General features: G+C 43.8%; 4 protein-coding genes and 2 long non-coding RNA genes across 8 annotated transcripts in view; 4 read left to right on the top strand and 2 right to left on the bottom strand.

Annotated features, from left to right (window-relative positions):
• The window catches only part of LOC147190265 (uncharacterized), a 4471-nt gene extending 2880 nt beyond the window's left edge, over positions 1 to 1591 (top strand). The window contains 3 exon segments of the mRNA XM_086099278.1: positions 67 to 742; positions 1007 to 1375; positions 1453 to 1591. Of these exon segments, the coding sequence (XP_085955404.1) occupies positions 67 to 742; positions 1007 to 1153 (823 nt within the window). The 3' untranslated portion in view covers positions 1154 to 1375; positions 1453 to 1591.
• LOC147190264 (uncharacterized) lies at positions 1354 to 2129 on the top strand. Its single transcript, XM_086099258.1, has 2 exons — positions 1354 to 1370; positions 1415 to 2129. The coding sequence occupies exons 1-2, from the start codon at positions 1354 to 1356 to the stop codon at positions 2127 to 2129; spliced, it is 732 nt and encodes a 243-aa protein (XP_085955384.1).
• A 25841-nt stretch (positions 2130 to 27970) lies between these two features.
• On the bottom strand, positions 27971 to 29144 carry LOC147190263 (uncharacterized). Its single transcript, XR_015104031.1, has 2 exons — positions 28614 to 29144; positions 27971 to 28225 (listed from the first exon to the last, which is right to left on the bottom strand). It is a non-coding gene; the product is annotated as an uncharacterized LOC147190263 (long non-coding RNA).
• A 254-nt stretch (positions 29145 to 29398) lies between these two features.
• LOC147190262 (uncharacterized) lies at positions 29399 to 30868 on the bottom strand. Its single transcript, XR_015104033.1, has 3 exons — positions 30694 to 30868; positions 30487 to 30564; positions 29399 to 29701 (listed from the first exon to the last, which is right to left on the bottom strand). It is a non-coding gene; the product is annotated as an uncharacterized LOC147190262 (long non-coding RNA).
• A 286-nt stretch (positions 30869 to 31154) lies between these two features.
• LOC147190261 (nucleoside diphosphate kinase A-like) lies at positions 31155 to 38762 on the top strand. 2 transcript variants are annotated; one of them, XM_086138426.1, is made up of 6 exons: positions 31206 to 31300; positions 34094 to 34231; positions 35011 to 35143; positions 38125 to 38226; positions 38301 to 38413; positions 38494 to 38762. In XM_086138426.1, the coding sequence occupies exons 3-6, from the start codon at positions 35015 to 35017 to the stop codon at positions 38606 to 38608; spliced, it is 459 nt and encodes a 152-aa protein (XP_085994552.1). In that variant the 5' UTR covers positions 31206 to 31300; positions 34094 to 34231; positions 35011 to 35014; the 3' UTR covers positions 38609 to 38762. The 2 variants fall into 2 exon arrangements, with proteins under 2 accessions (XP_085994551.1, XP_085994552.1); XM_086138425.1 differs by lacking the exon at positions 34094 to 34231 and having other exon boundaries at positions 31155 to 31300.
• Positions 38763 to 43214: 4452 nt separating this feature from the next.
• Positions 43215 to 121389, top strand: mbtd1 (mbt domain containing 1). 2 transcript variants are annotated; one of them, XM_086138413.1, is made up of 17 exons: positions 43215 to 43359; positions 52497 to 52701; positions 69306 to 69439; positions 69532 to 69646; positions 76150 to 76232; positions 76299 to 76416; positions 78616 to 78750; positions 78859 to 78947; positions 80277 to 80511; positions 91215 to 91270; positions 91998 to 92102; positions 92162 to 92309; positions 93992 to 94074; positions 98218 to 98452; positions 112257 to 112328; positions 117256 to 117408; positions 120545 to 121389. In XM_086138413.1, exons 1-17 carry the CDS (start codon positions 43339 to 43341, stop codon positions 120661 to 120663), a joined length of 2106 nt encoding a protein of 701 aa, XP_085994539.1. In that variant the 5' UTR covers positions 43215 to 43338; the 3' UTR covers positions 120664 to 121389. The 2 variants fall into 2 exon arrangements, with proteins under 2 accessions (XP_085994539.1, XP_085994540.1); XM_086138414.1 differs by lacking the exons at positions 43215 to 43359; positions 52497 to 52701 and adding exons at positions 65567 to 67919; positions 68359 to 68415.
• Positions 121390 to 144179: the final 22790 nt, after the last annotated feature.

Genomic DNA, 144179 nt, shown 5'->3' with positions numbered 1-144179 from the left:
GCCGCGCCGAGGACGACGAGCCTTTTTCAACAACCAACCAACCAACCTCGTTTGTTCTCTTTGCAGGCACAACCACAGAAGCAAGCACAACAGCGTGCAAGCAATGTGCGTGGCGATCCCGGCCCCCAGCAGCAAAGCGACGGCTGCGGATGCGCTAGCTGAGGCCAGGCCCCTGATGAATCGGCAGCCCCGGGGGGAGGCGGCTTTCGAGCACCCGGCGGAGATATCCGGTACGGCGGTGACTCACAGGGGTCCCGTCCTGCCGGATCTTTTCCGGGCGCTGCCCACGCCCCAAGACGAGCGCTCCACCGCTTCGCCGGCCGCCTCTGCCAGTCCCGGAGCCTCCACTTCGGCGCCGGCCGCCTCTGCCAGTCCCGGAGCCTCCACTTCGGAGCCGGCCGCCTCTGCCAGTCCCGGAGCCTCCACTTCGGCGCCGGCCGCCTCTGCCAGTCCCAGAGCCTCCACTTCGGCGCCGGCCCCGACTCCGCCGGACCCCCTCGTGCCTGCCGCCTCCTCCGGCTCCGCTCCGCCGTCCGGCAAGGGGGGCCTAGTCGCGTGGAATGTCGCGCACCGGGTGAGGCTGCCGAAGGTCGCTCATTTCCGCTGCAAGCGCTGCGGCAACCCCAAAACCAAGGAGTTTGGCCATAGCCGCTACAGGAACGAGCACTTTTGCTCACAGGCGGAGGGTCGTTCGGTGGAGGAGTGGCTGGAAGAGAAGAGGAGCCAGGACACGTCCAGAAAGGTGATCTCACTTTATGTTCTGCCGTCTCCCCGTCTCTTTTCGGCAGGCCTTGGCCTTGGCTTTGGGAGATGTCGGCGTCGGGCGGGTGTCAAGCTCTCCACTTGCTCCTTCTTCTTGAGAGCTGCTCTTGACAGCTACCTGGCAGCCCATGCCACCTTCACACTTGTTGCTTCGTTGTTGTCACTGTTCACTCTTGCTTTGTTTTCGCACCCAAACGACCGAACAATCGTACTTAACGTGACGATTCGATGTGACCTCTCGCAGAGCGGACCCGCACCACTGCGCTTACCGCCGCGCGCTCAGCCCCGGCCTGCCCCTCCCCGACTGCATCGTTTGCTTCCGGCACCCCTCGACGACGGCCCCGCTGCTCCGACGACCGAGGGAGATGGTCCCCTGCCCCACCCAACCTAACGGCCAAGGGCAGCTGCCCCGACGGCCGAGGGAGACGGTCCCCCCCCACCCCACTAACAGCCAAGGGAGACGGTCCCCCGCCTTCCCTCCAACAGGGGATTCGCACTTGACCTTCCCCCCTCCCCATGCACTTTACATAAATAGCTCCCACTTTTTGCACTCGGCTTCATTTCTCTCAGCAGCCAGCCAACCAACCAGACATGGCATCCATGGAGCAGCAATGTAAGTGCTAAGCAATGCTCAATTTCGCTTTGGTGGAAGACCTACGGCCCACCCAACTTTGCTTGATGTTTTTGCAGAGATCAACAGTTCATCGTCTGCCGCAACCGCGAGCGCCCCCGACATTTGCGTGGAGTGCCGAGGAAGATGCGATACGTGCGGTGGTCTGGTCACGCGCAGGAGGAGGAGGTGCCATGCCAGCGGCGAGCCCGGCGGCAGCGGTGATACGCCCGCCAGGTGTACCGTTCGCAGGAGGAAAGCCAGAGCCCTGCGGGACCAGCAGCTACTCGATGCCAACGAACGATTCACGTGGGGCAACAAACCTGGGGAGGACTGCCTGTGGTGTGGCCAGCCTCGGACTTTGGCGGGGGGGCATGCCTTTTACAAAGGCAGCTATTTCTGCCAATTAAACAACGAGGGTTGCGGGGAGGACGGCGCGGTGAGCGTTTCGGCATGGCTGCAAAAGCAGTCGTCTGCGCTGCCGCAACGACCTCCCCGTACCACCGCGTGGCGGCAATGTAAATGCCGGACCACGGAGCAACAGTTGGAAGCCCGGAAAACCAGAACGTGCGGAAAGTGTGGCCTCCCACAACAGGCGGTTTACGGTCACACTATTTTCATGACCAAAGTGCCCAAGAGGACTCTACAAACGTTCTGCACACTCTATGAGGGAAAACCGATGGCCCTGTGGCTGGCGGAGCAGCGGGCGAGTGAAACGGACCTCGCGCGTCTTGCTGCTGCTACGCAAGACGCCTAATCTCCTGTATCATAACGTCTCTCTTGTGTGTGTTTCTGCGTGCCGTGATCAATATTTAAGAAATAGATGTGGTGTGTGAAGTTAGTCAGTTGAATCAATAAATAGATGTGTGAAGCAGCAGCGAGTGGCTTTGTGTTGTGTAATTGATTTTCATTCAGATGAATTGGTTCACTGTTTGTTTTAAGAGGGGGCGGGCGGGCAAATGATTTTATTTTTCATTTCAGACGAATTGGTTCACTGTTTGTTGGATCACTGTTTGTTTTAAGAGGGGGCGGGCGGGCGGGCAAATGATTTTATTTTTCATTTCAGACGACAACACAAGGTGCGTACATTTCAAATCCCGCACGCGGCTTTTGCGCACATGGTTAATTTGCATACGCGCAGGGGCGTTCCTCGGCCTCGCCTGACAGATCGATGCAAGATGCGCGGTCAGAGGCGGCTGTCGGCCTGCCGCGCGCGGCGACCCGAAGGGTGCGCCTCGGACGATAACCATCGTCGAACCTGAACGTCTCGGGGGGGAAAATAAGACGGGTCGACCACCCGAACAACGCGCAGGATCTTGCTAATAGGGACCATGCTAATCTTCTCTGTATTATTGGAACGATACAGAGAAGATGACCGATAAAAAGTCCGCATCACCGCAGACGCTGCACCGATCCGCCTGTCGATCTCTTGCTCCCTCCTGCCCTCACTCGTGAACAAGACACCAAAATACTTAAACTCCTCCGCTTGGGGCAAGATCTCCTCCCTGATCTGGAAAGGGCACTCCACCTTTTCCGACTGAGGACCATTGTTTCAGATTTGGAGGTGCTGATTTTCATCCCAAACGCTTCACACTCGGCTGTGAAACGCTCAAGTGAGAGTTGGAGAGCCCTGCTTCAAGGAGCCAACACCACATCATCTGCAAAAGCAGAGATGCAATACTGAGGCCACCAAAACGGACCCCCTCAACACTTCGGCTGCGCCTAGAAATTCTGTCCATAAAGGTTATGAACAGAATCTGCGACAAAGGGCATACTTGGCGGAGTCCTACCCTCACTGAAAACGATTGCAACTTACTGCCGGCAATGCGAACCAAACTCTGACATCGGTGGAAAAGTGACCGAACAGCCCGTATCAGGGGGTTCGGTACCCCATACCCACGAAGCACGCCCCACAGAACTCCCCGAGGGCTACGGTCAAACGCCTTCTCCAAGTCCACAAAACACATGTAGACTGGTTGGGCGAATTCCCACATACCCTCGAGGGCCCTGCTAAGGGTGTAAAACTTGTCCACCGTTCGACGGCCGGGACGAAAACTACACTGCTCCTCCTCAATCTGAGGCTCGACTTCCTGACAGATCGTCCTCTCCAGCGCCCCTGAATAGACCTTAACAGGGAGGCTGAGGAGTGTGATCCCTCTGTAGTTGGAATACACCCTCCAGTCCCCCTTTTTAAAAAGAGGGACCACCGCCCCGGTCTGCCAATCCAGAGGCGCTTTCCCCGCTGACCACATGATGTTGTAGAGGCGTGTCAATCAGGACAGCCCCACAACATCCAGAGCCTTGAGGAACTCCTGGCGAATCTCATCCACCCCTGGGCCCTTGCCACCGAGGAGCTTTTGAACCATTTCGGTGACTTCGAGCACAGAGATAGGAGAGCCCACCTCAGAGTCCCCAGACTCTGCTTCCTCCAAGGAATGCGTGCTGGTGGAGTTGAGGAGGTCTTCGAAGTCCTCCGCCCACCACCTCACAACGTCCCGAGTCGAGATCCTCACTGTACAGTGTTAGTGGTGCACTGTTTCCTGGCCCTGAGACGTCGGATGGTGGACCAGAATTTCCTCGAAGCCGTCCGGAAGTCGGCTTCCCTGGCCTCACCGAACACTTCCCACGCCTCTCGGGATCCCATGGAGACGGAAGCCATGGCTGACGAGGAGGTCGGAGGTTTTCAAGGCGGACGGCAACTTGGACAGCGGAATGAAATGAGCAGATTTAGAAAAACGGTCCACAATGGTGAGAATGACAGTCTTTCCACGGGAAGGAGGGAGGCCTGTGACAAAGTCAATGGAGATGTGGGACCAGAGTCGAGGGGGAATGGGTAGGGGTTGAAGCAACCCAGCCGGAGGCCGATGCGAGACCTTACCACAGGCGCAGGCGGAGTAGGCCTTGATGAACTCCACAATATCCCTTCGAAGCTCCGGCCACCAAAACCGCTGAGAGACGAGATGCAAAGTCCGGTTAACCCCCGGATGGCAAGCCAACTTAGACATGTGCCCCCACTGCAATACCTCCGAACACAGAGGTGGAGGCACAAACAGCTTCCATGCGGGACATCTAGCCGGGACTTGGATCCCGTCTTGAGCCTCCTGGATCCTCCGCTCGATCTCCCACCTCAGCGCCCCTAGGATGCAGCAGTCCGAGAGAATGGTCCCCGGTTCGCCGTCCTTCTCAACGGGGTCGTGGATCCGGGAGAGGGCATCTGGTTTAGTGTTCTTGGAACCCGGACTGATATATGTAAGAATATGTAAGCCTGAAGTTGTAACGAGTCAACAGAAGTGCCCACCGGGCCTGACGTGAGTTCAGTCTTTTTGCCGAGCGAATCTCGGCGAGATTCTTGTGGTCGGTGTACACGGTGAATGGCTCCCCTCGAGCCAGTGTCTCCATTCCTGTCCCCATTCCTGTAGAGCCTCTACAACCAACAGTTCCTGGTTACCCACGTCGTAGTTCGACTCGGCGGGAATGAGGCGACGAGAGAAAAAGGCGCATGGGTGCAGTCTCTGGTCTACTGAGACAACACTGCCCCCACTCCTGAATCCGAGGCGTCCACCTCTCCGACAAAAGAACAGTCAGGGTTAGGATGTTGCAGTACAGGTGGGTTCGTAAAAGCTTTCTTTAATTCCGTAAACGCCGAGACGCCGGGTTAACGGAAGAGCCTTCTGGCTGTAATTTCGAATGAAACGTCTGTAAAAGTTAGCAAAACCCAAAAAACGTTGCAGCTGTTTACGGTTGGTGGGTGTCGGCCATTCCACCACCACCTTAATCTTGACAGGGTCGGCTCTCATTTGACCCCTCTCTATTATAAATCCAAGAAACGATATTGACTCAACATGAAATTCACATTTCTCGGCCTTGACAAAAAGCCTATTCTCTAACAGCCGTTGCAATACGAGCCTGACATGCTGTTTGTGTTCCTGAAGTGTCCGTGAGAAAATCAAAATGTCATCGAGATAAACAAAACAAAACACATTCAATAGGTCCCTCAACACGTCGTTGATGAGACTCTGAAACACCGTGGGGGCATTAGTCAATCCGAAGGGCATGACCAAATATTCAAAGTGGCCTACGGGAGTCTTAAAAGCTGTCTTCCATTCGTCCCCTTCCCAAACGCGAACCAGATGATAAGCACTGGGTATATCTAATTTTGAGAAGATGGTGGCCGATTGAAGGGGAGCAAATGCGGAATCTAACAGTGGAAGCGGATACTTATTTTTAATGGTGATTTCATTGAGTCCACAATAGTCCACACACGGCCACACCGACTTGTCCTTCTTCTCAATAAAGAAAAATCCAGCACCCAACGGTGATCGTGATGGTCTGATAAGACATGCAGCGAACGAGCTATTGGTGTACTCCCGCAACGCCTCTTGTTCAAGATGAGAAACCTGATATAGCTGGGAGCTCGGCAGCGGGGCATCCGCCTGCAGGTCGATGGCACAGTCGTAAGGATGGTGCGGTGGCAAGGACTGGGCGCGGTCTTTGCTAAAAACCTGTTGCAAATCATGATAACAACTAGGTACTCCGTCTAGGCAATTGGCTTCAGGGGGCTCATTATGAGAACGCCCGCGCCCCCCCACGGCCGACCGCAAACAATCCTCATAGCAAAACGGACTTCAATTCTCAATCGCAGGGCGATCCCACGAAATTACAGGATTATGAGTCTTAAGACAAGGTAAACCGAGAATCAATAGGACAGCTCAGGACTGCATCAAATAAAATTTACTCTGCTCGACATGATTGCCTGATAACTTGAACTTAACAGGTCCCGTAATTATTTTCACCACCACCAGTAGACACCCATCGAGATCGTGAACCCGTTTTACTTCGTCCAACTCCTCTATGGGACAACCTATTTCAGAGGCTATGCCAGTATCGATAAAGCAATCATCGGCCCCCGTATCTACCAGAGCCCTGATCGGCAGAACCTGAGACGGCCCATAAATCTCTCCCTCCAGTTCCAGTCTCTTGAAGAGGCCTGAACGAGACTCGACTCTCCTCGGCTCCCGATGTTTGATGCGGAGTTGTAACTCACAGTCACTGAGGGGGGTAGGTGGTTGAGATGTCATCGGGCAATAGGTGACCCGATGCCCTTGTTGGCCACAGTAGAAACAGGCGTTGTGGATCCGGCCCCGTCTCTCCTCCGGTCCCAAGTGTCCGCTTCCCAGCTGCATCGGCTCGTCCCTGGTGGTCGTATTCCGTGCCCTGGAGTGGTCTTCGAATCTAGCTGTCCGAGTCGTCTTGTGGGAAGCCCCTTCGGCCTCTCTTCCCGAACTGGGTGGTGGAACACCCGACGAAACATGGCAAGCAAGTCGGGGAAGGAAGACCGGAGGCCCAGTTGTACTTCACTCACTGCCAGTGCCCATGAAGCCGCCTGACCAGTCAACAAGCTCATGATAAACGCCACCTTAGAGTCGTCACTGACATAAGCGGATGGTTGCTGATCAAACACGAGCGAGCACTGATGGAGGAATTGTCCACACCGCCCATGTTCACCACCATAACGTGGAGAGGGTGTGGCAGTATTGGTTCCTGACTAACCGTCGGGGAACGGACGGGTACCCCCGTGGTAGCTCTTTGGATTTCCGGAGTTGGCATTCTCCGGTTATCTAAACGCTCCACCCGCGACCCTAAATCCTCGAACCGGTGAGCCAGCATGGAGACCGCGTCACGGAGTTCTAACAGCGCCTGGCTCTGCTGACTCACCAGTTGTTCTTGGCTGGCCAGGGCGGACAAAATCTTATTGCCGTCCACGGGATCCATGGTGGCCGGAGAATTCTGTCACGTTACGACGCGAAGCAAGAAGGACACGCTTCGTTCGCGACAAATGAGATTTTTTGGATCCCCAAAATAGCAGACCCCAACAAGAACTCCGTACAAAAAAAGAATGTTTATTACAAAAATCGCACTGTAAGAGATAGAAAACAGAAATCGCTTGTCAAAAGTGAGGACCAGGAAAACACACAAAAAACCCGATAACAAAAAGCGCTTGCACAAAAGGCAAGGATAAAAATAAACTCGATACAATCAAAACGAAAACTGTACAACACAAAAGAGAACCAACGTCTAGAACAACAGCAATAATCACGAAAACGAGAGCGAGAATAAATGACACACAGGCAAAAGCAGTGGCACGGCATACAATTCTCCGGCAAAGCAGAGCCAAAAAGACGGTCCTCATATACCAGGTTGGCAGCAGGTGTGCAGCAGCAAGAATGCTCAGCCCGCCACCTGCTGCCGAAACCAGAAAATGACAAACACCCAGGTACTTGTAAGAGGTTACCCTCTCTCTGTCTGTACCTTGGATGTTCATCAGTGCAGGTGAGGACTGTTTCCTGCAGAAATCCACTACCAAATCCTGAGTTTTCTCAGGGTTGATCTGGAGGTGATTCTGCTGGCACCAGTCCACAAAGTCCTTTGTCAGTCCCTTGTACTCCCGATTGCCTCCCTCTGTAATGAGGCCTATAATCGCAGAGTCGTCAGAGAACTTCTGAAGGTGGGAGTTTGGAGTGATATATCTGAAGTCCGAGGTGTAGAGGGTGAACAGAAATGGAGCACTGGGACCAGGCACGAAGTTTTCCACAACTCTGCCCAGCTTCAAGCTCAGGTTGAACATGTGCTGGACAAGGTCCTGAGGAGCCGGGAACTGATCCTATCCGTATGGCGTTTGATTGCCGCTTTCGCTGCCGTGTACTGCCAGGTTGTTCCTTCTTGGCTTCTCTCAGACCCTTTTTTAGCCTTTTCATCAGCCATCTCATTGCCCATCACCCCACAGTGGCTTGTACACCATGAAAAGGTTAGGGAACTCTTTCTTTGATGATAGAGCAACAATATCTCTTTCATCACCGGCTTGAAGTAGGGTGGAGGGATTCAAACTCTGGATCCGTTGTAGCGCTGCCTTACTGTCCCCAACAATCGTTATCTTCCTTCCCTCACACTCATCCCGGAGGAGATTAGGGCCCGCGTGATCGCTTTCAGTTCCGCCTGGTATGAGGAGCACCAGGGCCTGCTGGTATATTATGTGTTCCCACGACATTTGGGTTAGTTGGGTGTCCCTCTGTTATAACAATCCCTGCTCCTCCGTTGATGTTTGCTGCTGATGTGGATCCGTCCGTGTATACCACTGTGTCATATTTAGTCCAGTTCTTGGCCAATCTGTCAACAGCAATTTTCCTCATCTTCACTCCCTCTAATTCGAAAACCAGGTTACCTATCGTCATCCATGGTGGTAGGAGACCTGGCAGATGTCGTGGTTTATTCTACAATACAATACAATACATGCTGATTTATAAAGCGCTTTCACAACAGCGGCAGCTGTAACAAGCTGTAACAGTTAACATAAAGTAAAATAATAAACACAACACATAACATCAAACACGGACAGTCGTGCAGTCCTAACCACTTTTCCGTCACACGCTTTGTTGTTTGAAGCAGTTTGAGATGAAAGAGGAGAGAATGAAAGTGTCCTTTAACTAGTGGATCAGAGACGTCATGCTCAAAATGTGCACACGTCGGCTACAAGCTAAGTTTCAAAGTCAACAAGAAGTTGTAGCATCCATTGACGAAAAAAGAGATTGGTTCACTTCTCCTGTCCCATGGAAATCCATTTCAATTCCAAGCGGCCACTCTCGGTTCCAAATATGCATCGGCGCTCTGCGCCAACGCTCCTCTCTTCTCATCCTCAACATCAGCAGCCTTCCATCCAGCCGCACCAACGCCGACTGTCCAACAGCGCCGACATCTCCACTGAACAAAACGGGGTTGTGAAAAATGCTGCCCATTACAGGCGCAAAAAACACAAACGCCCCAGGTCTGTCCAGCACCGACAGTCAATGGCGCCGACATCCCTCCCAATCAAAATCTGTGCTGGTACAGGCGTGCTGCTGAGAAGGCGCAACCACCAAGCACAGATACTTCTCCTTTGACGAATGTCGTGGCCAAAAAACGCTGAAAACTGTTATGTCTCAGATAAACCGAGTTTAGGGGATCCAAAAAGCGTAGGCAAAAACAAGGTCTCCGTAGGGAAAAAAAACAGTTTAATGTCTCAATCGCACCGAAATAAGGCGAGAACATAAAGCGCTGGTCCCCAATAAGGACCAGGAGGCAAATCCAAACGAGTAACAAAAAGCGCTTGCACAAAAGAGCAAGGAAGAAAAAATAAAGACCGCAAAATACGAACGAAAAACAATGTATCACCAATACACGCACAAAAGTCAAATCACCAAAACAAAACAGTACTTACTCAAAAATGGGTACCGAGAACTATAACGCGAAATCACGACGAGGTCAAAAGCCAATAAGTCAAAGAACAGCGAAAACAGCAATGCCATAGACAATACTCCCACAACAGGTGAATGGCGGAGGAGTCCTTAAATGCTGAGTCTAATGATTACAGATTGGCAGCAGGTGTGCCAGAAAGTCCGCTCATGCCACCTGCTGGCCAGACCGCAAAACCGAAACGTGACAAAAACAGTCCATATCAGGTCCACACGACGAAACAACAAACAACATGTGACAAAACAAAAGACAAAAACAACAAAAAAGAACAAAAAAGCAAGGTTCTTGAAGAGCACTTGCCGAAGGCTGCCTACTCGGGCACCATCAAAAAAAAAATCTCTTTCCAAAAATTGCTGACCTCCTTGCTTTCGCTTTAATTTTCCACCCTTGTTTCTTCGTTCGCTGTATGGTATCTCTTTCTGCTAGCATCTGGCGAGGATTAGATTCACTCAGCCTGTATGACTTCTCCAAAGCAATCGTATTTAGTTGTTTGGCCCTGGTAGCAATGGTAGGTAGGTCTGCTTAGGCTAGGATAGCCTCTTTGGGGGTTGTGCGTACCTGTACAGTCATCGCCCTTCCAGCATATGGCTCGCTTCCAGTCTCTCCATCGCAATCGTGTTTAGTTGCTTGGCCCTGGTAGCAATGGTAGGTAGGTCTGCTTAGGCTAGGATAGCCTCTTTGGGGGTTGTGCGTACCTGTACAGTAATCGCCCTTCCAGCATATGGCTCACTTCCAGTCTCTCCATCCCTGATGTAGAAATCCATGGGGTCAATCATTGATCTTACAGCTGTGATGAAGGTAGATTGTAAGGTCTCCTTATCGTAACCCCAGTCTGTGTTGGACAATCGGCGCAAAGCTGCTGCCTGCTGCTGCCTGCTGCTTAACCTTTTGACTGATCTTGCTCACATGGGTGCTGAAGGTTAATTGCCGCTCGTTTGTAACCCCAAGGAATTTCGGGTTGGGGTTGTACTTCAGAGGACTACTTGATATTGTTAGAGATGGTCTTCAATTGGCCTCTTGTGTGTTAGTCGAGGAAAAGGAGCATTCAGACTTGGGTGCCAAAATTTGCATCTTCCACTTAGCACTCCACTCTGTCAGTCTTAAAAGTTCTGTTTGTAGTTCCTTTTCTGCTATTTGCAAACGTGAGTGCTGTGTCCATAGTGCTACATCATCAGCAAATAGAGAGATCTCGGCATTTTTGATATCCTTGGCCAAGTCATCAATATAAAACAGGAAGAGTAGCGGAGAGAGCACTGAACCTTGTGGTACACTTTGTTTGAAGACAAGCCATTGACTTTTCTCTCCCTCATAGGTAACCCAGTTCAATCTGTTCGACAACCATGATTGTATCCATCTAATGATGTGTGTCGGCACTCCTTTCTCCATCATCTTATACACCAAGGCATCTCGCCAGACACCATCGTATGCCCTTGTAAAGTCGATAAGCGCCACGACTGTTCTCTTCATCAGTTTTTGTTGAAAGCCATCATTAATAGACTGGGATAATCTTAGAAGCTGGTCATCTGTACTTCTTCTAGGCCTGAACCCTGCTTGGTTTTCGGTCAAGAGAAGTCTTTCTTCAGTAATATACCGCAGTCTATTGCACACCAGCCTTTTCATCACTTTACCAATCACAGAAGTTAGTGATATGGGCCTGTGGCTGGCTAATTGATTAGGGTTTTTTTCCCTAGTTTTAGTATTGGACGGATGTCAGCAATACGCCATTGTTGCGGGACTTGGAGTGTGGACCATGATTTGTTGAAGATGCCAGTTAAGGCCTTCAGCGCATTTTCGCCGATGTGGTGAAGAAGGCGTGGATGGATGTGGTCAGGTCCAGCCACTTTTGATGGGTTGAGTTTTTGTATTACTGCTTTCACCTCTTCTGTTGTAAATTCCACCTTTATGGACATTTCATTATCTTGTTTTCGCAATTTGCCGTTGGTAAGCCCTTTCATTCCTGGGTCATGTTTGGTTAATTTTAGGGAACTTACTAAGTGGTAATACTTAACGAACCCATTGGCTTTGTCTACATTACTAATGAATTGTTTTTCACCATCCATAATGATTCTTGCCTGATCTTTCCTTGTTGAGTTTGTTAAGCTTCGAAGCACTCTCCACATTTGTGTCTTACCCTTCACTGAGATCATCTTTCTTTGCCAAATTTCCAGCTTTCTTTCCTTAACCAGGTTTTTCACTTTCTCATCTTGTTCACTTAAGAGTCCTGGTGTTTTGCAGTTCTGCTCCATGCCCCCTCCATCTTCCAGAACTTCCAAATTTCACTCAAGGTATTCTTTGTCTCCATTGAATTGCTAATTGTGCATGCTCAGCCCTGGGCGTGTTTGATTCTCAACAGCTCTCCACAATCATCCTGTGTTGTCTTTTGATTCAAGAAAAGAGAGGAAGCAAAAGCGAGGCTGCCGGTCGGGCTGAGATGCTAGGCTACGGAAACAACCTCACAGGCCAGCATTACCGAGTCTCTTCCTTTCCAACGCCAGATCCATCACTCACAAAATTGACGAACTGGGATTACAGTTAGCCACAAACAGCTTTGTACGGAACTGCAGCGTTATTTTCATTACAGAGACGTGGCTTCACCCGCTAATCCCCGACGCTGCAGTCGAGCTTGCAGGCCGCACGCTTCACCGGCAGGACAAAAACAGCGACTCGGGCAAGAGCAGAGGTGGGGGACTTTGTGTTTACGTGCACAACGAGTGGTGTAGTAACAGCAGGATCATCGATACACACTGCTCTCCTGATTTAGAGGTTCTGGCAGTCTTGTGCAGACCTTTTTATTTTTCACGGTTGTTTTTGTGATCGCTGTCTATATCCCACCCAATGCTAATGTTAGCACGGGCCTTAGCTTCTTGCTCGCCTGTATAAACAAACTGCAGCTTGCTCACCTGGATGGTGTCTGTATTATCGCAGGCAATTTCAACCAAGCGTGCTTAAAGACTGTGCTTCCTAAATTCGTCCAATACGTGAAGTTTGCCACTCGAGGTGACAATAGTTTGTACCATGTTTATTCCAACATTAAACAGGCTTAAAGAGCAACTCCCCTCCCCCATCTTGCTGGATCTGCCCATCTCTGCCTATCCCTCACCCCCACTTACACTCCCCTGCTGAGGAAGACGAAACCACAAACAAAAACAATAAAAACTTGGCCTGAGGGAGCCCTCTCTCAGCTACAGGACTGCTTCTCAAAGACTGAATGGGGTTTATTCTCCAACCTCAACCTGCAGGAGTACACTGACACCGTACTCTCTTACATCAAAAACTGTGTTGACACTGTCACCGTCAACAAAAAGGTCAGGGTTTTTCCAAACCAGAAACCCTGGATGAACAGAGAAGTCCAGTCTCGACTAAAAAACTGCAAAACTTCTTGCTTGGCTCTCAACGAAGGCGGACGCTTTTGCTTTCTGCTCCTGTCCCCCATCCCCACCCCCACCCTTCCCTGCTCGCCACTCAGTCCATGTGCTGTCTTTGTCTGACTTTTCCTCGCCTCCTGTCGTATTTTCATCCTAAAAACAAACATGGAATTGGTTGGCTGGTCTCTCGATGCCATCGACAAAATTTTCTCGATGAGAAGAGCAGGCAGTGGGGAGCCTACTTGCCCCTCTGGGACTTTTGCTGCTGGGTACACCCTAGATCCTTGGAGGAAGTGGAGAATGGTGTGCCTGTCAACACTGTCCATTGAGGATGTGGATGACATCTACATTTTCGGCCTTCCGATAACAGGTATGCTGCTGTTTGGTGTTAGCAGTTTCCTGATCTATCACAAAATTCAACCGACCGGAGCGGCTCTATTGGAAGTGAAGAGGCTGCCGGTCTAAGGATGGCGTAACGCGGATGTCCAACACTCAGACTCAGACTGTGCTCAACCACAAACTGTTGCGGTTTTGGAGCGTCTCTGCAAGATGGTCAAGAACTTGGAGAAACTGGAATCCGTGCTCAAATATTGACTGAAATCATGGATTTGGCTGATCGACGCCACTAAAGAGACATAAGCCACGGACTCAAGGCTGTCTTAAATTCTTGGGCAGCCTGCTACCAAAACAACATCTGCTATCTCGACCTTCCCCTGATGAAAGTATGCACTGAAGCTAGTCCCCCACCATCACCCCCTCCTTCATACATTCCCTTGTTTCACCGTCTTCATTGTTTATGTCTTGTGACCTGTTGTAACTGTCATGTGCAGTAGTTTTTTGCCTAACTCAAATTATCCTCAAAATGAGGGTAGTTTGAGCGTGGATTTTTTTCTCCCCCTCTCCCTCCCTTGTGGTTTCTTTCTGCCTTCCGGGTTGAGTGAACGCTGGCGCGTTTTGGCTGCCGCTGCTCAACCCGTATTGTTTTGTGTTTTTTGTTATTGTAAAGTGTCCTTGGGTGTCTTGAAAGGCGCTTATAAATAAAATTTATTGCTACCAGCAATATGGCACTAAATTCCCTCGGCAGGTAGAATGGTTGGCATTTGATAATCATAAACTCCATCATTGGTGAGCAGTGCTTGCAAACCACAACAGCGTCACAGCACCAGGCATCGTTGATGTAAACACAGAGTTCCCCGCCACGAGTCTTCTCCACCTCGACCAGCTCTCTGTCTGCTCGGTAGCACGTTAGCCCGGCTAGCCGAATAGCCCGGTCCGTGACAGTGTCGTTGTTCAGTATCGATGTTCCTACTACCATCACTTCCATTGACACAACAAGATAGTGAGCATGTACTGTACTTTCTTTCGTGGTGTTTTATGCTGAGGGTGTTTCGATCGTCATGTAATGCGGTTGGATGGCTCTATTTCTATATTCCTTAGAATTGTGACCCCTTTTCGGGCATGCAAAACATAGCTTATAGATGTATTTTCTCTTTTCCTCTGAAGACATTTCCATTAGCCTCTTACATTTATGTAGAGTGTGTTCTTCTCCACAGCATATACATATGCCTGGATTTTCCGCATTTCGTAAATTGGTTTCTGCCACAGCATCAAAATCAACTTCATCTTCTGTTATAAGTCTGCTGTTGCTGGTACACATGCATCAACTTTTCTCTGAAATTCTTGACTTGGTGTTGTCTGGCTTCGGACACTGTCATATATTTCTTTAATCTCACCCTCAAGCTTCTCAACTTCATCCATCATGTCGTACATGTCTTGCTCAGGGCACCATTGTTTTAACCTTCTTTGGGTTTCTCCAACATGGCCTTTCCATTTCTCATATGTTGCATTCAACTTGTTTTCATTTTGAATGAACTCTTTCTCTTTTAGTTCCTGCATTTTAGGTGTTAAATGTCTTTCACAAGAGGCTTTTCTTATTTTTGCCTCAGCCGCCCTTTCCACATTTTCATGCTCTTGGACCTTATTGTTGTTGAATTGAATTGTTGAATTGTTTGTTTGTTTATTGAACATAAAACATATATACAGTAATAATTTGACAGAAAATAAGGTAGATAAAAAAAGTAAAAAGAAAGAAATCAATCTTCATTCAACACAGTTATTATGTTCAAGGGAGTAGGAAGAAGTAAAAAACTTATCTAGTCCTACCCCGTTATGTGATTGTATCTAATAAATCATTTTTATATCAATCAGAAAAGAAAAAAGTAAGAAGAAAGAAGTCTCCATTAAGGCTCATACTTTACCCTTAACCGTGATATTTTTACAACTTTTGGTTTGTATCGGGATTATATACTTCCACACCCTGACACTCTTGTGTCAATTTTCTCTTGTATTCATAATGGATATTTATATACCTTTCTCTATTTATCAACTTAGTTCTGATTTATCATTATATTTAATGTTTTGAATTTATCATTTTAACTCTGATTGATGTAGGTTGTTTGTACTATTTTTTTGAATTTGTTTTTGAACTCAGCAAGCGATTTACTCATTTTCAGGTCCGTTTCGAGATTATTCCACAGATTAACACCTTTGATAGATACACTTCTTTGCTTGATGTTTGTTCTTGTTTTGAGTTTTTTGAATAAGTTGGTACCTCTTAAATCATAGCTGCTTTCTCGAATTTCGAAAAACTTCTGAATGTTTTGGCAGAGCAGGTTATTGTGTGCTTTGTACATTAATTGGGCGATTTTAAAGTCAACCAGGTCATAAAATTTCATCGTATTTAATTTGATAAATAGTGGATTTGTGGGTTCCGTATATTTTGATCTATTAATAATTCGAATTGCTTTTTTTTGTAGGTTGAGAATAGGGAGTGTGTTTGTTTTGCAGGCATTTCCCCATATTTCCACACAGTAGGTCATATATGGTAATAATAATGAAGTGTATAATGTGTACAAAGATCTCTTATTTAGCACTTCCTTGGTTTTGTAGAGGATCCCTACGGTTTTGGCTATTTTTCTTTTTACGTTATCGATATGTGGCTTCCAACATAGTTTTGAGTCTATTACTAATCCGAGAAACTTGGTTTCATACGCTCTTTCTATCTCAATTGAGTTTACCATAATTTTAGCTTGGTGTTTGATTGGTCTTGTGCCAAAAACAATTAACTTCGATTTTTTCAGGTTAAGTGACAATTTATTTCTGTCGAACCAGTTTTTTAATTTGTTTAATTCGTTTTCTACGGTTGTCAGGAGCTGTTTCAGATTTATTCCAGAACAGTAGAAAGTTGTATCATCAGCAAATAGGACACATTTAAATTGTTTTGAGACCTTGCAGATATCATTTATATATAAGATGAATAGTTTTGGACCAAGCACTGACCCCTGAGGAACTCCGTGAGTGATTTTTAGTTGATTCGTTTTTTTATTGTTGAGTTGCACGTACTGATATCTGTTTTCTAAATAACTTTTTATCCATTTATAAGCTACACTGTAATGCCATATATTTCTAGTTTATTCAATAATATACTGTGATCTATTGTGTCAAAAGCTTTTTTTAGATCTAGGAAAACCCCAACAGTAAATTCTTTGTTGTCTATATTAGTGGCTATTGCTTCCACAAACTCCATAACTGCCATTGAGGTGGTCTGTTTTTCCCTGAAGCCGTATTGATTCTCACTTAACAGCGCATGCTTTTGTATAAAGCTATCAAGTCTGCGAGAAAATAGTTTTTCTAATATTTTTGAAAATTGTGGTAGTAGTGATATTGGTCTATAATTTGTAAACCGATGTCTTTCTCCACTTTTATAGATTGGAATAACTTTAGCAATTTTCATTTTTGATGGAAAGATAGCAGCTTTGAATGACAGGTTGCATATGTGCGTGAAAGGTCGCACTACATATTCTATAATCTGCTTTATTATTGCCATGTCAATATTAAAGCAATCAGTTGACTTTTTATTTTTAAAAGTTTTTATAATATTTGATACTTCTTGTTTTACAGCAGTAAGGAACATCGTGGAGGAGTTTTTTTCTACATATCTATCTATTTCAAACAAGTTTGTTGGATCAGGAATTTGTTTTGCTAGGTTACTGCCGATGTTGACAAAATACTCATTAAATTCAGTTGCTATTTCTGCAGTTTTTTCCAAAATAGTATTTTTGCCTTTGATAAAATACTCTGGATAATCCATTTTTTTAGGACTATTTCTAATTACCTGGTTAAGTATCTTCCATATTTCTTGTGTGTTACTTTTATTCTGCTCTAATAGTGCATGATAATGATCTCTTTTACTGGTTCTTATAATATTTACTAGTTTATTTTTATAGGTCTTCTATTTTTTTTCTGCTTCTTCAGTTTTCAATTTTAAAAACAATTTATATAAATTGTTTTTCTTTTTACATGCGTTTTCTATGCCTTTCGTTATCCATGGCTTACTTGGGTCTTAATACTTTTTGGAGACCTTATCAAACTGACTGTCACTATTTTGAGCCTTCAAGACTTCAGAACCTGAGTTTTATGGATTTATAGAAACCCAATAATTTGAGATGCAGCCCCTAATACTATACAATCAATGCCGTTCAATACTGTTGAATTTGCAATCAGAACAATAATAAAAATGATGGCACTTATCAAACATTCAATGCATATTTTCACACATTTCAAGAACTCACATTCATGATTTCTTTCATGATGGTTAATCCTTGTCTATGTTCTATCCATCTACTTCATGAGCTGCTGGAAGCTGTACAGGTCTTTGCCTACTCTGGTTAATGTCCACCGAAACCTTTAGCAGCTACAGAATGAGAAGCCACGTCACGCCTTGAAACCTTTGCCTTGACTGACGGATGAGTAGCGATGATCCATGCGAAGGGCTGTAGCTTGCTGTGGTTTGAGTGCGACGACATTCGAAGTATCTCGTGGCTAGCTACATGATGTGCGCCGAAGCCGATAGCTTGCCATGGGATGGGAAGCACCTGTGCGCCAAAGTCTCCAGAAGGATGGATGAGGACACGTTTTCACTGAATCTACCCCGGTCAAGGACGACGCCTCGAAATGATGTCCAAAAACGTTTTCTTTGTGGAACACGGTGAAAACTAAAACACATTTCAAACAACGATCAACATTACTATAATCTCTTTGACAGTGTCATGCCCCCCCTAGGAAGAAGAAAACACATATTCAAAAGGGAGCTTTAACTCATTTTCCCACTCTGCTAAAAGCCAGCGGGCAAGTCACCAGCACCGCCCTGAATAACAAAAGAGCCACATATGAAACAATGGTTGAAAACCTGCATGAAAGCTTTGTGACCCGGTTCCGTGATCTACAACTGAAAAGGCAACAGATTATGTTTCTTGTCGACTCATTTAATGTTTGAAAGCCCCGCTAGTCACAGATGAGGCTGCGGCTGAGTTGGAAATGATCCATCTTTGTGAGGAGGACCGACTGAAAGCTGCTTTAAGGGAAGGGACCATTGAGTTATGGAAAAGTGTGCCAATGGAAAAACACCGCATTGTCAAATAGGCTGCGCTTAAGATACTGTCAATGTTTGGGTCAACATCCATTTGCGAGTCCGTGTTTGACAATGAAACGTGAAATCAAAGCATCGATCTCTTCTGACTGACACCCACATGAAAGATTTATTTCGAGTGGCAATAACAGAATACAAGACAGATTTGAAGAGGATTATCAACAAGAAGGAATGCCAGAAGTCCCACTAAGGCACAAAGCAACATGCACAGTAAGAGAAAAACTTGATTATATTTTTGTTTGTGGACTTGGTTGAACTGGTAGTTTGTTTGTGTTGGACAGTGCACACAATATTAATTGTTGAAAATGACAGGCCTGGGGTCTGATGTGTGCCGAAAGAGATTTTCGTCTGTTTATAAACACACTTGCTAAACCCCAGTGGAACGAAAAAAGATGGCGTGGACAAGACAGTTATTGTACAGTGAAACTCCTCTACAACAAAATCATGTTTGCAGCAAGACATTTTTCACAACAGGGGGCTTTTCACTGTAACAAATTTTATCTCAGATATAAACACACACACACACACGCACACACATACACACGCACGCGCACACACACACACACACAAACGTATGTGTGTACTCTTTCTTTTTATTCCAATACGTAAGGCATAACTATGAGCATATACTTATTTGACACTTCATATAAGAAAACCTTTATTAGTCTCGCAATGGAGAAATTCCCAATTCACAGCAGCAAAGTAAGAAGTAGAACAACAAAATATAGGAGCTGCTGGAAAGGCAGCCACTCTCGCGGCGCCATTTTGAAGTCAAAATAACAAAAATAACACAACACAACACAGGACTCAGACAGTCGTGCAATCTTCACCACTTTTCTACATACACTTTGTTGTCTGAAGCAGTTATAGATGAAAGAGGAGAGGATCAAAGTGTCCTTTCACCAGTGGGTCAGACGTCATGCTGAAAATGTGCACACGTCTGCTACAAGCTACGTTTTGAAAGCAAACACAAACTGTAGCGTCCATTGATGAAAAGAGATTCGTTCACTTCTCCTGTCCCACGTAATCCGCTTCAAACTCCAAGCCGCGACTCCCAGTTCCAAATCCGCATCGGCGCTCCGCGCTAACACTCCTTTCTTCTCATCATCGGCTCCTCAAGCCTTACATCCATCCAGCCGCAGACCGTTCAACAGCACCGATCTCTCCGTTGACAAAGCGGGGCTGTGAAAAATGCTGCCCATTACAGGCGCAAGACACAAGCGCCCCGGGACTGTCCAGCAACGACAGTCAAATGGTGTCGACATTCCTCCCAGTCAAAAACAGTGCTGGTATACCCATGCTGCCGAAAAGGCGCAACCACCAAGCACAGAGTCTCCTCCTTGATGAATGTCGTGGCCAAAAAATGCTGAAAAAAGTCCACATCAAGCCCACACGACGTAACAACAAACACAAAGTGACAAAACAAACACAAAAACAACAAAAAAAGCAAGGCTTATGAGAGCACTTGCCGACGGCTACCTGGGCGCCATCTTGACTTCAAAGCCAGTGTAGAAAGAAAAAAAACAGGAAAGAAATTGCAAAATTTACGATCAGCATTCACTTTCACTTACATCAATTTCTTGCAAAATGTCTTTTACTTTGCTTCCTCCATCTTTCATTTTTATTACTTTTATCCTGTCTTCAAGCGTGAATGTTTTTCTTTCTGCAAAAGTCTGTTTTGTAGCCATTTTAGCAATGTAGCGTCCGTGCTGCGTCTGAAACAAAAAATAACAAATACTCCCTGGACTACTGTGCATGTGTAAACCAGTGTGGTGGTTGCTGTTGCCATTTCCGAACGAAGCAGCAGAGGTCGCTGTGGCATGCTCAGGTTGGATTAGACTTTTGCGGAAGGATTGTTTTCGTTGGAGTGAATCTCGTTGCGAGGCAAGAGCAAAGAAAAATATTTCGTACAACGGAACAGGGGGACTTTTCGTCGTAGGGGGAGCAGAAAAGTGGGAATGGCTTTCATGCATGAAATCTTTTTGACACTAGGGGGTATTTTCGCCCATGTAGGTTTCGTTGTGGAGGAGTTTCATCCATCCATCCATCCAACCATCTTCTACCGCTTATCCGAGGTCAGGTCGCGGGGGCAGCAGCTTTAGTAGGGAAGCCCAGACTTCCCTCTCCCTAGGCACTTCCTCTAGCTCTTCCCGGTAACCCGAAGCGTTCCCAGGCCAGCTGGGTGACATAGTCTCTCCAGCGTGTCCTGGGTCGGGGTCTCCTCCCGGTGGGACATGCCCGGAACACCTCACCAGGGAGGCGTTCAGGAGGCATCCGAATCAGATGCCCAAGCCACCTCATCTGGCTCCTCTCGATGTGGAGGAGAAGCGGCTCGACTCTGAGCCCCTTTCGGATGACCGAGCTTCTCACCTTATCTCTAAGGGAGAGCCCGGACACCCTGCGGAGAAAGCTCATTTCGGCCGCTTGTATCCAGGATCTCGTTCTTTCGGTCACGACCCATAGCTCGTGACCATAGATGAGGGTTGGAACGTAGATCGACCGATAAATTGAGAGCTTCGCCCTTTGGCTCAGCTCCTTCTTTACCACGACAGACCGACACAAAGTCCGCATCACAGCAGACGCTGCACCAATCCGCCTGTCGATCTCTCGCTCCCTTCTGCCCTCACTCGTGAACAATACCCCAAGATACTTAAACTCCTCCACTTGGGGCAAGATCTCCTCCCCGACCCGCAGGGGGCACTCCACCCTTTTCCATTGTTTCAGATTGGGAGGTGCTGATTTTCATCCTTTCCGCTTCACACTCGGCTGCGAAACGCTCCAGTGAGAGTTTAGGAGCCCTGCTTGAAGGAGCCAACAGTACCACATCATCTGCAAAAAGCAGAGATGCAATACTGAGGCCACCAAAACTGACCCCCTCAACGCTTCGGCTGCGCCTAGAAATTCTGTCCATAAAGGTTATGAACAGAATCGGCGACTTGGCGGAGTCCTACCTTCACTGGAAACGATTCCGACTTACTGCCGGCAATGCGAACCAAACTCTGACATCGGTGGTATAGTGACCGGACCCGGACCCATACCCACGAAGCACCCCCGACTAAATTCCCCAAGGGACACGGTCAAACGCCTTCTCCAAGTCCACAAAACACATGTAGACTGGTTGGGCGAATTTTCCACTGTTCCACGGCCGGGACGAAAACCACACTGCTCCTCCTCAATCTGAGGCTCGACTTTCTGACGGACCCTCCTCTCCAGCACCCCTGAATAGACCTTACCAGGTAGGCTGAGGAGTGTGATCCCTCTGTAGTTGGAACACACCCTCCGGTCCCCCTTTTTAAAAAGAGGGACTACCACCCCGGTCTGCCAATCCAGAGGCACTCTCCCCGTTGACCACGCGATGTTGCAGAGGCGTGTCAACCAGGACAGCCCCGCAACATCCAGAGCCTTGAGGAACTCCGGGCGGATCTCATCCACCCCTGGGGCCTTGCCACCGAGGAGCTTTTTAACCACATCGGTGACTTCAACCACAGAGATAGGAGAGCCCACTTCAGGGTCCTCAGACTCTGCTTCCTCCAAGGAAGGCGTGTTGGTGGAGTTGAGGAGGTCTTCGAAGTACTCTGCCCACCGGTTCACAACGTCCCGAGTCGAAGTCAGCAGTGCCCCATCCCCACTGTACACAGTGTTAGTGGTGCACTGTTTCCCCCTCCTGAGACGTCAGATGGTGGACCAGAATTTCCTCGAAGCCGTCCGTAAGTCGGCTTCCATGGCCTCACCGAACTCTTCCCACGCCCGAGTTTTTGCCTCGGCGACCACCGAAGCTGCATTCCGCTTGGCCAGTCGATGCCCGTCAGCTGCCTCTGGGGTCCCACAGGCCATAAAGGCCCGATAGGACTCCTTCTTCAGCTTGACGGCATCCCTTACTGCTGGTATCCACCAGCAAGTACGGGGATTGCCGCCCCGACAGGCACCAACCACCTTACGGCCACAACTCAGATTGGCCACCTAAACAATAGAGGCACGGAACATGGTCCATTCGGACGCTCCCAAATAAACCTTAAAATACGTTTGGGTCTGCCAGGACGGACCGGCATCTTCCCCCACCATCGGAGCCTACTCACCACCAGGTGGTGATCAGTTGACAGCTCCGGCCCTCTCTTCACCCGAGTGTCCAAAACAGGCGGCCGCAAATCCGATGATACAACCATAAAGTCGATCATCGAACTGCGGCCTAGGGTGTTCTGTTGCCAAGTGCACATATGGACACCCTTATGTTTGAACAAGGTGTTCGTTATGGACAATCCGTGACGAGCACAGAAGTCCAATAACAAAGCACCACTCGAGTTCTGATCGGGGGGGCCGTTCCTCCCAATCACGCCCTTCCAGGTCTCACTGTCATTGCCCACGTGAGCATTGAAGTCCTCCAGCAGAACAAGGGAGTCCTCAGCAGGAGTACTCTCCAGCACACCCTCCAAGGACTCCAAAAAGGGTGGGTACGCTGAGCTGCTGTTTGGTGCATATGCACAAACAACAGTCAGGACCCGTCCCCCCAACCCTGTCGTCTACCGGTGTGAACCCCAATGTACAGGCACTGAGCCGGGGGGCAATGAGTATGCCCACACCTGCTCTGCGCCTCTCACCGTGAGCAACTCCACAGTGGAAGAGAGTCCAAACCCCTCTCGAGAGAACTGGTACCAGAACCCAGGCTGTGTGTGGAGGCAAGTCTGACTATATCCACATATCTCTGCCTCACACACCAGCTCGGGCTCCTTCCCTGCCAGACAGGTGACATTCCATGTCCCAAGAGCTAGCTTCTGCAGCCGAAGATCGGACCGCCAGGGTCCCTGCCTTTGACTGCCACCCAGCTCACATTGCACCCGACCCCTTTGGCCCCTCCCATGGGTGGTGAGACCATGAGAAGGGGGACCCACGTTGCCTCTTCGGGCTGAGCCCTGCCAGGCCCCATGGGTGTAGGCCCGGCCACGAGGCGCTCGCCAACGAGCCCCACCTCCAGGCCTGGCTCCAGAGGGGGGGCCCCGGTGACCCGCGTCCGGGCAAGGGAAACTCAAATCCATTTATCTTATCCATCATAAGGGGTCTGTTGAGCAGGACTTTGTCTGGTCCCTCACCTAGGACCTGTTTGACATGGTTGACCCTGCCAGGGGCATAAAGCCCCAGACAACTTAGCTCCTCGGATCATTGGGACACACAAACCCCTCCACCACGGTAAGGTGACGGCTGACGGAGGGGGAGGAGTTTCACTGTAGTAAAAAATATATACATTTGGGCAAAAAAGGAAAACACACAGATAACCAGAAAAACTTGTCTGTCTGGATTCGAGCGTCGTGTCAGCTAGCTAACTTAGCTGTTGTCGTTGTTCAAAGCTTCTTTGATCTGTGATGTGGGTTGCGTCGGCGCTGATTGTTTGAACCATGTGCGTACGTGCTCGCATTCACGCGCGCACAGCAGAGAGCAGCAGACTATCGACTGCTGAGGCGCGCTTAATTCGAGTGGCATTGCTACAGGGCACCCCCCCCCCCACCCCCTCCTGGATCCAAAGTCGGCGTAAGCAATGAAGGAAGGAAGTCGGTGGAATGACGGAACGGTCAGAATCGCAGACAGGATGCAAAGCGATTGGGGAAGCAGACTCGGCAGCCGCTGTGCGTGGTTTGGCTTGAAGAAGACGCCAGACTCGATTTCAGTGGCAGAGTGCTGAGCGAACGGGACACCAAAGATCGAACAGCTGTGGAAGATGTCGTGGTCGAAATGGGAACGGGAAGGACAGCAGTTGAGGTTGATAGAACCGGGAATGGAATAGCTGCTGTTGAATTGCAGGTGAGGATGGACTTGTGTTGTTGGCGAAAGTCGCTGTTCGTGAGCAAAGAGACTGCTGCTCTACAAGCTGTCGATCGATGGAGACGGTGTCCTCACGGCCGTTTATGCGGAGTTGGAAGGTTTTGTCCACGCGGGCAATGACGGGGAAGGGACCGTCGTAAGGCGGTTCGAGGGACTTCCGCACTCGATCACAGCGGAGGAAAACGTGAGTGCAGGTCCGAAGGTCGGGATCAACCTGAGCCAACAGGTTGGATTTTCGTGGCGGCTTGGGCTGCTGGCTTTGCACGATCTGACGTTGTCACGATGCATGGTGGTGGTGGACCCCAAAAAGCAGGCAGGAGGGAGGAGCAGGGTGTATTTGAAGAATTGTATTTAAAACAAAGAAAACTAAATCCAAAACAAACAAAGTCCAAAGTATCAAACAAAACCCATGACTAAAACCAAAAATAACAATTAACTAAACATGACAGAAGCCAAGAGCAAACAGCAACACACATGACAGAAGCAAAAGCAACAATGACCCGACACCGAGTGTTCGGGCTGGGAGTCCTTTTAAAGCCCTAATTACATATGACCAACAGGTGTGCAGCTGCCGGGGGAGCCCTACAGTGCCACCTGTTGGTCCCTAAACCGAATCATGACAGACGTAAGCGAAGAAGCAGGTCATTGATGGCACCTGTCGTTGGCTCGGTCGCGTTGAAAAACTCACCAGGCAGTCTCAATCTCTATGCAAGCTCCGCCGGACATGATTTGATGTCTGGCGTGGAGCGAATACCAAGCAGGACGAGTGGCAGGTTGTCAACCCAGTGCTCTGCGTTGTCGGAGGACATCAGGGAGGCCTTCAGTTGGCGATGAAGGCACTCGACCATTTCGTTGGCAGCAGGGTGGTAGGCAGTAGTGCGACGCCGTTCGCACCCGAAGAAGGTGCAGAGCTGGCGGAAGAGGCTCGACTCGAACTGGGCTCCACGGTCGGTGGTGATGGTTCCCGGTGAACCAAAGCGAGCGACGCAGTGTTGGAGGAAGGCCAGCACGACGGACTCGGTACTGCTGTCAGGAAGGGGGATCACCTCGCACCATCAGGTGAAGCGATCAATGCAAGTCAGGAGGTAGCGGCAACCACAGGACGATGGGAGGGGTCTGACCAGGTCGATGTGGACATGGCTAAAGCGAGAATCAGGCATGTCGAAGATACCGACGGGCGACTTCGTGTGCTGGTGCACCTTGGAACGTTGGCACCAGAGGCAGCTGCGGACCCAGTGTCGGACAGCTTTCTGCAGACCCTTCCAGGAGAAATGTATCGCGATCAGCTTTATCGTGCCGCGAATTCCTGGGTGAGAGAGTCCATGCAGGGAATTGAAGACCTTGCGTCGAAGGGAGTCGGGGGCCAACGGTCGGGCGACACCATCGGTCTGGATACAAAATTTTTTCGTGAAAGCAAAATTTGGACAAAAAGGGAAACACACAGATTAGCAGAAAAATGCGTCTGTCTGACATCGAGCGTTGTGTCGTCTCCGCTCTCCGCTAGCTTTGGTATTGTCGTAGATCAAAGCTTCTTTGATCTGTGTCGTCGGTTGCGTCGGCGCTGATTGGTCGAAATCAAAAGACGTACGCGTGCGTACACATTCGCACTGACGCACGCACAGTAGAGAGCAGCGGACTATCGAGTGCTGAGTCGCGCTTCGCTCGAGTGGTGTCGCTACAAGCAAAACAACGAACTGAAATGTGTGTTCGTTCAATGTTGTCAACTAATATCCAGATTAATTTTTGGCAATTTTTCCTCAATGTTCCAGAGGGACATTCATGAAAATTTGAAAATCTGGAATTCCCGGAAATCCAGAGGACTTTCATCACTGGACTTTGACACTTTTTATTTTTTCATGAAATGGGTGTCATGATCCATCATAAGAGGGTCTGGGCAGTGACACCCAAATGTGGCTGATACGTCATAGTAAAAAATGGTCTCAGAAACAGAAATGTTATGTCCTCACATGAGTATCAGGGGTCTCAGCAGCTAAATAATTACATCTCTGACGTTTACCCGACTAACCAAGCTGTTTGGTCGGCTGAGGATTTGGTAGATGGTGTGTATTAACCATTATAGCAGTGGTTCTTAACCTTATTAGAAGTAACAAATCCAACCAGTTCATATGCACGTTCAGCGAACCCTTCATCAGTGAAAAAAAAAAATATATATATATTTTAAAAAAATCCTCGTCTCACCCCGCGGGTGGTGTCCGTCCCTCATTCAGCTTGGGTTCTCTACCAGAGGCCAGGAAGCTTGAGGGTTCTGCGCAGTATCCTTGCTGTTCCCAGCACTGCACATTTCTGGACTGAGATGTCCGATGTTGTTCCCGGGATCTGTTGCAACCACTCATCTAGTTTGGGGGTCACTGCCCCGAGTGCTCTGACCACCACAGGCACGACTGTCACCTTTACCTTCCAGGCTAGAGAGCTCCTCTCTGAGCCCTTGGTATTTCTCGAGTTTCTCGTGTTCCTTTTATTTATATATATATATATATTTATTTTTTAGCGGCTGGATAGCTCAGTTGGTAAGGCATCGGTTTGGCATACGGGAGATGGTGGTTCGAATCCCGCTTGGGGCAAAAAAAATGAGCACATAACACCATCCAGTGTGGGTCCTTGGGCAAGATCCTTCACGCTAATGCCTACCTCATACAATGATGAGAGACAATAAAATGAATGACATGCCGGCTCAGACGTCGCCCGGCCAAACAAGGTCTGCGTCAGGTGCTGGGGAACCAGAGCACCTTAATGAAAAATGGGCTACTGGAACAAAGCGGAGATGGGCGAGATGCGATAACATGGCTCTGTTGGAATGCTACTACTCAAGCAACCCTAGTTAGAGGGGCTACATGCAGAGAATGTGGGCTAAATGGTTAGTTCGAAACCCACAGTCACGGTTGACCACGAAACAACTAGTAGCTCAGTGTTCCAACATCCACAAACGGCAACTGCTGTCACAACTTGAGATTGATGAGGTACAACGCAGGTTCCATGGTGAAGGGCCCCAGGCTGCCAGATCAGAGGAGGAGGTCATACCAGAGATTGGGAGGCAAGCCCCAATGAATGCAGATGATGAGATTGGGAGGCCAGCCCCAATGAATGAAATGCTGAGTGAGGCAGCAACTGACCTGAAAGCTAAGATCATGGCGAGAATGAAAGCTGGGCAACCTAGAAACCGATTACAACGGCTATGTGAAGTACCACCTGAAAGTCTCATGGAAAGTGTGAATGCAGCACTGAGGGCGATCCCTACCGTAACGATCACGGAAACCAATGAGCTGATATACGCTTCAGCATCAGTGATCCTTGAGATGCTTGGCTATAAGAGCAACCATGGAAGCCATGAGATACGTTTTTAATTGTGCACAAAATGAACCACGCGGGGAAGTCATAACTAATTGACATGGTGAGTCGGATTTGTCTTAACCTCTATGGCAAAAGCTCCGTCGAACCCCTGAGACCGAACCCGGGTTAAGAACCACTGCACTATAGTTATACTTGTATGTATGCTGTTTGGATGCACAATCTTGCCGTACCTTGACTCAGTGGCGGTTCTGGATCAATTTCACTGAGGGGGCCGGGCTGGGGCCAGGGGTTTTGATGGAGGGGCACATTCAACACAGGGCTAAAAAGACAGATTCGAAATCTTATTTGACTTTTTATTTCATCAAACTTTGAAATTGTAGTCATAACATTACAGTGATGAGAAAATAAAAACAGTATTAGGAGGGCTAAAATATCTGTAACAATACGCCGTGTCCATCTGTTGAGAATATTCAAGCCAGGGGATGATATGGTACCAGCCTGCCTTGAAGCTCCTTCTCCTGTCCCACATAAGGGTCCTGGGAAACTGTTTTAGGTCTGGCTGCATTGGCGGGTCCTCTTTACATCAACTGATGTCTGTGGACAAAGACAAACCAAATATATGTAAACACAAGTTCTGCATACAGCATATTCACTAACCCGCTACAATTACATTGCTGAGGCAGTCAGACATACACAATTGTCTAAAATGAATTGATTGATGCTATTTATTAATTGTATTCATTATTTTTTAAATTGAATTAAATAAATAAAAATGTATACATTCTCAAGCCTGACCGGGGACAAAAATTGCAAATACACTGAAGCTAGATGTTTTACATGCATATAATTATCCAAACTTTAAAAGGCAATGTCTTATATATTGATCCTGTTAAATAAAAATTAAAATAAAAAGGAGACTAAAAGTTACACGCACGCACACACACACACAGAACAGGATCGTGTTCTTTTCAGCATCACATACCTGATGGTCCAGTGCTTGTTGAAGCTCAAATATCCTCTGTCTGTGTCTCACACTCCACTTCGATTGCAGTCTCGTCTTCCTCATTCTCAGGATCTTCATTTGTATCCCTTTCCTGCTCCGTGTCCTCGCTCTGAAAATAAATGAATCCCGTGTCCTCTGACTCTCCCTCTCTGGTGCTTTCAACTTGCTCCTCTTCAGAACTCTCACCACCATCATCATCTGACTCTCTCTGTGTCTGGATCAATTTGTTTCTTTTTCATATAGAAATATGATGTAATGTCCGTTTTTCTTTTCATTTTTAACGTTAAATGTTTAAGTGAAGAGGAATTAGAATTAATAATGCTACTGTTGGGGGCTTGTTTCGTTTTGTGATTTTACATCGAAAATATAAATGGTGTGTCGAAAATAGCACTCGTGTCGTGGTAATTTCCTTCTCTGCGGACTGCTTCTCATTTTCTCGCTCATTTTTAAGTAGTGCAGCGCACTAAAGGGTCCGACTAGAATATTAAGCCACGTACTTTTGTTCCACCTTTCGCGTCGGAGACTCGGCGTGACTGCGTCATCTACGCTCGGAGGGGGGGGGGGGGCACAGGGGGGGCCAGAACCAGTGCTACAGGGGCACTGGCCCCCGTTGCCCACCGCCACTGCATCGACTGCGCATGTGTGAGAATGTTCTAGAATGTTCAGTCTCTTTCCCCACGTTGCTGATGCATGAAACTTTTGTTCTTCTTATAAATGATGAGCCATCATTTTATGAACAAATGAGCCTGAGCTCAACTTTATTTTCCAGCACGTATGGTGATCTCACGTGAACCCCCCCTCGTTACCGGAAGCCTTGTCATATGCTATCCACTCAAATCCTACAGCGCCCTCTGTTGGCTATATGTTTCACAAACACATATCAAGACAAAACTCACGGTCAATAATATACTATAGAAAACGCGTGTGTCTGCCTCGTGATCGAAGACACCACAGTAGCGTTGAACGATGTCGTTATTTTAAAGTCCGTGTTCCGTTGACTTAAACGTTATGGGTGACGATCACCACTCATCGCTCGATTCCAGCAGTCCCGTCCCAAGATGGCCGACCTGTGACGACATCAAACGTTCTTTATATTTTTTAATAATTTGTATAAATCAATTAACGTGTGGTTTTCAAAGCATATAATTCCTTTGACAAATGTAGATAACGACGTATCTTCACCCAGTCAGTACAAATCACTTGTTACGTTATTTCCAATAATTAAATTAATAATAAATAAAGCTTAATATTTATGTATACTATTGTAAATTATGTTTTGCAATTCACTGTCTTTTCAATTCAATCTGTCTTTTCCCCCTTTGTTTTAATCTTTTTTCATGGCAAAAACTAAGTACAAGACAGTGTACTATGTTCATCAAATACATAACATTAAGTAGGAGTATACAAGTGTACAACATCAAGAACAACAAAAATGCCAGGGGTTTCATACATATTCCAATAAATTAAAACTTTTACAAGTATGTATAGTTTTTGAACCTTTTATTAGTCGTCTAAAAGTTTAAAATAGGAAATAGTATCGATAAAGTGTGTAATGGTAGGTTTCTGATTGGCATGCTTGCATTATGAATAGAAATTAGAGCTAAGTATTCACAAATTAATTATGAAAAAGCATCTTTCACATACAGTACTTCCTTTTTTTTTAAGACAAGTCTTTGTAAAGACATGTATCGACAAATTTACTGAAATCTTTCCAAAATGCCCATGAGGAGAACCAGAGGAGGTGTTGAATTGTGGCTGAGGGTGTACAGTAGTGGCATAACTTGTGAGTGGGCAACACGGAATCAGTTCCCCCTTTGTGACGGTGTGGATGTGGGTGTGTTCGTCTCTTTACGTTTGTTCCCTGCAACTGATTGGCGACCAGTTTGCGGTGAAGTTCGCCTTCCGCCCGAAGTCAGCAGCCGCCGCGACTCTGTTCAGGATAAGTTGTGTTGAAAAAGTTGGTTTCCACAAAAACCGCAATTTACATCAATGGCCCTTTTTCACGTCTCCATGGAATCATCGTTGTCAAGTGACCTCACGTGAAAGTCGGTGAACTCACTGGCGTTTTTTCCGACCGAGGAACTCGGATCTCCTAGTTCATACCGGCGTGGAAGTGTACCTTTTCCCCAGAGGAAAGTGGCATTCAGATTTCCCACCTTCCTCGAATGCAACACTAATCTGGCGGCGTGAGAACAACTTCCAGGTCACGTTCAATTTTTTTTTTCGTTCGTTTTTATGGGGAAAAAAAACTGGCTCTGACCATGATGGCGGCGCCATCGACGTGTTATCAACGTTGACTTGCATTCGCTCCATGAACACAAAAATGAAACCCTGGTGTTGTTTTTTGTTTTTTAAACTTTTTATAAAGTTGACTTCAGTCACGTGCGTGTTCGTTTCATTTGACACTCGAAACACTTCCTAGTACATTGCGATTAAGACACATGTCTTGACAATCATCGGGTTAGGAAATTCGCTGACACCTGTACATAAACCCGTGCTTAACAGCACTTCGGTTAGCAATAGCATAACGCATGTGACCCAGATACCGGAAATGAGTCATCACGAGTCTCCGCCCTTGCTCATAAAGAGCGGCTGAGCGAGACGGGGCGGTCTTTTAGCTCTGTCGGACCAGATTTTGCACGGAGTCGTCCAGGATTATCATTAAGGTAACGCGACCTCGTTTCTTATCTAGATATTGTGTTATAAACATAGCAGATGTTCCATATTCATTGTTTTCATTATTAAATGTTCGCCAATTAACTTATAAAGTATATAAAACCTTCCGTATGCAAACTCAGAATCGAGGCGTTGTAAGAACTAGGCCGTGAGGTTACTTACCATCGATGAACCGCTCCTGTTATTCACAATCGCAAAGATCCCGAGGGGGAAAAAAACAGAAACTGCTGTCATAAATGGGACGTTAGGAAAAATCCTCCAGGTCCACATCCCAATAAAATTTATGCTCGTGCATAAAATGAAATGACAATTTCCGCGACTCTCGTCCGTTTCAATAGAAGTGATTTAGCTTCATGAAGGTTTTGACGCGTGGCACGGCGAACGACTGGTTCGCATGTCCGCCTCACAGTGCGGAGATGGTGGGTCCGAATCCCGCTGCGCCCTTGCTGTGTGCAGTTTGCATTTTCTCACTGTTCTTGCGTGGGTTTTCTCCATGTACTTAGGTTTCCTCCCTCATTACAAAAGTATGCACAGTAAGTTGAGTGAACGCTCTAAATCGTCCCCAAGTGTAACTGAAAGCGGCAATAGTTTTTTTTGTCAACGTGTGCCCCGCGATTGGCTGGCAACCAGTCGGGGTGTACTCCGAAGACAGCTGGGTAGCCTCCACCCCGCCAGTGACCGTGAGGATAAACCGATTAGAAAATGGATGGATGGAAGTTCTAAACACAAATAGTGTGGCCATCTTTGCAGTGAATATATATGAAAAAATATATCAATGGTTCTTAACCTGGGTTCGATCGAACCCTAGGGGTTCGGTGAATCGGTCTCAAGGGTTCGACTGTGCCTCTGCCATGGAGGTTAAGGCACAGTCGACTCAACTTCTCAATTTGTTATGACCCTCCCACTTGGCCACCACTGGCTGTGGATGATCACATTGCATTGCTTGTCCAATCAGTGCTAGGGGAAATTTAGTTGCTCGGTGGTCAGCGTGTGACTGTCGTGATCGTATGTGGTGTGATTATTAATATTTTATTTTTTATGTTTTAACACATGCTATGTTGAGTAAAAAAAGAAAGTGCCCGGACGAATATGTACAATTCACATGCATCACGGACCGTGATGGAACTCGTCGTCCTATCTGCATGATTTGATAAGATAAGAAAACCTTTATTAGTCTCGCAATGGAGAAATTCCCAATTCACAGCAGCAAAGTGATGAAAGGAAGAAGTAGAACAACAACATATAGGAGCTGCTGGAAAGGCAGCCACTCCCGCGGCGCCATTTTGAAGTCAAAATAACTAAAATAACACAACCCGCGATTGGCTGGCAACCAGTCGGGGTGTACTCCGAAGACAGCTGGGTAGCCTCCACCCCGCCAGTGACCGTGAGGATAAACCGATTAGAAAATGGATGGATGGAAGTTCTCAGGAACAATGGTTCCGGGTGAATTAGACCTGGATCGTCTCGTACCTCTCGTCTCGTACCTGAGACACTTATTGAATCATATTTTTATTTTTCACTAAGGGTTCGGTGGATCTGTATATGAACTGGTTGGGTTCGGTACCTTGAACAAGGTTCAGAACCAGTGTGTGTGTGTGTGTATACAGTGATCCCTCGCTCTTACGCGGTTCACTTTCCGCGGCTTCGCTGTTTCACGGATTTTTTTTTTAGTGCCGTTTTTTAATGCTTTAACCCCGTCTTCCTCAACTGGCAGACCGCGATCCACGACCGGACCACCGACCTCCTCTGTCCGGACCTCCTCTGTCCGGACCTCCTCTGTCCGGACCCTCGGCAAATTGTATAAAATAATAAATTATAAAGTGATTTTTACGTTATACATTTTATATTTGTGGACTATAATCTGCCCATTACCGCGATCGCTTGTTAAAATTATCCGTTGTATTGACAAAGATGGACATTTATTATGTTTTCTTGAAACCGATCGGGATCGCGCAAGAGGGTGAGTACAGTAAGCAAGCTACCGGACAGCGAAACTAATGAGCGACAGGACATGCGATCAGCCCGGGGGGACGGGGGGCGGGGGGGAACATTTTATTTTGACTGTTTTAATCGAGAAACTTTTTCACATCTCAATATTAATGTGGCATGTCACGTTGGTGATTAGTTTGCGGAGCGTTAACGCTCCGGGAGATCATGTCACTCGCGTCATGTGAGCAGAACAACACATTTATTTAGCCCATTTGAGATTTGAGGGCAGTGTTGGTAGTAAATGCATTACAAAACTAGCGATGTACAAGAAGCACAAAGTTTATCAGCAACAATGGAATGCAACATATCACATGGAACTATGATTGGTGCGTTATTATTAATTAGATAACGGTATTTGCCGTCAGCATTAAAATCCCCATGTACTGTGGGCAAAGCAAATGACCACAAAAGTCCTACCCTGTGGCATCCTGTTGCACGCACATCCCCTGCGCTCACCGCATGTCATCTGTCCATCCGTGAACCTCTTATCTTCAAAGTGCTGCGGGGGTTAAAAGCTTAATCTTCACTGTCGTGTCCCAGCAGAGGTCGGTCATTTTATGCAGTATCAAACGGCACAGTCTCTAATAAATTAAATTTTAAAAACCCCATCAACTTCAGAGTGGTTGACACAGTCCAAATCCTCGCTTTCTACATTTACCACCACTAGTTTTAAGTCCACATTTGGTAGCCGAGAAAATTCCCTTACCCATGATGCACTGCGTGAGCCGGATATTTTAAGTGTTCTGTTTTGCAGGTGATTAATACAATATTGTCTTTATTGTTGTGCAAAACAGCCAAATCACCTCACAGTGCGGAGGTGCAGGGTTCGATGCCGGCTGCGGCCCTCGTGTGGAGTTTGCATGTTCTCTCAGTGCCTGCGTGGGTTTTCTGCGGGTACTCTGGTTTCCTCCCACATTCCAAAAACATACATAGTAAGACAACTGATCACTCTTACATTGCCCGTAGGTATGATTCTGAGTGTGAATTTTTTTTTGTCTCTGCGTGTGTGCGCTGCGATTGGCTGGCCACCAGTTCAGGCCGAAGATGGTTACGGGCCCGAAGATGGCCCGTAACCTTGGTGAGGATTAAGTGGTTTTAAAAAATGGATGGATTTAAAGGAAGGTTTTAACCGTCTGGCAGGCGGACACAGAACTGGAGTGCCTTCGGCGTATGTACCGACAGGAGCATGAAAACACGCACTCGTGGCGTGCGACCGTATGAAATTTTAACCAGCTCACTTTGGGGGGGAAAATGGGCGCATTTGCGAGCATATTAGGCGCACTGTCGAGCCCCTGCTGTTACTTGAACCCAAAAGATATGGTTGTTTCTCAGGAACAATGGTTCCGGGTGAATTAGACCTGGGAAACTCACATCTGATATTTTTGGCTATGTGCGACCTGTATCTATTTTGATATTATTTTTTTGACAGTCTGAATGGCTGAATTATAATTTCTTGCTCGTCTTTTTTTTTATGCACATGAAGGTCACTTTGTGGACATATTTTCGTTCATACTGTAGACTGACTGAGGTCACATTTAATATGTAAAGTGAACACACAAAAAAAAAATCTGAATTGACCATTAAGATCTGCATTGTGAAGCTTAGAGCTCAAAGAGCAGCTAAAGATGTTTAGGGCTGGTATTTCAAAGTATATAATATTCACATACTTGAATTTTTTGGTGATTTTTCTTCTTCCTCCGCCTCCCCCCAGAGTCATGGCAGAGCAGAAGGAGCGCACCTTTATTGCCATCAAGCCTGACGGCGTGCAGAGAGGCATCATTGGGGAGGTCATTACAAGATTTGAGAGGAAAGGTTTCAAACTTGTGGGGATGAAAATGCTTCAAGTAAGTCAATGCTTGACCTGTCATGCATGTTCTCTTCACACGTTTCATATTCTCATGACGGACTTCTAACACTTTGAACTGATTCTACAACAGTCAACGAGATTTTTAGCCAAGTATGTTGTTGGTGCTGAGTGACTGAGTGAGCCGATTAGCAACCGAGTCTATTTTTGATCCTCGGATCTGAGATAATCTGAGTCAAAGCCCTCCCTTTTTGTATCAGTGGGTTTAAGTGTTTATCAATGTTAGAGTCAGTCTAGACCAAGTAAACAGCACGACTTTTTGTTTGTGAAATGAATGTTAATGTTGTTGTTGCCCGGTGTTGACACTTGTGCCATTAATGTGGAATTTAGGGCAGTAGATGAGACTGAAGTCAGTCTTGTTCGACTGTATAAGGCCGGGTGGCCAACCCGCGGCTCGCGAGCAACATGTGGCTCTTTGGCTGGTTCAGTGCGGCTCCCGGGCTTTCACACAATTGTCGAAAACGCCTCGGCGATGGCGCTGCCATTAAAACAACGGTGCTTAATACATAGAATGTACTACGTCAGCCTATCACCAATCCCGTTACTTGATTGCCATAGCGGGCAACCAATCAGATGACTGCATCACCGCTCATGAGCAAACAACGACGCTAAACACCAAACCAGTCAGTGAATTACCTCTGATTTTAAAGCAGGGGTGCTCAATACGTCGATCGCAATCGACCGGGAGCCAGCGAACTGGTCCCAAGTCGACCGCAAGGGATGGGAGGAGGAAATTCGGTGGGGAAAAAAAAAGATTTGTTTGTTTGTGCGTGCATGTGTGCGCGAGTGCACGGGTGGGCACCCGCGTGCGTGTGTGTGCTCTTTGCAGTAACACAGTAAAAAAATTGGCTCTGAGTGTCTGACTGGTTGGCCACCCCTGGTATAAGGATTCTTCATGTAAATGATCTGCAACATGAAAAATTGCAGTCCATCCTGATAATTTTCTTATACACACACACACCCACACACCATATTTTCCAGATTATAAATTGCCCTGGAATATAAACCGCACCAGACATAAAATGCAAAAAGGAGAAAAAACAAATGCAAGTCGTACTGGAGTATAAATCTCATTTTGGGGGGAGATTTATTTGATAAAAATCCAACACCAAGAACGTGTCTGTCATCATGAAGGGCAATTTAAAATTAAAATAAATTAGAGAACACCAGGCTGAATAAGTGTACGATATGATAATGTTACATGATGCATAAACAACGCACGGAGAACGTGCCTGGTATGTTCACATAGCATATTAGGTTATTCAGATAACTATAGCATAAAGAACATGCTAACAAGTTTACCAAACCATCTCTGTCACGCCAAATCACTGCATTCGGATGATGACACACTCTGTGGCACTCTAAGATCAGTGACCACTTCTATCTGAGAACGTCCAGTTTGAAGCATCATAATGGCAAGGAAATGTTGATCCGTTGTTCTGTGTAGTCTTGGTCTCATGATGTCAAAATGAGAACAGCATGATAAGGACGACTGTTTAAACACCAGCTCGAATTGAACCAGGACATTTATTGGTCGATTCAAGGATCAAACACCTGTCGTGAATTTTGCCGTTAAGTTCCTCATGAGAGAACGGCAACTTGTGCAAAGTACTGAAACATCGAACAATGAGAAATGTGCATTCAAAAGCTTGGAGAAGGTCACATTTAATTCACCTGTAAAGGTTTGAATGCATTGTAGGCTTGTCCAAAATTTCACCCAAAAGCCAAATATCCCTGTGTGTATATGCGTGTTCATATAGATAGCACTTCCACAAGAGCTGCAGCTGTCACAAAGCACTTTGCAGAACATTGAACATAAAATAGCAAAAACATCATACAACAGAACAAATAACTAACAGCCGTGCAAGGACTTTCATCAAAAGACTGTACTATATTTATCTTTCAAGTCGCAGTGTGTGCGTGTGTAATTTTTTTTATTTATTTTTTAAACAAACACTTATGAAAAGGCATCACGGTTGGCGACTGGTTAGCACGACCGCCTCACAATGCCAGTTCAAATCGGGCCCCCGTGTCTGCTTGGGTTTTCTTCAGGTACTCCCGTTTCCTCCCACATTAAAAAAAAAGAAAAAAAGACTGGTATGTGAATTAATCACTCTAAATTGTCCCTACGCGTGATTGTTCTTGTGAGTAGTTGTTTATGTGTGCCCTGCGATTGGCTGGCAAACAGTTCTGCCTACTGCCCACAGACAGCTGGGATGAGCTCCAGCATGCTGGCAAACCCTAGAGCAGGGGTGGGCAAACTTTTTGGCTCGGGGGCCGCATTGACTTTTAAAATTTGACAGAAGGGCCAGGTCAGCACGAGCTATGGTACATTAAAAAAAAAACCTGCATTTGTTGACAGTCCATATCAAACATCAACAGAACAAAAGCATGAAAGTACGGTATTAATATACTTTTTTTAAATGACAAAAGTGTTGTTGATGACCTATTTTAGCCTGTGCATCGCTGCAGATGGGTTGTGATCAGACCAGTAGAAGTAGAGCGATACAGAGGTAGTACTAGGTGGTCAAAAAGATTGCCCCCCTCCCCCGTGTTCTGCATCTTCAAGTCAATGCGCCACCTGGCGGTGAAATGCCTGTCATTACAAGTCCAATTGAAATGAATGCAATCATTCACATCGAACCTTAATTGTGGACCAACCTTCGGCGGGCCGGATTCGGCCCGCGGGCCGTAGTTTGCCCACCACTGCCCTAGAGGATAAGCGGTTCAGATAATGGATAGATGGATGGACTTTTTAAAGATTAAACGCAAATGCATTTAACCTCAAACTTATTTACAACTTAACTGCACTTAGCCAGTGATTCTTCAGTGTACCACCAGAGGGACCCCATGTACCAGTACCCATCCCACACTTTGAGAATCAACGGTGTGGTTCACGAGAAAATTTAAATGGTCAGAATACTTCCTCACCGCACTGGCTGTACCCATTCATGCTTTCAGGCTTCGGAGGACCTGCTGATGGAGCACTACAGTGACCTGAAAGAACGTCCATTCTTCCCGCACCTCGTCAATTTCATGAGCAGTGGTCCGGTGGTTGCCATGGTGAGACCCGTAATAAAGAGCCACAAAATCTTTACTTTGATGGTCAAAATTGTTTATTTATTTTTGAACATTAGGTGTGGGAAGGTAAAGGGGCTGTTAAGACCGGCAGGGTGATGCTTGGTGAAACCAACCCAGCAGACTCCAAACCTGGAACAATTAGAGGAGACTTCTGCATTGATGTCAGCAAGTAAGTGTTATTTACCCGCATCGTGAGTATAATCTCTCGATCTCGTGGTCTTATTTACATTATTTGTTTGTGGTTAACAGAAACATCATCCATGGAAGTGACTCAGTTGAGAGTGCTACAAAGGAAATTGCCCTGTGGTTCAAGCAAGAAGAGCTGACTTCCTACACAAGCTGTGCCTCCAGCTGGATCTACTGAGCACTGACCTCAAATACCCCTTATCCATTCTACCTTCAGTAGAAATAGTTGTTTCAGACTGTACCTTCAGGGTGCATTTGTCTTGGTAACATTCCATTTGATGTGCTGATGACATGGTCCAATTTATACTGCAAAATAAATGGTGCAGACTAAATGGTGTCATTTATTGCTGGGTTGAGTAGATAACACAGGGCTCCAGACAGTTTTTTTTAAACTAGGAGCACAGTCCCCCTTTTAACCAGGAAATTTGAGGGGCACCAGTCGAAAATTTTGAGGCGCACACTCAATGTAATGCAGTATGTAATGTTTGCATGCACTTAAATATGAGCCAGGGTTTCACGACTGCTCTACGGTATGTTAGCACCCTCTGCTGGTCAAGGTCTGAGACTACAGCAGGGACGTTTAATTTCTTAAATTGATCATTTTTGTGAATCTTGTAAATCCGTTGAGAAAATTTTAGGGGGGGGGGGGGCTCAGGTACCTTATCGTCGAGTTTTCACGAGCTCTCCCGATCAGTCTTCCCATCTTCTGATTGTAAACAGCCCTGCGATTGGACGTGTATGATGTCTTACTTGTTGTGATTGGTCGCCCCGTCCAGGCCACGCCCCTTTCCGCCTTTTTCATCACTAGCCATTGCCAGCCCTGCTACAGGCATTTGACAACAGACCAGTTAAGTTGTTGTCTGTCTGATATTATTGCAAGCAATAAATATCACTGGTACCAGCATGTTTAAAACATGAAAAACAGTATTTATGCTTTACGTAATTGAGACAAAGATCACAACAGTACACGTATTTACTCAAAATTCCCTCATTCAGTGAGGCAAAGAGGTTTGTGTTGGTGGTGTAGAAGGCGGCTCTCGCTTGACTTGTAGGCTTTTGCTTCACTCGAGATTTTTCTGCTGGAGGCACTGGTGGTTTAGCTGAGGTTTTTTAAATTGGAGGAAAACGTGATGGGTAGTGCTATGATGTTCATCTTGTCTTATTAGTTCAAATAAGTTAAATGTTTTTTTGTTCAGGGTGGACCCTGCCGATTGCCCAAAGACAGCTAGTTAGCTCCCACATGAACATCAGCGGTTCAGCTAATAGATTGATGATTCTCCAATGTTTAAAAAATGGTTCAACAATGCCCCCTTGATTTTTTTGAGGGGGGGGGGGGGTGAAGCAGCACGGGTTGGACATGTCACCAAGATCAACAAAATTCTGGAGGTATATGTAACAAGTTACAAACCAAGACGTCCAAAAATGTCTCCTGGAGCCACATGCGAAAGCTAATGGGGAGTCTGCAATTTAGATTTTTCTTTGAACATTTGGACCCATATTTGCCCTTCCAGAGTGGTTATATTTAAAAAAAAAAAAAAACTCACCCTATAGACTTTATCTGATGTCCTGAAACTGTGTGGGTAGTTCATTCTAAGATGTTCAAGACGACCCAAAAAAGCAAAGCTTTTTATTTTGCTAAAGATGTTGCTGTGGCGATCAGGTGTTTGCTAAAAGTAAACGAGGCTTATTTTGATGGTTTGAATATTCGTGAAAACAGATTAACCTTGTCACACTAGGTCTAATAACCATTATTTTATGAGTTATTTGTTTCACCGTCTTCATTGTTTATGTCTTGTGACCTGTTGTAACTGTCATATGCTTGTGCAGGAGTTTTTTGCCTCACTCAAATTATCCTCAAATGAGGGTAGTTCGAGCGTGGTTTTTTTTTTCTCCCCCTCTCCCTCCCTTGTTTCTTTCTGACTTTCGGGTTGAGTGAACGCTGGCGCGTTTTGGCTGCCGCTGCTCAACCCGTATTGTTTTGTGTTTTTTGTTATTGTAAAGTGTCCTTGGGTGTCTTGAAAGGCGCTTATAAATAAAATCTATTATTATTATTATTATTATTATTTTGAACCCCCCCCCAAAAAACAAACAAACAAACAAATGGTTGCACCCTCAACAAATGTTTAACCACACAGCTTCCGTGGAACATTTCGCCCAGTGCTACCACAGTTGGAGGCACATGTAACAACCCAACACTGAAAAAAGGTCTCCTGGAGCCATATGCTAAAGCTGACAGGAGGTCTACGACTGTATTTTGAATTTTCTTTCACATTTGGACCTATTTTTGGCCTTTTGAAAAGGTCACATTTTAAAAACTCCAAGAGACTTTATCCCTTTGTCTTGAAATTGTCAACGTTGTCGTGGAGATGTACTGTTTGACAAGAAAAATAATGCTGATTTGAGCAGTTGTGAAAATATAAGAAATCTCGTCTATGCATATGTCAAAGCTATCAGGAAGTCTGCCATTTTTGATATTTATTTCAAATTTGGCTCCATTTTTGACCTTTCACAGCTAGAGATCACATTTTAAAGAACCCCTTCAGATTTTGTCCGATTGTCTTATACCGTATTGAGATGTTCCAGATGATAAGGAAAATGCTAATCTTATATTTTCCTTGAACGCTGCTGCAATAAGGCTATTTGCCAAGAAAATCACGCTGATAATAATGGTCTGTGAAACATATGAAACACAAAGTTTGGGATTTTTAATGAAAAGCTGTTGCTGTCGTCGCACACTGTTCGCCAAGAAAACAGCACTTATTTTGAGAATCGAAGCATGCAGAAAAACTGAAAATTTGCACAAACATCAAGCCTTTAAAAATCAATATTTTATTAGTTTATTGTGCAACTTTAAAAAATGGTTCATAAGTGCCCCAAACTATTTATTATTTTGAACAAAGCAGCCCCAGTTTTATGTTTCACCAAGATAGATGAAAATTTGGTGGTACAATATATGTAGTCACATTCACCTGATTTATGTAGGCTTGCGTGGGATTGGTTTCCATGGTGTGAATGGCCGGGTGTCTCTATATGTGCTCTACGGCTGACTTGCGACGGGTTCGGGGTGTCGTCTGCCTTCCGCCCGAAGTCAGCTGGGCGAGGCTACAGCAACCCCCGCGACCCTGTTCAGGATAAGCAGCGTTGAAAATGGAAGGATGGATGAATGTAATAAGCCAACATCGACGAAAATGTCTGTTGGAGCCATGTGCTAAACTCTAGAATAATTCCGCTATTTTGAATTAAAAGCAGCATCCTGTTGACTATAGAAGCTTTTGTAACTTGACCCACGTGATCATAGTTTGTTAAAATTTCACATATTTGATGAGTCTAGCCCTGAAGACCTCGGCAAACATTATTTTTCATCATAGTCGTAGCGTTACCTACAGGATAAAGGAAATATATGTTTTAATTTTTAAAAATGTTTTTCTCCCAGCAGGTTAACCAGATTAACCTCATATTTGCTGGTAAAACTGTTTTGGCCTTCATGATGTGAAAACAAATCAATGATTTAGAATTTTTTTGGCCCCACTTTTTGGCTTTTTAAAGTCAGATTTTAAATAACTTCTCGAAATTTGAGCAGTTTGTCTTGAAACTATAGGTCCTTCATCTAAAGATGTTCATGATATAAAATCAAAGTAAAGGTTTTTATTTCATCCAACACTGCTGCCTTGTTGTTTGATGAGAAAAATGATGCAGATATTGATGGTCTTAAAATAAAAACCTTAGTTGCATCCTTGACAAATTTTTAACAAAACAGCCCTGCTTGAATGTTTCACCAAGATCTCTCAAAAGTCGAAGGGATTTGTAACAGCCAAAGACCAGCAAAAAGTTTCTGTAGCCCTACTCCAAAATTAAAAGGAAGTTGGCCATTTTAAATTTCCTTTAAAAATGTTGCCTCATTTTTGGCCTTATCAAAGTAGCCTTTAATCTGGTGTAAAAAATAAAAAATAAATAATATACGTGAAAAACCAGTAACAATTGTAATAGCACAGCCACCTTACCAGTGGCATATGCTTATATCTATATCTATATCTATATTTATATTGCACTTATATTGAACTGTGTACAGCTCTCTTCTGAAAACATTTATTTTTGTGCATGCAAACACTTTGTTTTTTCTTCTTTCTACCCCCCAATTTTGCTGCTGTAGACTGTAAATTTCCCCAGTGTGGGACAAATAAAGGATATCTCAATTCATTTTCAAAAAATCCAATTAAAATGTGCCAGTATTCCAACATGCCACTACCCCAAAGTTGCCACGGCTGCAAGGGCCCTTCATAAATGCTTTATTTTCTTTTCTTTTTTTCTTCTCTGCAATGAATCATATTTTTGTTAATCCTACATGGAAAGTAACATTCATCAGAGAAGAGAACGCGCGTGTGTGTGTGTGTCTATGTATGTATGTATGTATGTATCTATCTATCTATCTATCTATCTATCTATCTATCTATCTATCTATCTATCTATCTATCTATCTATCTATCTATCTATGTGTGTGTATAGTACTGATGCATGTGTAACTTTAAAACGGAATAAATGCATAGATTGTGCCCCTTTTAAGTGACTCGGGTAGGTGCAATTGAGGCGTACTTATAATTTCTGAACAACATCTATATGTAATATTATTTCGGTACTGTATTAAATTATCTTTGTTGTTTTTTTTTTGAATAAAATAGTTCGTTGAACTGACACATTTATCAGTGTTTGCCAGCATTTTCACTTGACCAATCACACGAAAGTAGGTTACAGTTACGCATGCGCAGAAGCCTGCGTAATTTGTTGATATCCTGTTTGGTTTGTAGTATTCGCAGAGGCTTTGCTCTTTCGAATCCAAAATTTGTAAACACCGTTGGTTTCGTTTGAGAGTGGATGCGCTAGTCAAGAGAAGGCCATCTGTATGAGGGACTAATGGAAGACACACGGGATTTGGTAAGTGCAATGAGCATTTCGGGCCGCGAGCCTACTAACATATACGTTGGGTTACTTTCAAGGATCCTTTGTTGTTGTCATATTTACTAGACCTAGCGAGTATCTTTGGCTCTTCTATATATCATCTCAAAGTTGTCGAACATTTCTAGAGATGGAAAAAAATAACTGCACAACCCTGAAACTTTGGTGACGACGTTTTTGTTTCTTGAAAATGAGGGTAACAATTATTTCAAAAGGTTTCCGCTAGCAAGCTATGCTAATGCTACTTAGCGTTGAGCTGATTTTGTTTTGCCGTTTATTTTGCAATTGTTCATTTATTTTTGTTCTTGTGAACGTTGTGATAACAGTTGCTGATCAGACATGGTATAGTATTTTTTTCCAAACTTAACAAAATAGTTGAATAATTTAATCACTGGGGTCACCTGTGTTGCAAAAAGCAGGAAGCGACGATGTTTAAAGTAAACACTGTTCAGGTACGCCGAGGACAGGGTTATTTAATATTGAGTTTTAGTAAAACAGGAATCGGTACTTACGAAATGGTTATTTTGACGTGACTGGTAACTCACCACGAAGGGTTATTTTGCCGCTAATCGGGAGAGTAGGACAAGTAGAAATTTTACGGCACTGGAAGGGTGCCAACTCTTGGTGTAGTAGTTCAGCGGTTGCCCCGAAGGTGATGGTTTATTCCATCGCGTCACGGGTTCAAATATCACTCTGTAACTTTTTATTAGGTTCCGAGCAGCGACTACTGCGTGGTCCATATAAAATTTGTAGAAATTATTATTATGACCTGAGGAGCTGTGGGTAATTTTTCTCACGTTTACATGCATCATACTAAGATAAGATAAGAAAACCTTTATTAGTCTCGCAATGGAGAAATTCCTAATTCGCAGCAGCAAAGTTATGAAAGGAAGAAGTAGAACAACAAAATATAGGAGCTGCTGGAAAGGCAGCCACTCTCGCGGCACCATTTTGAAGTCAAAATAACAAAAATAACACAACACAACACATAGGACACAGACAGTCGTGCAATCTTCACCACTTTTCTGCATACACTTTGTTGTCTGAAGCAGTTATAGATGAAAGAGGAGATGATCAAAGTGTCCTTTCACCAGTGGATCAGAGACGTCATGCTGAAAATGTGCACACGTCTGCTACAAGCTAAGTTTTGAAAGCAAACACGAAGCTGTAGCGTCCATTGACGAAAAGAGATTAGTTCACTTCTCCTGTCCCACGTAATCCGCTTCGAACTCCAAGCCGCGACTCCCAGTTCCAGATCCGCATCGGCGCTCCGCGCTAACGCTCCTTTCTTCTCATCGTCGGCTCCTCAAGCCTTAAATCCATCCAGCCGCAGGCTGTTCAACAGCACCGATCTCTCTGCCGAACAAAGCGGGGCTGTGAAAAATGCTGCCCATTACAGGCGCAAGACACAAGCGCCCCGGGACTGTCCAGCAACGACAGTCAAATGGCGCCGACATTCCTCCCAGTCAAAAACAGTGCTGGTATACCCATGCTGCCGAGAAGGCGCAACCACCAAGCACAGAGTCTCCTTCTTGATGAATGTCGTGGCCAAAAAATGCTGAAAAAAGTCCACATCAGGTCCACACGACATAACAACAAACACAAAGTGACAAAACAAACACAAAAACAACAAAAAAAGCAAGGCTCATGAGAGCACTTGCCGACTGCTGCCTACTCGGGCGCCATCTTGACTTCAAAGATATTTTGGCACCCTTAAATTTAATCTTGATTACTCACGCATTTTTTATCGCTTCTGAATTTACTTTTATATATTTTTTGTGCTATTTTTTCCCCCATTTTGATGCTCTCATCAACATGGAATCATGAATCAGTTTTCACTGTGCAAAATGCAAATATTTACTGAAATAACAATTTCGATTTTCAATTTTACATGAACAATTTTCACTTGGAGCAGTTATTCACACAATATTACTCCATCAACAACAGTGAAAAAAAATATTTTGTCACACAACAGCTGCTTTGACAGCTCTTTTTATGGAATCAAAACAGCAATATAAAATTATAAAGTGCACATCTAAGGTAAACTAGGCTGATTACTGATAGTGGATTTAAGCCATGTTTGCATACTTCGTTTTTCTCAAGTTTGCTTTGAACACAGCAGTCAGGCTATGTTGATTCTGTTGGTCCTTCTTGCGCAGAAGTCTCTCTATGGTTTTGTGAGGACATCATTTCGGATGACTACACTTGGTTCGATGACAACACTGGAGACGTTTGATTTTCAGTGTGGTCGCTCGGTCGCTACCACTGCACCGCTGAACTCTCAACGTGCCTCAGCGCACCGTTGCTGTCAGACGAACAGAGAGAAGCTCCACCCCCATTATTTATATGGACACGGAACACGGTCACCTTCCACACAAAATAGTTCCAAACAAGTAACAATCGTGTCAGTGGCATACATCGAACTCAACAGAATGCCTGCTCTTTATTCACCTGAGGCTCATCAACCTATTCTCTTATTTCTCAGTGTCTTCTCCCGCTTGGTGTACCTTAGCCTTCTCCGCTACGTACAATTTCTGTTCAAAGCTTGTAATGGAGGCTCTCGCTGGCAATCCGTAGTGGAGTCGTTCGATGCAGTGCGAACGATTTCACCTTGAGTCTGGCTGTGGACAATGTTGACAGGCTTGCATGCAGGAGCCATACATTTAGCTCTGGCTTCAGCAAATTTGTTCTTCGTCGTGTTATCCATTTTTTTCGCTTTGAAATGATCCATAGCTGTCTGTCTTAGACGAGGGGGCGGAGTACTCGCATCAGCTGTGTGCTTGGCCATTCAGTGGTATTTCAGACTCGACGTGCTATGATGATAGCGCAGTTTACTACTGCAAAACATCCAGGTAACTTTGGTCTTGTCAGTGGAACTATCTGGCAACTTTTTAAAAGTAAACTTTCCATTCATAAACTCTTTAAGTATTCGTTTTCGGTGTCTCGCGCTGCCATGGCTCGCAAAACAGACATGTGCGTGGACCTGTGCAGCGCGCTTGTTGTTTTGTTTCTGGTTTATTTACAGAGCAACGTAACATCCGCTGTGACGTCTGCCACGTTAATCTCATGAGAAAAAATTTAATCCCGTTAAAATTCATTTAAATTAATGCCGATAATAACGCGCTAAACTGACAGCTCTCATATATATATATATATATATATATATATATATATATATATATATATATATATATGTGTGTGTGTGTGTATATACAGTTTACCACGAGCGAGTCCCAGGGACTCGCTGATCAGAAAAGTACAAGTCCCATGATGCATTTCGAGAGTCCTAAATTTCGAATTCTGAAATGGCCTACTTATTCAATTCATATCATATGATAATAACACAAACAACAACATATACATACAATTATAAATAAATGCTGCAAAAATTTAAATAATTCAGTAGCAGGCCTGAGGATTTTGGAAATTCACGGAAATTGTTTTTCGGTTCTGTCGGATTACCCAATGGGAAACCACGGTAACTCATTGTGGGTTCCGTAAACGTTCATCATGGGAACCCATTTTTCTATTTTGACTGATATTGATAATCAAGAATTCTGAAACTCAAAAGTATAATGTTTCAAGGGTAAATGTTTGAAAACTATGCATTAACAATGAACATTCCATCAGTAGCTGTGTACTCCAGTTTTCTTCAATAAAATAAATGGATCAAAATATGTTGTACTCATATGGCATCATGAATACAACATACCACAAAACTACAGTATTTTTTTCCAATCGCACACTGCAAAGACGAATTTACTGGTAATCATTAAGACAGGTAAGTATTGATGTGGCTTGACATCCTCTTCCCAAAATGATGCATGTGTAATCTACTATCATTAGTTCTACCAACAGTTAACGTTAGCATTACTACACGTTGTGACAAATGTTTTATGCCTAAAGTTACCATGCTACAACCAGTAAATTATAGAATAACCAATACTGTTTCATAATATTTTTCATAGCAATTAGGCTATCCAGTGATCCCTCGCTATTTCGCGGTTCGTTTATCGCGGCTTCAGTGCATCACGGATTTTTTCAAACATATTCATTTTTTTTTTAAGTCTGCAAAAAGTCCGCAAACGGTCCGCGAGGAGCAGCGAAAGTCAGCAAAACAACAGTGAGTCACATAGAGCAACATATACAGTACATGTTGGGTGGGTGGGGGTGGGGGCTGAGAAGATGCAAAGCCATGTTGATTGGCTGTGCATCTTCTTTGTCTTATCACGTGGGTTCCTCTCTGATCTTTAATCAGTGTCTAAGTGTTGTTTACATGCGTGCTAGTGTGTGTGTGTGTGCACCGCTCGCTTGTGCATGCGAGAGAGAGAGAGAGAGAGAGAGAGAGAGAGATTATAAGAACAAAAGCAGGTCTCTTCCATCCTTAATTGTCTAATCATCCTTAATTGATGAATCATAAACACTCCTGCTGCACGGCTGCGGGATCGCTGGTGTGTGTGTGTTTCGTATGTATCGTACCAGAGATTGGGAGGCAAGCCCCAATGAATGCAGGTGAGGCGTAGAAAAAAAAGTAGTGTGTTTCCGGTAACATGAAATTTCACCATAGGGTCAGTAGGTCGGACAAGTTTTTTTTTTTTGAAATTTTTTTTTTCCCTCATCAAAAATGTAAACAAAATAACCATAAAACATAAAACAAGGAGACATTGAAACCCCCGCTCGCCGCCAAAGGCGGCGAGAGAGTTGGGTACCCGGCGGCTGGGTGTTACAGCCATCTTGTTACCTCTGTGTCCCGCGTCCCAGACTCTTAATTTTCCCACGGGACGCACAGTTCCAAATAATGTGCGTTTTTGGGACGCAAGGAAATTTCTCAGTCAAAACAAACAAAAAAAAAACTACGGCAAGCCTGAGGATTTCACGGTAACAATAGTTACTGGTAGCGTATCGTTTCCGTGGTGTGATTTTAATGGGACCAAAAAATAGTCTAATCATTAAAGTCACCGCACACGACTTGACTGTGTGATCAACGCGATTTCACTGTGCCGCTATGTGTGTTTGTGGTGTGGTGTGTGAGTGTGTTTCTTCTAATTTACTTTCGTTTTGTTTTGTTTTCAGTGTTGGGGGGGATGCAACAGATAACGTTATGTGCGCATGCGGGTTGGTAGTTTAGTCCGCAAACTGAGGAATCGCGCGGATGAAAGTTTGAGATGGCGGCGAAAAAAACTCACAAAAGTCTACTAATTACGACATTTAAGAAATGGGAATGCCAGTCAGATTTTTCGTATGAATCGTCCTCAGGGCGCATCACTAAACTCACCTGTGATGTATGCACAGAACACGAGAGCGAGATACGATGCGAGGCACGATTACGAGGCAAATTGGTCATTAGATTTGTAGGCTAATCGCTGTGAAAAATATTATGAAACAGTATTGCTTATTCTATAATTTACTGGTTGTAGCATGGTAACTTTATGAATAAAACCTTCGTCACAAGGTGAAGTAATGCTAATGTTTACTGTTGGTAGAACAAATGATGACGTCTGTTAAATTCTTTCGTCAAATTGATAGTAGATTACACATGCATCGTCTTGGGAAGAGGATGCCAAGCCACATCAATACTTACCTGTATTAATGATTACCAGTAAATTAATCTTTGCAGTGTGAGATTGGAAAAAATACTCTGATGATGCCACATGACTGCACCATTTATTTTTTGGAATAAACCTTTAGTACACAGTGCTGATGTAATGTTCATTGTTAATGCATAGTTTTCAAACATTTACCCTTGAAACATTATACTTTTGAGTTTCAGAATTCTTGATTATGAATATCAGTCAAAATAGAGAAATGGGTTCCCATGATGAACGTTTACGGAACCCAACATTAGTTACCGTGGTTTTCCATTGGGTAATCCGACGGAACCGAAAAACGGTTCCCATGAATTTCCGAAATCCTCAGGCCTGCTACTGAATTATTTAAATTTTTGTAGCATTTGTTTATAATTGTATGTATATGATGTTGTTTGTGTTATTATCATATGCAATTGAATAAGTAGACCATTTCCGAATTTTGGGACTCTCTCAATGCATAATGGAACTCATACTTTTCTGATCAGCGAGTCCCTGGGACTCGCTGCCGGTAAACTGTAAAATTATCACTGAGTGTTAGGTTCCGACGTCTGCCGGGTCGCGATGGCACTGGCGCGGAGAGGTCCCCGACGCCGGCCGCGGCCTGGCCTGGACTAGAGTTGCGTAGACTAGGCAGACGGTGCATCACGAGCGTGCGGACGCGGGGGTCGGCGGTTGGGGAACGCCGACGGGCGGGACTGGTAGCGGCCGGCCGCGCGACGCGCACCAACCAACCCCGCGCCCGACACCGCCCCCTACCCCCGCAACGCCCCCGCAGCCGTCCCGCCACCACCTATTTAGTTTTCTCCCCGCTCCGGAGTCGGGGGGCCGGGGTGCGCCGCCGCCTCTGCCTTCCTCCTCCACCCTCGGTTTTTACTCGACACGTGGTGTTCATCAAATAGTTCGCTGAATCTTTTCGATTCATCAATGGATGCTATGTTCTTAATATTATGGTGCGAGCATGCGACTGCAACACACAAAACGCGGTTTAAACTGTTGTCGGAGATCGTGGCCGCCGCCATGATTCAATGTTGATGACAGACGACAGGGCAAACGACGCGCACGCTCAATGTGAATATCGCGAGAGTTTGCACCGATGTAAACCCTCGACACAAAAATGTAGAATGTTGTTTGAAAAAAAATGCCGAGCGTAAAGTTTTTTTTCGAGGTAGAAATTCTCGGTCGGAAACACACCACTTTTTTTCTACGCCTCATGAGATTGGGAGGCCAGCCCCAATGAATGAAATGCTGAGCGAGGCAGCAACTCACCTGAAAGCTAAGATCATGGCGAGAATGAAAGCTGGGCAACCTAGAAACTGATTACAACGGCTATGTGAAGTACCACCTGAAAGTCTCATGGAAAGTGTGAATGCAGCACTGAGGGCGATGACTAACCGTAACGATCACGGAAACCAATGAGCTGATATACGCTTCAGCATCAGTGATCCTAGAGATGCTTGGCTATAAGAGCAACCATGGGAGCCATGAGATACGTTACCCACCATGGAAAAGACGGTTGGAGGCTAAGATCAAGGCGGCTCGGAAAGATGTGAGTCAATTGACGGAGGCCCAGAGAGGTGTGATGAAAAGGCCGATACCCGAGAGGTACATCCAGAAGACCATACCTGAAGCACTCGAAACTGCCAAACAAAGGCTCCAAGCCTTGTCCAGCCGCCTAAAGCGGTACACGAAAGAGAATGAGGCCAGACGAATAAACAGGCTGTTCGCAACACAACCTGCGAAAGTGTACGCTCAATGGCAGGGTCCTAACAACATAGCTGACCCACCAAGACTGGAAACTGAAAGGTACTGGAAAGGCATATGGGAGAAGGAGGTTGCACATAACAGCAGTGCACAATGGCTGGTGACCCTGAGAGAGGAGCACAGCAACCTCCCTGAACAGAACCCAGTTACCATAACAGTGGCAGACATACAGGAAAGAGTCTCAGATATGAAAAACTGGACAGCACCAGGCCCGGACATGGTCCACACCGACTGGCTAAAGAAACTCACAGCACTCCATGAGTGCCTAGCAGCACAAATGAACCAGCTGCTGAGGGATGGGACTCACCCAGGATGGCTAACGGAAGGGCGAACGATCCTGATCATGAAGGATCCCTTGAAGGATGCAGTCCCATCCAACTATCGGCCAATAGCCTGTCTCTCCACAACATGGAAGCTCAGGTCAGGCATCATTGCGGCTTAGATAAGTGGACACATGGATCAATACATGAGCGAAGCACAGAAGGGCATTGGTAGAGATACCAGAGGAGCCAAACATCAGCTCCTGGTTGACAGAACAGTCGCACAAGACTGCAGGTCCCGACGTACCAACCTGTGCACAGCCTGGATTGATTACAAGAAAGCCTATGACTCGATGCCAAATACATGGATCACTGAATGCTTGGAGTTGTATAAGGTGAACGGGACCCTAAGAGCCTTCATTGCGAACTCGATGAGGATATGGAAAACCACACTTGAAGCCAATGGCAAGCCACTTACCCAAGTGTCCATCAAGGACATAATCAAGTGTCCATCTTGATTATGAATATCAGTCAAAATAGAAAAATGGGTTCCCATGATGAACGTTTACGGAACCCAAAATGAGTTACCGTGGTTTCCCATTGGGTAATCCGACTGAACCGAAAAACAATTTCTGTGAATTTCTGAAATCCTCAGGCCTGCTACTGAATTATTTAAATTTTTGCAGCATTTATTTATAATTGTATGTATATGTTGTTGTTTGTGTGGATCATGTGGATCATATGATATGAATTGAATAAGTAGACCATTTCAGAATTCGAAATTTGGGACTCTCGAAATGCAAAATGGGACTCGTACTTTTCTGATCAGCGAGTCCCTGTGACTCGCTGGTGGTAAACTGTAAAATTATCACTGTTGTAGTGTAATTATTTCATTCACAGATTTTCTTTCCTTTAATTTCAAACTGTTTTTCTACTGTACAACATGTCTAGAATAAAATAACACCGTGAACTATTAAAAAATGGGCCAATCAGGAACAATAAATATGCCTTATAGTGTAAACATAATAATATTGAAGTTATGATCCTACATACATCCTACATCATTGCTACTTGCAAATGTGACTGATCCAACAATGACACGTTTGACTGCTGCTTTCATCTGGTGGCTGCCGGCTGGTTATTAGCGACTAAACTGCTAATGTTTACGTGCGCAGGCTGTGCAAACTGCTCGCATTTTCATGCTTGCAACTTGATCGCTTGGATGCTACTTGTTCAAATGAGTCAACAGGCTTCTCGTATTGCCTTGTTTTTGATGACATACCATGCACAACGGCTTCCTACGCCACGTCACTCCGGAGGTATCACTTGGGGAGGAACTTCTCTTGTCAAAATAGCTTCATCTTCGGAAGTCATGGCTGCCCATCAGCTGTGCGTTTCGCTGTACTTTTGGTCAATTTGTTGTTATTAGTTTCTGTTTACTGCTGCTTTTTCTTCCTTGATTTTGATAACTGATGTTTGTTTGTCTTGGTTTGTTTTTTGATTGAAGGCTGAGCGCACCCCGCGTTCAGAGCGGAAGCGGAGAGATTCGTTTGGGATGTTTGATGGCTATGACAGTTGTAGTGAGGAGTCAACCAGCAGCTCCAGCTCAGAGGACAGCGAGGATGAGGTGGTCTCCTCTCTACCTGCCAGTCTTCCCATCATCAAGAACAATGGCCAGGTCTATACTTATCCTGATGGAAAGGCTGGAATGGGTTTGTACATAATGTCTAATTTATTTTATGTTTTTTAAAATATTTTTTAGGGATGCAAAATAACTATTGAGTCAATTTTGGGCAGATTGGGAATTAAGGTGTCATGTCAGGCAGTAAGACCGATGACCCAAAAAAACCAAATCAGATTAAAAAGTAAAAGAATGAATAGGAAAAACCAATGAAGGAGTAGTACTTGGTCTCTGAGATTGTTTAGCATCGCTCACAACAAACATAGCATGTGTCGTGTAGGACTTCTCAGGCAGCAAATCGAGCACTTGACTTTCTTCTGAACACGGCCTGGCGTAAAAGTGCATTGAGCTTACATTAAACCAGTGCTTCTCAGATATTTTCTGTTATGCCCACCCCCAAACAGATAATATTTTAAATGCATCAATTTGCCTGAAATACCCCCCCCCCCCCCCCCCCCCCATAAAATCCTTGTTTATACCTTGTTTGAACATTTTTTTACCAACTTTTTGACCAACTCATTGCACCATTCTGAAAACTAAAATTAAATACATCAATAAATAATCATAAATTCAGTTCAGGAACATTAACTCAGGAGCAGGAAAAATAAAGCACTTTAGTCTTCAAAACAAAAAAGAATAAAACAATTAGTGCTAATTTTCCCCCCCTCTTTCTCTCTCTTTTTTTTTTTTAAATCAAAATGAGGAAGTCAGGATTAATGGCTACGAGGGGCACGTTTTGCAGTGCACAACTTTTCCAGCGAGCTATAATGTCTTTCAGTGGCGCCTTGATTTATTTGGCTTCATGCTGTCCGCTGAGAGCATTTCTAGACACAGTTAACACATCGGGTTTCCTTGTCGCCCACTGTAGTAGAAGCCAAGCACTAAATACGCTTCATCATATTTCCTTGTCTTAGCTTTCGGGTGACTTTCTTCTCTCTTATTATCTTTGTCTCGTTACGCCTTTCTTTTCATTTTGTCAGGGTTTGTTTACTGCACTTCATATTGCCTGCTTGGTGCAAAAAATCCCGCCAAAAAACGACACCATAGAGCAGGGGTGCCCAACCACTCGACCGTGAACTGACCCCAAGGCGACCAAGGTGTGTTGGGGGAAAAAAAGTCTTTTTTTTTTTTTTTTAATGACATGACAGGAAGTCAGTGTCGCCAAACTTAGCGACTTTGAAACTATATTTAGTGAGTATTCAGATCCTCTTGTGCGACTTTATTTTTTCAAAAAAGTGACTAGTAATAATCTAGCGACTTTTTCTGCTGTTATTGGAGACTTGGAGTCTGTGTGGTGGAAGCACGTTCGGTTCTGAATGAGCAGCGCCGGGAGCTGTTGTGGCCCCACCCCCAAATGAAGCCGCTGCTGGCTGATCGCGCCAGGTTTACAACCTGGGCGGGACGTAAATGTAAAACTTTTCTTTGTCTGGAAAAAAACAAAAACAAATAAAAATTACAAAAGAAAAAAAGAGAAGGAAAAAAAACATCCCCCAAGTAAATCACACGCACTGATGACATAATTGAGCGACGTTAAGGACAGCCAATCGCTACTTTCGTTGCCGATGAGTTGGAAATGCTGCTGGAAGTTGATCGCTGTTCACAGTAGCGAGCAGCTAGCGATTACAGCGGTGCTTTAGCTGGTTCAACGCGGCTCCCGGGGTTTCACACGACAAGCGTTGAAAATGCCTCGGTGGCGGCAATGCCATTCAAACAACGGCGCTAAATACACAGAAGTACTACGTCAGCCTATCATCAATCTCGCTACTTGATTGACACAGAGGGCAACCAATCAGATGACTGAATCACCACTCATGCGCAAACGACAGCGCTAAACGCTAAGCTAGTCAACGAATTACCTCTGATGTCAAGGCAGGGGTGCCCAATACGTTGATCGCACTCGACAGGGAGCCAGCAGACTGGTCCCATGTCGACCGCAAGGGGTGGGAGGAGGAAATTGGGGGGGGGGGGATTTGTGTGTAAGTGGGACAAAACTGTGGCTTTTAGATTTATCTTTTCTCACTGATCTCACTGGCCAGCTCAATGGACTGAATTTGTTGAAGTCAACATGATGAGTTCAGTGAGCACATTTAAAAGCAAGCTAAAGCTGATGTCCACCCGGCTGCGGCTTGGTTACCTGTGCAACTTCCCTCACAAGCAAGCAGAACTACAACGTCAAGGGAAAGGTGTGACACAGCTTGACAGTGCACGTTATGAGGAGCATGTTCAGAGCATCTCGTCAGAGTTTGAGAGGCGTTTTACTGACTTTGCATCCATCGAGCCTATCATCAGCTATATGTGTTTTCCATTTGGTGCAAATACTGAGGTTGGTGACTTTGCCGCCAAAGTCAAATCACTTTTTTCGACTTTGAAAGCCCCACTCTTGAGGATGAGATTCTGAGATTGCAAAATGACATTGGGATCAAAGCCAGCCCACTGAGGTAGGAAGTGATTTCCTTTTTTCAAACGGAGATCTACCTGTTTCATAGCTGTTTTTTTCTCTTAGGTTCATATTTGGTTATATGTATTTGACAATAAAGTTGTATCCAATCCAATCCAATGTAGGAAAGCCAAATGGCTTGGCCCTAGGACTTTTAGTGTTCTTGTGTGTGTGTGTGTTGGGCGGGGGGTCAGATGGTGACACTAGACTGGTAGATATGGCAGGGGTGCCCAAAAAAAGTTGGGCTCTACACTCACTACACTCTCTGACAATGAGGGCGCTCCTGCCAACTGCTGTCGTGGATGTGCAATTACACTTGATTCTCTTCTCTTCGGCAAAAAAGCATGTTCCCCAGAGTCAACATGTGCCTCCACTGGCATCGCATCGCGCCCCCTTATTTGAGAAGGACTGCATTAAACAAACATGGAATTGTTTGTTTGGTATTTGTTCACAGGTTTGGAGGGAGACATTTAGTGTTCTGTTTGCACCAAATCTTATGGAAACATTCCACATTAGGGGTTTGGTAACAAGAACATGCTTAGAATATATATATTTATTACATATGAGAATTTAAAGTTTTGGTAGACATTTTAAAAAGGATCATGGAAGTTGACATGTTTGAACTGCTTTTGCAGGCCCATAAAATTATGTGGCGGGCCAGATCTGGCCTTGTTTGACACCTGTGCAGTAGAATGACAGTGAGTATTTATTTCAGTTAAGTAAAAGAACATCAGGGCTGTCAAACTCATTAGAGCAAACTATGGCCCGCGGGCCGAATCTGGCCCGCCTCCACATTTGGTCCGGCCCCCCTGAACAATACCAGAGTCTTTTGATTTATTTTTCATCTATGTATATTTGTATTTTATCATGAAATTCGGCTTTTGCAATAAAATATTCCTTAGTTATGAACTATTTTCATGATTAACTATTAGCTCGTAACAATTTCATAAACACATATAACGTGACATTTGTTCCATCCTTCTGCGGTCTGTGCCGTTATCTGGCAACCCCAGAAAAAAATTCCTAAATCCGTCCCTCTCAAAGAGAACGTAATCATGGCGAAAAGGTGAGGTAAGAAAAAAAAAATATTCAGAATACAGGGAATTTAACCCAAAATGGAAAAACTATTATTTTTTTCAATGCAAAGAAAAGATTGTCTGTCTCATCTGTCGGTGGCGGTATTCAAAGGATACAATCTGCGGCGACACTACGAATCCCGTCACGACAAGTACGATTTTTTGCATGGGCAAATGAGAGCAGACAAACTGTCAATGCTAAAAAGAGGAACGTTAGCTCAGCAAAATACATTTGTACGCCAAGCTCAGCTGAACCAGCCATCTGTTCGGGCTAGCTTTCGGTTTGCTCAACTGATAGCAAGCAGCGGTAAGGAGAGTTTGTCAAGAAATGCATGAATGCTGTCGCGGAGGTGGTGTGTCCCGAGAAGAAAGACGTCTTTAATACCGCGAATGTATCAAAAAAAGTTATTTGATTTTGTGTGGGTTTCTGGGAAACAATACATTTTTACGTCTAGGTACTCTTGCAGTCACACTTTTGCTGTTACAAACTGACCCCGGCCCCTCCATCAGAGAAGCGAAAAGTTATGTGGCCCTCACAGGAAAAAGTTTGGGGACCACTGCATTAGAGGGTGCTCAAACTGCCAAATTAGATGTCAAGCAGACCGAACCAGTAAAATCATAGTATAATTCTTTGTTTTCACTCAAAGAAGTCCAAGTGCATTAGGAACAAAATTTCTTTTTAATACAATATCCTTTCACAAAATATAATGAACAGCCACTGATTTCTGAGTACAAATTTGTGCAACGTGCTCATGATTATTATTTACATCTGGTCACAGAGTTGTAGAAATTGCATTTGGTGCATTGGAAAATGTAATAAAAATAGAAATAATCAAATACAGTCAAACCTCGGTTTTCGTCCATAATCCGTTCCAGAAGGCTGTTTGAAAACCGAATTGTTCGAAAACTGAAACCATGTTTCCCATTGGAATCAATATACCGTATTTTCACGACCATTCGACGCACCGTATGGTTGGGCGCAGTCTCATTAATGGGTGCTATTTCTGTATTTTACACATAGACAAAACGCACTGTATTATTGGGCGCGATTTTAAAATGGTAAAACATACAGCAGCTTAAACATACGGCATGCATGCGCGCACGCTAAAAACACGTTAGCTTGTAGCATACGGTAGCATGCCAAGACATACAGATACAAGCTAAAAACACGTTTTTAAAAAGGCAACGAAGCAAAACGGAGTTCCGTTGTATTTTATTTAGCCATCGTACAATGTACTCACGTTTTTCGATCAATCATCACCCAGAAATCCATCAAAGTCCTCATCCTCTGTATCAGAATTCAACAATTGTGCAAGTACCGGTAATCCATCAAAAACGCCGTGTTTCCTCTCGTTGTCAGTCACTCTCATTGCCATGTGGCTCCACAGAAATGATGCCGGCTTTGCCAAAAACTCGAACAACAGTGCAAGCAGACACGTTCGTCCAAGCAGCCACAATCCATTCGCAAATTGTGGCGTAACTCGCCCGGCGCTGCCTCTCACTCTTTGTAAAGTTGTGTTTGCCATCGATCATTCATTGTTCCCATGCCGCTCGCAACTTTACTTTGAACGCCCGGTTGATGCCGATGTCCAGCGGTTGGAGTTCTTTAGTCAAGCCTCCGGTAATAACGGCAAGCTCAGAGTTCATTTGCTTGACTTGGTTTTTCACCGCTGCTGTGAGATGGGCACGCATGCCAAAAATCATAACCGATGGCTTGAAGTTTGAACTGAGCTTCGTAGGCGTGTCTCTTTGTAGAATTTATTTTCGGGGGTTCTTAGAAACCAAAACCGAAGTTGTTTTGCAACAATGCACATAGCCACACTCTATACAGGTGTTGGTACCTGCTTGTAGCGTCGCTTTAGCGTCCACTTACACGCCCACCCTTCACTCATTGGCGGCCTGCTTCCCCGCATGCCTGTCACTCACGTCTGCCTTTTCTCTCTCTTTCTCTCCATATATGTATATATACACGCCCACCCTTCACTGATTGGCCGACTTCTTTGCCGCATGCCTGTCCACAGTCACTTCCGCCTTTTCTCTATATAAACAGCGTGTCGGCTGTCAGTCAGGTTTTGGAACTCAGCGCATAGACAAGATGCTCCGCATCATAAGGCGTCCTGTCCATTTTGGAGAAAATTTTAGACTTTTAATGGCGCCTTATAGTCGTGAAAATACGGTACATTTTTTAATCCGTTCCAAGTCAAGAAAACAACTTTTTTTAAACAGTTTTTTTTCCTTTACAATTTTACACCATAAACTGCACACATGTAATTAGAGAGCAGGTAATATGTAAAATACTGTACAAACAAATAGTAATTTTTTTATTTTCACCAATTTTAACAGAGATGAAAGTCCTCCAGATTTTCCCGGAATTCCGGATTTTCAAATTTTCATGAAAGTTCCTCCGGAAAATGTAGGAAAATTTGCCTGAAATTAATCCGGATATTAGTTGACAACATTGAACAAACACGCGTTTGAGTTCGTTGTTTTGATGTCACGAGCGTAGCCATGTTGAGGCACTAACACTAGTAACAGTAAAGAGATTTTCGTCTCCTTATAAACACACTTGCTAAACCCCAGTGGAACGAATAAAAGACAGTTGTTGTAGTAAAAAAAAACATATATATATATATATATATATATATATATATATATATACACAGTGTATATATATATATGTTTGAACAAAAAGGGAAACACACGGATTCGCAGAAAAACGTGTCTGTCCGACTTCGAGCGTCGTGTCGTCTCGACCAACTTGCTGCGCAGTTTAGCTGTTGTTGAAGTTAAAAGCTTTTTTGGTTGAGAGGTAGACAGGTAAGCTGACATACAGGCAAGCTCCGAAAAAGGAGAGCTGTGGTGTTGGTTTTTAAAACGGATACTTTACTTATGCTTTTCAGTCTCAACCAATACAGACACGTCTGTTTCCGTGCCTTCTGTTCTGTGGTTTTACTCAAGATGTTCAAGGACTGCCTCCGGAAAACGTAAATTAACGATAACTTTAAGGACATGAAGAAAATCGAAAATAATTGACGAGAACAGAAAATCAAGCTAGGAAATCACAAAATAAATTAAGGTGGGGAGGGGGTTGAACACACAACGAAGGAATAAATAAACAATTTTGAGACAATCCAGTCTCCTACACATATGTGCAATAGATGCGAGTGTTAGGAACACGTTCAAGTGGTCATGGCTTGAGGAAAATGACTGGAACTGAGATTTTTTTTTGTCAGACTATATATATATATATATAGTCTGCGGTCCCACGAGAATTTATATATATATATATATATATATATATATATATAAATTCTCGTCTCACCCCTCGGGTGGTGTCCGTCCCCCATTCAGCTGGGGTCCTCTACCAGATGTTGTTCCCGGGATCTGTTGCAACCACTCATCTAGTTTGGGGGTCACTGCCCCGAGTGCTCCGACCACCACAGGCACGACTGTCACCTTTACCTTCCAGGCTCTCTCCAGCTCCTCTCTGAGCCCTTGGTATTTCTCCAGTTTCTCGTGTTCCTTCTTTCTGATGTTTCCATCACTTGGGACCGCTACATCTACTACAACGGCTTTCCTCTGCCCTTTATCTATGATCACGATATCCGGTTGGTTCGCCATTACCATCTTGTCAGTCTGGATCTGGAAGTCCCACAGGATCTTTGCTCTGTCATTCTCCACCACCTGCGAAGGTGTTTCCCATTTTGACCTTGGGGTTTCCAGTCCATACTCCGTAAAGATGTTTCGGTAAACTATGCCAGCCATCTGGTTATGGCGTTCCATGTAGGCTTTCCCTGCCAGCATCTTACACCCTGCAGTTATGTGTTGGATCGTCTCAGGTGCCTCTTTGCACAACCTACACCTTGGGTCTTGTCTGGTGTGGTATATCTGGACCTCAATGGCTCTGGTGCTCAGGGCCTGCTCCTGAGCAGCCAGGATGAGTGCCTCTGTGCTGTCCTTCAGGCCAGCCCTCTCTATCCACTGATAGGACTTCTTGAGATCAGCCACTTCAGTTATGGTCCGGTGGTACATCCCGTGTAGGGGCTTGTCCTCCCATGATGGTCCCTCTTCCAGCACCTCATCCTCTGTTCCCCATTGTCTTCTCATTCTCTGAGTACGTCATCCGTTGGAGCCTTCTCGTTGATGTATTCATGGAGCTTGGATGTTTCATCCTGGACAGTGGCTCTCACACTCACGAGTCCCCGGCCTCCTTCCTTTCGGCTTGCGTACAGTCTCAGGGTGCTGGATTTGGGATGGAGCCCTCCATGCATGGTTCGGAGCTTTCGTGTCTTAACATCTGTGGTCTGAATCTCTTCCTTTGGCCACCTGATTATTCCTGCAGGGTATCTGATCACTGGCAGGGCATAGCTGTTTATTGCCAGTCTTATTCTTGCCATTCTTCATAGGACTTGCCTCACCCGCTGGAGGTATTTAGCCGTAGCTGCTTTACTTGTTGCCAGTTCGAGGTTGCCATTGGCTTGTGGTATACCGAGATACTTGTAGCTGTCCTCAATGTCTGTTATTGTTCCTTCAGGGAGTGAGACCCCTTCAGTGTGGACGACCTTTCCTCTCTTAGTCACCATCCGACTACATCTACAGCAGTGACATCCCGATGTCACTGCTGTAGATCCTGGTTGTGTGGATCAGGGAGTCTATGTCCATTTCGCTCTTAGCATACAGCTTTATGTCATCCATGTAGAGGAGGTGACTGATCGTAGCTCCATTTCTGAGGCGGTATCCATAGCCTGTCTTGGCGATTACTTGGCTTAGGGGGTTCAGTCCTATGCAGAACAGCAGTGGGGAGAGTGCATCACCTTGGTATATGCCACATTTGATGGACACTTGGGTAAGTGGCTTGCCATTGGCTTCAAGTGTGCTTTTCCACATCCTCATCGAGTTCGCAACGAAGGCTCTTAGGGTCCTGTTCACCTTATATTCAGTGATCCATGTATGTGGCATCGAGTCATAGGCTTTCTTGTAATCAATCCAGGCTGTGCACAGGTTGGTATGTCGGGACCTGCAGTCTTGTGCGACTGTTCTGTCAACCAGGAGCTGATGTTTGGCTCCTCTAGTATCTCTACCAATGCCCTTCTGTGCTTTGCTCATGTATTGATCCATGTGTCCACTTATCTTAGCCGCAATAATGCCTGACCTGAGCTTGCTTCCATGTTGTGGAGAGACAGGTTATTGACCGATAGTTGGATGCGACTGCACCCTTTGAGGGATCCTTCATGATCAGGATCGTTCGCCCTTCGGTTAGCCATCCTGGGTGAGTCCCTTCCCTCAGCAACTGGTTAATTTGTGCTGCTAGGCGCTCATGGAGTGCAGTAGGTTTATTCAGCCAGTCGGTGTGGACCATGTCTGGGCCTGGTGCTGTCCAGTTTTTCATATCTGAGACTCTTTCCTGTATGTCTGCCACTGTTATGGTAACTGGGTTCTGTTCAGGGAGGTTGTCTGTGCTCCTCTCTGAGTCACCAGCCATTGTTCACTGCTGTTATGTGCGACCTCCTTCTCCCATATGCCTTTCCAGTACCTTTCAGTTTCCAGTCTTGGTGGGTCTGCTCTGCTGTTAGAACCCTGCCATTGCGCGTACACTTTCGCAGGTTGTGTTGCAAACAGCCTGTTTATTCGTCTGGCCTCATTCTCTTTCGTGTACCTCTTTAGGCGACCGGGCAAGGCTTGGAGCATTTGTTTGGCAGTTTCGAGTGCTTCATGTATGGTCATCTGGATGTACCTCTTGGGTATCGGCCGTTTCATCACACCTCTCTGGGCCTCCGTCAATTGACACACATCTTTCCGAGCCGCCTTGATCTTAGCCTCCAACCATCTTTTCCATGGCTCCGATGGTTGCTCTTATAGCCAAGCATCTCTAGGATCACTGATGCTGAAGCGTATATTAGCTCATTGTTTTCCGTGATCGTTGTGGTAGGGATCGCCCTCAGTGCTGCATCCACACTTTTCGTGAGACTTTCAGGTGGTACTTCACATAGCCGTTGAAATCGGTTTCTAGGTTGCCTAGCTTTCATTCTCGCCATGATCTTAGCTCTCAGGTCAGTTGCTGCCTCGCTCAGCATTTTATTCATTGGGGCTGGCCTCCCAATCTCATCATCTGCATTCATTGGGGCTTGCCTCCCAATCTCTCTAACGACTTCCTCCTCCGATCTGGCAGCCTGGGGCCCTTCACCATGGAATCTGCGTTGTACCTCATCAATCTCAAGTTGTGACAGCAATTGCCGTTTGTGGATGTTGGAACATTGAGTACTTGTTGTTTTGTGGTCAAATGTAACTGTGGGTTTCGAAGTAACCATTCAGTCCACATTCTCTGCTTGTAACCCCTCTGACTAGGGTTGCTTGAGTCGTAGCATTCCAACAGAGCCATGTTGTCGCATCTCGCCCACCTCCGCTTTGTTCCAGTAGCCCATTTTTCAACAAGGTGCTCTGGTTCCCCAGCACCTGACGCAGACCTTGTTTGGCCGGGCAACATCTGAGCCGGCATGTCATTCGTTTTATTGTTTCTCACCATTGTATGAGGTAGGCATTTTTCAAGGAATTTTCAGGAAAGTCCACTTTCATCTCTGTAACATTACCATTGTAACATAAAAATTGAAGGACCATCTCTCTCTCTCTCTCTTTCTGTCATGGGACGTGCACTTATCCCAGCTGTCATCGGGCAGATGGTCTTTCGTTTTTAGGATGCTGCTGATGGTGGATTTCGGCATCCCGAACTCCTTCGCCAACACAGACACACGCACACCTGACTCATATTTCGCGATCAAATCTTTCTTAAATTCTATAGGTTTGCACACTATTTTCCTCTATTCTTCACCAGGTTTACCACTTCCACTTGCTTTCTTTGGTCCCATAATTAGGGGCTGATACACGATGCAAAAAATAACAGTCTGATATTACGTCGTTGTCACCAAACACGTCTGCTTTTTTTTTTTCCAATCTTTATTGAACAATACAAACTCGTCTGCTCACAATGGACGCTACATGAGGAAGCGTCTCACCAAACACGTCTGCTTTTTTTTTTCAATCTTTATTGAACAATACAAACTCGTCTGCTCACAATGGACGCTACATGAGGAAGCGTCTCACCAAACACGCCTGCTTTTTTAAAAAAACCTTTATTGAACAATACAAACTCATCTGCTCACAACGGACGCTACACGAGGAAGCGTCTCACCAAACACGTCTGCTTTTTTAAAAAAAATCTTTATTGAACAATACAAACTCGTCTGCTCACAATGGACGCAACATGAGGAAGCGAAGCCGAGAGGAGTCAAGTGACGCATTCAAGTGCGCTCAGTTTGTTCGAAATTTTGGTCGAAAACCGAATTGGTCGAGAACCGAGACGTTCGAAAACGGAGGTTTGACTGTACAACATTTTGGAAGAGCAACAACATTGACTTGTACAAAATTGTGGTAATTGCACAAACCGGTAAATAAGCTCTGCATATTGCATATTGGAGCTAGGTAGAAATTGAAGTGTAGAAAAAAGTGAGAATACTGGCGAGAATTGCACGAAGTAATTTACATTACAAGTAGTTGCATACAGTATTTATGTATCATTGCATGAGGTGCATTGAGGTAAATGGAGTCTAGTAACGGAAACTGGATGGCCTCAGGAATGCAGTAAGTGTTTTTCTCCAGTGCCTGTATGATTTGTTGTTATTCAAGGATTAATAGCTCTCTCTCTGAGTGTATTAGTTCGGGTTTTGTGAAGGCACATGGGTGAGCTGAGTCCATGACAATTTTCATTGCTCTGCTGAGGTAGCGAGAGCTGGCAATGTCATCCAGGAATGGGAGAGAGCAGCCAGTGAGCTTCTTGATCACTCTCAACAGCACTTCTCCTGTTGGCTGCAGAGCTTCAGCATACCACAGCGTGGTGCAGTACGCGAGGATGCTTTCAAAGGTGACTTGGTTGAAGGTCAGGATCAGCTGCTCCAGAGCATTCTCAAGAGGTGCAACCACTGCATGGCTTTCGTTCCCACTGCTGTGGTGTTCACAGTCCAGGACAGGTTCTCTGAGATGTGAGCGCCCAGAGGTTTGAATGAATGGACCCTTTCAATGAAGGACCCATTGATGAGGAGTAGGGCCGGATCTGTGCTGCGTTTACGGAAGTCAAGTCCAGTGGTACCTCTACTTATGAACGTCTCTTCATACGGAATTTTCAAGTTACGCAATGCCTCAACAGGAAAATATTGCCTCTTGTTATGAAAGAAATGTCAAGATACGAAAACTAAAAATATAGTATGGGCTGCTACTCGCAGCTCCAAGTTTCCTGAACGCAACATACTTTTATAGCTCCTCTGTCATTGGCTACGACTGAGCATCATCCTGGCATCCCATTGGCTCAGAGGGACCACAACCGAATGTGTCTATGTGTGTAGATAGATAAATGAATAGATATGTGTCTATGCGGCGTCCTCGTCATTCGCCCCTCGGGCCATGAGGTGTTCCAATAGTTTTACGTAAATGCGAATCACCCAGAAAAAGTGTTCACCAGTCGGGCAATCGCTCACTATGCTGATTTCTGCCTTGGACATTTTCGAAGGATTGTTAAAAGCCAACAAAAGCAAACGTCCTTGGAAATGCCAGGCAAAAACCTCTGATGAGAGAGAACATGAACTAAAGAGGCCAAAAAAAGGATGAGGATGCAGTTAAAAGTAAATTACCAGAATTTTTCGTCTTTATTTTATTTTATTTTTTACATGATGCACGACTCTTATTTATTGTGCAATAATGTAATTGTAAAATGTATTAGTTACATATTTTTGATACATTTTTATGCTTTGGGAAACATTTTTGTCTGAATTTTGGCGGGGCTTGGAACAGATTTGGGCATTTACATGGAAAACGCCTCCCTACTTATAACATTTTCTAGTTAAGAAATTTCTTCCAGAACCAATTCATTTCGTAAATTGAGGTACCACTGTATGAGTTCTTTTGTCTTTGTGAAGTACAGTCTCAGATTGTTCTCTAAACACCATGCTGATAGTCTCTCAACCTCACCTCTGTAGGCAGACTCATCTCCTGAGATGAGCCCGACTACGGTGGTATCATCAGCAAATTTGATGATGGAGTTGGAGCGATGGCGGGGGCTGGTGTGAGTGGTCTGCATGTTGTGAGTCATGCAACTTTGAAGCGGGAAATGGGAAGAAATGGTTTGGTTGCTCCGCCTGGTGAAGCGTCAGTGTCCACAGACGCAGATATGTCTTTCTAATTTGTGATGTGTTGGATGCACTGCGGGCGGCCTAGGGGTCGACTGGTTAGCGCATCTGCCTCACAGTGCAGAGGTCATGTGTTCGATCCCGGCTCCAGCCTTCCTGTGTGGAGTTTGCATGTTTTCCCTGTGCCTGCATGGGTTTTTTCCGGGTACTCCGGTTTCGTCCCACATTCCATAAACATGCATGGCAGGCTGATTGAACACTCTAAATTGTCCATAGGTGGGAATGTGAGCGCGGATGGTTGTTCGTCTCTCTATGCCCTGCGATTGGCTGGCAACCAGTTCAAGGTTTGCCCCGCCTACTGCCCTAGGACAGCTGGGATAATAGACTCCAGCCTACCCCGCGGCCCTTGTGAGGATCAGCGGATCAGAAAATGGATGGATGGATGGATGGATGGATAAATATTACATAAAGGTGTGGTATTTGTACAATGAGAAAACAAGTCAAGTGTGATTAGTCTGCTTTTAGATCAGGGAATGTCAAACTCATTTTTCTCGCGGGGAACATTGTAGTTCACGTATGACTGAAATTCAATAAAGAAGTCAGGAATAGCAGTTCATTCAACTATTATGTAAGTTACTATAAGGAGGTGTTTGGTAACAAGAACATGCTGAAGGTATCTTTTATGTATTAGATATAAGAATTTGAAATGTTGGTCAACTTCCAAGAATCATGGAAGTTGACCTGGTTGATTTGCTTTCATGAGCCACATAATAATCTGTCGCGCCGGGCCTTCAGCTTGACATCTGTGTTTTAGATTGATTGATGCACTAGCTTACAGCGTTTAGTTAACCGCCAATGAAAATTGAAAATCATGACATGTACGGCTACGGAAAATAAAAACTCAAAAAAATTGGTTGACACAAAAATGTCTCCCTCAAAACTAAAATTAATACTTTTAATGGAATTCAAATTTATCTGTATAACACTCTAAAAAACACTGCTACATCCAGAATTCTGTACATAAAGCAAAACTCGGGTATATGACAACAAAGACAGTTAAAACAATAAATAACTTAAGCGGTGAACACAATACAACACTAAAGCAGGTGGACCATTTCAACTCAAGGCTCACATTGAGGAAAATCTATTCCTAAATGGGCCAGACGGGTAAAATCATGGCATATATAATTTCTGTCAATACACAGATTTTCACTATGTACAGGTTCGACTGGAAATATATTGTTAAAAAGGAGCTAAAATTCTTTTTGGTCCCCTATACAGTCAAACCTCGGTTTTCGAACGTCTCTGTTCTCGACCAAATCGGTTTTTGACCAAAAATTTCAAGTTTTTTTTATGCCTCGGCTTATGACCGAAATTCGGTTCTCGACCAAACTGAGTGCACTTGATTGCACCACTTGACTCTTCTCGCCTTCCTTACACGAGGATGTGACGCTTCCACGGGTAGACGAGGAAATGACGCTTACTCGTGTAGCGTTCCATTGTGAGCAGACGTGTTCAATATTTTTTTTAAAAACAGAGCGTGGTTTCGGTTTTCGAACAGCCTTCTGGAACGGATTACAGTGATCCCTCGCTATTTCGCGGTTCATTTATCGCGGCTTCAGTGCATCGTGGATTTTTTCAAACATATATCAACCCGTATTGTTTTGTGTTTTTTGTTATTGTAAAGTGTCCTTGGGTGTCTTGCAAGGCGCTTATAAATAAAATGTATTATTATTATTATTATTATATTCATAAAAAAAAGAAAAAAAATTAAGTCCGCAAAAGGTCCGCGAGACGCAGTGAAAGTCAGCAAAGCAACAGCGAGTCACATAGAGCAACATATACTACATGTATATGTTTACTGTATTTTGTTATTCATAAACTAACCCTCTTTGTCTGTGTCCGTGCCTTCTCTTCTTCTGTTCGACTCGAGAGGCGTTCCTGACCGCCTCCGAAAAACGAAAATTAACCATTCCTTCAATGAAACTACGAAAAATGTTAATAATGCATCAAAACAGAAAATCAAGCGAGGAAATCACAAAATAAATTCTATAGCCCCCCCTACAGAATTTATTTTGTGATTTCCTCGTTTGTGAATACAGTACACAGCAAAGGAATAAATAACAAACACTTCTGAGACGGTCCAGTCTCCGCCAGAACATCGTTCTGTTGGATTTTGTGATTTCCTCGTTTGATTTTCTGTTTTGATGCATTATTTTCAATTTTCGTAGCTTCATTGAAAGAATCCTCAACTCATTTACACCCTTTGATGTATAAATACGTCAATTAGTGCATAGCCGCTCCCTCCCCATGACGTGAAAATACACATCGCCAACAAATCGTCTCCCCGGCGACTTCCAGCGATGACGGCAAAGAGGCTGCATTGCTTCGCATGGCCGACACCGGGCACACGTCAGCGATTCGCTGGAATTGTCTCGTAATGATGACGGCGAAAACGATGAATTGGAGAGCGACTTGGATCCCGATCTGTCGGACGAATACGTGCCTTCGGACATAACGGAAAGCAGCTGAGAGTTCTCGCCAGAGCCGCTGGAACGAGGAGGTAACTGCTGACTAGCTTGCAAGTTCCCATTCAAAACTTCACCACTTTTTATGCCTCATCAGTCACTTTTATGCACCGCTACATTCGCTGCTATACTATAAAGTTGCCAGTAACACTAATCATTTATGTACGGTTGATGCGTCTCGTAGATGTGGATGAAAATATGCGCCATAAATGTGCTGACTTGCGTGTCGCCATAGGTTTTAAAAAACAGGACACATTTGGTCCGCTCAGCTCTGTTTAAACCACTAGTGTTAAATTCATATTCCATTTCATTTCAAATTGGATGCTGAGCAACGTGGAATGAATGGTGTAAATAGCAGTGTGCGAGAATGTATGTGTGTGTGTGTGAGAGATGTTGAAATGTAAGTGGAAAGCAACAATAAAAAAAATTGAAAAATAAAAGTGTGGTAATTGTACTCGATTCTATAAATTACAGATTGTCCAACCAGAAGCCAAAAGATGACGACTCCTTGCTTTGGTGGTGGAAAGAAAGGTAAATAAAAGTATTATACCTCACTCTGCAGCAATACATATTTGCAACTTTTTATGTTTCTATAATTTATAGGTCGTGCATCTGGACGTGGTGGGGATGAATCGATGTGGCGACAAACTAAATGGAAGCCAAAAACCATCCTCTTCACAGCTGCACTTTCATTCATTCAATTTGCACGTTTGTTCATAGTTCAATAGTTTTATGTGCAAATAAATTATTTTGCTATGAAAAACATTTTTTGTAATGTTGTTTTGCCAGAGGAACACTTTATTGAGGTATTTGAGCTGTCACAAAAGCAAAAAATAGTGTAAAACTTGAAATGATGCTTGAAATGCATGCTTTTACAAAAAGCTCATTTTCTCTGGATTTCTGTAGAAAATCGGCCTTTTCCATCAAACTTAGCAGTTTTCTAATGCTGATTGCCAACGAACGGAGACAGAAACAAACTTTTGTTCTGCTGAAAGAAGAGAGTCTCACCTTTCTTTTGACAGGTTACATGTTTATATAGCCAGAGAACAGAAAATTCTGTGGGCCTTGCAAATCAGTCAAAATTCAGTAAAATGTGAGGGATTGAGGGGGTTGCTCCAGTGAAAAGGGGTGGTATTCAATGAGTTAATTTACGTTTTTCGGAGGCGGTCATGAACGCCTCTCGAATCGAACAGAAGGAGCATAGCTCCATCTAGTGGCTGCATTGTATATTGCGTTTTATAATCAGTGCGTCCAATATATGAAAAAAATTGCAAGATGGGCCATTCATTGAAGGTGCGCCTCATAATCCAGTGTACCTTTTAGTGCGGAAAATACGGTAGTTGGATGGATTAATTTGTTGTTTAAATACCCATTGACTTGACTGCATACTGGACTCATGTTTCCTTTTTTTTTTGTCACAGCCACCTGTGAGATGTGTGGAATGATTGGAGTCCGAGATGCTTTCTATTCCAAAACAAAGCGTTTCTGCAGCGTTTCTTGTTCCAGGAGCTATTCTTCCAATTCAAAAAAAGCAAGCATATTGGCGAGACTCCAGGTAAGGTGTTTTTTGCTCCTGTGCTGTTTCCTAAAATCGTATGAATGTACAGTAAACCAAACAAATCGTCCTGTCTGCTTGGATTTTACCAGGGCAAGCCTCCAACAAAAAAGGCAAAAGTCTTACAGAAACAACCTCTTGTAGCAAAGTTGGCAGCTTACGCTCAGTACCAAGCAAGTCAACAGAACCAGGCCAAATCAAAAGCTGGTATGTATGGTTGTTACAAGTAGGGCTGCCAAGATTAATTGACTAATCACGACCGTCGACAGCTATTTTAACAGTCAACGTCAGTGTTATTCTTTTTGCAGTTTCTTTCCTCCCAAAACTGCCCTGTCTTCTCCTGTTCCTTGTGACCCTCTGCTTGTCTGATAGTAACAGGCACAGTAGTGGTAATCTGGGTCATTTGTTATATAAAAAGAAGCACTGTGGGTAATCCAGTGTCATGGCTAACTGGTGTCAACAATGGTGTCTGAAATTTAAGTGGGTGCATTTCGTCAAAAGTATGTAATGTGATACAAACCTCTACTAACCCTTTCCCACTGCCGCAAAATCACGGGTAAACACGCTTTTTTGGGCAGTGGGAAAGGAATGTCGATCCGTGCCGATCCGTGTCCACCAGCACGCCATCGGAGGTGGGTTGTGATCGCCTCGGATCACCTCTGCTTGCAGTGTGAAAGCCTAACACGGGACTTCCCGGTAATTACGTGATGACATAGGGCGGTACGTGATGAGTCATAACATTGTGCGCCATCAGCCCCGTATATAGCAGTCCCCCGCAACAAAGCTAGGAGATCGCCCCTGAAGCTGTTGTCTCATTAGTAGCAAAGAGTTGATCCTCCGCTGCTTTTCGACCATTTTGAGAACGGTAAAAAGCATGATAAAAGAAGGAACACTCTCTTCCAAATCAGCATGTATTGTATTGTATTGTATATTGCTTTGTTTACCACCAAGAAATCTGTCGCACTATCATCTACGCAATCACAGCGTGGTGATGTAACCAGACGCAAAGTGGTGGGGGGGGGGCGGAGGTGCAGAATCGCCTTTCTGTTGGTCAATGGGAAAGGGACAATTTGCCAATTGGTTGCGTGTCGCCACGGATCACTACTACCTGCTAATTTCAGTGGGAAAGGGGTATAACTTTCATGGCAAAAGAAAGCACATTGTCTTTGATGCCTGACTATCTCAGCACACACAGGTAATGGTGTGTTTTTGACGGAGGCACTCTGAACAACCAAAACACAGTTATTGTAAGACCGCAGCGATGTCGAAACATGAACAACACACATTCCGACACCCACGAACAGAGCAATGTTTTCAAGAACTCAAACCGGAGCACATAAAATGACAGAACTTTGCCACAAAACAATAAAACGCACAAAACCCACTTCATTATAAAATACTGCATTACAGTGCTAATAAAATATGTTCTTCCTAATCTTTAAGCATTTTTCCCCCCCGTTTCATTTGCACATCTCATTTTTATTTTGTAGACCAATGAATACTTTTAAATTAAACATACTAGTGAAAAGCAAAGCAAAACATCTTGAATAAATTTGAATTAAAAACATAAAATCTTTACCACAGTGCCTTTTCCTAATTTTTCTCATCTGATTTCACAATTGTTAACATTTTAAAAAATGCTTGATGCCTGAAAAAAGGGAAATCATGCATTCTATCAGTCAAGCATTTCTTTATGCATTTATAGGTAGTTTCATAGTCATCATTGAAAGTGTTTTTTTTGTTTTGTTTTGTTTTTTGTTTTTTTAGACTCAAGCCATACATTTTAGCAATGACTGTATTGAAACTCAGCACACACAGGTAATGGTGTGACAATGGCAATGGGGTGAAACTCCCCCCGTGAGTCGTCACCTTACCGTGGTGGAGGGGTTTGTGTGTCCCAATGATCCTAGGAGCTAAGTTGTCTGGGGCTTTATGCCCCTGGCAGGGTCACCCATGGCAAACAGGTTCTAGGTGAGGGGCCAGACAAAGCACGGCTCAAAGACCCTTATGAAGAGAAAAATATATGGACCAAGGTTTCCCTTGCCCGGACGCGGGTCACCGGGGCCGACCTCTGGAGCCAGGCCTGGAGGTGGGGCTCGTTGGCAAGCGCCTGGTGGCCGGGCCTACATCCATGGGGCCCGGCCGGGTACAGCCCGAAGAGGCAACGTGGGTCCCCCTTCCGATGGGCTCACCACCCATGAGAGGGGCCAAAGGGGTCGGGTGCAATGTGAGCTGGGCAGCAGCCAAAGGCGGGGACCCTGGCGGTCCGATCCTCGGCTGCAGAAGCTAGCTCTTGGGACATGGAATGTCACCTCTCTGGCAGGGAAGGAGCCCGAGCTGGTGTGTGAGGCAGAGAATTTCCGACTGGATATAGTCGGACTTGCCTCCACACACAGCCTGGGTTCTGGTACCAGTTCTCTCGAGAGGGGTTGGACTCTCTTCCACTCTGGAGTTGCTCACGGTGAGAGGCGCAGAGCAGGTGTGGGCATACTCATTGCCCCCCGGCTCAGTGCCTGTACATTGGGGTTCACACCGGTAGACGAGAGGGTTGCCTCCCTCCGCCTTCGGGTGGGTGGACGGGTCCTGACTGTTGTTTGTGCATATGCACCAAACAGCAGCTCAGCATACCCTTTTTGGAGTCCTTGGAGGGTGTGCTGGAGAGTACTCCTGCTGGGGACTCCCTTGTTCTGCTGGGGGACTTCAATGCTCACGTGGGCAATGACAGTGAGACCTGGAGGGGCGTGATTGGGAGGAACGGCCCCCCCGATCAGAACTCGAGTGGTGTTTTGTTATTGGACTTCTGTGCTCGCCACGGATTGTCCATAACGAATACCTTGTTCAAACATAAGGGTGTCCATATGTGCACTTGGCACCAGGACACCCTAGGCCGCAGTTCGATGATCGACTTTGTAGTTGTATCATCGGATTTGCAGCCGCATGTTCTGGACACTCGGGTGAAGAGAGGGGCGGAGCTGTCAACTGATCACCACCTGGTGGTGAGTAGGCTCCGATGGTGGGGGAAGATGCCGGTCTGTCCTGGCAGACCCAAACGTATTGTGAGGGTTTGTTGGGAGCGTCTGGCGGAATCCCCTGTCAGAAGGAGTTTCAACTCCCACCTCCGACAGAGCTTTTCCCATGTTCCGGGGGAGGCGGGGGACATTGAGCCCGAGTGGACCATGTTCCGTGCCTCTATTGTTGAGGCGGCCAATCTGAGTTGTGGCCGTAAGGTGGTTGGTGCCTGTCGTGGCGGCAACCCCCGTACTCGCTGGTGGACACCAGCAGTAAGGGATGCCGTCAAGCTGAAGAAGGAGTCCTATCGAGCCTTTATGGCCTGTGGGACCCCAGAGGCAGCTGACGGGTATCGACTGGCCAAGCGGAACGCAGCTTCGGTGGTCGCCGAGGCAAAAACCGGAGCGTGGGAAGAGTTCGGTGAGGCCATGGAAGCCGACTTCTGGACGGCTTTGAGGAAATTCTGGTCCACGGTTGAAGTCACCGATGTGGTTAAAAAGCTCCTCGGTGGCAAGGCCCCAGGGGTGGATGAGATCCGCCCGGAGTTCCTCAAGGCTCTGGATGTTGTGGGGCTGTCCTGGTTGACACGCCTCTGCAACATCGCATGGTCAACAGGGAGAGTGCCTCTGGATTGGCAGACTGGGGTGGTAGTCCCTCTTTTTAAAAAGGGGGACCGGAGGGTGTGTTCCAACTACAGAGGGATCACACTCCTCAGCCTCCCTGGTAAGGTCTATTCAAGGGTGCTGGAGAGGAGGGTCCGTCAGGAAGTCGAGCCTCAGATTGAGGAGGAGCAGTGTGGTTTTCGTCCCGGCCGTGGAACAGTGGACCAGCTCTACACCCTTAGCAGGGTCCTCGAGGGTATGTGGGAATTCGCCCAACCAGTCTACATGTGGTTTGTGGACTTGGAGAAGGCGTTTGACCGTGTCCCTCGGGGAGTTCTGTGGGGGGTGCTTCGTGGGTATGGGGTACCGAACCCCCTGATACGGGCGGTTCGGTCACTATACCACCGATGTCAGAGTTTGGTTCGCATTGCCGGCAGTAAGTCGGAATCGTTTCCAGTGGGGGTAGGACTCCGCCAAGGCTGCCCTTTGTCGCCGATTCTATTCATAACCTTTATGGACAGAATTTCTAGGCGCAGCCGAAGCGTTGAGGGGGTCCGTTTTGGGGGCCTCAGTATTGCATCCCTGCTTTTTGCAGATGATGTGGTGCTGTTGGCTCCTTCAAACAGGGCTCTCCAACTCTCACTGGAGCGTTTCGCAGCCGAGTGTGAAGCGGCTGGGATGAAGATCAGCACCTCCAAATCTGAAACCATGGTCCTCAGTCGGAAAAGGGTGGAGTGCCCCCTCCGGGTCGGGGAGGAGATCTTGCCCCAAGTGGAGGAGTTCAAGTATCTTGGGGTCTTGTTCACGAGTGGGGGCAGGAGGGAGCGAGAGATCGACAGGCGGATCGGTGCAGCGTCTGCTGTGATGCGGACGTTGTATCGGTCTGTCGTGGTGAAGAAGGAGCTGAGCCAAAGGGTGAAGCTCTCAATTTACCGGTCGATCTACGTTCCAACCCTCATCTATGGTCACGGGCTATGGGTCGTGACCGAAAGAACGAGATCCCGGTTACAAGCGGCCGAAATGAGTTTTCTCCGCAGGGTGTCCTCACCTTATCTCTCCCTTAGAGATAAGGTGAGAAGCTCGGTCATCCGGGAGGGGCTCAGAGTCGAGCCGCTTCTCCTCCACATCGAGAGGAGCCAGATGAGGTGGCTTGGGCATCTGATTCGGATGCCTCCTGAGCGCCTCCCTGGTGAGGTGTTCCGGGCATGTCCCACCGGGAGGAGACCGCGAGGAAGACCCAGGACACGCTGGAGAGACTATGTCACCCAGCTGGCCTGGGAACGTCTCGGGATCCCCCGGGGAGAGCTGGAAGAAGTAGCTAGGGAGAGGGAAGTCTGGGCTTCCCTGCTAAAGCTGTTGCGCCCGCGACCCGGCCCCGGATAAGCGGTAGATGATGGATGGATGGATGGATGGATGTATTGAAACTTGAAACATCAGGAACAAAATCCTGAACATGAATCCTATTCAGACCCACAAAAGCATTATACCGGTACTTTCTTTTCATCAGTCATCTAAGCTTTATTGATACACCTGAGTTGACACATGTTTGTGATGTTCGCGCGGCTGTGCATCAGGTCTGGGAAATAAATTATTAAATATTTCCACGCATGTACGCGATTGGGAAACACCACCAAAAAGAATTCGAGCTGTAAAGCCTGGCGTGCACTTGGCGCCATTGGCCCTCATTGCCCACATGTACTCGGTATGAGCCAGTATGTGCCATCGGCGCCTAGGATTGAACATGTTTGATAATTTCGGTGCTTCAGCGCCATCCGCTCTTGGTGTGTGGGGCACATGAGCCAACCACACACTGATATTATTCACCGCACATATGCTCTTCATACATCTCATACGGCGGCACCCAGTGATTACATTTTGGAGGCTCTCTGAGGGACAAATTTGTTGATTTCTGGCAAGATTATGCCTGCCTTGATGATGTCAGGTCCCCAGAATGTAAGGCTTTCACCATATTTCATGAGAAGCAGCCCTCAGTCTTCTTTTTCGGTGCACAGTGGTACCTCTACTTCCGAAATTTTCAAGGTACGAAACGCCTCAACAGGAAAATATTGCCTCTTGTTACGAAAGATATTTCAAGATACGAAAGGTAAACATACAGTGTGGGCTGCTACTCACAGCTCCGAGTTTCCTGAACGCAACAACTGCTCTGCCATTGGCTACTACCGAGCACCATCCTGACTATGTCTGTGTGTAGATAGATAGATACGTGTCTATGCAGCGTCCACATCATTTGCCCTTCCGATAGTTTTAAATAAATGTGAATCACCCAGAAAAGGTGTCCCCAAGTCGGCCGATCGCTCACTCTGTTGATGTTTGCCTTGGACATTTTCGAAGGATTGTTAAAAGCCGACAAAAGCAAACGTCCTTGTATCAGTTCTTTACCAAACGCCAGGCAAAAACCACTTCAAAGAGAGAACATGAACTCAAGAGGGCAAAAAACAATGAGGATGCAGTTAAAAGTTAAATGACCATCATTTTTATTATTTACTATATTCTGTGTTTTACATCACGCACAACTCTCATTTATTGTGCAATAATCTAATTGTAACGTGTATTTGTTACATATTTTGATGCATTTTTATGCTTTACAGAGCTTGGAACAAATTTGGGCATTTACATGGAAAATGCCTCTCTACTTACAACATTTTCTAGTTAAGAAATTGCTTCCAGAACGAATTAATTTCGTAACCGGAGGTACCACTGTATTAGCAAAACATACAACAAATATCACTTCAGCTTCGACATCACTTGATCCTGACTCAAAGTCGCCATCTTGAATGGACACATGATCTCAAACGCGTGATCAACGGAACTTTAAGCATTTATGCCAAGGGCGCCTAGTGTGTGGTGAACAGTACCATCGGTGCGCTGGGTTTAAGCTAATGATGGTCTTAGAGCAGCTGCTTGCTGGTGTGATATACTGCTATTTACATACGATCTGATTATTCGGAATATCACGACTACTATCGGTCACTAGTCAACCAGCAATACAGTTGTTTGTGGCAGACCTACTTAAATAGATCAATGTTGTTCTTTTGAATCCTCTTCTGTTCTTCACACATTGATATGTGTTTCGGCCAGTGGTTCCATCTGAAAGCTTTGACTGGGGACCGTATATCTGTGTCAATAACACATCTGGAGCTCCAGTCAGCTGTTTCAAGCATGTAAGTATGAGCAACACCCAGAAGGTTGAAACCAGTGTTATTCATTCTTCAAAAACAATGTTTCAGGCTCCCATGGGGACATGCTGGGGCGGTATTGAGGAAGGTGTGAGAATTGAAGTGCTCAACTCTGACACCAATCACTCCACTAAGGTTTACTGGATAGCAGAAATTGTTAAGCTAGCAGGTAAGACAACTCCCGCTGGAATGCATTTATGTTGTATTGTGTGTGTGTGTTTTTGGGGAAGGACACCTACATTTAGTGTTCACACCAGGCCCCAAAAGCCCCCCCCCCCCCCCCCCCCCACTTTTAAAATAATTTCAATTTAAAATGTTCTTAAGTGTTTTTCTCTATCACTTTTTTTGTTGTTGTCTGTGCTGGGAACGAAATTTGTCCTGGCTGTTGTCATTGACAGCGGCCACATGCCCCAAAAAAAAATAAAGTTAAATAGTTGACGGGTGTTGGGGATGGTGGTCATTGCTTGCAGTGTAGTCAGTGACAGAGTGCTCAGGACGGTGCCGTGCCTCCGGTGGTACAACAATGTAGAGTTGCTAAGCAACGGAAGGGAATCTCGTGCTGTACATTTTATTCATAAACAAGGTTGCGGTGGCAGTTAGCTGACCACGGTTCGTTGTAACGAAGTCCTTTAAATTATTTTGTGGCAAAAATCTGATCATTGCAGTCGGGTGGTTTAGCGCGTCGACCTCACAGTACAAAGGTATTCGGGTTCGGATCCAGCTCCGGCCTTACTGTTTGGAGTTTGCATGTTCTCCTCATGCCTGTGTGGGTTTTCTCCAGTTTCCTCCCACTTTCCAAAAACATGTGTGGCAGGCTGATTGAACACTCTAAATTGTCCCTAGGTGTGAGTGCGAGCGCGGATGGTTGTTTGTCTCTGTCTGCCCTGCCATTGGCTGGCGACCGGGTCAGGGCGTCCCCGCTTACTGCCCGAAGACGGCTGGAATAGGCTCCAGCACCCCCCGCAACCCTTGTGAGGATAGAGTGGATCAGAAAATGGATGGACGGTGTTATTGAACACGTCTGTTCACCATGGAACGCTAAACGAGGAAGCGTCACTTCCTCGTGTAAGGAAGGCGAGAGGAGTCAAGTGACGCATTCAAGTGCGCTCAGTTTGTTCGAGAACCGAAATTCGGTCGTCATCCGAGGCATAAAAAACTCGAAATTTTTTGTCGAAAACCGATTTGGTCGAGAACAGAGACATTCGAAAACCGAGGTTTGACTGTAGTTATAAATTGACCAAGCGTGATGTGTGTGCCAAGTTTCACATGTACAGTATGTGAGACCATCAAAATCAGCATAATTTTTCTTGGCAAAAGCCACGTCACCATGGCAACAGCTTTTGGCAAAATAAAAAGCTTTGCTTTTCCTGGTTGTCCTCTGCCGAAAAGTCAAATATTTTGTCTATGCGTCTATGCAGCGTCCTCATCATTTGCTCCTCAGGTCATGAGGCGTCCCGATAGTTTTACGTAAATGTGAATCACCCAGAAAAAGTGTTCACCAGTTGGGCGATCGCTTACTATGCTGAATGTTTGTCTTGGACATTTTCGAAAGATTGTTAAAAGCCAACAAAAGCAACGTCCTTGGATCAGTTCTTTACAAGACGCCAGGCAAGAACCACTTCTGAGAGAGAACATGAAATAAATAGGGCAAAAAAAATGATGAAAATGACCATCATTTTATTCTTTATTCTTTGTTTTTTTTTTATTATGCACAACTCTCATTTATTGTGCAATAATCTCATTTTAACATGTATTTGTTACATAAAAAATGTATGTCTGAATTTTTGGGCTCTTGGAACAAATTAGGTCATTTACATAGAAAACGCGTCTCTACTTAGAAAATGTTCTAGTTAAATTTCTTACAGGACATATTCATTTCGTCAGTAGAGGTACCACTGTATTGAAAAAACATAATCGATATTGCGATAATGGCCTACACAATTTTCATATCACAAAGACATGCAATTTTCTTCTCGAATTCTTTTCTTTGATCTGAATTTGACCAATCGGATGTAAACTTACCTTGTCTCCTAATAATTGTGCATTATCGAGGGGAATTAAAATCAATTAACTAAGAACACATTGAGCTTGCTTATTTTGCCCCATGGAAAAAAATGACTTTTTTCCTTAGATAATTAAAATTAATTTCTTTTTAAACATGTTAAATAACGTAGTAATATCAATATCGCTCTAGTTAACATCCAAATCACACCTCACATGTTTTTCCAATATATTGAGGCCATAACACATACACTTTCCTTCAACTGTACATTGGTTCCATATCAATCAGTGCTGATTTTATGGGTGATGATTAATCAGCCTGCTGATCAAAGTAAAGCTCTAATAGATATCTGCTTATTTTCCATAGGCTTCAAGGCTCTCCTGCGTTATGAAGGTTTTGACGGTGACAGCAGTAAGGACTTCTGGTGTAATCTTTGTATCCCTGAAGTTCATCCTGTGGGCTGGTGTGCTTCGAGCGGTAAACCTCTTGTACCGCCAAAAAGTGAGACTGATCCCATTAAGCTGTACTTGTCTTCATGAGATGTCTTTCTTTTTGCCAGCCTTGTACAAAGTAGTTACTGTATGAGCATCAATACAATATCTTTTGCAGGCATACAGCATAAGCATTCGAACTGGAAAGCATTTCTTGTGAAGCGTCTCACTGGAGCTAAAACACTGCCACCCGACTTTAATGTCAAGGTGAGATGGAAACGGAAATTAATCAGCAACTAGTGTCTGCATATATGTATGTGAATATATAATACAGTCAAACTTCGGTTTTCGAACGTCTCCGTTCTGGACCAATTCGTTTTTTGACCAAAAATGTCGAGTTTTTTTTATGCCTCGGATGACGAACAAATTTCGGTTCTTGAACAAACTGAGCGCACTTGAATGCAGCATTTAACTCCTCTCGCCTTCCTTACACGAGGAAGTGACGCTTCCTCGGGTAGACGAGGACGTGACGCTTCCTTGTGTTGCTTTCCATTGTGAGCAGACGTGTTCAGTAAACATTTTTATTTTAAAAAGAGCGTGGTTTCAGTTTTCGAACAATTTCGGTTTTCGAACGGCCTTCTGGAACGGATTATAGATGAAAACCAAGGTTTGACTGTATACTGTACAATGCTTTGAAAATATATTTTTCTAGATATTTTTGTGTGTGTTTTCCATCTATATTTTTTGGGCATATACTGTACTAAAGCAATCAAGTAAAATTCTGCATAAATAACCACGAGTGGGACATACGGTACCATCAAAAAGTATTTGCTCCACTGTGAAATTCATTTTTTGCAGTTTGCCCACTTTAATGCTTATCATTAAAAAAATAAGATCAGACAACGACAACATCAGTAAATCTAAAATGCAGTTTTTAAATGATTTGATTTATTCAGGAAAAAAAAATATTCTAAACTACCTGACCCGGTTTGGAAAAAGAAACTTCCTTTTTAAAGGGGTAAGTCAGCTCACGGCTCAGGCAACGACCGATCACACCTCACCTGTTTTCTGGGTTTGCCTCATTCATATCCTACCAACGCAATATTAATCAGAATCATGTGTTTAGACTACAAGGACGCATAGAACATATTATTGGAAAGAACATTTTTGGGTTCACTTGCTGATATACACACAGATCATGGTGAGTGATATTTTAAATCAATTTTTTGGGGGTGGGGGTCGTTCTTTGAAAATATGCTTCCACATGAAAATGGCTAGTGGCACTAAAAGGTTTGGGGACCAGCGCCTTTATTTACAAAAGGTGTGTGCTTGTGCTTGTGTGTGTGAATATTTTCTTCTTCCTTGGGGGGCGCAACAACACGCACGAACACACACACACACACACACACACACACACACACACACACACACACACACACACACACACACACACACACACACACACAAACATAAATAAATAAAGGAAGTGGTGTCCAAACTTTTTAGTGCCACTACAGGTGGCGGTATTTTTCCCAAAAACAGTACCATGATATGTGTCACCTGCCTCATTTGTATACTTTCTCATTTTCATCTTAGGTACATGAAAATACACAGTTCCCTTTTAAGAAGCTGATGCGGGTAGAGGTGGTGGATAAAAATTATCTTTGCCGGACACGAGTGGCCTTGGTGGAGCAAGTCATTGGAGGACGGCTCAGGCTGGTCTATGAGGAGAGCCAGGATGGATCCGATGACTTCTGGTGTCACATGTACAGTCCTCTAATTCATACTATTGGATGGTCGCGCAGCATTGGACATCGGTTTAAAAGATCTGGTGGGTTTATGACACCGCTGTCTTGGATGTTTTCAAAAGATTGAATCAGAATGAGAGAGCACGACGACTTGTTTATGGTAGAGTCAAGAAGACAGATGAGTGTGAAATAACTAAAATTAGAAACTGCCAGGGAAAATGTTAAACCTTATTCACAGCTCACCCCATTTTTATGATCCTCCTCAAAATTACGCTCAAAGTTTGACTCAGCGCACAATAAACATCAGCCGTTTGGCCAGGGGTACTTGAATACAAATTTTAAAGGGCCGCAATTTTTTTTTTTCAATTATTCAAAGTTTCATTCAATGAGGTTGGTCACATCACATGTACCTTACTATAATATTTAAAAAAAATCTTTTTCAGCCAAAACAAAAAAAATATAAACTGAAATAAAATATTATTTCTCTTTTGACATACTGACAGTCTCCTTTTATGACCAATAATAATACCTTGCAAACATCATCAGTGTTAGTGTACCCCTCCTTTCATTTTACGGTTGATTAAATACCTCATCAGCAATGTTGCCTCTAATGCATGCATTTGAGTATTCACAAAAAAAGTCTGAGCATCCCTCGGTGAGCAACATCAGACACGCACATGGCGACCAAACCAGTATCACATCTGTCCTCCCAAACCTGAGATCATAACAAGTTACATGACGTAGATATTTTACAAAATCCGAACCATCCTAGGAAAACACGTTATTTAATAAAACACAGAAATTCCTAGTCACCAGACCTCTGAAACGCGCAAATGAGCCTCATTCAAGGGTTCCAAAGGTTCAAAAGCATAAACTACCCCGAGATCTGGACTTATTGAATGGAGCAGTCCACGTTTCACCCACAGTCTCACATCAATGGTTAGTGTGACTGTATGTGCGTTAATGCTCGAAACCATGGTTGTCCAAACTCAAGGTCTGATGTCCTAACTGTTTTCCAGCTCTCCTTGCTGCAACACACCTGATTCAAATCATCAGGATCATTGTCTTCTTCGGAGCTTGCTGATGAGCTGAACCTTTGAATCAGGTGTGTTTCAGTAGGAAGAGATGGAAAACGGGCAGCCCCTAAAGACTGAGTTTGGAAACCCCTGCTTTAAACTATGTGAGTGTGCACCTTGTGTCGCAACCACTGAAACTGAAAGGGAAGTGGGAAAGGATTCCTGTTTGTAGGTTAAACTGAGGTGGAAATGCAGGAATGAGAATTGAACTGTATTGTGTGTGTGTGTGTGTGGAGAGGGTGAGAGCAGTGCGCATTTGCACTTTTGTCTGTAGCTTGGAGAGAACATCGCTCACCAGCTAGACCTTCAGTGTGTCTTTTTGCAGTGGAATTTGTGAGGGGTTGGCTTAATTTTAGCTGTCATTTCCTCCTTTTGTGTGTCTTCAAAGATTCTGTCTATCACTTCAGTCATGTATTCTTAAAAATGGCTTTTTGTGCTTACTCAAAATCAATGTGTGAGGTGGAATATGCCTTTGCCCTATATGACTAATATGAGAACGTCTGATCTTGGAAAGTGAAATGGCATGGCCATTAAGGTGATTTACCGTGACCATTAACGTAGCTGTTACTTGACCCAGATTATCCTATCTTTTCCAAATTTCACTTATTTAAGATGTGTTTTATTCTTTGTCTTTCTCCTTGCGGGATAACCAGATGCACAAATATTTGCTCAGAAGAGCAACACCAAATTTGTGTATTTTTGCGAAAGGCTGTTGCCATTGCAACATGCTGTTCAGCAAGAAAACGACACTAATTGTCATGAAAATTCATGAACCACACAAGCCCGCCAAAATCACCAATAATTTATTCGGCGATAGTGGAACTTTTCAAAAATGGCTCATCAGCGCCCCCAAGAATTTTTTAAATAAGAAGGCCCAGTTGTACATTTCACCGAGATCGATGAAACTATCGTGGTCTCTGAAACAGGCCAAGATCAACAACAACAAAAAAAAAGTCTCTTGGAGCCAAATACTAGATCTAACAGAAACCACCACCATTTTTAATTTACTTTCAAAGTCAATGTCCCCTTAACTACAACACCTTTTGTAACTTGATCATATCTTCTAATCACATTTAATGATGGTATGCAGGTATGCAGACATCTATGAAGTTATTTTTCATGGTAGTGGTAGTGCTGTCTACTGGCTAAAGGAAATATGTTTTGTTTTCTTCTTTGATGCTTTTCTCCCAGGCGATTAAAAAGACCAACCTCATTTGCTCGGAATAGTGTTTTGGCCTTTAATGCTGCTGCCACACAAAGTTTGTAAATTTTCACGAAACGCTGTTGCCATCACAAGGAGCATTTCGCCATTAAAACAACGCTGAGTTTGAGGGTCAAAAGATGCACAAAAACTCACGATACTTTGTAAACACGTCAGGCCTGACAACAAAATCAATATTTTGCTAGTCTAGTGTTCAGTTTTTAATAAGTGCACTTTCAAAAGACACACATACAAGTACCGTATTTTCTGCACCATAAGGCACTTCCGAGCATAAGGCACACCTTCAATGAATGGCCTGTTTTAAAACAGTTTTCTTATTGAGGGTGCACTACATTATAAGGCAGATGGAATAGAAGCGACAGTTGTGGCTACAGTTGCGTTATGCATCCACTAGATGGAGCTACGCTAAGGGAATCCAATACAATACAATAAAGCTTTATTTATATAGAGCCTTTACAGAATATCTAAAATACCACATCTAACAAATCAATATATTGATCCATATGTAGCTCCCTCAGGATATAGCGTGAAACACAGCACAAAGTGCATAAAAATACAGGGCGTATTCCTTGGCAACCCAGGAAAATTGGTCACAAACATGGAAATGAAACATACTGTACATACAAATGACATTACAAAACACTAAATGAAAGACAAAAGTTATGAAGACAATCGATTTACCAAAAAGGCACACAAACCTCGTGTGCTCACATACACCATGGACTAAATATCCTTCGAAGTCTTGCTTGTCTCCTTCTTCCTTCATTTAGTCAATAGTTAACTCTGCTTTTGGTATCATCTTCATTTCATTGTGGATGTGCAGAGCTCACAAACTATTTGTTTGTTTGAGTGCGTGTTGGCGAATGCACGTCAATCAATTAGTGTCGGGCAGAACCTTTTTTCGTTAAAATTGGTTCCTGCTAATAATCACCACTAGATGGCACAGGAACACTAACAGGGAAACAACTCAATGGGGAATATAAAGAGACTTTAACACCATATACAGGGTCAGGCAAAATGATCTGACATTTCTAGGTAAAAAATAAAAGGCAAATAAAGTAAAGAAACAAAAATGTGTTTTTATTTTCGAAAACTACATATAATGCCATTCGGTTTCATTATGTTTTAAAAATTAATTGGAGTTCTGGTGGTGCGAGTTCGGCCAGTTGATTTTCGTTTCAATGCAGATCCAGTAGCTCTGAAGTTGGTAACCCCTAACAAGATCGTGTTTCGAGCTGGTTCGGGATCATGTCAACCAAGATTGAAGTGCAAACGGGACACTCGTGTTGCAGTTAGATTCGTTTGTTTTGATAAACGTTTCCACAATGAAAGCGCGATGCTGACCAATCCAATTCATGGCAGCAACTGAAAAAGAAATGAAAAACAATGGCATAATAAAGAAACAAAGCAATGATATATTACATGGCATATGTACTTTTCGAAAATAAAAACACTTTTGTTTACTTTGTTTACTTTATTTACCTTTTATTTAACCTACAAATGTGTCAGATCGTTTTGCCTGACCCTGTATAAGGCGCACCGGATTATAAGACGCACCATCGGCTTTTGAGAAAATTGAATGCTTTTAAGTGCGCCTTATAGTGTGGAAAGTACAGTACTTACACAGCAGGGACATCTTAACAGAGACGTGCGACACAAAACCTCTAAGTGAAGTAACACTCCCGAAACCGACTGCCTTAGTCCAATTAATGAATGAAGTAAGCAAATGAACCGAAGCTATTTCTTGCGAAGGTCCTAGAACACTCGAATGAATCATTTGGCTCAATGACTGAATTCATGATGGTTATGTTGAAGAGAAACAGTGGTACAAAACACACAGGCATTATAAGAACTGGTTAACACGCACAACAAAACACATGCGACGCACCTCTGAAAGCAAAGAGTCGTGAACACATCTACAAACTTATTTTTTATCGATGACAGCGTGACTTACTGGCTGAAAGAAGTATGTTTTATTCTTTGAGCTTCTTCTCCCATAGGCTGAACTAGATGTGTCTCAAAAATGTGACCTCAAAACACTTCAAGACCTACAAAAAAGTGTCAAGAGCCTTACTCTAAACTCAAAAGGAAGTCGCCTATTTTCAATTTACTTTAAAACTGCAAAAATCATCAATATTTTATTAGTTTATAAAATGTTAATGATTTAGCCCCAGTTGTATGTTTCACCTAGATCAGTGTTTTTCAATCTTTTTCGAGCCAAGGCACATTTCTTTCATTGAAAAAATCTTGCAGCACACCACAACTTGAAAATGTGAAAAAAGCTTATTTTAACAATTAAGTATTATATTGTTACTACAGTAAATATTCTCTAGTATGGACTCATGTTTGTGCTGTCCAATCCTTCCTTATAAAATAATTTCCGTATGTGGGAAATGAGCATGGTACATGTCCTTTATGAACATCAAGTATATGAACAAATTACATGTGTAACAACACAAGCAATGAAATGCAAAAATATATGCTCCTAACACTGTTTATAACACAAAAGCTGCAGTACAATATACTGTACAGGTATATGAACAAAATGCAGTATAACAAACTTCAGACGATTTGCTCTAAAATGAGACGAGTAACAGACCCGGTGGCTTTTCTTTCCACGATCTCACTGTCTCTAACTCGAGCTCCCCTCGATCGCCACCCAAGACAGTGTTGCTCAGTTGATGTCATGCAATGAACCTTTAAAGCCAGCCACGGGACGCTTCGTCGTCCTCGATGGCCATTTGTTAGCGCGATGGAACTCGCCTTCTCTCTAATTAGCGCTCCAGTTAGCGTAAGGTTTTTAGCATGATAACAAGTTTACTTGTTATCCAGGAAACGTTAATTTATTTGACTGTCCGTCGAGCCACAAGAAATTTACTCTGAGCAGCTAATCGGATGCATTCCACTCTATCTTCCACGGATCTAGCTACAGTATCTACACACATAGTGAGGTCCCTCTTGGCTAATCGGAGGCCAGGATGATGCTCGGTAAGCCAATGGCAGAGCAGCTATGAGTATGTTGCGTTCCGGAAACTTGGAGCTGTGAGCGAAATGAAAATCATTCACTAAAACTCATGCTAATGAGACATGTCACTTACATGTTGCCGTTTTGTTTCCAATCAGAGTAAATAGCGGCACGGACAGAGTTACTCCATAGTATCGAGCGGGACTTGCTTGTTTTTGCGCCACTGCATGCTTCTGTATGGCTTCCGGGTTCCGGGTCGTGGAAATTGCATTGTTATGAATTGATCGTTAATGTGACATCGTAGTCGAGATTTTAATGCATAGGTTTTTAGTCCGGGTGAAGGGATTTCCTTTTGAAAAAACTCCGTACATGGGAATATTTACTTTATAAGCGTTTTTTTAACATTGAAAATTAACGCAGTATTGTAACACACTGAATAGGAATCAAATCAACATCAATCCAATATTTGGTGCATTCGTTTTAATGGCCAGTAAAATATAGTCAATTAGAACTTTAACTTGCTCAAGGTCGAATTTTTTTCTGCGTGACAGCCGCATCTTTTTCTCCCGGTTGTTTGCACTCTCCTGCAATATTGTACCAATCGCTTTTCCCATCTTGAGTCTTTGTATGATTCCAACATCATTCAAATGACTTTTCTGCTGAATGTTTCGCTTGAGCTAGCTTCCATTTAGTCCATATTTTTCACTTACAACTTTAGCATGTTTTGCACTCGAAAATGAAAATATCTCACCAGTTTCACTGCTTGTTCTTCTATTTTCACATACTCCGACAGCCATTGCAAATTAAAAGAACCGCAGTTCATTCTTATTTTGGTTTGGGGAGTCAACGTATCATATTCAATGCCCGGTCGTTTCGCCATGAAAAGTGATTAGCTTTAGCGTCACTTCTCGCCACCGCACTGTTATCTTTATGGAGCAGAGAACAAGCGCAAGTACTGCCACTGCCGTGATTGGGTGCATAGCGTCATTGCATCGTATCGTGTGATTGGTTGGACACCTGTCACTCACTAAATTGATACAGAAAAAAAGTTATATATCTAATTCATTGGCAGTGCGGTCACTGCGCTGTATAGGTTTTATTGTGCGCTGAGTGTATGCGACCAGTGCACAGTTGCGAAGCTTAGAGGGAACATTGGTGCCATTGCATTTCCAGTAAACGTAAACCAGAATGAAAGATACCTTTCATTGTATTGTCTCGCGTCGGAAACTTAGCTTGTCTCGAAGCATAAGGCAATTTCCTAGCTGCTGCTGCTCCCTACCGGTATGGAAGAGTACTACACGATTACTCTTCCAGGCGATCGACCGCACAGGCATACAAATTGTGTAATTTCCCACAGCACACCTGACAATATATCACACTGGTGTGTCGCGGCACAGGGTTTGAAAAACACTGACCTAGATATATGAAAATATGGTGTGTATAGCCAAAAAGTCTCTTTGAGGCATATACTCAACATAACAGGAAATCCGCCATTTTTAATTTACTTTAAAATTCGGCATCACCATAACTACAAAAACCACTGTTACTTGTCCCAGATGAAGGTATCTTCTCAAAATTTCATACAGTTGATGAGAGTCCAGGCCTTGAAGACGTGTATGAACAATGTGAACAAGCAGCCTGCCTGTCATTTGTTCATGAACAACCAAAAAAATCTAAGAGGAGTAATGGTTTTAGAGCAGACAGCCACGGTTTTCTGCAGGTCGTTACAATCTCAATGCGTGGCTGAATGAAACCAGCTGGTGATTCAGAAGGTGATGATACTCTCAATGAAGGATGAATTGAATGTCATGAGAATGTTGTGGTTTACTCTCAAGTACCCGAGTTTCCTAATGAGACAGTCTCAGCTTACTTTTTCTGAGGCTCTCCACAGTGTTCGAGAATTTCATCAGACTGTCAAAAGATCTGCTCAAGTATTGGTATTCCTCAACACGCTCCACAGTCTCACCATGAATGGTGATCATGCCTGCTGCAGCTAGCTCCGTCTGTTTTTTGGGGGACGTACAGTATGTAGTGAATGCGAATGCACAACTGTAGATATTGTAGATGAGAGATTATTTCCCATGGATTTGTCTCTGTGGCCAATCAAAATTAAAGTTAAGGTTACAATCTACAGCATATACAATATATAAGAGTAAAGTCAAGTTGTTTTATTTTATTTGTATCGAGCTTAGTAAAAAATAAGTCTCAAAGGCCTTCACAGGCCAGACTTGACAGTAATTGGAAAAGTCCCATGATTCAAACCCCCAATCGGAACCCCCACCCCCCATAGTCTAATTTCAGAAGTCAAGAATCATGGTTTATTTACCTATTGTTTAAGTTACTGTAATGAGAGGTGTGGAAATGCTTCCAGTATCACTCTTTGTTTGTTTGTTTGTTTGTTCTTATTGAACAGATAAAACACAATACAACAATAAATTGACAAAAGTGAAAGCAAGCAAAAATTGTAAAAAGAAAAGGGAAAAAAAAACAGTCATCATCACAATTCTATGTTCAAAGGAGTAGGAGGAAGTAAAAAACTTATCTGGTCCTACCCCTTGTTCTGTAACAACATATTAGTTGATCCTTTTTCAAAACAAAAATAAAAAAAAATCAACATATCATCAATGCTTTTATCCTTATGTGTAACTGTACTAACCTACAGCTCTCGGTGTGTATATACATACTCACTCTTGCATATTTTTATATCAATTATCAATTATCATATTCATAATAAATACTACATTTCATTAATACATTTAATAAGTTGATCAATGTAATTCTGATGTATTACTATATGTTATAGATACATCAAATTTAGCAGCTTAACTCTGATTTGTGTAGTTTTTTTGGACTAATCTTTTGAATTTGTTTTTGAACTCAACAAGCAATTTACTAATTTTCAGGTCCATTTCAAAATAATTCCACAGATTGACACCTATTACTGATACACTCCTTTGCTTGATGTTTGTTCTTGTTTTGGATTTTTTGTATAGGTTAGTTCCCCTTAAATTATAACAACTTTCTCTAATTTCAAAAAGCTTCTGGATATTTTGGCAAAGGAGATTATTATCTACTTTGTACATTAATTGGGCGATTTTAAAGTCAACCAGGTCATAGAATTTCATTGTATTTGATTTGATGAATAGGGGATTCGTGGGTTCTGTATATTTAGATCTATTGATTATTCTGATTGCTTTTTTTTTTGTAGTTTTAAAACTGGGAGTGTGTTTGTTTTGCAAGCGTTTCCCCATATTTCCACACAGTAGGTCACATATGGAAGTAATAATGAGTAGTATAATGTGTACAATGATCTTTTATTTAACACATCCTTAGTTTTGTGGAGGATCCCTATAGTTTTGGATATTTTTCTTTTAACGTTGTCTATGTGTGGCTTCCAAGATAGTTTAGTATCTATTACTAGTCCAAGAAACTTATTTTCATAAACACGTTCAATTTCAATTGAGTTTACCTTTATTTTAACTTGGTGTTTGATTGGTCTCGTGCCAAAAACAACTACCTTAGATTTTTTTCAAATTTAGTGTTAATTTATTCCTGTCGAACCAGTTTTTTAATTTGTTTAATTAATACTCTTACTTCATATTCTTGTTTAATTCATATTCTTCTGTATTACAAATGAGAATTAGAAATTTTGGTCGATATTTTCGCAGGTATCATGAAAGTTGACATCTTTGATTTGCTTTCGGGGCCACATAAACTGATGTGGCAGGCCAGAACTGGCCCGAGGGCCTTGAGTTTGACACCTGTGATGTAAGAGCATTTAAGAATTTAGCCGCTGGCATAGATAGATGACCACAATTATTTTTTTTGTCGTAAATAAATTGTTTTTGCCTCAATTAAGGGAAGTGGCAAACTAATGTGCCACAGTTCAGTGGTTGAGAATCACTGATGTAGATGTTAAAATGTTATTTAGGAGTAGTGTAATGTACATTTTATTTTGCACATATATTGACTGTAAATACGTGCCAGATTCTTTTGAAGTCTCTAGAAGAATTGAAGTCTCTAGATCAGGGGTGCCCATTAGGTAGATCCTGATCTACCGGTAGATCTAAGACCGGTCCCAAGTAGATCCGAGGAGTGTCGAGAAGAAAAAAAACAAACAACCATTTGTGTGTCTTTGTACATGTTAGTAATATATTTTTTGTGTTAATATACACTGCACCCTAATCATCTTATCAGTCCCATTTTCACAAAAAAAATATTTAAAAAATAAAATAAAGCAGGTAAATCTTAAATTTACGGTGGCGTGTGATTACGTCACCGGAAGTTGTTAGCGCTCAGCAGTTTGCAATTGCAGCTTGTGATCAGAGCTGTTGCGCTCTATCTTTTATCGTCATTATTCTGATTCAGAGTTTGCATCGTGTACAATTCACCGAGGGCACGGGCAAAGAATAGGAACCTAGGAGGGCCCAGGGAAGCACTTTAAAACGGTACGTGTGAGCTATGATAGTTAACAGGCTGCAAAAGTGCGTCGCATGCCTCCGTTTCAGGCTTTTTCTCATCATGGCGTGCGCGCGTGTGCGTGTGCGTGTGCGTGTGTGCGCGTGCGCATGCGCGCGCCGGTAAGGGTAGATCCCGGGAGGTTAGTTGATCGAAAAGTAGATCTTCGATCCAAAAAGTTTGGGCACCCCTGCTCTAGATAGTGTATTTTCTGCACTAAAAGGCGGACCTAAAAGGCTTCCATTTTCTTAAAAGCTCACAGCGCACTTTAAAATCCAATGCGCCTTGTGTATGGCTCCTTGCTCGAGACATGCTGACAACGCAGAGTTCAAACTTAAGGCGATCGGTTACGCAGTTGCACACGGAAATAGAGCAGCGGCAAGAGAGTTCAACGTTAACGAGTCAATGTTATAACTTGCTGTTGGTTAAGTGAACTGTGTCGCTGCTTTATTAAAAAAGTTTTACTAACATGTGATCGTACTGTTGGCGTTTCCTTGAGCGTAGCTCCACCTAGTGAATGCATTGTAGATTGCGTCTTATAATGCGGCGCACCCAATGTATGAAAACAATTACAAAATACGTCATTCATTGAAGGTGCGCCTCATAATGCAGTCTGGAAAATATGGTACATAATTCCTTCATGTCTAAGGCTAAGAAAGAGAGTCAACAAAGACCACTTAAAAAAAAGTCCCCATCTTAGTTTATTTATTTATTTATTTGCCCTGGCACATTTTCGGTCCACAGATCCCATTGTACACAATGGAAACCAGTCCTGACCTTTTTCACAATGCGTTAGCACACTCTTTTGGTGGATAGTTGACACAGCAGTCATTGAAATTTTCTACAGGGGCACTGTCCTCAAGGTAATTCTGTTGGCATAGTTTTGACACTGGATGCCCTTCGTGGTGCATCCCACTCATTTTAACAAAGGCAGTAACTTGGATTTCGTGTCTAATAAATCTAACCATGAGGATGTCTGTCGTGACTGGGATTTGTTCAGTGTTTATCTTCCCATTATTCGACATTCATTATTGTAGTACTAACTTGATCCAATATACTTTCCAGATGTAACAAAGAAAATTGAAGGTCAAGTTGATGCCCCCCCACAGCTCTTCCAAAAGGTAATCTCATAAACATGATCATTTTGCTTCCTCAACCTGTCAGTTGCGGTTTGAATGAAAGAAAAAAAAATAAGTGGAGGGTTGAGTGAACAAAATACACATTTGTTCACATTTTGTGTGACATAAAACAGCATATCATAAAAAAATCATCTAATTTGTACTCTGTCAATGACACCTTTGGTACTTGAGTGTCCTTCAGCCAGAGACTGTTACACCCGCGCTGCAAGAAGGAGAGATACCACCGCTCGTTCCTATCGTCTGCTGTCAGGCTGCTGAATAAACATGCGTGAAAACCTGTAACCATTGTAAATAGCACAGCCACCTTATGTATGCATAAGATGTATATATGCAACTTATATTTATACTGTGTACAGTTTTCTGAAACATTTATTTTGTGCCTGCAACCCCCCCCCCCCCATTTTGCTACTGTAGACTGCAAATTTCCCCAATGTGGGACAAATAAAGGTTATCTTAAGGTTAACGTAAAGTATGGTATAATGTAAACCACTGGTCCTCAACTGTTGTCACCCTTGGACCCCGTAGTGAGACACCCACACACCCACACACACCTATCACTACAGGGTCCAAGGGTGACAACAGTTGAGGTGGATTTTGTGAACCATTCCGTCCATGTCTCTCTCTCTCTCTCTCTCTCTCTCTCTCTCTCTCATGTGTGAATGTGTGTGTGACGATTTGCCCAAATCTAATTTCAATCGATCATTATCAGGTGCGAGATGTGGACCAAAGTGTGGATTGGTTCAAGGATGGCATGAAGTTGGAAGCTATTGATCCTCTCAATCTCTCAGCGATATGTGTAGCCACTGTAAGAAAGGTAAGTGTATCCTGTATATTTGGTGTTTGTGTAAAATATTAACATCACATGCTGTTAAGGTGTTGGCAGATGGGTATCTTATGATTGGAATTGATGGTTCTGAAGCGGTTGATGGATCAGACTGGTTCTGCTACCATGGCACCTCACCCTCCATCTTCCCCGTTGGCTTCTGTGAAATCAACAACATTGAACTGACCTCCCCTCGAGGTACTGCATATCCTTATTTAATTCATTCAGATATTTAAATTGGCATTTGTTAACACAAAATTGGTAAGAACATGTATATTAACTACATCAAATACAGTGGGGCAAATAAGTATTTAGTGAACCACCAATTGTGCAAGCTCTCCTACTTGAAAAGATTAGAGAGGCCTGTAATTGTCAACATGGGTAAAGCTCAAGAATTTATTTGCAAATTAGAGTGGAAATTAAGTATTTGGTCAGCTACAAAGAAGCAAGATTTCTGGCTGTCAAAGAGGTCTAACTTCTTCTAATGAGGTCTAACGAGGCTCCACTCGTTACCTGTATTAATGGCGCCTGTTTTAACTCATTATTGGTATAAAAGACACCTGTCTACAACCTCAGTCAGTCACACTCCAAACTCCACTATGGCCAAGACCAAAGAGCTGTCGAAGGACACCAGAGACAAAATTGTAGACCTGCACCAGGCTGGGGAGACTGAATCTGCAATAGGTAAAATGCTTGGTGTAAATAAATCAACTGTGGGAGCAATTATTAGAAAATGGAAGACATACAAGACCACTGATAATCTCCCTTGATCTGGGGCTCCATGCAAGATCTCACCCCGTGGCGTCAAAATGATAACAAGAACGGTGAGCAAAAATCCCAGAACCACACGGGGGGACCTAGTGAATGACCTACAGAGAGCTGGGACCACAGTAACAAAGGCTACAATCAGTAACACAATGCGCCGCCAGGGACTCAAATCCTGTACAGACGTGTCCCCCTGCTGAAGCCAGTACACATCCAGGCCCGTCTGCGGTTCGCCAGAAAGCATTTGGATGCTCCAGAAGAGGACTGGGAGAATGTGTTATGGTCAGATGAAACCAAAATAGAACTTTTTGGTAGAAACACAGGTTCTCGTGTTTGGAGGAGAAAGAATACTGAATTGCATCCGAAGAACACCATACCCACTGTGAAGCATGGGGGTGGAAACATCATGCTTTGGGGCTGTTTTTCTGCAAAGGGACCAGGACGACTGATCTGTGTAAAGGAAAGAATGAATGGGGCCATGTATCGAGAGATTTTGAGTGACAATCTCCTTCCATCAGCAAGGGCATTGAAGATGAGACGTGGCTGGGTCTTTCAGCATGACAATGATCCCAAACACACAGCCAGGGCAACAAAGGAGTGGCTTCGTAAGAAGCATTTCAAGGTCCTGGAGTGGCCTAGCCAGTCTCCAGATCTCAACCCCATAGAAAATCTGTGGAGGGAGTTGAACGTCTGTGTTGCACAACGACAGCCCCAAAACATCACAGCTCTAGAGGAGATCTGCATGGAGGAATGGGCCAAAATACCAGCAACAGTGTGTGAAAAGCTTGTGATGAGTTACAGAAAACGTTTGGCCTCCGTTATTGCCAACAAAGGGTACATAACAAAGTATTGAGATTAACTTTTGGTATTGATCAAATACTTATTTTCCACCATGATTTGCAAATAAATTCTTTAAAAATCAAACAATGTAATTTTAATTAGTTTTTTTCACACATTCTGTCTCTCATGGTTGAGGTTTACCCATGTTGACAATTACAGGCCTCTCTAATCTTTTCAAGTAGGAGAACTTGCACAATTGGTGGTTGACTAAATACTTATTTGCCCCACTGTACCTTTTTGTAAATTATTTTTGTGGTTGCAACTCTCTGCTGCAGGTTACACTCAGCTGCCATTTAAATGGTTTGACTACCTCAGAGAAACTGCTTCAATAGCTGCTCCTGTAAAGCTCTTTAACAAGGTAGGCAAGATCTTAGCATTGAATTACAATTCAAACCATACATTTTTGGAATGAAAAAAGAAATGGAAGCCCACATGGCGCAAATGTTTGGAATATGTTGATATTGGAATGAGGTGAATTGGATCAATTATGTGGAAGCAGGTGTGTGTCAAAAAAGTGGGAGGCCTCGGGCGTAAATCCCCTGTGCAGCTAATGTCCCTTTCCAAAATTACCGCCACACCAGAGTGGCCTAGGGATGAGAATCCTGGGCATAGCTAATGCCCCTGTCTAAGATAGCCACTGCACCGAGTGGGGGTTAGAGGTAGGGGCTTGGGGCAACTATCCCAGTTGCACTTCAGGTCCCTGTCCAAGATAGCCAGAGCACTGGTGGGGTGGAGGGTTAGGGGGGTTTCTGGGCAAGAATCCTGGGTGTAATTAACATCCATGTACAAGATGGACACCGCACCAGTGGGGGACCAAGAGACTAGAGCTAAGATCGGTCCTAAAAAATCGAGCCCGACCCGAACTGGCCCGATGGTATTTAAGCCCGACCCGGCCCGAGCCCGATCACTTAGCTTGATTTGCAGGCCCGAGCCCGAAGCAAACCCGACATTTCATCTTTTATTTGTGAGGACTCGCGAGGAGGAGGTGTGATTTCTGATAACAAAGCCTGTCTTTTGGAACGAAATCTAAGTTAAACAAGACTGTATAAACATTTACATCTTTTATATTTCTGTTTCTGAAGAGGTTACATTAACCGACAATTTTCTATCATTGACGGATTTTTTTTAAGAGTGGATGGGGAAAATTTAAGGCCGTCCGTCATTTTGACGGGTTGAAAATTGGGCCGTAAACCACCACAGCAGTACGTCCTTAAGAATCTAGCGCAGCACTATAAGAGAGAGAAGCAAAGAGACAAAAAAGAATAATGATGGGTGGATCATAGACGGAGACAGAAGGAGTTCTTTGAATTGTCATTGCAAGAGTTTAGTACAGTGCGTGTTGTGATGAGGCGACTTCTGTTTTTTTGCGAACCACGGTCTCTCGTGGCCAAAACTATTGACGGCCTCGAAAAAAAAAAAGGGTCAGCGAGAGAGAAGCCCGACCCGAACCCGAACTAATGATGGACATTTTAAGGCCCGACCCGACCCGGCCCGATCTTACCTCTACAAGAGACGCGAATCTTGGGCGTCTGTATTGTCCCTGTCCAAGATGTCCGCTGCACCGTGTGGGTCGAAGGCTGAGAATCCTTTGTTTTGCTAATGTCCCTGTCCAAGATGGCTGCCGCACCTTGGTGGTCCTTGGGCAAGAATCCCCGTCCCAGTTGGCCGCCACACTTGGGGGTTCTGGGGATCAGAATGCGGAGTGTATCTAAAGACCCCTGTCTAAGTTAGTTGCCACACATGAGGAGAGTGAGGGATCGTTCTTTGGCTGAGAATCCTGAATGTAGCTAATGCCCCTGTCCAAGATGGCTAACACAATGGGAGTTGGGGTGGCCAAGGGACAAGAATCCTGTGCGTAGCTAATGTCCCTGTCCAAGATGGCCGCCGCACTGGGGGCTCCTCGGGGCGAGAAACCTGGGTGTACTTAAGGTTCTGGCCACCCCACTGGGGTCGCCAAGGGATGAAAATCCAGGTTGTACCTTATGTTTTGGCCAGTATGGCTGTCACATTCGGGAGGCCTGATGCCGAGAATCCGGGATTTACGCAATATGGCTGCACTATTTTGGACACTGACACTTTAAATTGGTCATAAAATGTAGAAATTATCAGACAAAAAAACCCCAAAATTGCATTTTTATTTTGTTTATTTGATGTCAGTATTTTTATGGTGAAAATGTTGAATTTTTGGTCACTGGGAATTTTTGGCATCAGTAGGCATAAACTGAATAGTTTAAAATTGAATTTGTTGCAAGTATTTGCATGTTGTAAATCATTACCAAGGTGAACTTTACGTGCTGAATGATTTACATTTTAAATCGAAAGGTTAATCTGTACGGTTGGATGTGCCTTTGGGAATTAGTTATACATTTTGGGAGGATTTTCTTTTTTTAATTTTGTGAAAAATGTTAATTCTTCCTCGCAATCACACCCTTTCCGGTTTCACTGTCAGTTGAAATTCAGCACCCCCTAAACTGACTTCAAAAAGAGTGGTACTCTGAACTATATCACGCTTAATTTAATGCGGCTTCAGTACATCGCGTTTAATTTTCCAAAGTACTGTATTCAGTAAAAAAATGCCGAGTGACTCGGAGGGTTTGTACATCCCTGTACGCATGATTGGTTCCTGGCGCGACGTCGACCAATGACAGCACGAGTGGATTTGTCTGATTGGCTGCGCATCTTCACAGCCCACCCAGCACCTTCCCTTGTGTCTCGACATGCTGTTGACTCTCTGATCAGTGTCTTGTCACGCTGTTGACTCTGATTGTTCGCCTGCCTTTCTCTGCTATACTCTTTTCTGTTGTTTGCTACGTGCACGGAAGAGGCGGAGAGAGCGAGAGAGAGAGAGAGAGAGACATTGTGCTTCACCGAAAATAGCAGCACGTCTATCTTTGCCTCCTCCTCATCAATACCGATTTATTGTCTTATCATAAACACATCGGCTGTGCGGGGATAGCCGGCCAGGAGGTGGCTGAAGGCTAACGGCGGCTTCACCGTCAGAGCCTCAAGTGAGAGTCGCCCTCTACGCCACCAAGACAAGTCTCTTCGCCTCACACAGAAGGCAATGTTTATGAATGTTCATTACTGAATAAGGTTATATAATTAAAGATTTAAGCAAATATGTGTACTGCTGTAGTCTTTGTCTCAAATACGTAAAGAATAATTACTGTTTGCATATTTTAAACATGCTGCTACCCACATACACTTACACAAAAAATCCTAGGGGGGTAGCCAGCCTTCCTTCGTGGTTTTTCACTAATCACGGCAGGGTCCCAGTCTCCATTAACCGCACTAAGTGAGCGATCACTGTCATCATCACTTGTTGTAATTTCCCCATTGCGGGACAAATAAAGGATATCTTAATCTTAATCTTAATCTTAAAGACTGTCATCATCACTTGTGGTAAAGACTGCCCTTATTCCACAATTCATGAACAGAAGTTAAATCAAATAACCATGAGAACTCACCACATGAGTCAAGCCAAATGGCCTCTATAATGGGTTTGTAATGAGCACCACAAACCTGATTTTATCCTCGATCCTGTCAGTGTGTTTAAACTGGCACAGACTGCTCCAGTTTTTTCCTCTTGGAATTGAGAAAAATGTTCACCCCCCCCCCCCCCCCGAGTCCGACTCATACGCCCATACAAGCATGTTGATATTGTTTGAGTCTCTTCAAAATTTATTCCAATGCCACAAAAAAAAAAAAATCTTCCCTTCCAACCAACATAGGTCTGCCGCGTTTTTTTTTTTTTTTTGGTCCAGTGATGTGCGCACAGCTTTTGATGATCTTAGATGGAAAGGACTCAATATAAAAATCAGTATGTAAAATTATCTCCCCAGAAATGTGAAATATTCATTCCCAGTTATTAAAAAAAACTTGATTTCTGTTTTTGCTGCAGAGTGTTGCCCGACCTCTTATTAGATTTAGAGGGCAAGTGCTTCTTCCCCCTACAGGGCCAGGTAGCTTTGAATATATTTTTCATTAATAAATCACTATTTAAAAACAGCATTTTATGTGTAGTTGGGTAAACTTTGTCTCTTTATATGAGTTTGGTGACCTTAAACATTATGAGGAAATGATGGAAAAAATTAAGACTTTCACAAGAGGGTAAATACCTGTACTTTGTCATTGCACTCTATTTGGTGATGTGCCACGAGATTATTTTTTTCCAATGTAAAATATGTACTGTGGCTCAATAAAATGTCAGAAAGACTGCTTTAGATGGTGACAACTTTGTACTGTCTATATTTAACAGGACTTTCAATGTGAATTTTCAGTTTTGTACACAGCCACATGTCCAATTTTCATAGTTTACCATTTTATTGTCCATTGTATTGGCCATGTCTTAAGACTCTGTAGAATAGTTTTTTTTAACAACAGTATATTTGAATTGTCCATGTTTTGTTGCAAAGTGGAAAATCGTCTCAGGTGTAAAGTGATTATGCGTGTTACAGTTAAAATTTATATATTTTTTTAATTATTCATGCTGCCTTGATAGGAAGTTCCCAATCATGGTTTCCAACGAGGCATGAAGCTGGAGGCTGTTGACCTGATGGAGCCACGTCTGGTGTGTGTTGCTACAGTGACAAGAATTGTACATCGGCTCTTAAGGATCCACTTTGACGGCTGGGAAGATGAGTATGACCAATGGGTTGACTGCGAATCACCTGATCTTTATCCTGTGGGTTGGTGTCAGCTGACGGGGTATCAACTTCAACCCCCAGCCTCCCAGAGTAAGAACCTGATTTCACTATAACTAGACCAAAGCATGAATGTACCTGATGTCTTGCTCCACAGCGTATGACATAATTAGTGCAAGATGATTTCATCTAATTCTTGTATGGCAGTAAACAATGTTACTTAAAAACCTTTGTTTAAGGGTTTATCACATTAACAGTTTGACACTAGAATGGATTATTACGGCTAGAACAGCTGCTGCTGCAATGTCTCTGTCATCCATCCATCCATCCATCCAGAATTGAAGAAATTCTTCTTCTTCCTTATTATTGTTACACATTTAATGAATCACATTTTTGAGGGCCTAAACATGCCCAAAAACAAATATTTCCATACACATTGGGCTTGTTGAAAAATGTGATATTTTAAAGTTTACATACATGATTATAGTTATGCCTCTGCAGCACCTCTATGGAGTTTTAATGTAAGTTTTTTTTTTAAGTCTTGTCCTGAAAGCTTTGACCAAGGGCTATGAAAATTGGGAGGGACGTGTAGCACCCCGAGACATATTAAAAAAAGTTAGCAAAAGTAATTTCCTAAAATGAACAGGGAGAGAGCTGAAGTAATTTCCTAAAATGAACAGGAAGTGAGTTATGACTTGAATGACCAATGTTGTCCCCTTTTGGACATTTACAGGCTCATTCTTTTGCAACCTTGTCTTAAGTGTTTCATCTGATTCACTGCAAACTTTGTCCCATGTCAAGACTAAGGACATTAAGAGCAATTTAAAAAAAAAAAGGAAAAGGTTTTTTTAACGTGCAATATCAGAGTGCGTCCTCCCAGATCGCCACCTCACCAATGACGAGGTGAAATAGGGAGTGGCGAGTTAAATATTTCCCACGCTCATCACACTGGTGACTGTCCAATTTGAGAAAATTGCACCAAGGGAACCTGGCTACGCACCATTAATGTCCAGATACCCCTCTACTGATATATCAGTACTCTTTTCATAAATGAATGTGATGAAATTAGCGGAGGTTGGCAATACAGTCAAACCTCGGTTTTCGAACGTCTAGGTTTTCGACCAAAGCGGATTTCGACCAGAAAATGTGAGATTTTTACGCCTCAGATTACGACCAAAAACCGTTTTTCAACCAAATCGAGCAAACTTGAAGACGCCGCTCGACTCCTCTTGGCTTCCTTACACGACGAAATGACACTCCCTCGTATAACGTTCATTGTGAGCAGACGTGTTTGTTGTGATTTACGCAAATCTGACTGTTTTTTGTTATTTCTGCATAGTTTATTAGGCCCTAATCATGGGCTAATAAAATTTCAGATTTTGAACAAATCGCTTTTCGAACAGCCCTCTCGAACGGATTATGGTTGAAAACCGAGGTATAACTGTTTACAAAATTCTCCGCCCCTCTAAAAAAAAAGAAAACCGACGTTGGAGTCCAACAGACGAAAAATCCAATGTGAGTAAAATGGTCAATGGTGTGCACTATCTATCTGTGTATCTACATCTTACGGTGTTTACACAAAGAGCTGTACAAACACACACATACTTGTACACTCACATACATTTCACATACTTGCCAATCTATTGAACTGTAAAAGCACAGTTAGCGGGAGCACACTGGTGGCTGTGTGCAGCTGGTTTTAGTCCTAAAATACCAAAAAGTTTAAATTTGAAATTTAAAGTGGTTTACCTTAACCAGAATCCAGCTCATTGTAGCCATGTAGCACACTCCTACTCGTGTCTAAAAAAATGCTTGTCATTGTGGTCTTTTTCTTGGTTCATTGGTGAAATTACAGCTCTATGTTGCATACTGCCACCCACTGTACAAGAAGGCCCAAGTGTTTCCATCTCTAGTGGCTTGACGCAACCCTGCTCACCACAATCAAATACAAGACAGTCTTCAATATAATTTCAGCAAAATTTAACAGAAAACCATAAAGTAAATGCACACATAAATTAGATATTACTCAAACAATGATTGTACATTCGTGTCGTCATTGCAAAGTGAAGTGATGTCATCTGGTTACGCCCCCTTAGCCAATCGCACCCGGCCATCACCGTCCCTGCAGAGATCTTATTGAAAACAGGAGCACTCACACTCACACATGTATTGTCAATGCAGTACTACTGAAGAACCCCTCGTGAATGCGATCCAGGTGGGGTGTGTTTGTCAGCCGTCTGCAAAATGGGTGTCCCCGTCCGTGATGGACTAAGAGGTCTGTCGGTACTTTACCCAGTTAGTGGAGATTACACTGACGGACGAGAACCCTCTTCCAGTTCTCAGTTAATCATAATTAGTTAAAAGGTTTCCCATCATTCATCAGTCGTCAACAAAACAGGCCTTCATCAGTACTGATGGAATGCCCACCTCTAGAAATAAACACTACCGTATTTTCCGCACTAAAAGACGCACTGGATTATGAAGCGCACCTTCAATGAATGGCCTATTTTTGAATTTTTTTCATATATTGCACACACTGGACTATAAGGCGCAATCTACAATGCATTCACGAGATGGAGGTACAGGTACGTCTTTGTCCATCTCCGTGCCTTCTCTTCTTCTGTTAGACTCAAGAGGTGTTCATGACCGCCTCCAAAAAACGTAAATTAACGATTACTTCAATGAAACTACGAAAATTTAAAATACAGTAATGCATCAAAACAAAAAATCACAAAAGAAATTCTATAGCCCCCCCGACAGAATTTATTTTATAATAATAATAATAATACATTTCATTTATAAGCGCCTTTCAGAACACTTGGCATTTCTTTGAGTGTAGCTACAACAGAACGACCAGATGTCAGTAAATTTGATCTTAGTTTTACTGTTTGGTGCCTACTTTGTTACTGATTATTGCTTTATTGTTGTGTATATATATGTTAGTTGCTCCATGTACAGCACTTTGTATGCAGCAATGGCTGTTTGAAAGTGCTCTATATATACAGTTGAGTTGAGTTAAATTGGAGGAGACTGGACTGTCACAGAAGTGTTTATTTATTCCTTTGTTGTGTACTGTATTCACAAACGAGGAAATCACAAAATAAATTCTGTAGTGGGGCTCTAGAATTTATTTTGTGATTTCCTCGCTTGATTTTCTGTTTTGATGCATTATTTTCAATTTTCGTAGTTTCATTGAAGGAATAGTTAATTTACATTTTTCCGAGGCGGTCATGAACGCCTCTCGAGTCGAACGGAAGAAGAGAAGGCACGGAGACGGACAAAGACGTACGTGTATTTGTTGAGACTGTGAAAACCATTTAATAAAGTGTGCCTTTTAAAAAAACAACACCACAGGTCTCCTTTTTTCGGAGCTGCAACAAAAAACTATTTAATAAAGCAGCGACACAGTTCACTGAACTAACAGCAAGCAAGTTATAACATTGTAAGCATGTCTCCAGCAAGGAGCCATCTTGGGAACGACATATTACCGTAATGACCACACACAAGGTGCACCGGATTTTAAGGTGCGCCGTGAGCTTTTAAGAAAATGGAAGACTTTTTGGTGCGCCTTATAGTGCGGAAAATACGGTACATTGTTATTTATAAAAACAAAATAAAATAGTGCATCCATGTTGCATCCTTGCTTTCTATTGCATCAGGGGATGGTTGGTGCATGCTGTTTTGCGCTGCCCATTTCCCTTGCAAGCTACGGCGGTCTGGCATAGATTGGTTTTGCATTTATCAACATAGTAGAAGTCACAAGTAACTAATGATCATCTCTGTGGCAGTGCATAAGATACACCTCTGACATGTATCGTCACAAAGCGAAGATGGGGAGACAGATGCAGAAGCCGTGTGAATTGCTGAAGCGCCCATGATGGACATGTCAATGTTAAACACCTAAATAATTGATTGGGTGATATGATACACTTGTCACGTAGGCTTGACTGGAACTATGTTATAGTTATAGTTGTAACCAACTTTGAACAGAAAATAACAGGTTAATTAATGAGTGTCTTAAGGGAAAATAATACAAATTAAAACTATACAGCAACATGACAGGAAACCTAATAGTACCTCAGATAACTTTTATTCATCTCACAAGATCGAAATTAGAATTGTTTCATCCCCAATAGTGAATACAAAAAATAGAAAAATGTATGCCAGCTCCGGCCTTCCTGTGTGGAGTTTGCATGTTCTCCCCATGCCTGTGTGGGTACTCTGGTTTCCTCCCACATTCCAAAAACATGCATGGTAGGCTGATTGAACACTCTAACTTGTTCTTTGAGTGTGAGCCTGGATGGTTGTTGGTCTCTGTGTGCCCTGTGATTGGCTGGCAACCGGTTCAGGGTGTCCCCCGCCTACTGCCCGAAGACAGCTGGGATAGGCTCCAGCACGCCCCGCGACCCTTGTGAGGATAAAGCGGTTCAGAAAATGGATGGATGAATGGATGGGATTTGCTTGTATTGGAAGCTGGCTGAGTTATACAAGTCACAGAGACCTGAGGCCGCAGTGTTTATTTTGTCCTCCATTGTTATCTACTTTTCACCACATGACGCCGTGTGTATGTGCCGTGTGTGTGTGACGTAATAAGTACATTCCCAAAGTCGTTTTGCTCTGGCACAGTTTCGCCACTACTTATGCAAACTGTATTGCCGTTATATATAATCGTATTGCGAGAATAGCGCAACTACTATTCGTAATGACAGCAGTCTATGTTGTATTCTCAAGCAAAAGTTTTGTTCGTCAACAGCGCACTGATTTCCATGTTAATTCAAACAGCACGCCTGGCTGCATTGGCTGAATATGTGACACTGCCTGGCTGGAAAATTTCCATGGAACTTCAGCGTAGTGATGAAAGCTATTGTGACATAATTACAGTGACATTCAACACGCATGGCCTTAATTAAAGTGATTTTAAAATTAAATAAAACATTTTCTGACTTTTTTATTTTTTATTTTTAACTGCCCGAACGCTATGGCTTTGTGATTGGATGGTTGAGGCCTTTCTGTACACAAGACTTTACACTCACACCACATGCGACAAGGCTAAATATAGATTAGCTTTCGGGCTCTGTTAGAGAAATCTACGAACAAAATTGTATCATGTTTAAAGTTTCATTTAATTTGGGCACATCTAAACGTTTGGGTGCGTATTCAGCACCCCCAAATGCCTGTGCACAGAGGCGCCGGCCACCTGGCCGCAGGGCTGTTGAAGTCCACAATTAGCACGTCAATGCAGGTGGGCGATCAGAGGAGAGAGAGCTAGACGAGCGAGACTCGGTCACGAACGGGGAATGAATAATTCAGTAATAGCGGTTGAACAACAAAAGACGACTTGAGAACACCCGTCGCGCCCAGGCGACATTGGCCGTCCGCAACGTCTGCAACATGTTGAATGACCAGACAAAAAGGCGCCAGGTGGTTCAAAGCTTAAACACAGGTAACCAATCACTACCGAGGGGCCGGATCGGGGGTGCGGCATGCAAATATCGGGGGCAGTGCTTTTCTTGTATTTTGCATATGAAATCGCGGAGGGCGGGGCTCTGAGTGTGATCGCGGAGCAACTAAACCGTCGTCCGCTCTCAGAGATCCGTTTCCGTCGATATTGAAGACAATCTTTCCTGTGTGCCAAGTCATTTCTTTAACTTTGTCCGAGAAAAACTCTGACAGGCTCACATGCAGCACACAACCAACCCCAGAGTGAATGAGGTTGTGTTTGCTGTAATGTCTTAGTTTGCGTATCCGATCAACAATGTCATTGATTAATCGGGCAAATTGTGACATTTTACTCGATTGCTGATTCAGCATAGAATGCTAAATATCGTCCGATCCTGAATTAGCCGATAAGATCGGTATAAAGTGAAATTCATTATAAATACATTACAGCAGTGTTTTAAAAAATTTTTCAAGCCAGGGCACATTTCTTTCATTGAAAAAATCCCGCGGCACACCACTACCTGAAAATGTGAAAAAAGCTTATTTTAACAATTGTTATATTGGTACTATAAGCATTTTTTAACATAGAATATTGCGTTCATTTTCAAACACATTGAATAGGAATCAAATCAACATCAATCCAATATTTGGTGCATTCGTTTTAATGGCAAGTAAAATGTAGTCAAGTAAAACTTTAACTTGCTCAGGGTCGGACTTTTTTCTGTGTGACAGCCGGTTCTTTTTCTCCCAGTCGTTTGCGCTCTCCCGCAATATTTGCCAATCCCTTTTACCATCTTGAGTCTTTGAATAATTCCAACATCATTCAAATGACTTTTCTGCTGAATGTGTCGCTTGAGGTAGTCCAGCTTCCATTTAGGCTATATTTTTCCATCGGAAAATTTGCTTACAGCTTAAGCTTTGCTGCATGTTTTGCAGAGCAGACCTTTCTCACTTGCAAAAGAAAATATCTCACCCAGTTTCAATGCTTGTTCTTCTATTTGCACATACTCCCACAGCCATTCCAACTTAAAAGAACAGCAGTTCATTCTTATTTTGGTTTGGGGAGTCGATGTATCACGTTCATTGCCCGGTCGTTTCGCCATGATAAAAGATTAGCATTAGCGTCACTTATCGCCGCCGCACTGTTATTGTTATGGAGCAGAGAACATGCGCAAGTACTGTCAATGCCGTGATTGGCTGCATAGCGTCATTGCATCGTATCGTGTGATTGGCTGGACACCTGTCACTCACTGAATTACACAGCAAATTGATATAAAAAAACGTAATGTATCTAATTCATTTGCAGTGTGTTAACTGTGCTGGATAGGTTTTCTTGTGCGCTGAGAGTGTGCGACCAGTGCACAGTTGCGCAGCTGAGAGGGAATATTGGTGCCGTTGCATCTCAGGTAAACGTAAATGAAGGCTACCTTTCGTTGTATTGCCTCGCGTCGGAAACTTCGCTTGACTCGAAGCATAAGGCAATTTCCTAGCTGCTGCTTCTCCCTACCGATATGGAAGAGTACTACATGATTACTCTTCCAGGCGATCCGCACAGGCATACAGTGCATATTGTATTATTTCCCACGGCACACCTGACAATATCCATGGCACAAGGTTTGAAAACTGCATTACATCCATCCATCCATCCATTTTCCAAACCGCTTGATCCTCACTAGGGTCGCGGGGGGTGCTGGAGCCTATCCCAGCCGTCTCCGGCCAGTAGGCGGGGTACACCCTGAATTAGTTGCCAGCCAATCGCAGGGCACACAGAGACGAACAACCATCCACGCCCACACTCACACCTAGGGACAATTTAGAGCGTCCAATCAGCCTGCCATGCATGTTTTTGGAATGTGGGAGGAAACCGGAGCACCCGAAGAAAACCCACGCAGGCCCGGGGAGAACATGCAAACTCCACACAGGGAGGCCGGAGCTGGAATCGAACCCGGTACCTCCGCACTGTGAAGCCGACGTGCTAACCACTGGACTACCGGGCCGCCCCACTGCATTCCAGTGACAAATATTAAAGACATAATGTATTACCATTTATCATTTAGAGTAATGATTGAACAGTATGCAATTGAACTGTATACATAGTTATTTTTTATCCTTTTACATATTAAGTTATCGCAGCTTGACCCAGCTTCACACGATCGACCCGATCGCGCGCGTTAAAGCATCCACACACAGACACAAACACAGACGCAAACGCACGCACGCACCCAACTATGTACTCGCGTACATATGCGCTCATGCTACGATGAGCAACAGCCGGAACGGCCGGAACATGAACGAAAGCTAAAGAAACAAACACAAAAATCTTTTTTTCCCCCACCCATTTCCTCCTCACACCCCTTGCGGTCAACTTGGGACCAGTCTGCTTGCTCCTGGTTGATTGCGATCGACGTATTGAGGCCCCCTGCCTTAAAATCACAGGTAATTCGATGACTAGCTTAGCACTTAGCGCCGTTGTTTGTTGCATGAGCGGTGATGCAGTCATCTGATTGGTTGTCCTCTATGTCAATCAAGTAACAGGGTTGATGATATGCTGACTAGCTTATCGCTTAGCGCCGTTGTTTGTGCATGAGCGGTGATGCAGTCATCTGATTGGTTGCTCTCTATGTCAATCAAGTAACAGGATTGATGATAGGCTGACGTAGAACGTTCTGTGTTTTTAGCGCCTTTTTTGAATGGCAGCGCCACTGCCGAGGCGCTTTCAACGCTTGTCGTGTGAAAGCCCAGGAGCCGCATTGAACCGGCCAAAGAGCCGCATGCGGCTCGTGAGCCGCGGGTTGGCCACCCCTGAACTAGTGTATTAGAGTAGCTCAGGACACACGGAGAACCAATTTAATGCAATTTTCAGTCAGAGTACTGATTTTGTAAAACGTCTTTTTTGTCAGCATGTAACAAAGAAATAATCGTCCATCAAGTGCATTGGAAAAATAAGAAACAAAACCATAAGAAACAGTGCTGTGTAAAAACTAAGCTCGAGAGGGGCACTCTTATGTTGTATTATATGTAATGTGGATGCCAATGGCAGATGATAAAAGCAGAATAACATTCTTAATGTTACAGTATTGCTATTTGAAATGAGTGTTCAAAGTTGTGACGGCTCTGTGGAAAAATTGTTTATGAATCCGGATGAACGGTTTCTGGCAGACATGCATCGCCTTCCCGAGGGAAATGGCTGAAAATGTCTGTGACTGGGATGTGAGGACTCCTGAATAATTCTGCTCTGCTAAGGGAGTGAGATGAGACAATATTTTGCAATCAGGGCACTGAGCAGAAAATGATCTTTTTTTTCTCTCGAGCAGATGCAGTGACTTCTTCCTTTCCTCAGTGTGGCCTGCATACCATGCTGTCATACACCATGTAAAAATGCTCTTTTTAGTGGAGCGGTAAAATGCCACTGGCAACGTCTCGTTCAGGTTGTTTCTTTTGACTTGCACTCACAAGTCTTTGCAGTGATCGCTGCAAGTCTTTCTGATCACTGCCGTGCCTTTCTGATGACAGCCGTGGTTTTAATTGACAAGATTTACTGCATATTGGCTAGGAAGAGTGTATAGACCTTCATAATGTCCCCAAATCCACAAGTTTTTAAGGGTCGAAACATGGATCAACATGATTTTTTAAAATAAATGGCTCATTAGCACCCCCTAGAAATGTGTAATAAAGCAGCCCCGGTTGTATGTTTCACCGAGAGCAGGGGTCTCAAACTCAGTTTACCTGGGGGCTGCAAAAAATGCATTTAGTAAAAACAGAAAAGAATGTTTGTTTTATATATATATATATTACACACACACCTTTTGTTTTTCTTTCTTCAATGCTTTTGTTATACCCTATACTTTTTCAGTGCTTTGGTTTGGGTTTTCCACAAGAAAAGCTCTGATAAAACATTCCACTGTTCTCAAATATCTTAATTTTTATGTGTTTATCTGTTTAAATGTGTATTCAGCAGCACTAGCGAAGGCGGCAGCGGCAGTTTGTTTCCATCCATGGTTTACACTTGCATTCGAGCTTGTGCGGCGCACCGTGGGCACAGTCATGTTGCCGCTGTTGGCCGTTTGCTCTGAGGCTGTTGGCCGTCAAATGAGACAGACCTAACTATTTAGTGTCGAGGTAGTGCAAACACATAGAGCATCCACATCAAACTTGTGCGGGTCCCACTAACATTAAACTTTCATATCACGGCAGGGGCCTCAACCTAGCATCCCGCGGGCCGAGAGTTTGATACCCCTGGTCTAGAACCATCCACCCATAGACATACAGTATTGTGTTTTACAACAGTAGAACCAACAGCATATTTGTAAATCCACATGTAGCACAAAAAATAGATAGTCTTTGTTGCTGAAATGCAGAGCGGATCATGAGCACCTCAGTGAGTGGAAGTGAAATGAATAGAAAGCCCTCCCTTATTATGCAAATACTGCCAGTCAAGTTAGATAGCCGTTAACATGACACGTCCCGACTTGGATATTTGTTTAATTTATACAGGAGGGATTTAACCTGACATGCTTTCCACCTTCTGTGTGCAGTCTGACAGATGGACACAGATTTGGAGCACCTTTGCGGTATGTACTGGTAGGAGCATTAAAACATGCACTCGCGCTGTGCAACCGGATTAAATTTTTATGAGCGTACATTGAAAAAAATAAATAAATGGGAGCATATGTGAGCCTAATGGTTGCACTGCCGACCTCTGTGAAGAACAGTAGAGTTCGGACTCCCAGTCAAAGTCTCCCATTCCCTAATTGTGGGTGCTTTTGGAAATCATGTACACTCAGTGCATGCACTGCTTCACTCCAACCATTTGGAAATTTAGAGGATTGTTCAAATATGATGTTCAGTTTTTCGGAGTGCCCCAAAAAAGGACTTCTCTGGCCCATTGCGTCAGCCAGTATAGATGGAAACAATTCAAGCATGAACTGCTGATGGGTTTATAACAGGCTGCATTCGGAAATTAATGGGAGGGGGGTACACTCTGCCTCTCCACACGCGCGCACACACACACACACACACACACACGCACACACACACACACACACACACACACACACACACACACACACACACACACACAAACTGCTATTAGGGCGTCAGAGTGAATTTCTTGAAAGACCCTGTGTTGACCCTAGCATATGAGTTCCAGTTGTTAAATGTTAACTAGAATCTCGCATCACGTTCAGGCCAAAATTAGAATCTAAACAATTATTGCATCTTTAAGCGCTGGAAATAGCAATTCCTTTTCATGGCGGGAGCCACATGCTGCACTAGCGATACGTCACATATGAGTTGCCATGACGACTACTGCGCCTACTACTTCATCTCCTTACATTTCTTCAACTTTCTTCTCGCGGTTGGCTTTCGGTGCATTTACTGCTATCTTTATCATGTTTAGCATTCTGAAGGAGGTGGCCGCCGGCGAATATGCATGACGACTACTCAATTTTTTCCCCCGACCACTCCATTTTTCCCCCCATTTCTTTTTCTACTTTCTTCTGTCAGTTGGCAAATACTTTTGGTGAATTACTTCCACCTTCTTTAGCATGCTAAAAAAGGTGGCCAACGGGCCGCCCTTGGCCACCTTTTTTGCACCGGAAGTATTTGCCAACTGACAACCACCAGGCACAGATTCTTCGCTCATGATTGTTAGTTAATTACAGTATTGTGTGAATGCTGTGGCCTTTACATTTGTTATGCACGGAGTTCATCTGCGCTAACCTCTGTGCAAATGTTCATTTGTTAAAATAAAAAATAAATGAAAATAAAAAACAATGTTTGCCATCACATAGTATGCCTGAAAAGGATCATTAAAAAAACATTCTTTGATATGAAATTATACTGAATGGATATTGAATCATATATAAATCATGCTGGTAAAACCCTTGAACACTTTTAGTCTTGTTCATGGACATTGCAGAGATAAGATGAAATGTTTATAGTTGGAACGAACTTCCCCAATAAATATTAATTAATCAAGCATATAACATTAAAGTATGTGAAAACATTATTAAATACAACTGAATAATATGAGATAGGGGGCGGCCCGGTAGTCCAGTGGTTAGCACGTCGGCTTCACAGTGCAGAGGTACCGGGTTCAATTCCAGCTCCGGCCTCCCTGTGTGGAGTTTGCATGTTCTCCCCGGGCCTGCGTGGGTTTTCTCCGGGTGCTCCGGTTTCCTCCCACATTCCAAAAACATGCATGGCAGGCTGATTGGACGCTTTAAATTGTCCCTAGGTGTGAGTGTGGGCGTGAATGGTTGTTCGTCTCTGTGTGCCCTGCGATTGGCTGGCAACTGATTCAGGGTGTCCCCCGCCTACTGCCCGGAGACGGCTGGGATAGGCTCCAGCACCCCCCGCGACCCTAGTGAGGATCAAGCGGTTCGGAAAATGGATGGATGGATAATATGAGATAAAAAATAAATCCATCCATCCATCCATGTCAAATGGCAACGGTGGAATGGATCATTGATAGGCACTGTTTAATGTGAACTTGTACTGAATGGCTATTGAATTTTAGTTCATCATCGTGGTCAAACCCTTTAGCATTCAGCTCCTTGTTCATGGATATAATAATGTACCATCGGAGAATTCACACAATAATGACAAATAATTAGAATTACATGTGAACTCGAAAAGCATTTACACAATTAAGTACCGTATCGGAATAATGTGTGATGGTCTCAGCCTTCACACCAATAATGTATGGGAAGTTATGGTTGTAGAGTAGAATGTCTCAGCTTTCATACAATTATAGAGTTGATGGTGTAGAGCAAGGGTGCCCAATACGACGATTGCGATCGACCGGTCGCTCGTGGGCTTGCTTGTCCCACGTCAATCACGAGGGGTGTAGAGGGGGGGGGGGGGGACAAAACAAAAATATTTGTGTGTCTGTGTGCATGTGATTAAACGAATTTGTACCTTTAATTTGACTTGAAGCTCGGAGGCAAGCAAAGCTTCCATTGACCACAGTGTTAATTTAGATTAATTTAGTTAATTTTTTTTCAAAGTTAATTTAGATTAACTTTGAAAAAATCTTGACATTTTTTCAAAGTTAATCTATTTTTAACATGTCCAAATTCTGTCATTTGTTAATCTTAATTAATTAAAAAAACAACAACTAATAATACTTCAATGGAAATATGATCACGTTCCTCAAACCCATGACATTCTAAAAAGCCCTTTGTGGAACCAATATCTTGAATCGTTCCGCATTTTTTTATGGTGTGCGTTCTCAGTTTAAAACCACTGTAAGGGGCAGGTGCACTTCACCAGAGCGGCCTTCGGGGGCGGCGCTAGACTTTTATCCTTAAGATGGCAAGCTTGCGCACAGGGTGGCCAAGGCTATCTCAAAAATTTAATTGGAAGATTTCTACTTATAACTTACATCTTTTTTGACTGATTCTAATGGTTCCAGATTTAAGATGTTCAGCTCATTAACATTTATTAGGTTTTTTTTTTGAAAAAGGATATTCCTTCATCAAGATTTAATCGTTATTTAATATTTGAAAATTATTAATTCATAATCATTCAGTACTTGCAAATTATTTAAATGTGTTACATGTTCATTGCGACTTTTTGCTACACATCTTTAGCTAACGCATTATAACGCTTAACAATGGCTACGCCTTAATCATGAGTTAATTATTAAATATTTGCAAATTATTTATTATAAATTAATTCTTCGATAATTATTAATTCATCATGAGTTCATACTTTCTCATTATGACTTAATTTTTTTCTAATGTATTTACAAATTATTAAATCATTTGTAAATTATTCTTTCAGTATTAACGAATTATGAAAATAACGAGTTCATAATTGTTCATTTAGACTTCATCGTTAACCAATGCATGACAAATGGTTAGCTGGCAATCGGTATTATAAAGTGTTACCACCATTTTCAACACACAACATTGGTGAATAGTTTGCAAAACAACACCCACGTGTGGACTGGCCAGCTGGACAGATCAGTGAAAAAAAAACAGTAAAATTTACCAAATTGTGACATAGGAGGTTTTGGCTGGACGGCAGCAATATACAAATCGCACCTGAGTAAGTGGTAAGACCAGCCAAACAATTACAAAATACTTATTGTCACTTATTGTCGCAAAAATTTGGTCATTTAATTGAAAAAAAAAAGTAATTTATTAATCAGAGAAAAACAAGTGTGCTTGAAGAACTGATGACAAGACACAAGAGGAGATTGGGCTTTGAGCTGTGGCACTGCAGAAAGCGAAACAAAACTCAATGCGAAAATCAAATGGCAGAGCAGATATGAAAGACACAAGTATAAATGACAATCAAAAAACAATAGACTATAACAAAACTCGAAAACAGCCCAGGTCACCTGTGAAAACAGTCACAGAAAACACAACCAAAATCCAACAAAACAAAAGCTTATTGCAAGCTCATGAGACAGTGATTCAAATTATGTTTACATATGATCTTCTTTCAGGTACCAGAGAAATGTCTCAGTCACTCCCCAAACAGAAGAAAAAGGCCCAGCAGTATAAAGGCCAAAAGAAAAGTAAGTAATTTTTCTTCAATAAAGTTTTATAAAGGCCAAAAGAAAAGTAATTTTTCTGCAATAAAGTTTTTAAATGTTTTACCTCACTGCCGAACATTTTTCTTCTGGTTTGGCTGAAGTTGTACTTTGTAATATGAGTTTAATAATTTCTTTTTTAGTGTGATAATTGTGTAGTTTCAGCACAGCAGCAATGATCACATTTACACGACGACTCTACAAACTCAGAGCCTGTCCTCCATTTCTGAGGTTGCCACAACCAATTTCTAATCTCATCAGGACAAATTCACTCTTTGCACAGTTCAGACCACATGATCATCATGTGGGGTGAGTTTATTAATCATAAATTATCTGGCATTTGTTATCCATGTTTGAGAAGGGGCAAAAACGCTTCCTGATTTCTGTGTTCCTCCCATATTTATCACACACAAGGATTTCAGTTCATCAAAGCAATTTTGATACCACACAGAGACAACCCAAGGAAATACAAAAGGCAGTTTCATCCATCCATCCATCCATTTTCTAATCCGTCCATCCTCACGAGGGTCGCGGGCGTTTTAGAGCCTATCCCTGCTGTCTTCGCGCAGTTGGCGGAGTTTTCCCTCGGAACTGGTCGCCACAGCCAATCGCAGGGTACACAGAGACGAGCAACCATTCAGGCTCACACTCACACCTAAGAACAATTTAGTGTTCCATTATCCTGCTACGCATGTTTTTGGAATTTGGGAGGCAACCAAAAGAACATGCAAACTCCATACATGAAGACCAGAGCCGGAATCGAACACTGCTAACCAGTCGACCACCGAACCGCCAATTTCCAAATGCTAGTTTAATTTATTAAGGCACAAAAAGAATCCAAAACTACCTGTCCCTTTGTGAAAACTGGTTTTGGGAAAGCTGAGTTCAAGTTCACAGGCAACACCCTAGCACGACATTGATTGAATCAAGAAATCACATAAACAGAATCTGTCAGACAAAGTGAAGTAGGCTACACGATCTCAAGAAGCGAAAACGCATCATGCCTCGATCTGAAGAAATTCAAGAAGAAATTAGTTATTGAAATCTAATAATAATAATAATAATAATACCGTATTTTCACGACCATTCGGCGCACCGTATTGTTGGGCGCAGTCTCATTAATGGGTGCTATTTCTGTATTTGACACATAGACAAAACGCACTGTATTTTTGGGCGCAGTTTTCCAGTGGTAAAACATACGCCAGCTTAAACATACGGCGTGCATGCGCGCACGCTAAAAACACGTTAGCTTGAAGCATACGGTAGCATGCCAAGACATACGGATACAAGCTAAAAACATGTTTTTAAAAAGGCAACGGAAGCAAAACTGAGTTCCGTTGTATTTTATTTAGCCATCGTACAATGTACTCACGTTTTTCGATCAATCATCACCCAGAAATCCATCAAAGTCCTCATCTTCTTTATCAGAATTGAACAATTGTGCAAGTACCGGTAATCCATCAAAAACGCCGTGTTCCCTCTCGTTGTCAGAGTCACTCTCATTGCCATGTGGCTCCACAGAAATGATGCCGGCTTTGCCAAAAACTCGAACAACAGTGCAAGCAGACACACGTCCAAGCAGCCACAATCCATTCGCAAATTGTGCAAATTGAATTTATTTTCGGGGGTTCTTAGAAACCAAAACCGAAGTTGTTTTGCAATAATGCACATAGCCACACTCTATACAGGTGTTGGTACCTGCTTGGGGCGTACCTTTAGCGTCCAATTACACGCCCACCCTTCACTCATTGGCGGACTTCTTCGCCGCATGCCTGTCCTCACTCACATCTGCCTTTTCTCTCTCTCTCCATATATGTATATATATGTATAGTGAGTTCCAGAGTTTGGGGGCAGAGCGGCTGAAGGCTCTGCACCCCATTGTGCTGAGACGGACAGAGGGTATAGAGAGGTGGAGGGAGGATGAAGACCTGAGTGAGCGAGAAGGAATGGAATTCTGAAGAAGATCTGATAAATAGGGGGGGCAAGGTTATGGATGGCTTTGAATGTATAAAGAAGTATTTTGAAATGGATTCTATGTTTAACAGGGAGCCAGTGGAGCTGTCGGAGGATGGGGGTGATGTGATGGAAGGAGGGGGTTCTCGTAATCCGGGCTGCTGAATTCTGAACAAGTTGAAGTTTATGGAGAAATTTGAGATGGACGCCGAAAAGAAGTGAATTGCAGTAGTCGATGCGGGAGGTGACGAGACTGTGAACAAGGATAGCAGTAGTGTGAGGAGTGAGAGAGGGACGGAGACGGTTGATGTTACGGAGGTGGAAATATGCGGACCGAGTAATGTTATTGATGTGGGAGTGGAAAGATAGTGAGCTGTCGAGGATGACACCCAGGCCCTTGACCTGAGGGGAAGGAGATACAGTGGAGTTATCACTTGTGAGGAAAAAATTGTCGACTTTGCATAGGGTGGATTTGGTACAGACGAGGAGGAGTTTTGTTCTATTGGTCTGGAAAAGGTTACAAAGCCATTTCCAAGAGTCTGGGACTTAAGTAAACCACTGTCAGAGCAATTATATTATACAGAAATGGATCAAACTGGGAACAGTGGCAGACAATTCTACGGAGTGGTCGACCAGCTAAAATTACTCCAAGAATGCGACGGAGACTCATTCAAGAGGTTGCAAAAGAACTTAGAACAGCATCCAAAGAACTCCAGACCTCGCTTGCCTCAGTTTAGGTCAGTGTTCATGACTCTACCATAAGAAAGACACTGGCCAAAAATGGCATCAATAGGGGAGTTCTTAGGCAAAAACCACTGCTGTCCAAAAGGAATGCAAAGGTTAGTCTCACATTTGCCAAAAGACATCTTGATGATCCTCAAGAGTTTTGAAAAAACATTCTGTGAATTGGTGAGTCCAAAATTTAACTTTTTGGAAGATGTGCAGCCCATTACGTCCGGGGTAAAAAATGGCAAAGCATTTGATGAAAATAACATGATGCCAATAGTGAAGCATAATGGTAGCAGTGTGATGGCCTGTGGCTGCTTTACTACCTCAGGACCAGGACAACTTGCTGTGATCAATGGGACAATGAATTCTGCTCTCTACCAGAAAATCCTGAAAGAGAACATCCGACAATCAGTTTGCACCCTCATGCAGCAGGATGATATGACACACACCAGCTAATCCACCTCTGAATGGATCAAATAAAAAATAAAATAAAAAATAAGGTTTGGGAGTGGCCAAGTCAAAGTCTGGATTCAAATCCAATTAAGATGCTGTGGTGTGACCTTCAATTGGCAGTTCATGCTGGAAAACCCTCTAATATGGTGGAGTTGAAGCAATTCTGCGAAGAAGGGTGGACCAAAATTTCTCCACAGCGATGTGAAAGGCTCATCACCAATTACCAACGCTTAAATTCAGTTGTTGCTGCCAAAGGTGGTACAGCCAGTGAGTTCAGCGGGCAATTGCTTTTTCATATCAGGACAGGTAGGTTTGGAATTTTTTTGTGCCTTAATAAATTAAATTGGCATTTAGAAACTGCATTTTGTGTTTCCTTGGGTTGTCTCTGTGTGATAACTAAATTTGGTTTGATCAACTGAAATCTTTGTGTTCGACAAATAAGCAAAGGACAGAGAAATCAGGAAAGGGGGAAATACTTTTTCATGGCACTGTATGTGTGCTTGTATGCCTGCGCCTACACAGACAGGTTGAAGCTTCTGTTTCAGGTGAGTAAGATGTTATTTAGTTAGTTTTCATATTGATAAAAATTGACACTGCATTACTATGTGTTGAGGTTTGCGGTTCTTTAGGTCATGTATTGGAAGATAAAGGTAACTTTTTTGGGGGATTGGGGGGAAATATCCTCAAATACGCGAAATGCTCTTCTTTCATGCTACACATCAGCCTCTTTCATATCGATGCTTGCCGGTACAAGTGTTTGGAAGAGGAGACTATAGACAGTCATCTATGAATCTGCAAAGGTGTTTACGTTTAGTAATATGCTCTGTAGTGTGAACATAGCTATAGTCATGTATTTTTTGTTTGTTTGTTTTGTTTTTGTTTTTTCAGGTGGGGGGGGGGGGGGATATTGTGAAGTTAAGGCATTTTTAGAGGTGGATTACATCACAAAATTCCCAATGAAGGCCCAGGTCCAAAACTCACAGCCCGCCACGGACGGACGGACAGATGGATGGATGGACGGACGGACAGACAGATAGTTAATGCCTGACAGCTAAACAACTTCAAACTTGTATTTCTAAGAAATACAAAATTACTACAAGGATACTAATTACCTTTGATCGAATAATTAGAAAACATTTTTAAACAATGTCGAACAATTGCAAGACATTTAACTTTTTTTTTCCAGATTCCCATTCTTTGTTAATGATGTCGTTGCATTGCAGAACAAATACGCTATTTATACATGAGTATAAAAAACGTCTGTGATGGTAACTGCTGACCGTCGTCAACTATCTGTCATACAGGTCACATGCTCCATAGGTAAAGGTGACCTACTTTTTGTTCCGATTTAAAAAAACAACAACTAATTGTGGACCTGAGACTGATAACTAATGTCCAGACTTGTGTACATTAATATAAAATATCACACACACACAAATATTCTACCACCACCACCCCACCCTCTGCCCCCACTACCAAACCGATTGACAACCCCCCCCCCCCCCTTTTTTTCTCAATACACTCGCCACAACCCTCATGGTTGACTTGACATGGTTGACGTCAAGCCCACGATCGACAGATTGGGTACTCATGAGTCATCTGCTTATCGGACTTGTTTCTGGCAACTTGATTCCACATGCCCAGGAGTTGTGTCTTTCTAATTTTTTGTGTTTATAACTTAGCCTCCTTTAATATGGAAAATTACTCACCAAACATGTTACAGGGAAGTGATCTGCTTGTGTGACGGTAGCTGACCACAGTTTTGCTTGATTTTTAGAGAGGAAGATTCCGGTTGGTCGGCGGCCCTTCTCTCAGGCAGTCAGGAGGAGAAGCTTTTCAGGGGATGAAGAGCAGAGTCCACCCTTTTACCATGTTGAGGGGCCAACCCAGCTCCAACTCCGAACTCACCTCCACCAAACCCATAAATCAGGTAGGTAACATGACACTACTCACTGCAATGGGTACCTTGTTTTTTAACTTAAATAGTCATCTCCTTTGTATATCTTGGCCATGACCAGTTTATTTTGAGCTGAATCACACGAATAAAAATATTAATGGTTCATAGGGTGCGCGATACTGGAAAAGCATGCGATCTGGGTGTGCAATATTGATATTGCGTTAACATGTTCCGAAATGACAGTTTTATGCTCTAATAATAATAATAATAATACATTTCATTTATAAGCGCCTTTCAAGACACTCAAATTAACCCTTTCAGGGACAGCGGTGACTACAGTGGACTGCTTATGTTATCAGGTTCCATGGTGCAACGAAAGGGTGAAAGAAATGTTTTTTTCATGCAACAAATTAAGTAGGCTCAATGGATTTTTGATAATTGATTAATATCTATTTTTTAAGGCATTTAGTGTTAGTGATGCCCCTCATAAACAATGAACGGAGAACGTGCCTGGTATGTTCATGTAACATATTAAGAGTTATTCAGATAACTATAGCAGAAAGAACATACTAACAAATGGTTTGTCATTAGTGCCACTCCAAATCACCTAATCAAATGAAATCTTCATCCTCTGTGTCACTTTTAAACAACTCTGCCAACTCCGGACGTAGAAAATGCGTCACCTCCTCTTCTTCTTCGCTGACGTCAGAGTCAACGTCAGTTGCAGTTCCAATGATTCCAGCCTTTCAGAATCAGAATTGTCTTTATTGGCCAAGTATGTAGAACACACAAGGAATTTGTCTCAGGTCGTACATTTAGACTAGTATCATCATAAACAAGGACATGACAATAAGTATGGAAGGACATTCCGTAATGTAAGGGTACTGTTGTGCGTTGGTACCACCCAATGACAGCTGTGAGACAATGTGCAAAGTATCAACTCAACTGGACAGCCATCGCTGTATACAAAGTGCTGTACATTGAGCAAATATCATATATACAACAATACAACAACAAATTAATAACAACGACAGTAGAAAGCACCAAACAGTAAGACTAAGATCAAATCTGAGTCATGCCATGTCAAATGCATTAGAATACAAATGAGTTTTGAGACGAGTTTTAAAAGATGGGCAGCAAGGGGGGCTTGCCGAATGTTCAGTGGGAGGTCATTCTGAAGAGAGGGACCAGCAACAGAAAAATTGCTCGATCGCCTCCGAGCCTCCGCTTAGTTCTTGGTACTTCTAATAATGTCTGGTCCGCAGATCGGAGGCGCCGGGCAGGTGTGTAGGGGCGGATGAGCTCAGAGAGGTGCGCATGGATCGGTAGCGCTTGCCTGAGGGGAATAGCTGGAAAAGGTGGTGGCTAGGGTGTGGGGGATCCAGTAGGATTTTCCGTGCCCTTGTCTTGGTTCTTGCAGTGTGCAAGTCCTCAAGAGTGGGTAGGGTGGTGCCAATGATTTTTTCCGCCGTACTAACTGTCCGTTGCAGTCGGATTTTGTACTTTTTTGTGGCGGCCCCAAATCAAACCGTGATGGAAGAACACAGGTTTGATTCGATGACTGCTGTGTAGAAATGTCTGAGCACCTCCTGTGGCAGGCCATGCCTCCTCAGCAGCCTCAGGAAGTACATCCTCTGGTGGGCCTTTTTCAAGATGGAGTTGATGTTGACCTGCCACTTCATGTCCTGGGAGACTGTGATTCCCAGGAACTTGAAGGTCTCAACGGTTGACACAGGGCAGTTGGATAGTGTTGAGGGGCAGTTGTGGAGAAGGATGTTTCCTGAAGTCCACGATCATTCGTCTTGAGCGTGTTCAGCTCCAGGTTGTGTTGGCTGCACCAGTGGGCCAGCTGTTCCACTTCTTGTCGGTATGCAGACTCGTCGCCGTCTTTGATGAAACCGATGACTGTGGTGTCGTCTGCGAACTTTATGAGTTTGACAGCTGGGCTTGTTGAGGTGAAATCATTCGTGTAGAGGGAGAAGAGCAGTGGAGAGAGGACGCATCCCTGTGGGGCTCCAGTGCTAGTGGTGCGTGTTGATGATGATGTCCTTCCCAGCCTCGCCTGTTGTGTCCGTCTCGTCAGGAAGCTGAGGATCCACTGGCAGATCATAGGGGACACACCGAGCTGGAGAAGTTTGGGGGTGAGGAGTTCCGGGATGATGGTGGTGAACGCAGAGCTGAACTCCACAAACAGGATCCTTGCATAGGTCCCTGTGCTGTCCAGGTGATCGAGGATGCAGTGCAATCCTATGTTGACTGCATCCTCCCCAGACCTGTTTGCCTGGTAGGCAAACTGCAGAGGGTCGAGCAGGGGTCCGGTGATGTTCCTTAGGTGGTTCAGCACAAGGCATTCAAAGGACTTCAGTTTAGGACTTCAGAGCGACAGGCCTATAGTCGTTCAGTTCTGATGTTGCTGGTTTCTTGGGAACTGGGATGATGGTAGACTGTTTGAAGCAAGATGGGACCTCACACAGCTCCTGGGATCTGTTGAAGATTTTTATGAAGACTGGAGCCAGCTGGTCAGCGCAGACTTTCAGGCAGGAGGGGGGGACACTTTGTCGAGCCCCACAGATTTCTTGATCTTCTGCTGCTTGAAGAGCCGTCTAACATCCTGTTCATGGACCTGTAAGGCAGAGAATGAGGGCAGGGGCGTGGCTAGAGTAGTTTCTGGTAGAGGTGGACCACCAGCCCCTTATTGCTCACTGCTTGGGGAGATGGTGCCCTGTAGTTTGACGGGATGGTCCACAATTTCTTTCTGCTGTTCGATTACCGTTTTTGGCTGCATATTTCACTACTTGCAGTTTGTAATCTGCAGAATATGATTATCTTTTCTGTGCCATTTTTGTTCAGCCCTTCTCGGTTGTTTTTATTCAGTACCGGTATTATTATTTTAAGTTACTACCACCAATGTTGAAATCATCAACACAGGCCTAGAGCGCCCTCTTGCGGTTTAATGTGAAAACGACACGTGAAATGATACAATAATGTGTTAATAATTTCACACAAATTGCTCCAGAGTATAAATCGACCCCCCGGCCAAACTATGAAAAAAAACTATGACTTATACTGTGGAAAATACTGTACTATTGTACACGGAAGCCAAAGACTCCTGGTGTCACCATCTTTGTGTTGATTTCTTTTTTTTTTTTTTTTTTTTGACATCTTGCAGACTCACTCCTACGAATGAAGGAGGAGATGATGGAGGCGGATGAGTTCAACTTTTCCCAGGGCACCTCGGATCAGGAGAGTAATGGCTCAGGAACATTCTACATTAAACAGGAACCCTAAGGGTCTGGGGTTCAAACCAGGACTCATGGGAGAAGGATTGTGCAAGAAGTCTGGAGAATCGGTGTGAGTTCAGATTACACCTACAGGCACATATTTCCAAACGGAGAAGTAAGGTAATGAAGAGAACACGGTCAGTTCCTCGCCTGTTGAAAAAAAAAAAAGGGTATCCTCCGCAATCATTTCCATAAGTGTGTATAGATTACAGATGTTAGGAGCTCCTTTCTCCTGTCTAAACATTCAACTAAGCTATTTTTTTAATATATGAACAATAAAACAACCTTTCCTACGTACTCCATGTCAGTTTCAGCTGCCCCAGGCCTGCATAAAATGTGATAACTATGTATTGAGGTGGGTCTTTTTTTTTTCCGTTTGTTGGTCGATTTTGTTACACGTTACTTAGCCACTGAACACAGAAATTCTAAATCACCTGACCTAATAGAAGCTAGCACAAAGAAGAACAAGGTATTTTCTTTGCCTTTATTATTTACACATGATATAGTTGAAATAATACTTGAATTGTTTCACGTGTTTTTGTCTTAACGAAGTTTTTACATTTGCTATTGATGGCTTGTGGTGAATCCTGAAATGTAAATTCAAGTGATTATAGCGATTAGTAAGTGGAAAACAACATTCAACAAAGTGAAAAGTATATGTATTTTGGGTTTTAATGATAATCTAGTCATCCAAAGTACTGAAAATGCTGCGTAAAATTGCTCAAAATCCTGACATATTTCTTCAGAGTCAATTTTTTTTCTCTCCTAATTCAGCCGTTAATATTTTCCACAGGAAGCCGAAATGGAATGTGTTAAAATCTATTGATTGACACATAATTAGAAACACCCACATTAAAGCTACTTCAGCCCGTATCTTTGTGAGCAACGAAGATTTGGTTGCACTTTTTTGCCGCCATCAAATTTTGAACATGCTCAAAATTTCTTTACAACAAGAAAAAGTGTTGCAGAATGTCCTCACAACCATTTTGCAACCTTGAACGAACACGACTAAAAAATAAATAAATAAATAAACACCATCCCTGCATGCGCACACACTTGCAAACCTTCCCCACTCACTGCGATACGGCCTTTCAGAACATTTTGTGACATTGACTAGCAATGTCACTCACATTTATCATCAGATAGATAAACGCTTGGCATGCTGAGACTCAAACCATTGTGCCGAGGTAGAAAAGCAAGAGACAAAAGCTTTGAAAAGATTCATGATGTTGGGAATTCAAACACCCCCTCATAATTAAAATATAAAAAGCACGTATGCGCCAGTGAATTTTTTAAGGCTATCCATCAATCGGAAGGGACCAGTTCTACTTTGTCGTTAATAATCCCTGCAACGTTAATAGACCGTATACTGACACATCCATATGTATATACAGGACTGCCTTTACCAACTCACAGGCCCCGGGCTAAGCATCAAATATCAGCTTCCCTCCCCAACCTTAACCGAGATGCGAAACTAATTTTTCAACATTGACAAAACAGATCGGCACATATTTATGCTCATCAATTGTAAGAAATAGAAGAGCCAACAAATTAAAACGTTCACGCTATACAGTGGTACCTCTACTTATAAACGTCTCTTCATACGAAACTTTCAAGTTACGAAATGCCTCAACAGGAAAATATTGCCTCTTGTTACGAAGGAAGTTTCAAGATACGAAAGGTAAAAATACTGTATGGGATGCTTCTCGCAGCTTAGAGTTTCCTGAACGCAGCATACTTCTAGCTGCTCTGCCACTGGCTATTACCGAGCATCTTCCTGGCATCCCATTGGCTAAGAGGGACCTCGACTGTATGTGTCTATGTGTGGAGATAGATGGATATGTGTCTATGCAGCGTCCTCGTCATTCGCACCTCAGGCCATGAGGCGTTCCGATAGTTTTACATAAATAGGAATCACCCAGAAAAAGTGTTCACTAGTCGGGCGATTGCTCACTATGCTGATGTTTGCCTTGGACATTTTCGAAGGATTGTTAAAAGCCGACAAAAGTAAACGTCCTTGGATCAGTTCTTTACAAAACGCCAGGCAAAAACCACTTCTGAGAGAGAACATGAACTAAAGAGGGCAAAATATGACTACGCGGTTAAAAGTTAAATGACCATCATTTTTATTCTTTGTTTTTTACATTATGCACAACTCTCATTTATTGTGCACTAATCTAATTGTAACATGTATTTGTTACATATTTTGAGGCATTTTTATGCTTTAGAAAACATTTATGTCTGACTTTTGGGGGACGAGGGGTTGGAATGGATTGGGCATTTACATGGAAAACGCCTCCCTACTTATAAAATTTTCTAGTTAAGAAATTTCTTCCAGAACCAATTCATTTCAGAATTAGAGAGGTACCACTGCACTTTTTTTTATAACCCAAAAGTGCATTTTTTTTCGTGTTTGAATCTTCTTTTTTCACTTCTATGAAAAAAAAAAAATATTAATTGTATTGCACTGATAAAACAAACTACACTCAACCAAATTAGAACGTACTTGTTCATGTCAAAATAGTATTTTCAAAAGTCGGAAAAACATTTACAAAAGCATACAAAAGACACTTGCGCTCCGGAACGTTGGTGTCACGCATCCCACCCTGTGCCAAATGCAAACGTCATTTTGGCAGCGTAGAAAGCTTGTCAATCTAATTTGAGGAAATGCCATGCTTTGATCATGGTAGACAGGATGCCACAACAGCAGCGGGCAACACAAACGGGCAAGCATTCTACAGGCTACCATTTGAAGAACCAAGGCGTAGCGCCGGCGTTCAGGTGGACGGATCCTCCGTCCCGCGGGTAGCTACCCCCTGCGGCGGCAAGAAGGTTGCCCTGCGAATCTATTGCGGACCTTCTAGTGCAGTTGTGCCCATTACGTCGATCGCGGACTGGTCCCAAGTCGATCGCTAGGGGTGTAGAGGAGAAAAAAAACAACCAACCATTTTTAAGATTAAGATTAAGATATCCTTTATTTGTCCCGCAATGGGGAAATTACAATCAGAATTCAGAAAGGAAAAACGCTGGGTAGGGAGAGGGAAAAAAAACCACGCTCGAACTATCCTCTTCCGAGGATAATTTAAGTCCAGGATAAAAAAAATACCCTAGCACATAAAATAAGCATATGACAGTTACAACAAGTCACAAGACATAACATGTAATAAGGGGGAGGATGAATGGGAAGGGGGGGGGGGGGTAACCGTGACGCAGCCGTAATGACCAGCCGCACGGTCCACCGTTGCGCTCCGCATTATCGAACCACGTCACAGAAAAAGAATCGGAGCGATGAAGACGGTGATAACAAGGATGTGTATGCGCGTGTGGTTGTCCAGTTGTGTATGTGTATGCGTGTACAGGTCATAGCTGCATCGTCGAGGTCTGCTCATCATGAAGACAGTCCATGGCCGAGAAGGAGGGGGGTGGTGGTGGGGGCCCTAGACTCCGTGCGTATTTCCATCCAGGGGAAAGGCCAGATAGCGTTGTTTGTTTTGTGCATGTTTGTAAAATATATTTTTTTGTTAATGTACACTGCACCCTAATATAATAATATAAAATAAAATAAAGCAGATAAATCTTTAACCTACGGTGGCGCATGACCTGTGTAACCGAAAGTTGTTGGGCGCGCAGCAGTCTGCAATTGCAGCTTGTGATCAGAGCTGTTGCGCTATATCTTATATCGTTAACCTTATTCTCATTCAGAGTTGGTTTCGAGTACAATTCACCGAGGGCACGGGCAAAGAATAGGAATCTAGAGGGCTGAGGGAAGCACTTTAAAATGGTACGCGTGTGCTACGATAGTTAACAGGCTGCAAAAGTGTGTCACATGCCTCTGTGTCACGCTGTTGGTCGTCATGGTGTGCGCGTGTATGTGCGTGTGCGGTAACGGGTTGATCGCAGTTGGTTGATCGAAAGGTCGATCTTCGGTCCAAAAAGTTTGGGCACCCCTGTTCAAGTGGGTGCTGCATTTCTCTTGCCCTCTGAACAAGGCTTTGGTGAGCTCGGCCAGCCCCAGCCGGCCTTCCGCCTGCCCTTCCCGGGAGAAGCCACCGTGGCCAGCTCCAACCGCCAACGCTACTCCCCATCCGCCCACCCGCCAGCCTCGCCTAGTCCTTGGCTCCTGGTGGATTCTGCCAGTATGGTTGTCTCAATGATGAAGCCATACTAGTCTTACGCCCCATAACCTCAACCAATTTGGAACATTCCAAGCCTTTGTATGATCAGGTTCTCCCCATCCGCCATTGCGATAGCAGCAGCTACTATCCTGCCCCTCAAACTACGCCACTGAAGCACAAAACTGCGACTGAGCCGGCGTTTATACATCAAAACACAGAGCTACCAAACTTTACAGAATCAGTGAGTGAACACTAACTTGTTGCAACTGGCGCGCATGTGCTCTCTCTCTCTCGCTGTCTCTCTCTGTCACTCTTTCAGAACGTGTGTGTGTGTGTGTGAGTGTGTGACTCGAAAGGCAGGCATTTGCATCGTGACGTGGTCATACTCGTTGACTTGCTTTGAAATGGTGGCACCCCCACAGGAGCTTTGCTGAGGAAAGAGAACTTGAAAGAACCAATCAAGCTATTTCTAACTCGTTACTAATCAGTGCGGCTCGTGTGAAATACATAAATGATCCATCTTGACAAATCATGTGCTGTTTGTTGGTCTGCGCGGCGTGTCACACCACTGTAAAAAGTTTGTTCTGATGAACGGATTGGATTTTGGAACATGCACACAGGTGACTACAAATCTTCAGTCGGTCGACATGACTCAAGTGTCCATGTAAAGCACGTCAGTAGTCATCAAATGATTTTTAATATTGTCTCTCATCAACTCAAAGGTGGAAATTTGTTAAAATGCTTGTTCCTGAGGTACATAAAGTCTTGAAACTGCTTCTTGAGGATTATTGTCGAAGAGGTGAATCCTCCAATAGACCAGTTTCCTCTCGAAATGTTTTTTTTTAGGGTGTTCCACACTTCCAAAACCTTTACTACTGAATATTTGTCGCATTCCAAGTAAGGTTTAAGCTCATAAACGCATAGCCATGAACCTACTGGATTATGTTGTATGCTAAAATGCTCGTTGCTCGAGCTAACATGCTGTTAAAGCGTTTTTGCATTTGATGTAAAGAAATCCTCAGTTTAAAATTAAATTAATATTTGTATAAAATTACCCTGATGAAAATGTTTCTAGAGAAAATATACAGTATACTTTGCTATACACTAAATGCATAGTGTGGATTTCACAAATAAAATATGTTGATTATATAAAAAGGAAACAATTGGGGTTTTTTTTGGGGGGGGGGGTTGTTTTTTGTTTTTGTTTGTTCTGGTTATAAAGTGAGATGGAGTTAGTAAAAATATCCATTACCTGAGTAAATGCTATAGAAATCTCAAACATTCAGTAGCTGCAGCCCTACAGTCAACCACCCTATTATATTATTATATTTTTGTTAACCTAGCTTCAGGTCCCCGGGATTAACCGCAAAGAGTTACTCCTTAAAATGACAAATTTGCCCTTCAAATGAAGTCCTTATTAAGTTTTAAGTGTTCTTAAAAAGTGATTTCAAGCCTTGAAATATATACGTATAGGTTGTGTGTATGCATGCATATATATGCAATACATATCAAGTATTATTAAAAAATGAATCTTAGAGTCTTTGTAATTCACTTTTATCTTTGTTCAAATGTATTTTTTTGGACAACTGAAACAAAACAACAACAAAAAAATGCGACTATGTTTAACTCTGAAAATATGCATTGAATTGCATTTAACAACTAAACAGAAAGAAAACTATCCCCTCGCCAGAATGGAACAGACCAACAATAAACTGCCCTTTGAGGATTTTTTTCTTTTTTTTCCAGAACAGCATTGACTCCAAGTAGTTTCTCAATTGAAAAGATTCTATCACCTTCGACTTGCAGGCACGTTTTCTAATACAGGAATATTGAAGTCACAATTTGTTGATTTCGAAAACAACTTTCACAAGGTTTACTTTTTAATGCAAATATTACAGCAGTGCTATTAAAACAGAACAACCAAAAAAACTGAGAAACAAATTAATCTTGCCTATGAAAAAAAATGTTCCCAGTTTCCTTATTGTGCTTGTCTAGCATTGTGGGCACCAATGTGCAAGCATCCTTGTCATTTAGGAATTCATCAAGTGCACAAGCGTGAAATATGCTGACAATTGACAACACCTGAGGGTCACGCACGTACCTCAAGGAGACATGTCATATCTACTTCCTCTTCATGTCTATTGTACCGCAGGATTGAAGCGCTACGGTAGAATGCAAATTTGTTTTTGCATAATTTGCATGAAACCACACTATAATCAAGGTTTCAATCAGGTCCTTGAAATGAAATTTGCTTCCCATTCATTCAAGCATTGCCGTTTTATCTGACTCATGTGTTTTAGTAGCGCGGCGAGCCGAGCACTAACATGTCCTGGGAAATCGCGCACCGACAAAAGTTCTCAGTCAATTAAAATTGATTTTATTTATTCATTTTAAAAAATTAACAGTGTTTCTTTTGTAATTAGGAAATCCAAAATAACATGTCAACGTTCCTCCCATTTTACACACACACACACACACGCATGCGCGCCGGGAAAAAGTATTTGCCCCCTTCCTGATTTCTGTGTTCTTTGCATGTGTATCACAGAGAAAGATTTCAGTTCATCCATCCATACTAGTCCATTGATAACTCACAAGGGTCGCGGGCGTGCTGAAGTAGATTTCGGCACGCCAGCTGTCTTCGGGCAGCAGGCGGGGTACACCCTGAATTGGGTGCCAGCCAATCTCAGGGCACGCATAGACAAACAGCCATCCACACTCGAAATCACACTTAGGGACAATTTAGAGTGTTCCTTTGACCTGCAATCTATGTTTTTGTAATGTGGGAGGAAACAGGAGTACCCGGAGAAAACCCACGCAGCCAATATGTAGTTTCTAAATGCCAATATAATTTATTTGGACACAAAAAACTAATCCAAACCAACCTGTCCCTTTAAGAAAAATTATTGCCCCCCTCAAAAAGTAACTGTGACAAACGACAGTTTTGGGAAAGCTGAGTTCAATTTGACAGGCAACACCCTAGCACCACATTGGTTGAATGGAGAAATCAAAAAATAGAATCCGTCAGACAAAGTGAAGTAAGCTCCAAGATCTCAAGAAGCTAATGCTTCAGACCACGATCTGAAGAAATTAGGAAAAAAGGTTATTGAAATCAGGAAGGGGACAAATATTGCTTCACAGCACTGTATGTGTGTGTGTGTGTGTGTGTGTGTGTACATACATTAGCCAATATACATTAAACTTGGGCTGTACCATCTCAACCTTTGGGACAACAGGGAAAAAAAATCTACATATGATATGACGGTGGTGTTGCGGGAGCCAGCTAATTTTGCGTTTCATAATTCCTTTCGAAGGAAGCATTTTTGGTTGTGTATTTCACCTAGCTCTATGAAAATTGGGAATTGGGAGTATGCTATTTAGACTTGATTTTGGAATTAGGTGCATCTACATCAGGGGTGTCAAACCCATTTTCGTCGCGGGCCATATTTTAGTTACCGTTTCCCTTGGAGGGCCATGATGGCTAAAATTGTATTGAGAAGTCAAGAATAATGATTTATTCAACTATTTAGTTACTGGAATGAGGTGTCTGGCAACAAGAAATTGCTTTCAATATCTCTTATCGCATATGAGAATTTTAAATTTTGGTACATATTTTAGCAAGCATCAAGGAAGTTCCCATGTTTGATTTGCTTTTGCGGGCCACATAAAATGATTTATTCATCCATTTATCACAGTAGTTGTGATTATTTTAACACTTTAATTCAAGCAACGGCTTATTAAAATAAGTTTAAAAAAATAGCTTGGAAAAAGTTCTCCCTTTTCAGACAACCTTTGGGGGTCGACGCCATTTTCAAGTGCTTACACGCAGCCAGAGAGAGCGCCGTTAGCAAGAGTAAAAAAAAGAAAGAAAGAGAGCACAACAAGCCCTCAGCAGCAGTGGCCACTCAGACGATTTTACTTTAATTTTGGAACAATCTCGATGCGCGACGGATGCAACAAGTGACAGTGGTGTTCTACGAAATGATTCTTTAACATTTGGCAGTACTGCATTTTTGTCATGTATTTGCTGTCCCAGTCGCAGTTTTCTATTTCAGTGGCATTGTTTGAGGTGCGGGCGGCCCGGTAGTCCGGTGGTTAGCACGTCGGCTTCACAGTGCAGAGGTACCGGGTTCGATTCCAGCTCCGGCCTCCCTGTGTGGAGTTTGCATGTTCTCCCCGGGCCTGCGTGGGTTTTCTCCGGGTGCTCCGGTTTCCTCCCACATTCCAAAAACATGCATGTCAGGCTGATTGGACGCTCTAAATTGTCCCTAGGTGTGAGTGTGGGCGTGGATGGTTGTTCGTCTCTGTGTGCCCTGCGATTGGCTGGCAACTGGTTCAGGGTGTCCCCCGCCTACTGCCCGGAGATGGCTGGGATAGGCTCCAGCACCCCCCGCGACCCTAGTGGGGATCAAGCGGTTCGGAAAATGGATGGATGGATGTTTGAGGTGCAATATACACATGAATTACGTTGCATATATAGAGAGAGAGAGAGAGAGGGAGAGAGACAGACTGGTTCGCACGTCGGCCTCACAGTGCAGAGGTGCAGGGTTCAATTCTGGCTCTGGCATTCCTGTGTGGAGTTTGCATGTGCCTGCGTGGGTTTTCTCCGGGCCCTCCGGTTTCCTCCCACATTCCAAAACCATGCGTGGCAAGTTAATGGAACACTCTAACTTGTCCCTAGGGTTGATTGTGAGCGCAGATGGTTGTTTATCTCTGTGTGCCCTGCGATTGGATGGTAACCTGTCCAGGGTGTCCCCCACCTACTGCCCGAAGACATCTGGGATAGGCCCTAGCTACCCTCGTGAGGAGAAGCGAATTAGAAAATGGATGGATCTGTTATAAAAATGTGAATATGACCATCTTCTGATTTTTGCGCATGTTTACATGGCTTTTCAAAACCCAAATATTGCCAACATTCTTGTTTTGAAAAGGGTTATTAACTGCACGTAAACGGCGTTGAAGTAAAATGTTGCTATTGCATAGCATGAATGGCATGATCGTGGATTGGTTTTCATGGTTCTGCGGCAGCCAGATGCAAAGTAGTTCCCAATCACTCTCGCAACTAACATAGCTAAAATGATTACAAAACATATATGAAGTACTGTAATGTCATAATCTCGGTTGCATTTTTGTCATTGGATGCAGTTAGAAGTTAGGTGACGGGATCCATTTAAAACTCGAGCCTTGGTCTTGCTCATGAGACTTTTGCTGTTTCGGGCTGTATTTTTGACAAATGTATACCTACTAGGGATTTAACAACCGCAATATTGCAATATTAAAATTACCATGATATCGTCGTCGTCATGTTACAAAATGAAAAGCGGTGCATCGCCCTCCAAAACATGACTTTTCATCCGCTCAGCTAAACATAACATTTTGAACTACATCGACCACGAGCCAATCGGAACACATGAGAATAAAATGAGTAGTCGAGCATTCCTGTATTTCTTTGTCACTGCTGTTAGGCACAAAACACAATCGGGGTGTGTCAAAAAAAAAACAAACTTTTTTTTCTTTCTTTTTTACACAATATCGTGTGCTTTTTTTTATACCGCCAAGCTCGCCGCAATATCCCGTTAATTATCGTATCGTTCATATCGTGATCTCGTATTGTGACGTTTGCTTATCATTACATCCGTAATACTACTTCCCGATGCAGGTAAAACAAGTGTAAATGACACTACATGTAAGCATATGCAAATGAAGTGGGAAAAAAAAGCAGGACACCAATTGTAAATATATCAGCACATTTGTGGAAATTTGACTGATATGCAATCAGTAGGCTGCTACAGGACATCATGATCAATAAAACGGACACCATTCCTTCCGTTCTTGTTACATAAATATGGATATGATACATAGGAGATAATTTAACAAAATGTTATGGAGTTTTTGATTATTTTTGATACGAAACCTGTTTTAAAAAAAGAAATTGAATGTTTTGGGGGGTGTTTTTTTGTTATGAAATAGTCACATTTCCAATACCTATCTCAAAGCAAATAGCCAAACTAACATTTACAAATAACCACTTGAATATAGAGCATTTTTAGCAGCATTTTTACTATGGAAAAAAAATACACAAATCAATGGTAACATTTCGTTGTGAGAGAGGGCCAGTTTTCGGCATTGTCACGTCACTGTCGACTTGGCTGCAGTCTTTCTTGCAACTGGCTTTAACTCGGGGTGGCCAACCCAAGTATTCGTCTGAGTTGATCCGACAACTTTAAATATCGAACTGTTCTCGTTTGGCAAATCTTACGTCCTATAAATTGTGGGCTTCGGTCATTAGCTTCAGTCAATAGAAAATATTTGAACACTTTTTTTCCCCTCAACGCAAAATTGTATCGTTTTGAGCTTGTCGGTTGTGAGCAACAAGCTCCATATCCGATATACGACAAACCTCTAAGGATGAATGGCGTTTGGGTTGGTACCATTAAGTTTGGATATATAAACTGATTGAAATCGATTCAGCCCACGTCTTAGAATCTATTTTAATTCATCTCTTCAGTATAAATCTTCATCAGTTAATGAACTTAATACTTGGCATTTGTCTTTTATTACCAAATCTGAGAGGCAAAAGACTGTTAGCTGTTGTTTCCCCTGGTTTCCTACTTTTACAGCTTTCTTCAATTGTCATTATTATTCAGACTTCCTGTATGGATACTAGTAGATGTAATACTGGTTTAAAGGGCTTAGTGAGATGGAGATGGAAGCAATGAATTGGTTTGACCTGGGGTGCCTGATGAACTACACCATTGGTCTCCAAACTTTTATGCTCCACAGAGCTGTTCGCATGCAAGTACACACTTTTCGCAGACCAGCAACCATTTGCCAATGGTGGGGGAAGTTAGTGCTGTTAAAGAAAATAAAAAATGATTTTTATCACAACTATTTTTAAATTGCCAGTTTTAAAGAATCTGTACCGAAATGTAAGGTAACTAGAGAGTACTTCAACATTTTATTAACATATGAAGTATATTTTTCAAATCAAAATGAAAAAGCTGATGAATGTAAAAAAACAGTCCAACAAATTTAGAACAATATAAAATAACGGTGAACAACTAAAATGGATCCCTCAGGAATAATTTGTACGACATGAAATGTCAACATTATGATTTTTATAATTTCCTACTGCACATGGTGCTATTTGCAAATGTGCATCATTAAAACATGACCCAATCGATTGCTGGTTTAGTCCAGCTAGTTTGTACCGGTTTTCATTTCATCACTTGGTTGGTACCATATTTTCCGCACTATAAGGCACACTTAAAAGCATTCAACTTTCTCAAAAGCTGACAGTGCGCCTTATAATCCGATGCGCTTTATATATGGATCAATATTCTGATTTCTTAGACGTAGTATTTGAAATGTTCTGTAAATCGCTTTGTTACAGCTGCAGCGGTTGTGAAAGCTCTATGTAAATAAAGCTGTGTTGTATTGTATTCCCTTTAGAATAGCACCATCTAGTGGATGAATAATGTAACCGCAGCTACTATTGTGGCTTCTATTCTATGCACCTTATAATGCGGTGCGCCCTGAACATCAAAACAATTTGAAAATAGGTGATTCACTGACGGTGCACCTCACACTCCGAAGCGCCGTATAGTGCGGAAAATACGGTACTTATTTAAATGGTTCAAAAGGAATAGAGTGTTGTCCGTTTTACAAGACATACCTGCTAAGGGCTTCATTTCCCGGTAGTGAGGAACGTCTCTTGTCAAACGAGCTTAATCTTTGGAAGATAATGCCAAGTCATGGCTGCCCATCACCTGCATGTTTCGCAACAGTTAGTCATCGATAACGTACTACTTTCTTTTTGCTTCGTCAACTCGCAAACGAAAGTAGAGCAGGAAACGGTCTACTCTTATTGGTTGCCGTCACGCACGTGATCTTAGAAGCCAAGCCCTACGTATATATTTCCCTTGGAAGATAATCAAAGCATTTGGAGGTTGACATCTATGCTGACCGGTGTTTGGGGACCACTGGTCTACAGCAATGCATATGGAACTAGTACAAATTGCTGATGTGCTGAGCTATTTCAATGAGTTTTGTTTTGTTGGTTTTACCTCTTTGCAATCTGGATGATGTGAATGTCCGTTTCCATCAAGAAAAGGGCAAATTGTTCAAATGAATCATGACGTTCATATAAGGCTCTTTTCCTGGTGTGAATGATATTGAACTAGTCATGCATGTCTTTTCCTGCTTCTGAATCGGTACTGCGTGTTACTGTATGTACAAAAGATTTTATCATCCTTTTGTTCTTTTTCCTGGATACTAACACGGGTCTTTTTTTTTTAGGTGGTTCCTCTTTGAGTTACATTGAAACATTGTGGTGCTATATACAGTATATACAGTATACACGGTGTGTATATATATATATATATATATTGATAAAATATTGAGTTGATAGGATCATTCCTATTAAAAAATAAATAAATAAATACATAAATGTAAGTTGAAAAGTTTGTGGTGTAAAAACTATATTTTGGATACAAATGTTCAAATTATAATGTGCATATACAACATGAGGTACATAATTAAATCGGAGTTTAAAGTTTGTATGTCTTTTTGATAGTGGTTATTTCTTTTTTTTCTTCTGAATTTGTGTTGTGATTTAAGCCTTGTGAGGTTGTGTAAATAAAACGTGTGGAAGGGTCATCCTCGGTTGAAATTGATGTTTTCGGGTGTTGCAAACTGTTTTTTCGCATGGATGTTTATGTTGTTGTTTTTTTTGGAGTAAGATTTGCCTTTTACATGGATTAAAATGCCGAATGACAATGAATTTCGTGTGTGCGTGTTTAAAATGTTCGCATGATATTTAGATGGTGAATGTTTTCCAACATTTTTTTTCTGTGCTGCTGTTGGCATTAAAAAAACCAACAACAACAACAGTTTGAATGACTCAAACACTATCACATTCGACACTCTCACAAATGCAGTTCCAGACAGAAAAAAATTTTTGGAACCCTCAACTCAACTGTATTTATATAGAGCACTTTCAAACAGCCATCGCTGCATATAAAGTGCTGTACATGGAGCAATTAACATATACAACAAACAGTAAAGCAAATCTGTAAAAAAGACGGGAGAAAGCACCGAACAGCAAAACCAAGAACAAATCTAAGTCATGCTGAGTCAAATGCAAAGAATACAAGTGAGTTTTGAGGCGGGTTTTAAAGATGGGCAGCGAGGAGGCTTGGCGAATGTTCAGTGGGAGGTCATTCCAGAGAGAGGGACCAGCAACAGAAAAGTCTGGATCCCCTCTGATCCTCAGTTTAGTTCTTGGTACTTCTCATAATGTCTGGTCCGCAGACCTGAGGGTGCAGGTGTGTAGGGGCGGATGAGCTCAGAGAGGTAAGGTGACGCGAGGTCATTTAGAAATTTGAAAACTAATAAGAGGATCTTGAAAATAACTCTAGAATGTATGGGGAGCCAGTGAAGGGATGCCAGAGTAGGAGTTATGTGCTCCCTCTTACGAGTGCCACTCAAGAGGCGAGCAGCGGCATTCTGGACCAGCTGGATGCGCTTAATGGAGGACTGGCTGACTCCAAAGTAAAGGGCATTGCAGTAATCGAGCCGGGATGTGACAAAGGCATGAATTACTGTCTCAAAGTGTTCATGAGAGAGGAGAGGTTTTATTTTGGCCAGTTGTCTAAGGTGAAAGAAGCTGGATTTAACAACGGCACCAATTTGCCGGTGAAGTTTGAAATCACTGTCCAGTTTCAGGCCCAAGTTTGAGACTGTTGACTTAAGACAAGGAGACAGGAGGCCCAAGTCTACAGGGTGGGATGTACAAGGGCCACTGGGACCAAACAGTATCACCTCTGTCTTCTTTTCATTGAAATTCAAGAAATTTTGTGCCATCCAGGTTTTGATTCCTTCCAGGCAGGATCGAAGTGGCCTTAATGAGAAGGTGTCTTTTTTGCTCAGTGGGACATAGATCTGACAGTCATCTGCATAGCAGTGGAAGGAAATACCAGGTTTCCTTAAGATGGAGCCCAATGGGAGCAGATACAGCGAGAACAGCAGAGGCCCCAGAATTGAGCCCTGAGGAACACCACATGACAGGGGAGCAGATACAACGAGAACAGCAGAGGCCCCAGAATTGAGCCCTGAGGAACACCACATGACAGGGGAGCAGTACGTGACTCAGAGCAGCCAAGGCTGACACAAAAGGTTCTGTCAGCTAAATAGGACCTAAACCACTCAAGAGCGCTACCGCCAATGCCCACCAAGTGCTGCAAACGAGTCAGCAGAATACTGTGATCCACTTTATCAAATGCTGCAGTTAAATCCAGTAAAACTAGACACATGTAGTCTGCAGTGTCATTTGCCAGAAGGATGTCATTAGAAACGCGTAACAGGGCTATGCATTGCCTTGAAACCTGACTGGAAGACCTCCAAGATGTTATGTTCATCCAAGAAAGATTTCAACTGCATGTGCACCACTTTTTCCAGAATTTTTTAAATGAAAGGCAGTTTGGAAATGGGTTGGGAACCCTCGGTTAATGATATAATTTAATGATACATGTACAGTGCTGTTCAAAATAATAGCAGTGCAATGTGACTAACCAGAATATCCTGGGTTTTTAGTATATTTCTTATTGTTACATGTCAGACAAGTTACCAGTAGGTGCAGTAGATTCTCAGAAAACAAACAAGACCCAACATTCATAATAGGCACGCTCCGAAGGCTGTGCAATTGGGCAAATAGTTCAAAGGGGTGTGTTCAAAACAATAGCAGTGTGGCAAACAATCTCTGAGTTCATCAATTTTGGGGAAGAAAAAAAAAACAAAAACGTGTAAATCAGGTGGCACCTATTTAAGGATAATGAAGCCAGCACAGGTTGAACATGCATTTGAGGAAAATGGGTCCTTCAAGACACTGCTCCGAAGAACGGCGTTCTTTGATTAAAAAGTTGATTGGAGAGGGAAGAACCTATAAAGAGGTGCAAAAAATTGTTGACTGTTCAGCTAAAATGATCTCCAATGCCTTAAAATGGGTAGGAAAACCAGTGACACGTGTAAGAAAACGGACGACAACTATTAAAATGGACCGGAGAATAACCAGAATGGTAAAGGCTCAGCCAATGATCAGCTCTAGGATGATCAAACACAGTATGCAGTTACCTGTAAGTGCTGTGACAGTTAGAAGACGTCTGTGTGAAGCAAATTTATTTTCAAGAATCCCACGCAAAGTCCCTCTGTTACAAAAAAGGCATGTGCAGAAGCGGTTACAATTCGCCAAAGAACACATCAACTGGCCTAAAGAAAAATGGAGGAACATTTTGTGGACTGATGAAAGTAAAATTGTCCTTTTTGGGTCCAGGGGCCACAGACCGTGTGTGAGACGACCCCCAAACTCTGAATTCAAACCTCAGTACACATTGAAGACAGTGAAGCATGGTGGTGCACGTATCATGGTCTGGGCATGTTTCTCCTACTCTGGTGTTGGGCCCATTTATCGCATACCAGGGATCATGGATCAGTTTGTGTATGTCAAGATACTTGAAGAGGTTATGTTGCCTTATGCTGAAGAGGACATGCCCTTGAAATGGGTGTTTTCAACAACACACCAGTAGACGAGCAAATTCTTGGTTCCAAACCAATAAAATTAATGTTATGGAGTAGCCAGCCCAATCCCCAGATCTCAATTCAATCGAGAACTTGTGGGGTGAGATCAGAAATGCTGTTTGTGAAGCAACACCAAGAAATGTAAATGAATTGCGGAATGTTGTTAAGCAATCATGGAGTGAAATAACAACTGAAAGGTGCCACAAGTTGGTTGACTCTATGCCACACAGATGTGAAGCAGTTATAAAAAACTGTGGTCATGCAACTAAATATTAGGATTGCTAAATCCTACTTTTTTTTGGAAATACAAAATAGTTTTGAGTTTGAACAGTCAACAGCAGACACTGAATTTTTTTCAACACACCCCTTTGAACTATTTGCCCAATTGCACAGCCTTCGGAGCGTGCCTATTATGAATGTTGGGTCTTGTTTTCTGAGAATCTACTGCACCTACTGGTAACTTGTCTGGCATGTAACAATAAAAAATATACAAAAAAACAGGGATATTCTGGTTAGTTACGTTGCACTGCTATTATTTTGAACAGCACTGTACATACGGGACATACAGTATACTGTCCATACAGTCCCCTCCAAAAGCATTGGAATGGAAATTTGAGTTTCAGACTAAAAGATGAATCTGAGACAAAGGTTCAGACGTCCAGCTTTGATTTCATGGTTTTGACATTCAAATGTGTTTATAAAAAAAAAAAAAAAACAACACTCAGGACAGAGCACCTTTTGTCTGAACCGACCCTCTTTGTATGAACGAAAGTATTGCAGCATTTGACCGACGGGTGCTTGTAGTTGCCTTTTAGAGCAATTGCTTAAACATTAAGTAGTCCTAATGTTTGGCTTTGGGTTTTCACCTGTAAAATCTGCTTTTGCTGTTAAGCCAACACGAGAGAGACTAAAAAGACCAGAGAGCTGTCTATGGGAGACAATCAAACCATTTTGAAGCTCGGAGAGGAGGGAAAATTGATCTGAGCTGTTGCACAACTTTCAGACAAAGCTAACACTGTTGATCAATAGACATTGAGCAGGTTGGCCAAAGGAATCAACAGTACAGCGGTACTTCTACTTATGAACGTCTCTTCATACAAAATGTTCAAGTTGCGAAACGCCTCAACAGAAAAATATTGCCTCTTGTTACGAAAGAAATTTTAAGATACAAAGGGTAAAAATACAGTATGGGCCGCTACTCGCAGCTCCGAGTTTCCTGAATGCAACATACTTTGAGCTGCTCTGCAAAAAACACTTCTGAGAGAGAAGGCATTAAACATTACCATAGCGATAAGAGTGTTGCAACCAGATTAGACGCTCCTTGTGTTTATTATTATATTTTGAAAACACCACAGTTTTCATGCAGCTCATACCATATTATTTTGTTGTATTAATCCGCCACACCTTAAATGTCGGTCCCTGAAAATATTGTCTGACTTATACCGGTCCATGGGGCAAAAAAGGTTGGGGACCCCTGCCTTATGATGAATAAAATAAATGGCACTCAGTTTCCCTTGCTCGGACGCGGGTCACCGGGGCCCCCCTCTGGAGCCAGGCCTGGAGGTGGGGCTCGTTGGCGAGCGCCTGGTGTCCGGGCCTACACCCATGGGGCCCGGCCGGGCTCAGCCCGAAGAGGCAATGTGGGTCCCCCTTCTCATGGTCTCACCACCCATGGGAGGGCCAAAGGGGTCGGGTGCAATGTGAGCTGGGCGGCAGCCAAAGGCGGGGATCCTCGGCTGCAGAAGCTAGCTCTTGGGACATGGAATGTCACCTCTCTGGCAGGGAAGGACCCACAGCTGGTGTGTGAGTCAGAGAAGTTCCGACTGGATATAGTCGGACTTGCCTCCACATACAGCTTGGGTTCTGGTACCAGTTCTCTCGAGAGGGGTTGGACTCTCTTCCACTCTGGAGTTGCTCATGGTGAGAGGCGCAGAGCAGGTGTGGGCATGCTCATTGCCCCCCGCCTCAGTGCCTGTACATTGGGGTTCACACCGGTAGACGAGAGGGTTACCTCCCTCCGCCTTTGGGTGGGGGGACGGGTCCTGACTGTTGTTTGTCCATATGCACCAAACAGCAGCTCGGCGTACCCACCCTTTTTGGAGTCCTTGGAGGGTGTGCTGGAGAGTACTCCTGCTGGAGACTCCCTTGTTCTGCTGGGGGACTTCAATGCTCACGTGGGCAATGACAGTGAGACCTGGAGGGGCGTGATTGGGAGGAACGGCCCCCCCCGATCAGAACTCGAGTGGTGTTTTGTTATTGGACTTCTGTGCTCGTCATGGATTGTCCATAACGAACACCTTGTTCAAACATAAGGGTGTCCATATGTGCACTTGGCAACAGGACACCCTAGGCCGCAGTTCGATGATCGACTTTGTGGTTGTATCATCGGATTTGCGGCCGCCTGTTTTGGACACTCGAGTGAAGAGAGGGGCGGAGCTGTCCACTGATCACCACCTGGTGGTGAGTAGGCTCCGATGGTGGGGGAAGATGCCGGTCCGTCCTGGCAGACCCAAACGGATTGTGAGGGTTTGTTGGGAGCGTCTGGCGGAATCCCCTGTCAGAAGGAGTTTCAACTCCCACCTCCGGCAGAGCTTTTCCCATGTCCCGGGGGATGCGGGGGACATTGAGTCCGAATGGACCATGTTCCATGCCTCTATTGTTGAGGTGGCCAATCTGAGTTGTGGACGTAAGGTGGTTGGCGCCTGTCGTGGCGGCAACCCCCATACTCGCTGGTGGACACCAGCAGTAAGGGATGCCGTCAAGCTGAAGAAGGAGTCCTATCAGGCCTTTATGGCCTGTGGGACCCCAGAGGCAGCTGACGGGTATCGACTGGCGAAGCAGAACGCAGCTTCGGTGGTCGCCGAGGCAAAAACCCGGGCATGGGAAGAGTTCGGTGAAGCCATGGAAGCCGACTTCCGGACGGCTTCGAGGAAATTCTGGTCCACCATCCGACGTCTCAGGAGGGAGAAGCAGTGCACCACTAACACTGTGTACAGTGGGGATGGGGCGCTGCTGACTTCGACTCGGGACGTTGTGAACCGGTGGGCAGAGTACTTCGAAGACCTCCTAAACTCCACCAACACGCCTTCTTTGGAGGAAGCAGAGTCTGAGGACCCTGAGGTGTTCTCTCCTATCTCTGTGGTTGAAGTCACCGATGTGGTTAAAAAGCTCCTTGGTGGCAAGGCCCCAGGGGTGGATGAGATCCGCCCGGAGTTCCTCAAGGCTCTGGATGTTGTGGGGCTGTCCTGGTTGACTGACACGCCTCTGCAACATCGCGTGGTCGGCGGGGAGAGTGCCTCTGGATTCGCAGACCGGGGTGGTGGTCCCTCTTTTTAAAAAGGGGGACCAGAGGGTGTGTTCCAACTACAGAGGGATCACACTCCTCAGCATCCCTGATAAGGTCTATTCAGGGGTGCTGGAGAGGAGGGTCCGTCAGGAAGTCGAGCCTCAGATTGCGGAAGAGCAGTGTGGTTTTCGATCCGGCCGTGGAACAATGGTTCGAAGGGTTCTCGGGGGTATGTGGGAATTCGCCCAACCGGTCTACATCTGTTTTGCGGACTTGGAGAAGGTGTTCTGAGGGGGGTGCTTCGTGGGTATGGGGTACCGAACCGCCTGATACAGGCTGTTCGGTCACTATACCGCCGATGTCAGAGTTTGGTTCGCTTTGCCAGCAGTAAGTTGGAATCGTTTCCAGTGAGGGTAGGACTCCGCCAAGGCTGCCCTTTGTCGCAGATTCTGTTCATAACCTTTATGGACAACATTTCTAGGCGCAGCCGAAGCGTTAAAGGGGTCAGTTTTGGTATCCTCAGTATTGCATCTCTGCTTTTTGCAGATGATGTGGTACTGTTGGCTCCTTCAAGCAGGGCTCTCCAACTCTCACTGGAGCGTTTCGCAGCTGAGCGTGAAGCGGTTGGGATGAAAATCGGCACCTCCAAATCTGAAACAATGGTCCTCAGTCGGAAAAGGGTGTAGTGCCCCCTCTGGGTCAGGCAGGAGATCTTGCCCCAAGCGGAGGAGTTCAAGTACCTTCGGGTCTTGTTCATGAGTGAGTGCAGGAGGGAGCGAGAGATCGACAGGCGGATCGGTGCAGCGTCCACTGTGATGCGGACGTTGTATCGGTCTGTCGTGCCGTAAAGAAGGAGCTGAGCCAAAGGGCGAAGCTCTCAATTTACCAGTCGATCTATATGTTCCAACCCTCATCTATGGTCACGAGCTATGGGTCGTGACCAAAAGAACGAGATCCCGGATACAAGCGGCCGAAATGAGTTTTCTCCGCAGAGTGTCCAGGCTCTCCCTTAGAGATAAGGTGAGAAGCTCGGTCATCCGGGAGGTGTTCAGAGTAGAGCCGCTTCTCCTCCACATCGAGAGGAGCCAGATGAGGTGGCTTGGGCATCTGATTCGGATGCCTCCTGAACGCCTCCCTGGTGAGGTGTTCCGGGGATGTTCCACTGGGAGGAGACCCCGAGGACGACCCAGGGCACGCTGGAGAGACTATGTCACCCAGCTGGCCTGGGAACGCCTCGGAATCCCCCGGGGAGAGCTGGAAGAAGTAGCTAGAGAGAGGGAAGTCTGGGCTTCCCTGCTGAAGCTGCTGCCCCCGCGACCCGGCCAGTAGAAGATGGATGGATGGATTGACTTGGTTTGACTAGAAATGTCAGTAAAATGTAGGAGATTGGACTGTCTCAGAAGTGTTTATTTACTGTTGTGTGTTGTGTACTATATTCACAAACGAGTAAATCACCAAATATTCTTTAGGTGGGGGCTACAGAATTTATTTTGTGATTTCCTCGCTTGATTTTCTGTTTTGATGCATTGTTTTCAATTTTCGTAGTTTCTTTGAAAGAATCGTTAATTTTTCGGAGGCGGTCATGTATGAATGCCTCTCGTGTCGAACGAAAGAAGAGAAGGCACGGAGACGGACAGGTACGTCTTTACCTGTATTTGTTGAGACTGTGAAAACCATTAATAAAGTGTGCGTTTTAAAAAAACAACACCGCAGCTCTCCTTTTTTCGGAGCTGCAACAAAAAGTTATTTCATAAAGCAGCGACACAGTTCTCTGAACAAACAGCAAGTTATAAGCATGTCTCCAGGAAGGAGCCATCTTGGGGTCAACATATTACCGGAATGATCATACACAAGGTGCACCGGATTTTAAGGCGCGCTGGGAGCTTTTAAGAAAATGGATGACTTTTCGCTGCGCCTTATCGTGCGGAAAATACAGTCACTAATCTAACACGTTAGTTTATCCAGTCAAGTAATCAGAATCTAGTTACTCCACAAATATCACAAAACAGTCCTTTGTGGAATTTATTTTCTACATGCAGACTGTCAATAAATCAAAGAAAAAGAGTTTGCCGTTGAATGACTGCTAAAACCAGTCAATAGCAATCATCTTGCGGAGGAAGAGAAAATTCACTTTCAAAGCGTACTTTTCAAGAAAAATTTGACTTTATGATGCTATTTCGACCAACACTGCTTTGCAAACTGGCTTGCTTTCAAGATATGCGCCTCTGCATTTGCATCTCTGGTGAATACGATGTTCTTTATTTCAAGTTTTTTATGTTGATTTTGTTTTTTATTTTAAGTTTTTATATTGATATGTTCTTTATTCGAAGTTTATATATATACACAATACATTAAAAAACACATTTATTAAAAACAGAAAAAAGTAAATAAAATTACATGTCCTAAGTAGAGTGTTTTTTAAATTGTATGACATACTATCACAACAGTCACACGGTGACTCCTGAGCGAACTCAATTTCCCGCAACACTGATTAGACAAGCAATGTAATGTGATCATCTGCAGCCAGTGATGGCCAAGTGGGCGTGTCATAACTAATTGAGTTCGTTATGACACTAGTTGGTAGTCGGGTGTGTCTTAACCTCCATGGCAGAGGCTCCGTCGAACACCTGAGACCCATTCACCGAACCCCTGGGGTTCGATCGAATCCAGGTTAAAAACCACTGATATATATACACTGTGTGTGTATATATATATATATATATATATATATATATATACACACACTGTTATTAAATTCCTCGTCTCACCCCACCTCGGGTGGTGTCCGTCCCTCATTCAGCTCGGGTCCTCTACCAGAGGCCAGGAAGCTTGAGGGTTCTGCGCAGTATTCTTGCTGTTCCCAGCACTGCACATTTCTGGACTGAGATGTCCGATGTTGTTCCCAGGATCTGTTGCAACCACTCATCTAGTTTGGGGGTCACTGCCCCGAGTGCTCCGACCACCACAGGCACGACTGTCACCTTTACCTTCCAGGCTCTCTCCAGCTCCTCTCTGAGCCCTTGGTATTTCTCAAATTTCTCGTGTTCCTTCTTTCTGATGTTTCCATCACTTGGACCGCTACATCCACTACAACGGCTTTCCTCTGCCCTTTATCTATGATCACGATATCTGGTTGGTTCGCCAGTACCATCTTGTCAGTCTGGATCTGGAAGTCCCACAGGATCTTCGCTCTGTCATTCTCCGCCACCTTCGGAGGTATTTCCCATTTTGACCTTGGGGTTTCCAGTCCATACTCCGCACAGATGTTTCGGTAGACTATGCCAGCCACCTGGTTATGGCGTTCCATGTAGGCTTTCCCTGCCAGCATCTTACACCCTGCAGTTATGTGTTGGATCGTCTCAGGTGCCTCTTTGCACAACCTACACCTTGGGTCTTGTCTGGTGTGGTATATCTGGGCCTCAATGGCTCTGGTGCTCAGGGCCTGCTCCTGAGCAGCCAGGATGAGTGCCTCTGTGCTGTCCTTCAGGCCAGCCCTCTCTAGCCACTGATAGGACATCTTGAGATCGGCCACTTCAGTTATGGTCCGGTGGTACATCCCGTCTAGGGGCTTGTCCTCCCATGATGGTCCTTCTTCCAGCGCCTCATCTTCTGTTCCCCATTGTCTGAGACATTCTCTGAGTACGTCATCCGTTGGAGCCTTCTCCTTGATGTGTTCATGGAGCTTGGATGTTTCATCCTGGACAGTGGCTCTCACACTCACTAGTCCTCGGCCTCCTTCCTTTCGGCTTGCGTACAGTCTCAGGGTGCTGGATTTGGGATGGAACCCTCCATGCATGGTTAGGAGCTTTTGGGTCTTAACGTCCGTGGTCTGAATCTCTTCCTTTGGCCACCTTATTATTCCTGCAGGGTATCTGATCACTGGCAGGGCATAGCTGTTTATTGCCCGGGTCTTATTCTTGCCATTGAGCTGGCTTCTTAGGACTTGCCTCACTCGCTGGAGGTATTTGGCCGTAGCCGCTTTCCTTGTTGCCACTTCGAGGTTGCCATTGGCTTGTGGTATACCGAGGTACTTGTAGCTGTCCTCAATGTCTGCTATTGTTCCTTCAGGGAGTGAGACCCCTTCAGTGCGGACTACCTTTCCTCTCTTAGTCACCATCCGACTACATTTCTCAAGCCCGAATGACATCTCGATGTCGCTGCTGTAGATCCTGGTTGTGTGGATCAGGGAGTCTATGTCCCTTTCGCTCTTAGCATACAGCTTTATGTCATCCATGTAGAGGAAGTGACTGATTGTAGCTCCATTTCTGAGGCGGTATCCATAGCCATATATACTGTGTGTGTGTGTGTGTATATATATATATATATATATAAGGGCGGCCCGGTAGTCCAGTGGTTAGCACGTCGACTTCACAGTGCGGGCTCCCTGTGTGGAGTTTGCATGTTCTCCCCGGGCCTGCATGGGTTTTTCTCCGGGTACTCCGGTTTCCTCCCACGTTCCAAAGACATGAATGGCAGGCTGATTGAAGTCACTAAATTGTCCCTAGGTGTGAGTGTGAGTGCGCATGGTTGTTTGTCTGTGTGTGCCCTGGC

Source organism: Hippocampus guttulatus, chromosome 19, assembly GCF_054856545.1.
Source record: "Hippocampus guttulatus isolate MCC_2025c chromosome 19, RoL_Hgut_1.0, whole genome shotgun sequence".
In the NCBI taxonomy this organism is placed as follows: Eukaryota; Metazoa; Chordata; class Actinopteri; order Syngnathiformes; family Syngnathidae; genus Hippocampus; species Hippocampus guttulatus.
The sequence above is the reverse complement of the archived record's forward strand: the minus strand, read 5'-3'. Positions and strand labels throughout refer to the sequence as shown.

What these genes read in the sequence shown, in the direction of transcription:
- LOC147190261 (XM_086138425.1), top strand. Translation starts at nt 35,015, where the DNA reads ATGGCAGAGCAGAAGGAGCGCACCTTTATTGCCATCAAGCCTGACGGC. An exon ending in GTGGTCCGGTGGTTGCCATG is followed by an intron (nt 38,227 to 38,300) that starts GTGAGACCCGTA and finishes TTTGAACATTAG; the next exon opens with GTGTGGGAAGGTAAAGGGGC. An exon ending in TTCTGCATTGATGTCAGCAA is followed by an intron (nt 38,414 to 38,493) that starts GTAAGTGTTATT and finishes TGTGGTTAACAG; the next exon opens with AAACATCATCCATGGAAGTG.
- mbtd1 (XM_086138413.1), top strand. Translation starts at nt 43,339, where the DNA reads ATGGAAGACACACGGGATTTG. An exon ending in CCAGGCCAAATCAAAAGCTG is followed by an intron (nt 69,647 to 76,149) that starts GTATGTATGGTT and finishes TGTTTCGGCCAG; the next exon opens with TGGTTCCATCTGAAAGCTTT. An exon ending in CTGTAAAGCTCTTTAACAAG is followed by an intron (nt 94,075 to 98,217) that starts GTAGGCAAGATC and finishes CTGCCTTGATAG; the next exon opens with GAAGTTCCCAATCATGGTTT.